The sequence below is a fragment of the Pteronotus mesoamericanus genome, unplaced genomic scaffold (genome assembly GCF_021234165.1).
Source record: "Pteronotus mesoamericanus isolate MK-2021 breed Mesoamerican mustached bat unplaced genomic scaffold, CSHL_Meso_final scaffold_232, whole genome shotgun sequence".
NCBI classification, from domain to species: domain Eukaryota; kingdom Metazoa; phylum Chordata; class Mammalia; order Chiroptera; family Mormoopidae; genus Pteronotus; species Pteronotus mesoamericanus.
In genome coordinates, this window is record NW_026555311.1 from 28,652,508 (window position 1) to 28,793,450 (window position 140,943).

The following is a 140,943-nucleotide window of genomic DNA, read 5'->3' on the forward strand; positions in this document are numbered from 1 at the left end:
AAGCAATGAACAGATAGCCAACCTATCAGATGCACAGTTCAAGACACTGGTAATCTGGATGCTCACAGAATTGGTTGACTATGGTCGCAAAATGGAGGAAAAAGTGAAGGCTATGCAAAGGGAAATAAAGAAAAATTTACAGGGAACCAACAATAAAGGGAAGGAAACTGCGACTCAAACCAACAATTTGGAGCAGAAAGAAGAGATACATGTTCAACCAGAACAGAATGAAGAAACAAGAATTTTTTAAAAAGGAGAGGCTTAGGAACCACTGGGACAATTTTAAACATTCTAACATCCAAATCGCAGGGGTGCCAGAAGGAGAAGAGAAAGAGCAAGAAATTGAAAACATTTGAAAAAATAATGGAGGAGAACTTCCTCAGTCTGGCCAAGGAAATAGTCTTCCAGGAAGTCCAGGAAGCCCAGAGAGTCCCAAAGAAGTTGGACCTCAGGAAGCACACACACCAAGGCATATCATAATTACATTACCCAAGATTAAAGTTAAGAAGAGAATCTCAAAAGCAGCACAAGAAAAAGGAGACTACAGAGGAGTTCCCATAAGACTATCAGCTGATTTCTCAAAAGAAGCCTTGCAGGCGAGAAAGGGCAGGCAAGAAGTAGTTAAAGTCATGAAAGGCACGGACCTACATCCAAGATTACTCTATCCAGCAAAGCTATCACTTAGAATGGAAGGTCAAGAGAAAGTGCTTCCAAGAGAAGGTCAAGTTAAAGAAGTCTATCATGAAGCCTTATATATGAAATGTTAAAGAGACTTACCTAAGAAAAAGAGGAAGATCAAAACTATGAACAGCAAAATGACAACAAACTCACAGCTATCAACCACTGAACCTAAAAAAAAACCAAAAAACAAAAAAACAAGAACAAAAACAAACTAAGCCAACAACTAGAACAGGAACAGAATCACAGAGATGGCTATCACATGGAGGGTTATCAGAGGAGGGAGAGGGGAGAGAATGGGAGAAAAGGTACAGGGAATAAGAAGCATAATTGGTAGGTACAAAATAGACAAGGGGAAGTTAAGTATAGCAAAGGAAATGGAGAAGCCAAAGAACTTATATGTACAACCCATGGATATGAACTAAGTGCAGGAGAGTGCTGGTGGGAGGGGAGATGCAGGGTGGAGGGGAATAAAGCGAAGAATAAAAATGGGACAACTGTAATAAAATGTATATTAAAAATTTTTTTAAATAATCTAAAAAAGTCCATTCATTCAATATCAAATATGGAGGGCATACTATGTATATATCAGATATTATGATAAATCTTGGAAATTTAAAGAATGAAATAATCCAGCACATGTGAAGAAATCAAAGTCCATAAATTCAGAATAATTGAGGATGAATTCACTTTTTTTCCTTCCAGGCCATTTTTCACTCTATAATCCTGGAGTAATCATTTTGAAAGCAAGCATCAGCATATTTTGGGTGATTCAGCCTTACAGTCATGTGTAAGATATCAACAATCCAGCATAGATTGGGTTATACCAACCTCAGTCTCATTCCTCATTATTGTGTCTTCTAGCAGAAGACGAAGACTTGGGTCATTGGCTCCAGGGCAAAAAACTCTGAATCACCTATAAGTAATTCTTGAATAAGCCCACACCCACTTCCCCAAGGATAAGCCTCCTTTGCTATAAACTCCAGGTATAAATAAAGGCAAGAAACATTTCCCACCATAGAAGCAAAGGAATCTCAGTGTGCAGTAATGACTTAACTATATACAACTATTCAGAACCCAAACATAGCACTAAGATTTGTGTCTAAAGCATCTACATTCTTTTTTAAAAATATTTTGTTTATTTATTTATTTTTAGAGAGAGGGGAAGGGAGGAAGAAAGAGAGGGAGTGGAACATCAATCAGTTGCTTCTCAAGCCACCAACCGGGGACCTGGCACTCAACACCCCATGTGCCCTGACTGGGAATTGAACCTGAGAACTGGTTTGCAGGACAACGCCCAACCCACTGAGCCACAACAGTAAGAGCAACATTTACATTCTTATTTTTCTTTCAGGTTTCTCCTAAGAACAAAAAGTAACTTGCTTCACATTTTTATAATTAAAGGGTCTGTTCAGGTAATTTCCCAGAATAAAGAACCACTTCACAGTTAACTCAAAATAAGAATCCAAAATACATTTTAGTTTTCTCTCTCAGCTCAGGTAACCCTTTCTCCAAGTTTTGGTCAGAGCTTCCACAGGCAACGTTTCTTCCGCTGGGCATTCTTTGTTTACTCCTCTTTTCCTTGGACATTTAGGTTCTTGGGAAGACCTTCCCCGATTCCAACACTAGGGGGAGTAAGTACCTTACTTTTTCTTGCCTCTTTTTTTTTCCTTCAAAGCATTTATCAGAGTTGTGATTATGTCATCATATAAGAGAGTATGTCTCTGACGTTTCTTTCTCCAACTAGATTATAAATTATTTGCTTTGTTAACTATCATGGTACCTGATTCAATAGTTGTGAATTCATGAATTCAAGGAAAGTATTCCTGCCCTCCAAAATGTATCCGTTCCACAAATACTGAAAGTCAACATTGATCTAGACACTATTCTAGGCATTTTTTAAAGATAGAATATATTAAAAGAGTTCCCCAGGTTGGGAAAGTAAAATCCATACCTTTTCTTAAGTAAAACTGAGAGCATGACGAGGAAGTTTCAATCTAACCAGGAAATTTACAAACTTATTAAAATATATTCAAAGCTTTGAAATTTGGGTAACTGAAGGAAATCTATTTGTAATTCTTTAAAAATAGCTCTTGAGGTGAAGATTCTAGAGTTGCTCTATTTTTCAGGTGTCTCTGAGTTATCCTATGCTAATTATAGATAAGGCAAAGTAGAAACAGGTAAAATTGTTTTCACCAATACATAAGCATGATTTGAACCAATTCATCCCTGTCACTGTCAGTTATCCCTTGCAGCATTCAGATGTCCTGTTTCTTTAGTATCCTTTCATCTCGAACAGTTCCTTAGTCTTTTTGTTTTATGCCATTGTCATTTATGAATAATACAGGTCAGTTATTTTATAAAATGTCCTTCAATTTTAGTTTGTCTGATGTTTCCTCATGAGAAATTTCAACTTCTGTACTTTTAGCGAGAATATTGCATGATTGATGCTGTGGTCTTCCCAGAACACCACATGAGGAGGCATCTGATGTGCATTTGTCTCCTTACTGGTGATGTTAACCTTCATTATTTGGTTAAGGAGGCATTTAAAAAGTTATTTTTCCTCCTGTCATTCATAGATACCTTGGGGAGATCCTTGGAGACTACATAAATAGCCTGTTACTTGAACTTTGCCTGCTCATTTTAGTATCTGTTGCCTGTATCAATTATTGTGATGATGATAGTTACCAAAAAAGATTTTCTAATTTTAAGATTTATTCTACATTTATTAGTTGGTATTCTACTGTAAGGAAATGCTTTCTTTTATCACATTTGCTCATTCATTCACATCAGTGTGGAAACAAAGATTCCTATTTTATTCAATGGGACATAATCCATCACTATTGTTATTTATTTTGATACTTAGATTGCCTCAGATTTGGTCAGTATCAGCTTAACTCCTATGTAAGGTTGACATGTTTACACCATTCTTTGAACCCATCTTTACTTTCTGGCACCAAAAAAATGTTCCCGGCTCATCTTGTATTTTCTCTGCCTTGAAATCATTCTTCTTTCCAAGGAGCTCTAGTTCCTTTTTATGAAGAAAGGAACAAATAATAATTTTTAAAAAGTCTTCTTAAAACAATTCTATTGTTTGTATGGGCCCAATGTTCAAGCTTTCGGCAATGGATCTCTGTCTGTTATGATTCCATTCAGCCAATGCCACTGGTCTTAATTAGTGGACTTAATTGTCTCCCTTTCAAGAATAATGTCATAAGACAGGGAAGTCTTCCTAAATATGATACCTTAGACAGAAAGATTAAGGGCATGAATAAAAGTTCAAACACAAAGTTTTAAAGTTTCATATTAAAAATAATTACCTTAACCCTGGCCAGGTGGCTCAGTTAGTAGGAGCATCGTTCCATACAGCAGAAGGTTCCAGGTATGATCCCTGTCGGGGCATGTACAGGAGGCAACTAATTGATGTTTCTCTATCACATCAATGGTTCACTCCTTCTATCTGTCTGTCTGTCTGTCTATCTATCTATCTATCCTCTATCTAAAAATCAATAAATACATATCCTCTGGTGAAGATTTTAAAAATTACCTTAAACACAATTAAAGTTAAAAGCATCTAGGCAAAAACCACTTACAGTATTTGACAGACAAAGGGTTAATAGCTTCCATACATAGAGACTGTTAAATCAATAAGATATAAAGAGCAATAAAAAAAGGGAAATATATATATATATATATATTTCAGAAGAGAATACGAATGACCAAAAAACATGTCTCAGTTTCATGAGCAAGCAAAGGAGTACCAATCACATCAACTGAAATTATCTAAGAGAAAATCTGTGACCCATAAAATTGGCAGAGATCGCATTTTATGACATTTAATTTTTTCAAGGCACTCATATCCTATGGAAGTGTAAATTAGAGCAACTTTACTATAGGACAATTGGATGATATAAATTTTATAAAAGGCTTGCTAGTTCTCAGTTTTATGTTACTAGGTAGGGGAAGTGCTCCCCAGTCAGATATAATATCTATTCCCATAAAGCATTCAGATAAAGGAGAGACAGCCTCTTCACATAAAGCCTGTTTAAACATTACATTTTTCATTCAAACTTTTATCTTAACCCTATTGTCAATAGTAAGATTATTATCATCAATAATCTTACACATTTCTGTATTCACTCTTACTAATTGTAGCCCATATTAGGACTTCACCAGGCAGTGCTGGTACCACCACACATGAAGCTCCAGTGTCAAGGAATCTCAGAAATTTCTTTTTCATCCCCTGACCATTTTACCCGCTACTGTGCGTTAGGTTCTCAGTCCACAGCCACAGAGCCCTGACACTTTTGTTAGTCTGTATCTTAATTTGACTGATAATTGGCCTATAAGGGGTGTCCAACCTTTTGGCATCTCTGGGCCACACATTAAATACATAATGATGAGTAATTACAAAAAAAACAAAACAGAACAAAAAACTCTCTTCTTTTAAGTAAAGTTATAATTTTGTGTTGGGCCTCATTCACAGCCATCCTGGGCCACATGCGGCCAGTGGGCTTCAGGTTGGACACCCCTGGTAGATGATTCCAGGTCGGGTTTGTCACTGTATTCATTATTTTCTAGTTTTAAAAATTCCTCCAAATTAGGGGAATAGAGCAAGACTTGTTTGGGGCATTTTAATGTTAAGGGACTAATTAGGGCGTCCGTTTGGCCCACCCAAGCTTTCATAGTGCTGTATTAGAACCTTTTGAAAATCACATCTGATGAGCTAGGCTAAGCTATGATGTTGCTAAAGTTAGGTGTATTAATTGCATTTTCACCTTAAGATGTTTTCAATTTACAATGGTTTTATCTGGATGCAACCCCATGGTAAGTGAAGGGGCATCTGTACTCTGATATTTTGCTCACTTTCAAACATTTAAAAATCGTATCTTTGCATATCCTGTGTGCGTAAATTGCCAAGCCCTGGTCTTCCCACTCCCCTTAAAATTTATATCAAGTGCTCCAACAATGTATGGTTAATACCTGTCATTAAGCTGTCAGGACAATGTTTAAAAATCTTTGTATTCCTTAAATTAACCTGAGTCCTTAATTTTCTAAAAGCAAGCACTCAGAAAAACCCAACTTCTCTTCCGCTCCCACCCACCCCGACGGAACGAACATCGTTGGAGAGTTCTAGAAGAGACAATCCCTGACACTCGAATTAGTATTCCACTACTTCCGCTGGGTATAAGGCAGCAACATGCAGTTTGAAAACCATAAACGCGGCACATCCATTGTGATATCACAATGTCACTAAACCATGCTTCCATTATGCCATGGGTCCCTCGGGAGCAGCGGGACACCATCCTCTTACTCAAACTTTGCTCTCCCAAAAGCCTAACACCAAGCAGCCTTTAGGGCTAAGGCATCAGAGAAGCCAGGTTAGGACCCCGAGTGCGAATCGTGGCCAGAAGTGAGCGCCAAGTCCCGCCTTCAACAGCAGGCTCCCAGCACCCTCCCCAGCAGAGTCCGCCGGCGACTCCCCACACCAGCCGCCACAGTGGAGAGCACCGCGTCTACGCGTCTGTGCGTGCCCGCCCCCTCGCCCGGCCCCGCCTCGCCGCCGCCCCGCCGCCCCGCCTCCCCGCCAGGGTCGCTTTGCCGCCCAGCCACTTCACAGAAAAGGTTCCGGGCCTGGCGAGCTCCGCCCTGGCCTCGTGCAACCCCCGCTGTCGCGTAAGCATGGAGGGTGAGAGTACGTCAGCGGTGCTCTCGGGCTTCGTGCTGGGCGCGCTGTCCTTCCAGCACCTCAATACGGACTCGGACTCGGTGAGCTGAGGGGCGGGGCGGGATCCAGTGTCTCCTCGGAGAGGTGCCCTGCCGGCGCCTTCAACCGCCCGCGAGCTCCCTGGCGGCCGCCGCAGCGCTGACCTCAGCCCTCCCTACTCTGCCTTCTCCGCTCCCGGGAGGCGTAAGATGTGCCTCCTGCCCGCTAGGTCTTTTCCAGGATTAGTCTCCTTTTAAAAAAAATTATTTTCAATTGAATTTATTGGGGTGACAGTTAATAAAATTATGTAGATCATCTGTACATTGTATTGTATGTTCACCACCCCAAGCCATGTCTACTTCCATCACCATTTATACCCCGCTATACCCTCTTCCGCCTCCCTTCACCCCCTTAGCCTGCCCTCTTCTGAGCAGTGTTTGTCTCCGTGCTCCTATTCCAGTGACCCACACGCGCTCCCATTTCTTTCAACAGCCCCCTTTTCTTTTTCACCTTGGTTGTGAAAGGCTAGAAAATTCACAGCATTAGCCCGCTACGGCCAGAAGGTTGACGGTTCGCTTTCCGTTTCTTCTAACTACCGTCAGTACTTCCAAAGACAACTGAATTTTTTTTTTTTTTTTATGCAGAGCAGCTACTGTGCAGTTTGTTGAAGTGGTAGGGCGGTTAAAGGAATAAGAGATTACATCCAGTGACTGGGGGAAAATCTTAGTGGATGAAAAAGCTTAGTTTGGTATCGGATTTCTGACTTTTGCATTAGTATTAAGTTTATTAAATTGTAAGTCTTCAGCGAGTTCCTTTTCTGATGCTTATGATTTAAACATTTATGCTCAAATATTAGATATTTAAATGCTTATTTTATACTAATTGTCTAGGTTCAAATTCTCTGGATAAAGCAGTGAAGTAATTTTTTAAATACAGTGCCTACTTTTAAAAACATGTATTTTTATGAAATTAAACAGTGTAAAACTTTGAGCCCAAGAAGTAGTACCTTAGAGTGTTTAATAACTTGCTAATACCATACTGAACAAACTCTAGTAATTTCTTAAATAACCTTGTAGATTACACCTAGAAAAGAGCAAATACATGACAATTTTAAATGTATGTAGCTGTAGAAATTATTTTGGGAAGCCTTATTGTAAACAAACAGAATGGGTCCTGTAGCATAAAACTTAGACCCTGGAAAGTACCATAATGTTAGGCCTTTGTCTCTCAGATCTTTTTCCTATAGTCTTGAAAGGTGATTTTCTAGATAGTTATACTTGCACTGTTCCTGCGTCCTTTCCCAGGATTTGTCTAGAGTGCAGAGTTCTGGATTGTTCCCCTTTTTGTCTAGTAAACACTCACCTTGTGGAACCATCCCTTTTGTGCTCTTCTTTAGTGAAATGAGGTGGGAGGCATTCTTAATTATAAAGAAGACAAAATCTTTCTTGTCTGTCAAACACAACGGGTCTTTAAATATGCCAAGAGAAATAACAGAATTTCCAAAACTCAAAAGAAATCACCACTGTTGTGGGAAAAATGTGTGTATCTTTTAAAGAATCAGGGCTCTCAGCTCCCCTTTTAGAAAGCAGACTCTGGTGGTGAATTTCAAATCTTTAATATCTTGCATGATTTTTAATCTAGAAGCATTGATCGTTGAGTCTTTCATAGCTCAGAAGCCTCCACTGGTTCCCAGAAGTCTATGCCATTAATTCAGAGTTCTTGGCTAATCATTTGGGATGTTCCATTATTGGAGTTATTCCTATCTATGATTTCCTTACAAGTGGGAGCCTTCAGGTCCAAGGCAAACTGCTCTGCTCTTAGATCCTCAGGTATTGTGTCCTCGTTTCTGGAGTTAAGGCTTTCATGCTTCCAAATGTGCTGAAGTCACAGTAGTTTACAGTCTCTTCTCATTTTTATCTGACTGTACACACTTCCCTGCTAAACTGGAAGTGCACCTGGTATTTTCTGTGCCCCCAAGCTGGAAGCAAATAATGTATACATTGTTAAATACCAGTACTTAAGATATTGGTTAGTTAAGTGACTGAATGGTAATTCTATCAGTATGTTCCATATATTTAATGCTTATTTTTATCCATAGGAAGGTTTTCTCCTTGGGGAAGTGAAAGGGGAAGCCAAGAATAGCATTACTGATTCCCAAATGGATGATGTTGAAGTTATTTATACAATAGGTGAGTCACTTATTTCTGTGTCTCCTATTTTTGATGGTGTATGCTGAAAGAGATCAGCGTAAATTACTTTTAAATTGATAAGAAAAAAGATACAAAATTTGAAAAGTATATTTTAAAAGAATGTATTGCCCTCATTTCTCAATTAAAATTATGGCAATGGCCTAGTCTAAAGCGGGAAATAATAGGGGACATAAGCAGCTAAGATTATTGTGGGGAAGCAGGGATGAAATAGCTCCTGCATATATTCAAGTGGCAGGAACATGGCCAAGCAAAAAGGAATAGGAACCAATATTCAAAATGAATAAAAAAGGTAAAAGCTTGGACAAAAATGTTAAATACTACAGAAAAGTTGGCAGATGAGAACTGAAAAAACTTAGTCACTACAGATATAAAAACCTTATGTAATTTCTGGAGTGTAATGGGGGAAAAAAAAACAAACTGCAAGAGTTTGAGGAATAAGTGGTGAAGCAGCTGTCATTGGTAGCAGCTGTTTTTTTTCAGGGGAAAAAGAGCTTTAAAATATGTAGGAGTTTTCCCATTAACATACACAGTTTTTTCTTTTGATCCTCACCAGAGATAAATTTCTGGGGTTTTTTTGTTTGCTTGTTTGTTTCTTTTAGAGAGAGAGAGGAAAGGGGAGAAAGAAAGGGAAACAGAAACATCGATATGAGAGAGAAACAGATTGGTTGCCTCCCATACATGCCCTGACCAGGTGTCCAACCTACGACCTCGGTCTGTGCCCTGACAAGGAATCAAACCCTCAACCTCCTGATGTACAGGACAGTGCTCCAACAAACTGAGCCACATGGCCAGGGCTGATTAACATATACAGTTTTTTAAAACATTTTGTAAATCAAAACTGGTGTAGTTTATTAGAAATTCGGCATCATGACATTATACTGTGTCATGACCATTTTCCCATGTTAAACTCTTCTCAAAATACCATTTTTTTCAAAAAATTTTTTATGTTTTAAGTACGTTTTATTGATTATGCTATTACAGTGGTCCCTTTTTTTTCTTCTCTTTATCCTCTCTGTCCTGAACCCCACTCCCACCAGCATTCCCCCACCCCTTGGTTCATGTCCATGGGTTGTGCATATAAGTTCTTTGGCATCATTTCCTATACTATTCTTAACCTCCTCCTGTCTCTTTTGTATCTACTATTTATGCTGCTTATTCCCTGTATCTTTTCCCCCATTCTCCCCCTTTCACCTCCCTGCTGATAACCGTCCTTGTGGTCTCCATTTCTGTGATTCTGTTCCTGTTCTAGTTGTTTGCTCAGTTTGTATTTGTTTCAAGTTCAACTGTTGATAGTTGTGAGTTTGTTGTCATTTTGCTGTTCATAGTTTTGATCTTCTTTTATTAGATAAGTCCCTTCAACATTTTATATAATAAGGGTTGATGATGAACTCCTTTAACTTGACATTATCTGGGAAGCACTTTCTCTGCCCTTCCATTCTAAGTGACAGCTTTGCTGGATAGAGTAACCTTGGCTGTAGGTCCTCACCTTTCATGACTTTGGATACTTCCTTCCAGCCCCTTCTTGCCTGCAAGATTTCTTTTGAGAAATCAGCTGATAGTCTTACTGGGACTTTGTAGGTAACTGTCTCCTTTTCTTTTGCTGCTTTTAAGATTCCTTAACTTTAATCTTGGGCAATGTAATTATGATGTGTCTTGGTGTATTCCTCCTCAGGTCCGATTTCTTTGGGACTCTGAACTTCCTGGAAGTCTATTTCCTTTGCCAGATTGAGAAAGTTTTCCTTCATTATTTGTTCAAATAAGTTTTCAGTTTCTTGCTCTTCCTCTTCTCCTTCTGGCATCCCTGTGATTTGGATGTTAGAATGTTTAAAGTCATCCCAGAGGTTCCTAAGCCTCTTGTCATTTTTTTACATTCTTGTTTCTTCATTCTGTTCTGGTTAAATGTTTATTTCTTCCTTTTGTTCCAAATTGTTGATTTGAGTCCCAGTTTCTTTCCTTTCACTGTTGATTCCCTTATATTTTTCTTTATTTCACTTTGCCTTCACTCCTTCCTCTATTTTGCATCCATGCTTAGTCTTTTCTGTGAGCATCCTGATTACCAGTGATTTGAACTCTGCATCTGATAGGTTGGCTGTCTCCTCATTGCTTAGTTCTTTTTCTAGTCTTGATGTGTTCCTTCATTTCAGTCATATTTTGTCTCGTTGCATCTGTTTTGTTTAAGGGGTAGAGCCTTAGGTATTTGCCAGTGCAGGGCAATAACTTCTCTGCATTGTGGTTCTCTCTGTGGAGGAGGAGTCAAAAGGGGACCATGCCACTTGCTTGGCTCTTGTCTGCTTTCAGTCACTTCTTCCGCTACCCAAGCAAACTGGGTCCTGCTGGTATGATTCTCAGGTGGGTTTGTTTGCGTACATTCTGGGATCCCATGGGCCCCTCCAGTGGATTCTCTTGTGAGGCTGGGAGTTTCTCCCGCTGGGGCAACCCCCACAGGTTTTTACAGTCAGAGATTTTGAGGCTTTATTTCCCTATGCTGGAACCCTGGGGTGGGCAGTCTCTCTTGCTCCCCAGTTGTTCCTCCTGGCTTATCCCACTCTCAAATGTCAGACGGCCCCATCCTCCAGCTGCTCCCTCACCTGCCCCGTCCTCTGCTCTGCTGCTTGTCCTCTCCACTCCTCCTACCAGTCTGGATGAATGTTTCTTCTTTAAATCCTTGGTTGTTGGAATTTCATACAGTTCTATTTTCTGGCAGTTTTGGTTGTCTTTTGTTTTTAATTGGTTGTTGCCCTTTTGGTTGTGGGAGGAGGCAAAGTATACCTACCTACATCTCCATCTTGGCTGGAAGTCCTAAATATTATTTTTTTATAACTGCATTGTATTCTCTATGGCTTTACTCTTATGGCACTATGTAATTTCAGCAGTCCTTTAAATAAATAATCAAAGTTATTTCCAATTTTTTAGTATCATAAATTATACTACCCGGAACATCTTTGTACATGTCTATTATAGATATTTTCCTGGGAATGTGATTATAATGTCAAAGGGTATGCACATTTTTAAGGTTCTTGACCTGTACTCACAAATTGCTCTCTAGAAAGAAAGATGTCAGTTTATATTAAAACTATTCATGTTATTTTGTTTGTCACTTTAAAAGGTTAAAAATGGAAGTACATATATGTAAACTAATGTATATAAATGTGGTGTATATGTGTAAAGGAAATGTATAAAGTAAATTTAAACTCTTACTAGTCTCTTCTGTGGCAGCTACTGTTGGTTTCATGAGTATTATTTTTACTCATTAACAATACACGTAACACACGTGTGTGTATTATTTTTATTTACACAAATGGGATTGTGTAAATGATAAAAATCTCCAAGATGTCATTAGTGCATTACAGTATCAGTGTGTATAGTCTGCCATTCTTTCTAATGGCTTCTGAATCCCATTGTATGGATGTACCATAACTTATTTAAATAGTTGTGAATGACACTCTACTTTTTCGTTAATACAAAGCAGTAAAATAGTGGACATTTTATTGTGCATATATTTTGTGCCCTTGAATATATCTCAAAGTCTAGTAGACCATTGCCATTTGGAAAAGTAATGCCATCTTAGACTTCTCCACAATATGTAAAAGTGCCTGGGTCCCCATAATTTTGCCACCATTAATTATTATCAAGTCTTTTAATCTTTGCCAGTTTGATAAGTGAAAAAAAATAATTGTTTTAATTTGTATTTCTTAATTACAAATGAGATTAAGAGCTTATGTATTTGACCTTTTGGCAGGCCTTTTTCTTTTGATTGGCATGCTATTCAGATTATCTAACATATTTTGAGGAGTCTAACTAAGCAATCATTTATTGAGCAACTTAACTGTTCAAGGAACAGTGCTTAGCTTTAATGCGTCAGGCAAGTGCTATAGAAACACTTAAATATTTGTTCAGATTATTTTAAAATGTTAGGTTACTTTAAAAAAAATGATTTTAATTTATTTTTAGAGAGCAGGGAAGGGAGTGAGAAAAAGAGGTAGGGAAGCAGAAATATCGATGCAAGAGAGAGAAATATCAATTGATTTCCTTCTACATGCCCCCACTGGGGACCGACCCTGCAACGCAAGCATGTTCTCTGACCAGGAATCAAACTGGCAACGTTTTGGTTTGTGGGATGACCCCCAGTCAATTGTGCCACACCAGCCAGTGCAAAATGTTAAGTTACTTTAAGACACATGGTAACAGATAAAATCCAAGATACACAAATTACTACATTGCTTTGGTTAATGAGATTGTCATTTTATTATGTTCTCTTATCTGTACCAGAGAATGTTTGACTATTAACAGTTACAACGATTGTTTCTGTTCAGTGTTTTTTCGGGTAGAGGGATTTATCTAGGGGTAGCATACATTTGCTAGAAGAAAAATGTCTAACGAGGATGATCACTTTTCCTATTTAGATTTATTTTTATTGGTGAGAATAAAACTCACCTCTTAATAAGATGTTTTGGCTCTGGCAAGGTAGTTCAGTTTGTTAAAGCATTGGCCCAGTACACCAAGGTTTGTTAGATCCTGGGTCAGGGCACAGGTAAGAAAGAACCATTGAGGCCCTGGCCAGGTAGTTCAGCTAATTAGAGCATTGTCCCAATATGCCAAGGTGATGGGTTCAATCCCTGGTCACGGTACATATGAGAAATCAAACAATCAATGCATAAATGAGTATAGCAACAAATCAGTGTTTTACTCCCTCTCACTCTGTCCCTCCCTCTGTCCCTTCATCTCTCTCTCTCTCTCTCTCAAATCAATAAATTAAAAAAAATAATTTAAGAATCAACCAATGAATGCATGAATGGGTGGGACAACAAATCAGTGTTTCTCTCTCTCAAATCAATTTTTAAGAAAAAAGATTTTGGGGTTTTTTTTCTTGATAGTTTGTAGTTAACATTAACAAGCCCTTTGTGAAACAACTACTTGGAATAACAAAAAGCAATCCCATTAACAGCTGTTTTTATCAATAGGGTAAAATTAGAGCATAACCCTTTTTAGAATTCAAATGAAAATATAGCAGCTTTGAAATTATCTTTTGTGTTGTTACTAATATCATTTAGAAGGAATAAACCACTCTAGTTAGGAGTGAGGCTCTTTGAATATTGGCCCTACCACTAGTTTGGGAGAGCCATTTAAGCTCTCTGCCTCTTATCTCATCTTTAAAATGAAAGGAATGATTACACCTGTCTCATAGGTTCCTTGTGAGGTTTAAATGAGATAATGGTAAAAAGTGCTTCTTGGCATAAGGTATTCAACATGTTATTCAAGTGACAATTAATGTAATCATAAATAAATCGTAACTAAAAATTCTTTTTTCCAGACATTCAGAAATATATTCCATGTTATCAGCTTTTTAGGTGAGTAGTAAGAGCAAGTAAATAATGCACTGTGAAAATTACTCTCTGCAAGTGAAGTTATTTTTAAAACTAACAAAGTATCATTGTTGTACATGGTGGTACTGATTAAAATGAAAATATTTTTAAAAAATACATGAATAGTCACTTGTTCATTTCAACCCTGTAGATTAGTTCATTCTCTGTATTTTTTGAAAAATTTTATTTAATAATTTTTATTTTTTAAAGACTTTATTTATTTTTAGAGAGGGGGGAAAGAAGGGAGAGAAAATTCAATGTGTGGTTGCCTCTCACATGCCCTCAGCTGGGGACCTGGCCTGCAACCCAGGCATGTGCCCAGACTGTGAATCAAACTAGCAACCTTTTGGTTCACAGGCTGGCACTCAGTCCACCAAGCTACACCAGCCTGGGCCATTCTCTATACTTAACGTGTTTGCTTTAACTGGTCTTCATTGCCTCTCCCAGTACCAGTTTACCTTGAGAATTGCTTTTCCTCCTCACACGCACTCACCTCATTGCATATTATAAACTTAGTGACACATTCCATACATTAACAAAAAAGCAGGCCTTTTTTCCTACCTTTTTATTCCAGTTTATCATCTGTTTCCTCACTTACATTTTTTAATGTGATCTTTTGTCTGTTAAGCAGTTAATTTCTTTAACCTGCTTCCTATTGCTTTTCTAGGATGAAAACTTGTCCTCTTAGTCCTACAGATAGTAGTAGTACTATTAGCTCCTAATATAGGCTGTGATATTTTTAAAAACTTTTTATTGAGGTATGTTGCATAAATATAGAAAAATACACAAATGAATTTTCATAAAGCACATACCTATAACCACAACCTGGTATAGCTTTAACAAAATAGCTTTATGATTTATATAAGCCATACATGAAAAATAAGGATTATCTTATAGTCACACTGTATGTACTCATCAGTAAGGTTGTATGAGAGTTGCAGTGGAACATGTTTAAGGTGAGAATAATTTATGGTAGGGGATGATGGAATTAAAGGCTTAGTATAGTCTTAAACTGCTGTACCAAAAAGAGATACAGCTCCTATAGTGCCTTATGTACAGTGACACACAAAAATATTTCTGGAATGACTAAGGTATTCTTGGTGGAGACACATTAAAAACCAGTAAATCCCCAAAGGTTGTGGGTTCAATTCTCGGTCAGGTCACATACCTAGGTTGTGGGTTCAGTCCCCAGTCAGGCTGCGTACAGAAGGCAGCCAATCGATGTTTCTGTCTCACATTGATGTTTCTTTCTTTCTCTCTTGCCCTGCCTCTCTCCCTCCCTCTTCCTCCCCCCTTCCACTCTCTCTAAAAGCAATGAAAGAAAAAGGTCCTCAGATGAGGATTAAAAAAAAAACAACAAACAAATTAAGAAGAAAAAGTTAAAAGTGATTCATATCTCCTAGTAACTACCATAATTAGACCAACTTAATGGAGTTCTGGAGCTGAGAAAACTATCCGATCCATTGATGAGAAACATGCCTGAAAGGCATAAGGAGAACCACCTGAAATGGCTCTCATTCAAAAAAGTTTATCATACATCTTATTTTCCCTTAACAACAAAATAATAAGTCTAAAAAGCTTGTGATGTAACCAGTGCCAAAGAACTGGTTAATAGTAGAGCAAAAACTAGAAGAATCAGGATTTCTTGAGTTCTAATCCAATATTGTACCACACTGTTTTTTCCTTGTTTTAAATTATATAAGTGAACATGTAAAAAACAGTCTTCTGATACCATACTTCTTAGACTCCAAGTTGGATAAGCTTTAGCATCCAGTTATATGTTCTGTCACATCTGGGCAACAAAGTTATGGCCCCATGGCCTGTTCTTTATATGGCACTCTATCTATGAATAGTCAACATATTAATGGTTGTTAAAGCAAACAACAACAAAAAAAACCAGGAATATGCAACAGAGATTGTGTGTCCAGCAAAAGCTAACATATTTATACTCTGGCCATTAGCAGAAAGTTTGCCAACCCTGCTCTATACATTGCTTCTCACAATTTTCCATTGAAATATACTGGTTCACCTGAGGAATCTGGGAGAAGTTCTTGGAAAACAGGCTATTAAAGCCTAAAATTTAGTCACTTAAAAGGAAAAAGAAAAAACATGCAATTTAACATGAATTCTGCACAATACATGATGGAGCAAAAGTAGATTTACAGTTTTGAGTATACAAAAGTTTATTCTTGTACTATTTTTTATTAATTAGTATTATTTTCCCTATTAACAACTGTAAACCTACTTTTGCCCAACCCTGTATACCTATTTCTATTTTAAAATGCCCCTCTTCCCAAAAATGTCACATAAAATCAGTGCTAGCATAGATAAGATGTACACTGTTATCCTACTTTTTCTTGTATACTGGGGTGTATTGCAATATGTCCCACTTAGAGACGCTCAGAAGGGGACCATCCTAGAGAAATACAGGAATAAACTCTTGTATTTAGAAATTTCATTTTGGAATAATAAATAGTAAAATAGGAGGATCTGTTTGATTAACTGAATAGTTCCTTTTGATAGGTGGAACACTTTATTTGTCTCTTTTCCCATTAAAAAATTTTAAGTAAGCTTTTGTAAGTTAAAAAGAAAAAATATAGCCCTGGCTGGCTAGCTTAGTGGGTTTGAGTGTTGTCTTATACACCAAAAGAAGGCAACCTGATTGATGTTTCTGTCTCATGTTGATGTCTCTCTCTCTTTCAAAATCAATAAACATATCATCGGATGAGTATTTAAAAAAGAGAAAAACACATATTGCCTGTAAGGATATACAGGGTACAGCACAAATAACATCCCTTTGTTATTACAAAAATTTTTATTACAAAATCATAAACATGTAATTCTATAACATAACAATATCACACTCAAGCATATCATATGATATTTTAGGTGAAATATTCAAATTAAAACTATAAATTATTACACCCCTATTGTTACCTTACAATCACACTCAAGCAGGCGTTACTTCTGCCGGACCCTGTATCTTCAGTTCTATATAACAAGGTTTTTGGGGGTATTTTTTTTCTTATTTAAGATTTTATTTATTTATTTTTAGAGAAAGGGGAAGGGAGGGAGAAAGAGGGAAAGAAACTTCAATGTGTGATCGCCTCTCATGCATCCTTCTACTGGGGACCTGGCCCACAACCCAGGCATGTGCCCTGACTGGGACTCAAACCAGCGACCACTTGGTTCACAGGTCAGCACTCAGTCCACTGAGCCACACCAGCGAGGGCTAACTTTTTTACTGTACAGGTTAGAAATACCATTAAAAGCCTGTTACAATGACTATTATTTGTATAGGATTTTGCATAACAGTTATTGCACCATCATAGAAAAGAATATTGTTTATCTTGGTGAATGTTAATAGGAGGAAAATACTACTTGCATTCCGTTATTATTGGAAGCGATAGAAGGCTGAAAGTAAATGCTTTAGAATCTTTTAGAATTATTTTTTAATTCTCCCTACATCTTTGACGTTCCAACTACAGAGCAAAGACCACTAAACTAAATCAGTACCTTTCTCCCCTTACCGCCTCCACCCCCTGCCAAAAAAACCACAATACCAAACAACTGCTGAAACGCTTCTCTTAATTTAATGCAAGAATTGCTTTTGGAATTAGCAATAAATAGTCTTTTTGTTATTGTGCCTCATTAAACATTTTACACATTTTCACATGTATCAGTATAGTTTTTAAAGTTTTAATAAGTAAATTATGAATGAATTTTGAACTGGTTATATGAACTTATAGATACTCGTATTAATGATTTGTTTTGTTTTTTAAAAAATGTGGTGTGCAAACTTACCTCTTGAAGTTACTCCACTCCTTTTCCTGTTCCATTGCTTATGGACCTCATATTCTATCACTTTAAGTCTGTTAGTTTGAGAACTTTCTCTAATATTTATTTAGAACGTCATCTGACAGGCCGGGGATGGATTTTGGTTGGGTAGTTAGGTTAGGAATAGCTAAAATTAAAGGTGCTAACAAAATCATTCACGTTTTTAGCTCATTTGAAATGCCTTTAATTTTCGCTTTTACAGCTTTTATAATTCTTCTGGTGAATTAAATGAGCAAGCACTGAAGAGAATACTGTCAAATGTTAAAAAGGTATTCCCTGATTAACCTTGCCTTTTTTATCGTAAGTAAAATTTTCAGTTCCTAAAAACATGTAATACATTGACAGAACTTTTAAGCAGCATGTTTCTTCACAATATTCTATAACACAGGTAAGCCTTGTTTTTTCTAGAAATTAAAAGAGGCTAATCTGAAATCAAAACTAGTCATAAAAAGTATCAATCTTGTTGTTATCCTTCCCTTGACTATCCTAATAAATATTGATCTCTTCCTCTTCTACTGTCCCACCATACCCCCTTCCCAGTACCATTTATTCTAGGACTTAATCCATTACTGTTTTTTGTGTAGCTGCAATTACTAGTTTTTATATTTTAGGGACAATTTTCTGTGTAACACCTAATTTGAAGCCTCCATAGCATATTTGGTATTCAGTTAAAACTTGATGAATGATCAAAAGAGATTTTTTTTTCTAAATATGAAATTATTTCTGGGTCCTATTTTTCTCTTAAAATTTTTTGATCCCTGAGTTCAAAATAAAAGTAAATTCAGTAGAAGTAGTTCCTTTCAAAAAATATCCTGTGGTGAAAATGCTTGGGCTTTCCCCTAATTATATTTGGGTGGTATTTAAAAAGATACCTGTAGCCCTGGCTGGTGTGGCTCAGTGGACTTCGAGTACTGGGCTGCAAACCAAAAAGGTTGCCAGTTTGATTCCTGGTCAGGGCACATGGCTTTGCTTGCAGGCCAGGTCCCCACTTGGGGGCGTGCAAGAGGCAAATGATCAATTTCTCACATACATCGATGTTTCTCTCCTCTTTCAACCTTCTTCTATATCTAAAAATAAAATTTTAAAAAATGTATTTGTAAAAATATTAGCTTTTTTAAAAGTAATTTTAATGTCCTCAATTTAAAAGAGCAAATATATAATTTAGTTGCTGGAACTGTCACAGAGAGATCTCTAAGCAAAGTGCTTGTTTTTCTTTTTTTTATAATTACTAAGTTTTCAGTAAATGAAATTTATTTTTTTAGTTTTTAAAAATAAAGTTTTAATAATACTAAAGACACATTTCTTTAGCATGGTAGAGTTTACAAAATCCCAGCTTTGTGGGATAGATGATATCATTCCCATATAAATTTCAGTTTTAAAAGCTGTTGGGTTCAGCTTACTTAGCAAGCCAAGTATCCATATAAGAAATTAACTTGTTTTCATTGACATTGTCTTAATTTAAACTTTGACTAACGATGAAGATTTTAAGATAGCAAATGCCATAAAAGAAATTAATCTCTGTGAATAAAATTGGCCCTGGCTAGGTAGGTCAGTTGGTTGGAGCATCATTTGATACACCAAGGTGGTGGGTTTGATGCCCAGTCAAGGGCACATAAAAGAAGCAACCAATGAATGCATAAAAAAGTAGAACAACAAGTCAATGTTTCTCTCTCTCTCTTCCTCTGTCTCTGTCTCTCTTCCCCTCCCCCTCCTAAAAAGTCAATTAATTAAAAAATAATAATTAAAAGAAATAGAGAATAAAATTTAGTCCTGAAATTGAATGGAAAGTAATTTCACTGCAAGACAGTTTGCATACTATATCAAGTGTAAAGTGTATTTTTTAGTGTAAGTTTTGCTTACATATACTCAAAATATTGCTAAATATTGTCATTTTTTAAAGCTGTCAATCTTATTGCTTAATTATGACAGTAAGACACAATAATTGTAACCATTAAGGTATACACCTGATATTTTTTTCTATATTTCCTTTCAGGATGTGGTGGGTTGGTACAAATTCCGACGCCATTCAGACCAGATCATGACTTTTAGAGAGAGACTACTTCACAAAAACTTACAGAAGCATCTTTCAAGCGGGGAACTTGTTTTTCTGCTATTAACACCAAGTATAATAACAGAAAGCTGCTCTACTCATCGACTGGAGCATGCCTTATATAAACCTCAGAAAGGGTAAATGTTTGGCCAGTCACTGGTTATCCTCAGCTAAGAGAAAAATATACCCAATATTTTTATAACACCTTTTGTAGCTTACCCAAGTGTTTTCATACATTGTTGCATTAGATTGTCATATAAAGGCTCTGAAGTCTGTCTTACCATCTGTTTTTTATAGATGGGAAAATGAAGGTCAGATAAGGAAATTAGGAGCTCAGTATGGAATGTTGACTTGTTTCTGGCACTGAGGGTTTGCTGTTATTTAACATAAGGTGGAAAAAAATTGTGCTTTAGATATTGGTTGTTGAAGGATATAATGTAGAACTTGAACCTAGGTACTTGAACAGCTTTTCTATAACCTTTACAAGGATGCAAAGTAGTTCTTTTAAGATTTTTTTTATTTTTAGAGAGAAAGGAGTGGGGAAGGGAGGGAAAAAGAGAGGGAGAGAAACATCCATGTGCAAGAGAAACATTGATCAGGTGCCTGTCCCACGCCCCCAACTGGGGACCTGGCCCACAACCCAGGCATGTGTTCTGTACAGGAATTGAACCGGCAGCCTTTTAGTTTGCAGGCCAGGGCTCAGTTCACTGAGCCACACCAGCAAGGATGAAGGTAGTTCTTGATGAAACACAAAAATGAGTTAACAGGGACTCTCCAAAGGTTATATAAACAACATTTTCATGGAATATGAGAATTAAGAATATCAAAGTTAATTTCATTATTCATAGAAGATAGGATAAATCGCAACAATATAGCCTTATTTGGGGGGGGCAGTAGCAAATTACTTTATTTGAAGGAATAGTACAAAAGAAGGACATAAGTGGATGGTTTGGTACAAGTTGTAGAAAATGTAAAGTTAACTCCAATATGCAAGTACTGCTTTGGTGGCCAGGGAAATCACTCCAGTGGCTGTGGGAAGACAGCCTATTGCTTAGCTCTCTTTACTGTCTCCCAGGGTGTGCTTGTTAAAGAGATCCTATGCCATGCCAGATTCAGGGGCCCCCAACCTGCACAAATTATTTATGTGGTCACCCAATTCTTTGATGTATTTCACCTGCTCATCCAGGTAGTGAGTCTCAAAGAAGTCACACAAAAGACAGTCACTTTTTTCACAGAGAGATCTCTAAGCAAAGTGCTTGACAACTGACCTACCTAGACAGTTTGTGCAAGTCCAGTAGTGGCTGAGTCACATTCGTTTTCAAGTGCAGTGCTCACTCTATTGCATTCAGGCCATTCTCCCAGTCATTATGGTCTGGTTTCTTGATATTCTGAAGGAAGATTTGGCCACCTCGTTGGTTCTGCCGCTTCATCGGTTTCTCAGCGTATTCCCTCATCTTGTGAGAATGGTGAAGAAAATACTTGGCAAAGTTCTTTAAAGCCACATGATCATGGTCAAATTAGTAAGACATGGACAGGTAGATGGAGGAAGCATAGAGCTCTAGGTTGATCTGGCAATTGATGGTGGTCCCTGAGTCCTCGTGGTAGTTGGGCTAATTTTAACTGATAAGCCATAAAAGTATTTTTTTAATGTAGTTATTTTACACTATATATATTTCACAACTTTTAAAAGCCATTTTCCTCAAGTCAGTAAATTCTATCTTGGCTAAGTAGTAAGGAATGGGATTTTTTTGTTTTTTAATCTTGTAGGAGAAAGGTGGTCTATATTAAGTAGATGCTAATCTTTCACTTTATTCTGTTTATATTTTAATATTTTATTTCCTCAGACTTTTTCATAGGATACCTTTAGTGGTGGCCAACCTGGGCATGTCTGAACAACTAGGTTATAAAACTGTTTCAGGTTCCTGTATGTCCACTGGTTTTAGCCGAGCAGTAAAAACACACAGGTGAGATTCCTCACTGGCTTCCCCACTAAACTTTCTCCTCTTCCCTTACTGAAATTTTTGTTACACAACAGCAGAATATAAATGAAAGGAAAGTTGACTAATGACTGCATCACTCAAACTAGACTGTTTTTACTTTTTCCATATTGCCTTCTATTTATAAAATATATAGAGGGGGGGTTGTTGCATATCTTAAAATTATTTCTAAGAATAAGTAGGTAGCCTCAGGATAATAATTTTCTAAGGCAGCAGTTCATATTTAAAGGAATGAAATTAGACTAGATAATGAAGACAAAAAATGAAGCCTTTGCAAGACTCACACATACTATAGGCTTCAAAGTTATACATTTTTGTGATCTTAAGGGAATAATTTTCAGAAATAACACTGATACTATAGGATACTTCTAGAGTATAAGCTTTATGAGAAACTTTGTGTTCCCATAGTGCTTAACAGTGTCTTATAGAAATTAAATGCCACATTTCATTGATTCTAAGATGTACAGTTTTAAATTTACCTCAAATTGGTATGTTTTAATAACCATATATCTTAGCACTTTTTTTCATGGTTTACAAAATAATACTTCCTCTTTCATTCAGTGATGCCTTAAAAGTCAGTAAAATATGATTGTAATTCTTCCATAGCTCAACTATAGGTAAGTTTTTCATCGTGTCATTTAATGAATCCTGTACACTTACCTGAGGAACTGGTAATTTTTTACAGCCCTGAATTTTTTAAAGAAGATGGATCTTTAAAAGAGGTACACAAGATAAATGAAATGTATGCTTCTTTACAAGAGGAATTAAAGGTAAGTTAACTTACCCAGCACTTAAAGACCACTTCTAGAGTTCATAATAAATTGATCACTGAAATTTTTTAGGGCTATCCTGATATTTGATTAGGTTTATATTTTAGTTTAGTTTAGCTTCAGTCACAAAGACCTCAATCTCAGTGGCCTACAAATACAAAGGTATGTCTCACATTGTTTTGGCTCCAACTTTGCTCCTGTTCTAAATGTCATCTTAAATCTGAAACCAGAAAAGTTGGTGTTCATGTTGCCTGTCACTACCAGAACCAATGAGCAGAGAGAAGGATTGAATCTTTATGGGTGCTTTGTTCAGATGCCAGTGATCTGAGAAGATGGAGGGTTATGTACCCTAAAAATCATCTTAACATCTCATCTCAAGCTGACCTTTTTCTGAGAAGGGAAGGGTAGGTATGTCAGGGGTTGGGAAAAATGTTAATCTGATGAAAGTTGCAGTCCAGCAGCAATTTTCCTAGTACTTCTTTAGCTGCTGATCAACAGTTCTTTATCTGCATCAGAGATGTTCCCTCCCTGGAACCCCATCTCAGATACCATCTGGGGTACAAAGGTTGAATTGCTTGTCGACCTCCTGGAGTGACGTAGCTCATGAATTCTAGTTCCTGGAATAACAGCTTTCCAGTGCATTAATCACTTAAGCCTATCAACTATGACTAAGACTGAAGGAGCCGGACTTATGTGGGACATGCTCTTCTCATGAAAAAGGGAAAAGAGCAAGAAAGCTGGTGGAAATTCACAAGAGCTCTTAAAACTGCTCAGAGCTGGCATGCCACTTCCACTCATATTTCATTGGTCAGAGGACATCACATGACAATAGACAGGGACATATAATAAGCAAATATTTGGGAGCAAAACAGTATCACGCTACTTAACTTTCTTACTTTGGCCATTGAGGTCCTTTGAGTAGACAAAAAGGTGGGATTAGACAAGCCAGAGATCTGTTGGGCCTAAGAATAAAGGGGAGGGAGTACCTGAAAAAGGAGGGAAAGGATATAAGAAGAGCTTTAGACTGCAGGGCAAGAAAAGTTTCAGCCAGGCTGATGGGAAATCTTTGAGCAAAACTGTTCTGTAGGAATGAACTTGTAATAATACCCGCAATGTACTCAGTCATTGACTAAGAGCAGCCTAGGGAAAACATGGACATAGTACTGGACCCAAAAGTATGGCAGCGGCTGCCAGTCAACTATGCCTCCTCCAGATGGAGATCTGAGTAATATATTTCATGGCACCATACTCATCAATATAGTGCACTAAGAGAAATGGCATTAGTACTATTTACACACTAATATGAATGATAATACAGGAAATAGAGAAACTTTCAGAATTCTCACCATTGTAACATAACTATTTCCATTTTGCCATATTCTGCAGTTTTTCCCTAATATATGAATGCTTTTATATAGTTGACAGTGATGGGGGCACATAAATGTGTCATGACTTAAGTACAGCTTGAGCTAAAATAGGGAATGTAGAGAGGTATGTTACAGGAACTGTAGGGAGAAAGCAGCTCAGTTTCAGGAAGAATTGGAACGAGGAGCTAGAATATCCTCACAGCCTTCTCTCCCTCTGTGTCTGCACATTGGTTTCCTTCCTATTTTCTACACATCTTTGTTTATTCATCCACTGGCTGACCAGAGAATGGCTAACCCACAACTGCATTTAGATCTCTTCTATTCAAGAGATTAGAGTTTCCTGATTTGCTATACATTATCTCTGCTTGGTTAAGCTAGGGTGAAGTTGGTTGAAGGGGTTATTTGTGAACCCTTATGGCAGGGTGAACAAGTTCATAAGTAGGCTGAGCAGACAGCTCTAAAGGTATATACTCAAATTGGCTATAACAACTTTTTACCCTATAATTGGAAAGTAATTACTTTTGATTATTATACTAAGAAACATTTTATATTATTATATTATTTATATTTTATTTATATCCCAAAATGAAATGAGTCAAAGGGTATTAGTACTTCAAACTGATGACACATGAGGCTAGTCTACTTTTCAAAAGTAGTTTCTTTTACAGGAATTATTAAATTCCTGTATAAAAATTCTTCCATACCAGTAAAATGTAGTCTCTTCTCTTTAATGTGAAATGTTCGCAGTAGCTATGCACCTCTCAAAATAGTATAGTGCTTTTTGTTTCAAACCAAGTTAAATATTTATGTGTATTATCAAGGAAATAACTGGTATGATAAAGCTGTTGTATAAATGGGAAGTTAGTATAGCTGGAAAACAGTAAAGTTTTAATTTAGCAAAATTAAAGTTTTTATAAAAGCAAATAATATTCGTTATTATGTACCATGAAGTATTTTATTTGCGAACCCGGCTGTAGTACACAACTTGGAATTTTATCTATACACTTAAATTATTTTACTTTGCAGAGTATATGCAAAAAAGTAGAACACAGTGAGGAAGCAGTAGAAAAACTACTAAAGGATGTAAACAGTTTAAAACAAGAAATTAAAAAAAGGAAACAAGCACAGATTCAAGCAGCACGTAAGTAAAAAGTTTACACATCACTACTTTCTGTGCCTAAAAAAGATTCTGATTTGAATTATAGATGAGCCAGCTGCATTGAATTTGTCCACCTTAAGATTAAAAGTATTTGTTTTGTTAAGCGAGCAAAATAGAACCAGAGACATAGAAATAAAGAACAAACTGACAGTGACCAGAGGGGAGGAGGATAAGAGGGAAGGGGAAGGGTCCTCAAGGAACATGTATGAAGGACACATGGATAAAGACAATGGGGGTGGGGGGGTGAGAGGCTGTGAAAGAGGATTGAATGTGGGAGGTAGGGGTGGGTAGGGTGGGGGAGAGTAATAGGGGGGAAATGGGGACAACTGAAGAATTTTTAAAAAAGTAATTGTTAATTCTCTGAAATCCCCCTGAACAAAGAACACTATAGCTATACTCTATTGTCGATATTAGAAAATTTAACTATACTGTTTTCTTAGAATATTATGACATATAAATTATAATTTGGGATCATGCAAGTTATTTTTCTCAGGTTAGATAATTTAATAAAACTGTTAGTGTTGTTAACTCAACTTAATTACAACAAATAGGTAGTTGTAAAATCTTTGTAGAACTATTGTATGTTGAATTGGTATTTTATTTTGTTTAGGGGAGAAGAATGTCCAAAAAGACCCTCAGGAGAACATTTTTCTTTGTCAAGCTTTACGGACCTTTTTTCCGGATCGTGAATTTCTTCATTCATGTGTTATCTCCGTGAGAAACAGGCATATTTCTGAAAGTAGCTGCAATACCAACCACCAACTCAATGTGGTAGACAACCTGACCCTAATGGTAGAATACACTGACATTCCTGAAGCTAGTCCAGCTAGTAGTGCTCGGCAAATGATGAAGCGCAAAGCTTTAGATATAGATGAAAGATGGCAGTTCAAGAAGTCACGGCTGTTAGAGATACAGAACCAACCATCTAAAACAGATACTGATAGTAGTAACCAAGAAAAAGCATCCACAAGCAGCCCAGAAATAGATGAAGAGATTGAGAAAATGAAGGATTCTGATGAATATCCACAGTCTCCTACATTTTGATCCTTTTATGCCAAAAGATTTTGATTGGCTGAAGGGTAAAGCCAAATATTTCTATTGTTTTTGCTATGTATAGCTGTTTGCAGTCATACATAAATTTCTAGTGCAATTATTTTATAAAGTACTTTAAAAACCAAAACCTTTTTTGTACCTTTTACTAAACTGTTGAGAGGAAGTTTAAATAGTTTTTAAACTTGTACAGCATTCTTTAGAATTCGGAAAGTTAATATGAATATTTTTTTCTAAACTCATTGCAATTCCAAGTCAAGTTATGATAAATAGTATATTATGAGTAGGGTTGCCAGATAAAATTCTGGACACCATACAAAACTAGCGACATACTTATATTTAAAAATTATTCATTGTTTACCTGAAATTCAAATTTAATTGTATGTCGTGTATTTTTACTTGCTAAATCTGGCAGTTCTAATTATTCCACGACAGTAATGCAGCACAAATAGTTTGGGCTGTACTTGGTGTACCTGTATTTGCTAGTTAGAAAATGTCCCTGAGCAATTTCAAGTCCACATCCTGTCACATGGAAATTTCACATTATACAAGCATTCTACTTTCCTGTACACCCGTATCTCTAAAATTCCACGTATAAGATAGAACCTGGACCTTAGTAAAATTCTAATACAGGTCATCCCTTCCATATTTAATATCCCATTATCAGCAGTCTATTGTTGTATAGGCTATTTGTAGTACATATGTGACACTGTACAGTACCAATTTTATTCGTGTGTGTGTAAATATAATGAGTATTAACATTTCAAACAACCTCGTTTTATTTTAATGAAGATCCACTGGTATGAATAGGAAGCGCCTCACTTTATTCCTAAAACTTTTTCTTCATGAGATTTTATATTATTAAGAGCTAAAAACAATATAGTCTGATAAGGTTTACTTTAGCCTAGTGATTTTCTAAAGGTTATTAAATTTTATAGTTTGAGTCGTCAACCATTTATTTTAAAATAAGTTTATTGATGATAACTTTATACATTTTACTCCCGATATTTGATATTACAAACTTTAGGGTCTTTGAGATACACAGGATCCTTGTATGTAACTGGCATAAACCCTGTAAAGAGAGAATTAAAGTTCTTCACCAAAGAAAATAGGCAAAATTTTGATTAGCTCAAATCATTTTTTCAGATGCTCTTACCCATTATTTGAGCTCTCTTAATTGCTTTTGTGATCTCTTTTTGTTTCTTCCCACAAAGACCTATAAAAGAAAGTGCTTCCTTATTCATTAAAAAATACCAATATTCAAAATGCGTAACAATTGTCTAAGTAAAGGAAAGGTTGGAAGATCTGTAAAGAGCCAGATAGTAAGTATCTTTAGCTTTGTGGGCAATACATGACAGAGAAGTCTCTCATAACTTCTCAACTCTACTCTTTTAGTACATAAAGCAGCCAGCTATGGACACTACGTAGACTAAGCTATTCACAAAAATAAGTGGCAGATCCAATTTGGCCTATGGGAAATAGGCCCCTGTTTATAAATAATCGTCTAGATGTAATCATAGTATACTCCAAAATACCAACACAACTTTTTAAGCCCAGGTTTTCTACATGTTGTCAGCTTACCTTTGAGTATAAGAAGACATGTAAAATAATACTCCTTTTGGACTAAGATGCTTTATTAAATAGTAAGGTTTCTAACTGATTTATAGCACTATTTGAAAATTTGCCAGTTTTCTTAAATAACAAAAATATAAGTTAACTGTAAGACAAAATAAAATACCTGTTATGTGCCTTCCATGAATGCATCCAGTAAATGGAGAAATAAACTGAGACAAAAGCTGTTTGAGTTTTATTTGGAGAGGAAAAAAAAATTTACATCAATACATTTGTTATTCAACCTTGACTGTGTACATTTCAGAAAGCATACCTCATGTCTCCAAGTTATGTAAAGGTTATTAATATAAATTTCAGACAAATGTCATAAAATATGAAAATACTGAATTATGCTCATTCTATTAATAGGTCATGTTTGTAAATAACTAACATAATTAATTACTAAAGTTAACATCTCTTACCCAGTCTGTTCAAAAAAGTCTGTACAACAGATTAATGGGCATATTCTTGCAGTGCTAAAGCTGTTTTCTTGACTTCTTTACAGATACTTTTCTAAAAAACTACTGCTTACAACGAAGTACTAAACATTTCATCTGTCATGATAGGCGGTCACATAATACCAGACTACAGTGAAATCTTTATGAGATATAGGTGTATCAGGTAATTTGCTATAATTACCTTTCATTAAATTCTTCAGCACATCCCAGGATCCAGGCACTGTTCTTGGCACTATGCATTATCCTCCTAACAATGCTGCATTTTAAAACCTCAGTTTTTCTCCCTATAAGGCAGCTACTGCTTTATACTATTGTCAATATACTTAATTCCACCATCATTCTGTAACCAGATTTGCCACTTAACTTGCTGAGAGCTGTACAACAGATAAAATTGTATTTGAAGCAGTGATGGTGGTGGTGAGGTACAGAGGTCATCAGCTTCACCAGAGGAGCTTTTTCCAAACTACTCACTTCTACCAACTGAGAATTACCATAGTGACCTAATACTAGAATTAAAGAAGATTCCTTATCCATAGAAATATAACCAGATTTGAAATTAAGATGTTGCTAAAACAGTTGCCCCTGCACAAAGCTTGTTATAAAACTTGATTCTCTTTAAGACTAATAAAGAAGCAAAATCCTACAATGAAGTATAGTGAAGTAAAACCAGACCTTACCTGTACATTCTTATAATCTACACGTTTTCCACACAAGACACATTTTTTAAGAGGCTCCTTATAAGGATTTTCCATTGGAATGGGCTAGGATAAAAGGAAAAAACCTGTTGATAAGGTTTAACATGTTAAACTTGAATCTAAAAAAAACTAAACCTTAAGGCTACCACATCCAAATCTATCCAAAGGATTAGTTCTGTCTTACTGTGTAAAGGAATAAATACAACATTTTGGCTTGTAAAAGAAAACAAGTACTTCTGAAAAGGAGTCACCATTTTAAAGATTTCACTGTGTTTGTCCATGTTTTGTGCAAGTTCTTTATTTTGTTTTAGTTTGGCTAAGGAGGAAGTAAGTCATGGAGGGTTCTAGGATAAAATACAATCTTCAGAGAAAAAAGCGTTTATGGGAAAAAAAAAATCAAATCTGTGCCAAGTGATTCTCGTTTTGCCCAGATTGTAGGTGACTAAAAATTCTTTTTTTTTTAAATTGATTTTTAAAGACAGAAACACATCAATTTGCTGTTCCACCCATTGATACATTCATTGGTTGCTTTTTCTATGTGCCCACTTACGCAACCTTGGTGTATCAAGATGACGCTCTAACCAACTGAGCTACCAGGCCAGAGCTAAAAGTTCTTAGATTTAAATTTTAAAAATCTTACCGCACAACAGATATCATATTTAATCATTAAGTTAGTATAATTCCTAAATCTATACCCATACTTCTCTATTAGATGGTTTATCACTATTTTTGTTACAAAAAGACATTGAGCTCTGGCTGGTGTGGCTCAGTGGATTGCGTGCCAGCCTGAGAACCAAAAGGCTGCTGGTTCGAGTCCCAGTCAGGGCACATGCCTGGGTTGTGGGCCCAGTCCCTAGTTGGGGGCATGGGAGAGACAATCAATTGACATGTCTCTTGCACATCGATGTTTCTCTCCCTCTCTTCCTCCCTCCCTGCCCTCTACAAATAAATAAATAAATCTTAAAAAAATAAAAAGAAACAACCCAATGGCTTACTATACGGTCCTTTGACTACAATTTTATGGTCTCCAGACTTTATAAGTGTCAGCTTTTGTTTTTTCCTTCTTTACCACTGCCTCCCTTTCTCATAATGCCTCCCTCCTACAATGAGTATAAGGCATCTCCAGTCTAGAGATTCTTAATCTAGAAATGCCTTTGAGGTCCTTGAACCCCTGTAGTGGGATGTACAATTTCAAATGAGTGGGACTGTGTGCCTTTTTCTGAAAGAGCCTATAGCTTTCATTAGCGACTCAGCAAGGGTTATAACCTAAAAAGGTGCTCTAGTAATTCCTTTCTTGAAGTATGGTGTGATTGAATAACCAAGAGAGAAGCTCAAAAGACTAGAGTTCTTTTGTTTTTTTCTCAAATCTTCAAACTTTCTTAATCCAATTTATACTCATCTCATGTGTAATGACTGACTATAATCCTTCCCTACACTGTACTAAGTGCTTTGTATGGTCTAAGTAGTGTCAAATTATCTTTGCAAGTAGCAAGAAAACCTATATTGCCCAAGTCCAGTTCCTAGTACTTAAAATCCATAAAAATGCATCTACAGGATGGAAGAAACTGTATTTAATGTACACCTATGAAACTTTAATTTTGATCCCTCATTTATTAAGACACCCTCCCACCCAAAAGTGATGAATGGGACAAAGATAAAAGTTGAAATGGGGAAGAGAGCCAACCTGTACATAAGCTTTTGTACAATGCTTTTGTTGAACTATCTGCAATTATTCCATCCACCCACAACCTTTATTAATTTCCAAAGCACATATCCTTAAATTTAAGATCTAGAAAGAAAAACATGTTACTACAGAAGCTATCCTTCTTGCTAGGAATCTAGGAATTCTCTCCAAAACTCTAGTGACTACTCAGCAATAAACTACAACTTTCAAACTCAGACTAATGATTATTGTTTTGTCCTCCAGCTGAATTCTATTCAAATAGCTAAAATATAAGAATTTGGTCATATTTGCAAATGTCTTATAAAAAAGAAAAAGAATTCTTACCAGATCCTCATTGCTGGTTACCTGTTGATACTGTGAACAACTTCTTAGCACTGCAACTAAACAGAAACAGCAACAAATTGATTTTATGGAATAAGATGAATCAGGGGACATAAAATTAAGGACACCTGAATATAAATGGCAAATTTATATTCATTATACACACAATGATTGGATAAAAACCTTTAGATTTGACGCAGAGTAAGACAATATGGATGTATCTTCCAGGGCTTTGGAAAAAAGGCATATACCCATTTCCTAACTCATACAATCTTTTGTGTGCTCTCTTCCGATATTTATTTTCCCTTAACTCCATGGTTAGAAACAGACTTTTAATGCAAATAATTAGGGGAGAACCAAGAAAATGGCACTGTCATACTAAAGGGAAAATGAGTAACGAACCCCTGCAAAGGGGAGCTAATTATTGATACAGAAACACACAGAAGATAAAGTGCAGAAATGATAGACTCGAGGGCCTGTGTTACAATTTCGCCCTAATTTGGGACCTCCAACATCTGGAATTTGCTGCCGGATGACTCTTGAAAATGTTCCTTCCTTACCAAGTTTACCTGGAGATCTTAGGCAAATCCCTGCCTCTTTTTTAATAATCACTCCATCACTCTCCTCGTATGTTTAAAAAAGCAAAAAACTAGAAAACATCTCATTTCCCTTAAGCTTTAAAATACTAGTCATGGGCCATTACAGATTCCCACCTATCTTGGAGAGACTCTTACATCGCCTGGAAACCGGCGTCGCTTAGATAGCATAGCAGTGGCGACTCTATTGGCCTAATTCGGGCTAAGACAACGGCTGCAGTGCTACATGGAGCATAGGATACGGAGCATAGGATACGGAGACTTTACCGGCGTGAGTCCCGGGATTTGGGAGGCTGACAGCGGCCTTTAAGAAGTGCGTCAACTTTTTCCTCCCTAGACCACTGCAAACAGCCACCATACAGGCCATGGTTCCTCGACCCTCCTCTTCCTTTCGTTTCTAAATCGTCCTCACAGGTCCCTTCCGGTGCTCTTCCGGGGCTAGCCTGAGGACTCCGGTCAAAGGTTCCGCGAGCAGACACCGGGGACTCGAAAAAAGAGTTTTCAATGCGTTTGCGCAGCCCCTATACGTGCCCACTCTCAGCGCACCGCAAGCTCGCGACACTTATGATTGGACGAAAAGGAGGCGCGCTGCTACGCCTGTGCCTCCGCTTCCGGCCCGAGAACAATTCATTTGTGGTCTTTGACCAAGGTGGGTGGAGAGAGTAGCGACCTTTCCCGCTGTTGCTGCTGTTGCCCTGTCCCCCACTCACCCTTCCACTGTGTCTTGGCGGCTGGGTCAAGGGAGACCTCGTTCGGGCAGGGCCCCCAGCCCCTGCTATGGATGAAGATGGTTCCCGCATCCGCCGGCGGGTGTCTGTCCGCAAAAAGAACCGTCCTAGCCTGGAGATCCTTTTTGCCGCTCCCACCGTCGCCGAGCCCAAGCCGGGCGATGAAGAGGAAGAGGAGGAGGAAGATGAGGTGGAGGAGGAGATGGAGGTTGGGAGCCGGCGACGGAAAACTGTAGGAGTGCAACGCGTCAAGGTACAGCCCCATCGGCTCTCATATTACCCCGAGTTCCTCATCCCATTTCCCACCTTTGGGGTAGTGATACAAACCCAGGTCTCCTACTGCTCATTCCCACCGAAAGAGGTTGTGGGAGACCAGTTATAGAAGGCATGGAACTTGAAACTCCGAAATTTTGACAGCTTCCTTCTCAGGTGCAAACAATTGACCAGTTATCTACTAGTCTTCATGTGCTTACCTCAGTTTTGTTACCCTGTTAATTCTCACTTGTCAGGCATTGCCTTGTTATCCCCGTTTTTATATAGATAGGAATTTAGATCCCCGAGACATAAAACAAGCGGCATGACTGAGACGCAATGTTAGACTTCGAAGTCACTGTTGCTTCTGCTGTACAATAAAATCTCCCATTTATTGCAGATCAATTATGTGCTAGGTACTTTGTTAAGCTAGTTACATTAACTAGATTTTACAGCAGAAATCAGACCCCAAGAAGTTAAGAAACTACACTTCTCACTCCAAATCCTGTGTTTTTAAACACTGCGCTATATTGCTACCTCCAAGTTTACATCTCTTCTGTTTACTAGACCACCTTTATATCAGTATGTAGACTCTCCCTCTCAATTCCAAATTCCTAGGGACAATTTCCTTGGAGTGCCAGTAATAAAAGAATGGTTTTGTTACATGCAACCATGTAGATTGGAGTCAGGGAGGGGAGGGATAGTGCAGTATCAGAACTTCTAGTGAGATGACATCCCAATAGATGTCTACCAGTCTTGCTACCTACTACTTGAAAGATTTAGCATTGACTTTAGGATTAGGATCCCAGCATCATCATGCTTTAGGAGTGCAGTTTAGGCAAGTCACTTACCTTCTGTAGGCCTCCATTTCTTCATCTGTAAAATGGGGATGATAATATCTATTTCATATGATTTACATTTAGGTCTATGATTCATATGTGTCCATTTAATTAAAAGCCTGGTATAGCCCTAGGCTGAAACTTTTATTCTTAATAAAGCTAGAATTGACTATAAATATTTTTGTTTTTCTTCCAGAATAATGATAGTGAAGAGGACATGTTTGGTGACTATGATAGCTTTGCTGAAAATTCTTTTTTAGCTCAAGTTGATGACCTGGAACAAAAATATATGCACCTTTCTGAAAATAGAAAACATGATACAGACCTTGCCACTGAAGATCTTTGTTCAGAAAGCATCAAATATAACAAACTCAGCATTACAACTGTAGGTAGCTTTATTGAATTAAAAACACATGAGCACACAAAGAACCACAGCGGACATGAAGATGTCTCTGTTGAACCTGGAGCTGATCTTTTGTATGAATTGCCTTCCTCGCAGGTTTTATACTTTGAAAATTTGCAGAACTCTTCAGATGATTTGGGGGATCAGTCTACTAAAGAGAGGGATTGGAACTCATCCTCTCACAAGACTGTGAATGAGGAATTGCCCCATAATAGCATAGAGCAACCCCAGCAAATTGATGAATCCTCTTCTGAAGTCAAAACTAGTTCTGAAGCGAATAGGAGAAAAAGCCTTAAAGATCTTCTAAAAAGTACCATGACTGGAAATGCAAAGGCCCAAACACCAATATTTTCAAGGACTAAACAGCTCAAAGAGACCCTCCTCTCTGAAGAAATTAATGTTGCTAAGAAAACAATTGAGTCATCATCAGATGATCTTGGTCCTTTTTATTCATTACCCAGCAAAGTGAGAGATCTTTATGCTCAGTTCAGGGGAATTGAAAAACTATATGGTAATGCTTTTTGCTGAAATGAAAAAAATTTTGCCACCATTACCATAGTATTAGCGCAAATCAATAGAAAGCAGATCCTTCCATGGTCATATATCACGTCTTAAAAAGAGTATCAGTCCTCTCTCAACCTATCCTTATCCTGCTACTACTGAACCTTCCCTTTGTGGTCACAGTTCTCAAACCTGTTACCCCTGCTGTCTCCCTTTCCTCACCTCAAATAATTCCCAACCCATTCCAACTCTGAGTTTTGTGTGCTTACTTAAGACATAATGACTAGGGTGTCTAAATCCAATGATACCTTTGTTTTTACCTTTCCTGACTTCTCAGCTTACCTGACACAACTGTCCAGACTCTTTGAAACACTTCTTTATTTCTTGACATTCCACTCTTGGTTTTTTCCCTGATTGTGTAGCTGTTCCCTCAGTTTTCTTTCTTTCTTTTAAAGATTTTATTTATTTTTAGAGGGAGAGGGAAGGGAGGGAGAAAGAGAAGGAGAGAAACATCAGTGTGTGGTTGCTTCTCACATAACCCCTACTGGGGGCCTGACCTGCAACCCAGGCATGTGCCCTGACTGGGAATAGAATTGGCGACCCTTTGGTTCGCAGGCCGGCACTCAGTCCACTGAGCCACACCAGCCAAGGCAGTTCCTTAGTTTTCTTAGCTGGTGTTTCTTTGGCTGGGTCTTCTCTACTAAAACTTAGTTGTTGAAATTCCTTTAACTACTGAGACATCTTGAGTGAAAGAAGTCAATATTATTAATACCACTGATTAAAACTATACACCTTTAAGACAACTGAAGTTAAGACTTAAGTGAAAAGAATATTAAAAACAATATGTAATGTTTTTTCAAAACTCCTGGATTCTTGCCTATATTTCAAAAGTGTGTCATTTTAGACACACAGTACAATTTCTGCAATTCTGTAAGATCAGCCTATCAACCAATCACTTCACAAGAATTTCTGAAACTCCTACGTTAGTTATCTTGAGAACCATATGAAAACATGGGTTCTCGGCTCAGGGAGGAGAAAATTAGGTTGGAGAAGTAGGGCTACAGAAGACAAAGTCTAATATGAGACTACAGGAGTCTAATTCTAAATTGTGAGGTTTGTAGTGTAAGAGCTAATGGTGTGTACGGCTGTAGGAAAGGTACGGCTGTTACCTTTCTTCCCTTTGCTTTTCTCCTAGCACCTTGTTCTTTGTTTAACCTGTATTTCTGCCAGAATGAGCACCCTGAGGACAGGGTTCTATCTAATTCATCTTTTTCTTATGTAAATGCCTAGTACACTGGTAGGTTCTCAACTGCTGGGGGTTGTCCGCCTACTTATGAATTGTGGCCCTGTCAGTTAAAAAGTTTAACACACTGAGCCTTAGTTTCTGATCTATTAGAAAGGGATGATGATGATGATAAAAATAATAATAGTTGTTCAAATTCTGTGTCAAGGACATGCCAAGTTAGATTTTGGTAATGGCTACAGTAATTAGTAGCTTTGAAGTATGAACTTTGGTAAATAACTTTTTAAATCTCTTTTTACTTGTAAATTTAGCTTAATGACATGACCAATTTAAAACAATTATGTGTGCTAGAGTGGTTCTCAAAGTGCAGTTCTTGGACCCCAGCATGAGCATCACTTGGAAACGTGTTGAAATGTGCATTCTTAGGCCCCAGCCCAGACCTACTGAATCAGAACCTCTGGAAGTGGGACTGGCAAACTGCTTTAACAAGCCCTCCAGGGCATTCTTATGGGCCAGGTATTTGAGAACCCCTGAGCTAAAGAGCCTCAACTTCATACAGAACAGGGCAAAAGTAGGTTTACAGTTGCAATACAAATAACAATAATAATGTAAAACCTCTGTTTTGCATACTCGCAACTATAAACCTACTCTTGCCCACCCCTGTAGTGTGGTGATTTTTTTGTCATAGGATAACATGCTTAATGTGTTTTATATAAATTCTGAGAACTAAGTTACCTTATTTTGCCATGTATAATGTGCTCCCGTGTATAATGCGCACACATGTTTTTGGTCCAAATTTTCAAGAAAAAAATCTTTCACTTAATTTTTTTATTTATATTTAGAAACAAAACTAATTATTGTATTCCAGGGTATTATTTTGCATATGGAAATCATTTTTGCTTTCTAGAGTTACACTGTTAGTGCATAAGCATAAATAAGAGAATTAAAAATATATAGATGTGGAATTAGTACTACCCATGTATGATATACACTCTTATTTTTCCCTCAAAAATTTGGGCAAAAAAGTGCACATTATCCACAGCAAAATTCAGTAATTTACTTATTTAATGTTTGAAGATACATAATACTCCTAATATTTGTTATTTTGGTCATTTTATAATTTAAAAATCTAAGTTGTATGAAATGTAGATATGGTCAAGTTGTATTTTCACACAAACATCTGCAGTTTGATAACTAAAGGGTGATACCAATCTAAAGTATTTTTTAATATTTATTAAATTTAAGTACTTAAGGATTTTTGAAAATTTTTACCTTTTTTTGAAATATTTAAAGTAAAAACCAGTACATTGTCATTTGCAAATATTTTAGAATCATCGAAAATGCACAATAAATTAGTGACTTGTAACTGTCATATATGTATAACTTTTTAATACCTTTGTGATATATCCTCTTAATCTTTTTTCAAATTTAAGTTTTTGGGAAAATGCAACACATTAAAGCCCAACTTTTCTATGCATGTATTGTTTAATAATATCTGTACATTATCAGGTTCATACTACCCAACACATTTATATTTCGCTTTTTTTCACTTACCTGTATATTGAGCATATATAAATCAATCTAATGTATTCCCTCAGTTTCAAGCTGCAAAGAATTACATCATATAATTGTGTAAAAATTCATTTACCCTTTATCCCCCGATGGCTTTTTGTTATATGTAAATAGTGCCATGGTGAACATTCTTGACATAATCTTTATATACCCTTTTATTTCCATGGGTGTAGAGTTCTAGAAATATTACTAGTAATACTACTAGATCAAAAACAATGTGCAGTTTTACTTTTTAAAATTTTTATTTATTTTTAGAGAAGGGGAGGGAGGGAGAAAGGAATAGAAACATCGATGCAAGAAACATTAATAGGTTGCCTCTCATAGGTGCCCAACTGGGTACTGAATCTGCAACCCAGGCACATGCCCTGGCTGGAAATCAAACCCATGACCCTTTGCTTTGTGGGACAATGCCCAATGAACTGAGCCACATCAGTCAGGGCATGTGTGGTTTTATTTTTGATAACTGCTAAATTGCTTTCCAAAAAGATTGTAGCAGTTTATGCTCTCATAAACCACACACAAGAATGCCTGTTTGTCTCCACTTTGGTCAGCTAGATTTTGTATTAGTGGGCCTTTTGGTGGGGGGGTAGTTATTTGGATTTTGTTTATTTTGCTAACCCACTAGGTAACAATTAAGGATCTTTTCATCTATTTATTATTTGTGTTTCTCACTACAATGAAATGTCTTGAAATATCTTTTCCCATTTTTCTAGTGATAAAATACTGGTGCACAGTTTGAAGACTTATGATGATCCACATTGTCAAATTATCATACAGAGTACAATGGTTATACTAGTTTTCACACCATGTTTTGGATCTGATGTGATGCTTTTCATGAATTCCACCTTGCTAAATTATGGAAACCCTAGATGTGCCTATTAATAATCTGTCTTTTAAGGATTAAATTGTCAGTTTAAAATGATATTCAGGCCTTTCAAAGTTCAGCTCCTCACAAGAATTAAATAGTCTTTAGTTTGCACAAACCTCACAATTTTTTTTTTCTTCTCCCCTGGTTCTCTAAATGGTGTTTGGTTGAATGAGGAAGGGAAGCTTACACAGTCTCCTTGCAGAACGTAAGAGGAAAGCCTCAGAATTCTCACAGATCAGGTACTATCCTATAGCTAGCTCCTCTGAGGTCCCAGATGATGCCTACTGTCCTGCAGGCACTGCCCTGCTGGGATTTTAGACTTAAATTTGCAGCTGGTGAGTAGGAGAGCTAGTTGTCCATCCCACTGACCAGGACTGAATTACAATCAGACTCTCACTGGCAATGCACATTAACACACTGGGGATTTTTGACATATAACATTGATGTATAATTACATTTATCATTATGGAGAACATTGCTACACAAGGTGGGATTTGGTTTTTCCTTCTTAGAAAATTTTCTAAGATTGAGTCTATTAAAGGAAAATAATGCTTCCCCCCCCAACCCCCCACAGAATGGCAACATACTTGCTTAACATTGAATTCCGTGCGAGAAAGAAAAAATTTAATATATTCCTTGCCAACAAGTGGTGGAAAAACCCTCGTGGCTGAGATTTTAATGCTGCAAGAACTGCTTTGCCGGCAGAAAGATGTTTTAATGATCCTACCATATGTGGCAATTGTCCAAGAAAAGGTGATTTTTTTTTTAACAAGTGGTATTTGCTAATGCTATTTTGACACTAAGATATAAAAACTAGCATAAATGTAATTTTATTGACTGAAAAGAGATTTAATGATGGAGAAATAATATTTTTAGAATGTGTTAAAAGCAGTATTGCGTGCTTAACTAAAAATCTTTTCTGATCTAAACTGGTGGATTAAACTCTTATAAATGTTTTATCGATATTTAGCTTGCTTTCAATTATTTTATTAAATAAATGAGTTATTCTGATTTTTTGAAATCAGAAAAGACAGTTGAAATTTTTCTCATTAATTAAGCAGTTTAACAGTTGTGTTCATTTTGCAAAGATCACATCAATTGTGACATTTCTTTTTTTTAAGATATGGAACACGTCACAGATTTGCATGTCATCCTTGCCCAGGGGCCATGCTGTCTGTAACGTTCCAATTTTACTGTGCTACCAAAGTGAGCACTCATTGTGACATTTCTTGGATGTTTATGTCTTACCTGTGACCTTGTTCCTATTGATTGACATTAAACACAGTGTTGTAGATTTTTTTAAATCCCTGTGAGCACTTTAAAGTTCTCATTTATCTGTTTTGTTTATTTTAAATATTCTAGGTTTCAGCTTTGTCTAGCTTTGGTATAGAACTGGGTTTCTTTGTTGAAGAATACGCCGGAAGCAAAGGAAAATTTCCTCCAATTAAAAGAAGGGAAAAGAAATCACTATATATTGCCACTATTGAAAAAGGACATGGTCTGATCAACTCCTTGATTGAAACTGGAAGGATTAGCAGCCTGGGTCTGGTTGTTGTAGATGAGGTGGGTTCCTGCTTTCGTAACTTAACTTTTATTATACTGACAGTTATTATGTGGATCTGCTTAGTACCTCTATGAGAATAATTTATTTTAACATATAAACAATACAGATAAAAAACTTTACATGCTTAATAATCTTAAATTCAGTTTTGTGTCAAGTGTTTCTTTAAGAGCGAATATATGTGTGTATATGTTCAATTTTATAATAGTACTTATGAATTCCAGATGTGTCAAGATGTTGCTCCCAAACCTCACTAACTTAAAATATCAGTGAAATAATGCATATATACTTTAGTTGCTATATCCAAAATGCTTGAGTAATAAAGCAAAGATTATTTCATACAAACATATACATGTTTTATATAGGCATTATATGCAGATTCACTATTTTCCCTTTTCTAAAAACTCTCAAGTTGCACATGATTGCGGAAGGAAGCCGTGGGGCTGTATTGGAAATGACCCTAGCAAAAATCCTCTACACTAGCAGTAAGTATTTTTTTTCAAATGTGGTCACTAATTGATTTATGATCAAGAGATCTATAAAAGTCTTATTTCTATCACTAACTAGATTATGTAACCTAGAGTAAGATAGTTAAGCTTTCTGCCTTAGATTTTGATTTTTAAGGTAAGCTTATAAATTTTTGTTGGAAGAATAGATGAATAAAGATAATTGTGAAGTTAAATGAAATTAACATTGGAGGATGTCCCTGTCATCATCCTTCACTTACTAGCTCTGTGTGCTTATGCAAGTAACTCAACCTTTCTGTTTCTTCATCTCTCAAACAGGGGTAATAATGGTACTGACATGATGAGATTGTTGTGAGGATTATATGAGTTAGCACATGCACAGCATTTGGCAATGACTAGCACGCAGCACTCAGTAAGGGTTTGCTGCTGCCACTACCACCAGTGTTGTCTTACCAATAATGCAGTATAGTACATTCAAGCAGTCAGTTGTTGCTATTCTGCAACATCAGATAGTCTTTAAATGTACATGAAGTATTTACTGTAAATGTCTTCTATACTATTTAATGATGTGCAGTACAAATACCTTAGCTCCTATATGAAAAAAATTAACTATAAAGTTCAAATCTTTAGAATTTTTTTAAATTTAATAGCAATGCTATTTAGACATACTGTAGCACTTTATAATCATTCAAAGAATATTGAGCATATGCCAGGCACTATTTTAAGTGCTAGGGATACAGCAGTAAATAAAACTAAGTCCCTGTCTTCATCAAACATATTTTAGTGGAAGGGAAACACAATAAGCAGATAATCAAGAAAACATATGGTGTGTCAAAAGGTCACAAGTTCTATGGGAAAATATAAAGCAGAGAATGAGAGGAGAATGATCACCTACTTGTCAGATCTAGTGACCACTTCTCTCAATTTTCTTTTCAGCATTTGACCGTTTATCTCTCTTTTTTCCTTTGGATGCTGCCACATCATTTTCTCTTGCTGTTTCTGCTATTTCTATGTAAGAGGGATCATGTGTTAGCATGGTAAAGTAGTATAGCATAATGGCTGAGAACAGACTCTGGCACTTGATTCACATTCTGGCTTACTTTAAAAAAAAATTATATTGTATTGATTATGCTATTATAGTTGTCCCAGTTTTCCCCTTTAGCCAACCCCTACACCCAGCACCCTCCACTCCCTCAAGCAATCCCCACACCATCGTTCATGTCCATGGGTCATGTGTATAGGTTCTTTGGCTACTACATGTCCTATACTGTACTTTACATCCACATAGCTATTCTGTAGCTACCTATTTGTACTTCTTAATCCCCTCACCTCTGCACCTATTCCCTATGCCTTCCTCCCATCTGGCAACTATCACAATGCTATCTGTATCCATGATTCTGTTTCTGTTCCTCCTGTTTGCTTAGTTTGTTTTTTATATTCCATTGTTAATAGATATGTATTTATTGCCATTTTATTGTTTGTACTTTTGGTCTTCTTTTTCTTAAATGAGTCCCTTTAACATTTCTTGTAACAGTGGTTTGGTGATGATGAACTTCTTTGGTTTTTTCTTGTCTGGAGAGCTCTTTATCTGCCCTTTGATTCTAAATGGTATCTTTGCTGGGTGGAAAAATCTTGGCTCTAGATCCCTGTGTTTGTTTCTATGTACTAAGTAGAGCTGCTATGACTCCCTGTCTTGATAACGTGCTCTTATGCATTAGGTGTCCTGTGGAGTCCAGAGGCACAGCCTCCCCTATCACCCAAGCTGAATACTCGAGGTGTGCCCTTTGTATGGGCTGAGTATAGCCTTCTCTTGTATTCGAGCCTTGATTGCTGGTGGCAGGTCAATAGGAGGGATTTACCCAGGTCAGTTAGCCACAAGGATTAGCTGTGACCACAGACCACCAACCTCTGCCCTCAGTGGAGGATCAGCTGTGCAGGGGCAGGGTGGTGGTATTCCAACATGATCTGTAGCTGTCCACTGGGTACGTAGGCTCTGGATTTCCTGGCTAGTGCAGGCCAAAGTCTCTCGTCACCTGTGTTCTTCCCAATGCCACCCTACATGAGCTATAAAACAAGCTAGGATGGCTGCTACTTGTGCTGGGCTTGGAGATTCCAAGGCAAAGCCAAGCTGTGAATCTAGGTCGGTTGCTGCTAGTGCTGGGTCTGGGGCCACTTAGCAAGACAGATATGGGCTGGGAGCTCACTGAGAACAGCTGTTGCTTCTTTGAGAGGATTTAGGAAGTTGTGAAGCATGAGCCAAGACCAGCAATTCACATAGAAACGTCACTGTTAACAGCTTGGGTGGGCACCTAAGTTGGGTGGTAGAGATTCTCAGGGGATCTCCAGCACGGGGCAAACAGTGTTAGCCAGGTTGATGGAGTCTCAGATGTGGCACTTCCCTGCTGACTCTGTGGATCTGTGGAAGGAGGGTTCAGAAAAGGGGCAATGGCCTCTGCCATTTTCTGCCTCTGGGAGAAAGTTGTCCACCAGTTCTCTCCTTGATGCCAGACACTTCAGTTCCTCCCCATTTGCCAATGGTGCCTTTCAAGCTGCCACCCTGGTGCTAGAGCCAGAGGGAGTGAGTCTGAGTAAGTCTGTATGTGGGTTCTCTAAGAGGAACTGCTTGAGATTCCCACAGCTTCTTCCACCAACTCAATCCCTACTGGTTTTTGCAGCCAGGAGTTATGGGGACTTATCTCCCTGGCACTGGAACCCTGAGCTGGGGGGCCTGGAGTGGGGCTAGGATTCCTTGCTCCTAAGATATCCCTCCCAAATTTTTTATCCACCACACGTGGATGTGGGATCAGCCTGTTCCATGTCTTTGCCCCTCCTGCTATTCTGGATGGATGTAGTTTCTTGAATTCCATAGTTGTCAGCCTTCCGTTCAACTTGATTTCTAACAGTTCTGAGTGATGGTTGTTCTGTAGTTTAGTTGTAATTTTGATGTTGTGAGAGGAGGCGATCCGTGTTTACCTATGCTGCCATCTTGACCGGAAGTATCAAATTCTGGCTCGCTTTTAATTACATATGTGACCTTGGACAAGTTATAGTAATTGTGCCTGTTTCCTTATGCCTCAAAAATAGGTGATAGTTATATAACCTTCTTACTGAATTGCTGTAAAGATGGCATGAGTTAATCTTTGTAAAGCATCTAGCATAGTACCTGCACATAATGGGCATGTGTTTGCTATTGATATATATTTATCTTTCTATCACCAGTGCTTTAACTTACACTTAATAGATATTTAAATGAAATGAATCTCTTTAGTGTTCTTTCGTGTTCTCCTTTGTGACACATCATTCTAAGCATGTTCATTATATACATTAGTGTTACCACAGATTCATCTTAAGGCTCTTGTTTCCTACTTTATACAGTTTCTGCTAATTTTCATCCCAACTCATGACTTTAAGTGCTGTGTGCTGATGGCTCCTGATATGTATTTCCAACTTATGGCTCTCTTCTGAGTAGTATCATCTGTCAGCTGGACACTTCTACTTGACTAGCCTGTGAACAGCTCAGATTCACCATGTCCAAGTCTAACTCATTTCCTTCAAGCCCATTCTTCAGTCTGAATTCCCTAACCAATACTTGTCAGCCAGCCAGGCAAGCCAGAATCTTAACCATCTTCACTCTTACACATTCTGTCAGGAATCAAATCCTATCTGATCTACCTCATAAATATATGTTTAAGTTCTCTCTCTCCTGTCCTTATTCACTACTAAATCTTTAGTTCCTTACCTCATCCTTTCTTACCTAGATTACCACAGAAAGCTCTTCCATCTGCCTTCAGTCCTGATCACTGCCCTCTCCCCATCTTCTCTAGTGCAAACCCATTAGTCTATTTTACTATTTACAGTCCTTTCATAGCTTCCCTTTGTTTCTGCATAAATCCCAAATTTCTTGGCATAGCCTTTCTTTTTTTTAATCCTCACCTGAGTGTATATATATATATATATTTTTTTCTTATTGATTTTAGAGATGGGGGGAGAGAGCAAGAAACATCGGTGTGAGAAAGAAACATCGATTGGTTGCCTCTCCTATGCACCCCTACTGGGGATCAAACCTGCAACCTAGGTATGTGCCCTGACTGGGAATTGAACACGCAACCTTTTGGTGTAAGAGATGACACTCCAACCAACTGAGCAACCTGGCCAGGGCAACATATCCTTTCTTGATTTGGCAGCATGCTCACCGCTTTAGTTTCATAGTCCATCCTTATGGAGTAGGAAGGGGCAACACATATTTCTCTTTCAGATAATATCTTGCATGATAAAATTCAAGGCAAAACACAGCAGCAATGAAGAAGCATTTGCTAAGAAGGCTCCTTTGTTTTTTTGATTCAATAGCTGGTCTGTGGAAAGCAGCAATTTTATAATGCCCAGGAAGAAAGTCATGCAGCTTCATGAGTTTCACTCCACCTTTATTTTAAAATAAAGAAAAGTTAACCTGATAGCAAGATTGTAAAAGTACTTTTCATGTGGCAAGAGTTCAGGACACATTCAGCCCTGCATCCTACACTGCACGTCTGAATACATGTATAGTCAAACCTGTGGAACCTGTCATAACTCTTCATAACGATGCTCCAGATAGTCAGCAACCAGCATATTTATACTCATTGTTGTTTAGAGGTCCTAATAAAGATGTTTGCCAAGTTTGATATTTTATAAAATTCTTAATAGTAACATTTAGAAAATGTGGAAAATTTCATTCTTTAATTGCCAGATTAATATTCTGATAACATATTTATTTTTCTTACCTCCTTCCTCCCCTTTTCCAAATAACTCAGGAAAAATTTACAACACAGAACGGTTGCTAAAATTACTATTATGGTATACTAAATAACAAATTTTCTAAATACTTTGGGTTTTTTTTTAGAAACAACTCAAATTATTGGTATGAGTGCAACATTGAACAATGTTGAAGACCTGCAAGAATTCCTTCAAGCAGAATATTACACCAGTCAGTTCAGACCAGTATGTACCTGAGGTTTGCATTGTATTGATTTGTTATGTATCATCTTACTTAGAAAAAAAAGTAGCAAATCTACCATATAAAAATATTCTATAGAATAGTGAAGGGCCATAATTTCACTCACTATGGCTATATGCTAGGAAGAATTTATAGAGAATGTAAACTCTGTGGGGCTAGGGTTCTTGGCTTGGGTCACAACTGTAACTGTAGCAGTTGGAACAGTGGCTGGCCTAATTAGTCAATAAATAAATATCTGTTGAATGAAATTTCCAGGCCCATTCTATTTGTCCACTTGGTATTCTCTAAGGTAAAAGTTTTCATTCAATTAAAATTTGGTGATTTATGTTTTGAATTATTACTATATTAAAAAAGTTACCATAAAAATATTTATGCTTGGTGGCTATAATGCTTTTAAAATAAGTTTAGACTTCACATGAATTTAAATTTAAATTCCCTAATAATAGTATTTCCAAAAAACTTGAAGGAAATAAATAAATGTGTCTGTCTGCTGTGCTAGTGTGCATCTTCTGTCTCTGAATGGTTTTTCAGAAAATAATTTTTAAGAACCACAAAATTTTAATTTGAAAGTTGATGTTTTTACACGTGAGTCACATATGAAAATTTTAAGAGTATCTTATGACCTTAATTGTCAAATTAGATGCTATTCTTTTGAAAATGCAATGAGCTATAAGTACAAACTTTTTTGTCTACAAATACTTAAAAATAATATGGTAATAGCTGGAATTAAAACTGATAACTATAGAATGGAAAGTTTTAGATCTTCAGGAATAACACAAATAAATCAATAACAGATAAAGAGTATGAACATTTAACTTATTTGTACTTATTGTGAAAAAGAAAATGTGTGGTTTCTGTTTAGGTAAGTAGCTCTCCGATTGGAAATTACATTATAAAGATTTTAGTCCCTACTTTTATTTAAGGGGAAAAAGAGACTTTAAAAAAGAAAACATGGTTAAAGAAAATACGTTTAAGTTAGAGCATCTTTTACATATTAGAAAAGCTAAAATTTTTCTATAGGTATATCTTTTTTATGACACATTTTACAAAATGTATAACTCTGGAAATAGGAATTTGTTGTGTTATTAATTGCAAATGTCCCTTTAACTCAAGGTTAAATTAAAAGAATATATGAAAATAAATGATGCAATATATGAGATTGACAGCAAAGCTGAGAATGGCATGACTTTTTCACGTCTCCTTAATTATAAGGTAACGTTTATAACCCTTGAACTCAAAGTTCCCAGACATTGTACCCTGGTGGCCTGGGGTGCCAGAGAAGATTTACATGGGTATCACAGAATATTTTAGATTTCTGAGAGAAACCTCTGATGCTTGAAATCTGTTGGAGAACATACAAACCTTGGTTCAAGGTAGTTACTTTCTTTTTCAACATCAGATCATACTACATTCCTATCATATCACATCTTAGTGAAGTTGGGTTTTTGTTTTTGGTTTTTTTCTTTTTGAAGTTCCCATAAGCAAAACCATGTGAAAATTAATATGGGACAGGAAATGAAGGTAGCTACATGTAATCTAATTCCAAGGTTCCAAAGACTGTAGTGCCCAACTGTGTACACATCCCATTAGTGGGCTGTTGAGGTTATTTAAGAATGATATAACCATATTTTTTATTCAACTGATGTATATTATTTATGCAGATATCTGCTAAGTTGCAAGGAAATACATACTTGTTAGGTTGTTTAGACCTAACTCCCCAGTGAATAAAACTGTAAGATAATTCTTTTGGCCTTGGGGTTCCATGAAACAAGATTAGAAACCTCTCCATTAAATGTTCATTTATTTATCAATAAGAGAAAAGAAACATTAGTGGGCTTTTTAACTCAAATACTGCTGTACGAAAGTGTTAATATCTACTATGTTAATGTTCTATGACATATGAAGGATATTAATAAGGGGAGAAAGGGATTTTAGAACAGTTTTAGAACTGTATGAATTCTAATTCATAATTAATTTTCAGAAAGTCAAAGGAAGTAAGGAGGTTTTAAATAACCTTACATCTTTCATGTTCTTTGAGTTTCTTGTGTCTGCTTGATAAATATATTTTATTTCTGAAAATGTCTTGTAGTATGATTGAATCTATGTTTTTTAAAACTAGTACAGCTATTCAAGGTATATCTTATTTATGCAGTCTTAACTATTATTAGGATCAATCTGTGTTTCTCTCTGAGGACTATTTTGTACTGCTTTGGTGAAGATAGGCGTGCCGTGGAGCCATTTAATAGTATTACCATTTTCACTTCTGTAATTAAAAACTAAATATACCTAACAAAATCTTAATAACCTAAGAGAAAAGTGAGATTTAGCATGTTGATGTGTAATATAGGTTTCATTTTTTCTTTTAAATGATCAAATTTACTAAATCAGAAATTCAAATTTATGGATGATTTACTTACTTTTCAGAGCACACTGGTAAAATGACAGGCTTTTATGATTGCTAACCTTGTTGCTACATCTCGTTATGCAGTATTCTGATACCCTGAAAAAGATGGATCCTGATCACTTGGTAGCATTGGTGACAGAAGTTATTCCCAATTATTCCTGCTTAGTTTTTTGTCCCACTAAGAAGAACTGTGAAAATGTAGCAGAAATGATATGCAAATTTTTAAGCAAGTATGTTAATCTTCTAAAAATACTCTGTTTTATTTTTGTCATAATATACATGCTCTGTATTGTGTTTATTCAACAAGCACTAATTACTTCTTACAGAACATTATGTTGTTATATATACTAGATTTAAAATGCCTTGACCTTGAATAAAGTTTAATTATGAAATAACCAGAGAAAAATTCTAAGACTACATGGAAGAGAATGCTAATACGAGTGTAGTAGCTTAGATCAATGATTCTCAGCCTTGGCTGCACAGTGAATCAGGGGCTTTTAAGAATGCCAGCACCCAAGTAGCATCCCAGACAAATCACAATCTCTGAGTGGGGGACCCAGGCATCACTCTGTGAAACTCCCCAGGCAAGTCCAACTTGCAGCCAAGGTCAGCCACTGGCTTAGATGGTCAAAGGACAGATCATTGTAATCACTACTGGGATAAATCATATCTTTAGCTTAATTTTCTCTTTAATTAAATGCTGTTGCCTTTGTTTTCTTAGTAAGTTCACACTTAAGCTGTATGGATATTTGTTTTGTTTTGTTTTTAAATTAAGACTTATTTGTATTGTTGGCTTTTTTATTTTCAAATACATTTGTTTCTGCCATCCCCCCACCACCTTCCCCTGCCCCCTCCTCCCTCCCTCCCTTAATCCTTCCCCTTTGCTTTTGTCCATGAGACCTTGCTACACTAGTTCCCTGACCCTCCCATTCCCTTCCTTTTCCCCAGTCCCCCGCTCCCTCCATCCCTCTTGTCTCTGTTCGTTTCTTTTCCTTTCAGTGTTGCTGGTCTTACTTTCCTTGCATCTTTGTATTGTTGGTTAGGTTCCGCTTATAGGTGAGATCATATGGTATTTGTCTTTTGCCCCCTGGCTTATTTCGCTTAGCATAATTCTCTCCAGTTCCATCCATGCTGTTGCGAAGTTTAGTAGTTCTATTTTCTTTCTGCTGCATAGTATTCCATTGTGTAAATGTACCATCATTTTTTCATCCAATCATCTACTGATGGGCATTTAGGTTGTTTCCAACACTTGGCTATTGTAAATTGTGCTGCTATGAACATTGGGGTGCATAGGTTCTTTTGAATTGGCCTTTTGGGATTCCTAGAGTATAGTCCCAGCAGGGGAATTGCTGGATCAAAAGGCAGTTCCATTTTCAGCTTTTTGAAGAAATTCCACACTGCTTTCCACAAGGGCTGCACCAGTCTGCATTCCCACCAACAGTGCACTAGGGTTCCCTTTTCTCCACAGCCTCGCCAGCACCTGTTGTTTGTTGATCTGTTTATGATGGCCATTCTGACTGGTATGAGGTGGTACCTCATGGTGGTTTTGATCTGCATTTCTCTGATGGCTAGTGATGCTGAGCATCCTTTCAAATATCTCTGGGCCCTCTGTATCTCCTCCTTGGAAAAGCGTCTGCCCAGGTCCTTTGCCCATTTCTTGATTGGATCGTTTATCTTCTTGGAGTGGAGTCCAGTGAGCTCTTTATGTATCTTGGAGATCAAACCTCTATCTGATGTATCACTAGCAAATATATTTTCCCATAGGGTTGGCTCCCTTTTCATTTTTCTGATGTTTTCTTTTGCCGTGCAGAAGCTTCTTATTTTGATGAGGTCCCACTTGTTTATTCTTTCCTTTATGTCCCTTGCTTTAGGAGACATATCAGTGAAAAAATTGCCACGTGGGATATCAGAGTTTCCTGCCAATGTTCTCCTCTAGGACTTTTATGGTGTTGCGACTTATATTTAAGTCTTTTATCCATCTTGAGTTTATTTTTGTGTATGGTGTAGGCTGATGATCCAGTTTCAATTTTTTGCATGTAGCTGTCCAGCTCTCCCAACACCATTTGTTAAAGGGGCTATTATTGCTCCATTTTGTGCTGCTGCGCCCGTTGTCAAATATTAGATGCCCATATAGACCTGGGCTTATTTCTGGGCTTTCTATTCTGTTCCACTGGTCTATGGGTCTGTTCTTGTGCCAGTACCAGATTGTTTGAGTATAGTGGCTTTGTAATATAGTTTGATATCCGGTATTGTGATCCCTCCTTCTTTGTTCTTTCTCAAAATTGCTGCGGCTATTCGGGGTCATTTATGGTTCCATATAAATTTTTGAAATGTCTATTCTATTTCTGTGAAATATGTCATTGGTATCTTAATAGGGATTGCATTCAATCTATAAATTTAAGCTGTATGGATATTTGAATCGAATTTCCTAAAAGATTAAGAAATGTATTGGTTTGTAATTTTATGGTATTTTAATATTGGCTCTGTTATACTCACAGAGATAAGTATAATGTGATTTTATTTTCATTTATTATTGTTGACACTATTACAGATGTCCCCCCATTTTCTCTCCTTTACCCACCTCCACCCAGCCCCTCCCCCCCACTTTCAATCACATTGTTATCTGTGTGTCCATGGGCTTTGCATATATGCATATATGTTCTTTGGCTAATCTCTTCAGTCCTCCCCATCTCCCTCCCTCTGAGATCTGTCAGAGTGCTTCATGCAGCCATGCCTCTGGTTTTATTTTGTTTGTCAGTTTATTTTGTTCATTAGATTCCACATATGAGTGAGATCATATGGTATTTGTCTTACTCTGACTGGCTTATTTCACTTAGCATAATGTACTCCAAGTCAATCCATGCTGTTGCAAAGGGTAGGAAGTCTTTCTTTTTTATAACCACATAGTATTCTATTGTGTAAATGTACCACATCTTTTTTATCCACTCATCCACTGATGGGCACTTGGGCTATTTCCAGACCTTGGCTCTTGTAAATAATGCTGCTATGAACATAGGGGTGCATATATTCTTTCTGATTGGTGTTTCAGGATTCTTTGTATATGGTGTGATGTTAAATATGAACAGTTGTTTTTTGCACCTATTTGTCCCATGTGTGATTTAATCATTTTTGCAGACTACTTTTTGGTCCTTTAGCCAGTGCTATAGCGCTATTCATAGACCATTACTCTGGATTCTAATCTAGTCATCCTCTACCTCCCCTCCCAATCCAACTGTCATGGATTGCTCTAAAATCAAGTTAAATTTATTGAATAGTACACACAAAAAAGAGTTTCTCATTTTGTAACTGATAGTGTGATTTTACAATGATGTTGATTATAAAAGCCTAGGAAAATTAAAATTATCTTTGCAGTATTCTCAGTAAATTGCTCATTGTCTTAGAATAAGGTAATCTATAGCACTTGCTAAGTAACATAGAAATTTAAAGTCTAACAATAAACTGGGAGACATGAAGTTTATAAGTTATACCCTTGACTTGTTTTACTTTTTGATGATAATGGTTTATTTGGGTCTTAAATGTTTATATTTAATATTAAATCATTTAAAAATTTGCCTCTCCAGAATCCTTAATTAGTGAATTAAAGCACACCTGATACTTTCTTAAAAAGATAGGAGTTTACACTTTCTTTCCAAAGGAAAATTTCCTCTAAGCTATATTTTTTTATATTATTTGCTGTGTTTGTAAGCTGAATGTCCTGAGTATAGTTTAGCCCCTTTTGTGTGGCTATTGACTAAAATGTCATATTGAGAGAATACTTTTTTATATTATCCTGTAATTTAGATGTAGATGAAGTGAAATCTAGGGCTAAATGGATTCTTATCTCAGTACTGGCTTTAAAACGTGATTTCTTGGGACTCCTGTTTTTATCTTAATTATTTGCCTCCTTATCATAAATTTTCTGGGAAGTAGGTTCAGTAAACCCCCTGCCCTTCCAGGCAATAGAATATGGCCGTATGTCTATTTAAGTGCCAAGACTGAAGCAGATTATTCCCAAGTGATTGTCTCAGGCTCAAGGACTATTAACGTTTTTGTAGCTGTTTCTCACTTTGACTTTTAGTCAAGAATGTCTCACCCTGGTCAGTGTGGTTTAGTTGGTTGAACCACACTGACTTGCAAAACAAGAGGTCACTGGTTTGATTCCCAGTCAGGGCACATGCCTGAGTTCTGGGTTTGGTCCTGGTCAGATGGAAAAGAGAGGCAACCAGTTGATGTCTCTCTCTCATGTCAGTGTTTCTCTTCCTCTTTTTCTCCCTCCCTTCCTCTCTCTAAAAATAAATAAATAAAATATTTTTTTAAAGAAAGAATGTCTTTTATTTTTAAATATTTTTTTATTTTTCAATTACTATTGATGTACAATATTATACTAGTTTCAGATGCACAACCCAGTGATTAGATATTTATACAATTTGAAAAGTGATCACCTCAATAAAATTAGTGTTCACTGGATGCTATACATAGTTATTACAATATTATTAACTATATTCCCTATGTTGTACTTTACATCCCTGTGACTATTCTATAATTATCAATTTGAACTTCTTAATCACTTTACCTTTTTCACCCAGACCCCCCTCCCATCTGTCAACCATTAAAATGTTCTCTGTTTCTGGTCTGCATGGTCATTATTTTATTTTTTAGAATCTACATTTAAGTAAAATCTAAAGAATGTCTTCTAAACACTATTTTCTGACAACTTCCAAAGCTCTGGTCATACTACTTTCCCTAAAAAGAAAATCTCCCGAAAAATGATACTTCAGTGCTTCTTAGCATAGAATTCAGACCAAGATCTGACTCAACTTACTTTTCCATCCTATTTCTTCTACTCTTCATCCAAACTAAACTACTTCTCTTTTTTGTTTATGCCTGAACTTCCCATTATCAAGCCGCAGATCATGCTCTACCCTCTGCCAAGAATGCACTCCCCTGCCTCTTCATTGCCACCTCTCTAATACCTGTTCTTCAAGACCCAGCTCAGATCTTAAGATCTCCCACAACCATTCTTTATACAACTATATCTTATTTGGTCAGTTGTAAACAAGCCCTTCTCTAAAATTATACTCTGATTATCTGTATTCTCATTACTTTTAAGACTTAATTCCTTGAGAAGTGTTCATCCTATACATCCGTTTCAGGACCTTGCACACTGGCTGGAAAATAGCAAGTCTTTTCTCCCCTGCTAAGCTGTTACTCCTAATTCTTGCACTGACAACTCTTGACCACTTCCTTCCCAATTCTTCATTGTTCTTTTTTTGTCTCTTTGTTCCCATTTCTCAATTTCTTATGAAATTACTGGAGTTCTTCAGTGAACACCAGCCAGAGCTCTCTATTCTTTCCATAAAGCAGACCAAAACAACACCAAGCTGTGTGTATTATATTTATGTCTTGGACAATCTGTGTTTGCTACCAGTATTTAGAAGTTGCTTTACAGTCAATTGATAGTTCTATGTAGTCTACTTTACTTTCTCTCTTTTCTTAATTGAAGTCAAAGTAACAGGTGTTTCTAGATATAGAGACATTGTAGGATATTGAAGTTTCTAGAATGCTTGTGTCCAGATAGTATTTTACATATACTACTAATGATTTAATAATATGTTTTCATCTTAAGAAAATTTATGATTAAAACAAAATAAATCATCTTCAGTAAAGGTATATGATCTAATGAAAAAAATAATCATAACATCTAGAACAGGGATCTACAGCTGGTGTCTATGGATTCATAGGGAGTACAGGAACGAACTTCAGAAAGTCCACGAACTCTCTGAAATTAAATGCAAGGTGTTGTATTTATATGAATATTTTTTTCCCTTAGCTTTAATCAGATTTTCACAGGGCTCTGTGATACAAAGAAAGCAGTTAATAGAGACTGCGTGATAGTGAAATCAGAACCAAAATTCTAAGAACATTTTATGTACTTATATCAATAAAATTAATAATTTAAAAAAAATATTTACACAAACCTACTTAAATTGAAATTAGAGGCACTTTGTCATTATAAGTCAGGGTTCATATTTCTAACAGATCTTTTTCCCTAGGGAATATCTGCAACACAAGGAAAAAGAAAAACAGGAGATTATTAAGAACTTGAAGAGCATCAGCAGTGGCAACCTGTGTCCTGTTTTAAAGCGCACTATCCCATTAGGAGTTGCTTATCACCATAGTGGTTTAACAAGTGATGAAAGGAAGCTCTTGGAGGAGGCCTATTCCACGGGAGTTCTCTGCCTTTTAACCTGCACATCCACCCTAGCAGCAGGTGTTAACCTACCAGCTCGAAGGTGAGATATAAGTAGCTGTTGCCCAGGCTCAAAACTTTTCAATTCCTATCTTGCCAGGAGTTTTGTTGTTGTCTTATTCTTTCTTGGTAGTGGGTAAGAATTTTTTTTTTTTTCAATAGTGGCTGAGTAGAGCATTTGGTTTATTTCCTTTAATATTTTAATGAAAAGTAATATTAGCAGCTTTTCAGGTATTAAAATTCCTTCTTTCTTTTGTGCTCTCCCTATGTGGTTTTGATGTCAAGGTTTATTATCCTGCTTCGGTAGAAACAGTTGGAAAGCGTTCCACCATTTTTTTATCACCTGAAAGAGTTTTTTTGCCATAGAGATTTCCTTGAAATCTTAGAGAATTCATCCATAAAGACTTTTAAATCTAGTATTTTTTTTAGAGTAGACTCTTGATTACCTTATCGGCTATTACCAAAGCTGTGGCCTGCATATTTGATTTCTGTTCTTTATAATTTGTGACTTGAAAATTTGTAACATTTTTAAAAAATAAATTGTCAATTTTTATAAATCATTCATGAGTGTTAAAATCTATTTTCTGTTGAGTGTGCAGTTTTCTATATCTCAGTGAGATCACAGTTATTAATCATGTTGGCAGCTCCTCTCTTTTCTTACTATTTGTAATTCTTTAATCTGTCAATTTCAGGGAGGTGTATTAGTTCCCCACTTTATGGAATTGTCTATTTCTCCTTTTTGCATTTCTAGAAGTGTTTGCTTTGTATTTCAAAACTATTTAGGTATAAAATGTTTACTCCATATATGTTACTGCTGAATTATACCCTCTATCAATATAATAGGTCCTTGGTTTTCAAACTTGGTGATTTTACTCTGAATATTAGAACTCCTTTTTTTTTTTTTTTTGGCCAAGCATATCCTTTTCCATTCTTTTATTTTCAACCTCTGTTACTAATTTAGTTTTTGGAAAACATAGGAAGTTATATATCCTACTTCTCTTATTCCAGCTGTTAAAATTTTAACAGTTGTAATCAAACATGTTTTTCTATCTATAGAATTAATAATTAAATCTTTTCTTGAAGATGAGTCTTACCATTTGTATAGCCTCTTACAATACACTGCCTCATGTATATATGTTTCAATTAACTAAAACTTTAATTTCAGATTTTTAATTTTCTTTCATTTATAATCAGTAACTATTTAAACTTACCTTTATATTATACTTGTTTGTTTGTATGCTTGTTTTTGATTACCATTGCCTCTTGCATCCCACATCTTCCTTCTGTGATTCATCTCTTCTTTTGCCTCCTTGAGTAATTACTGTTCAAGTACTATACCAAGGGTAATATTTTTGAGTCTTTGCATAGCTGAAGATGTCTTTATTTTAGCCTGATACTTTAACACCTCGCTAGAATTTCAGGTTCCATTTTTTTTCCCCTTGGGGACTTTGGAGTATTTCTAGTCTTTCACCAGTGTTGTTCATTTTTGTTTTTGTGTAGATTTGCTGTTTTTCCCTTTCTAGAAACTTTTAGAGTTCTCTTTAACTTTAAATTTTCATCATAGTATACAGTAATAATTGCAGCTATTACACTACCTCTCCTATGTCATAATAGCTTTACGTGTATTGACTTAATAGATCCTCACAACAACTCTGTGAGGAATGTCATATTTTACAATATTACCCACATTTTATAGAAGGGAAAGCTAAGGTGCTGAAGTTAAATAATTTGCCCAACAAAAAAGAGTTTCAAAGCCAATGTTTGAACTCAGGAAACTACTTCTACAATCTCAACTGTCCTGTTTTAGCTACTTTTCACTTTTAGGGTTTAGCACTTGGATATATATTTTCAATTTCAAGTTTTATGCCTTTCATCTTAGATTAATTTTTAGTTATTTTATAATTTTTTTCATTATCTCTGTTCTCTGCTTTTGTAACTTCATTTAGGCAGGGTTGGAACTTTCTAGATTAAGCTTTTTAATCTCTGTTTATCTAATTTTTCAGTCTATTTGAGTGATATAATTTCTTTAACTTTACCTTCTACGAGGTCTGTCTAGAAAGTATCCAGCCACACAGTATGAAAAATGAAGACATTTATTGAAGAAGATACAAGATACAAGAAACATTGTACATAGGACCATGATGCCTCAGCCCCCTGCAAAGTAGGCCCCTTGGAACCTCACCCAGTTCTCCCAATTGCCATCAACTGCCTCATCATATTCTCATGAATCTCATCAATGGTCTGAAATCTCTTTCCTTTCAAAGGCAATTTTAGTTTGAGGAAAAGGCAGAACTCATAGGACGCCAAACCTGAGCTGTAGCAGAGATGAGTCACTGGAGTGATTTGATGTCTCACCAAAATACTCTGCATGAGATGTAATGCATGAGTGGGAGCGTTGTTGTGATGAGCTTCCAGTCACCAGTTTCCCATCACTGCAGCCTTCTGAATCATCCAATAGTTTCTATAGAAGAATGTTAAAGCTTAACGCAAAAGTTGATGCAGATTCATTGCTTTACTCAGTCATTTTGAACGCAATGGCCACACAGTACATGGGATCACACGACAGCATCTACCACCCCCACTGACTAGTACAGTGAAGTTGCAACGGTTCAGGCATGTGCATTCCAGTCCACTCTCCTTGGCTGCCAGGTTACATCAGTGTTGCACAAACCATTCTCATTATATTAACAATGGTTGGACTTTTCCTGGACAGACCTCATGTACAACAATCAGTTTTTAACTGTATCCCATTAACTTTGTTCATTCATTATTCAGTTCTTCTATTGAATTTTTTAAATGAATTTAAAATTCCTTTTAACTTTCAAGAACCATCTTCTTTTAATACTTTTTTAAAATAAAAAAAAAAAATTCAATACAATACCCTCTAGGGTTTTCTGTGGATATATATTGTAATTTTTCTTTTCTGTTCCATGTATTATCTGCTTCTTTCAGACATTTATTCTTTATGTTCTTGGGTGTTTTTGTTACATCATTAGTTTTCTTCAAGTGTTTGGTAATCTTAGTTGTCCATTGAAGTTTATAAATAAAGGAGCTGTTTGATTAGTATAGGTAAATATATATTTTTTCTCACCTTTGAACAGGGAAGCTGACTACAGACTTCTATATACATGAGCAGAATGAAATCACCCTGTTTGTAGGTCAAAACAGTTGAAATCTGCAATTTTATATAGTTGACAGTAATATAATTTCATGAATAAGAATATGTTAGTGATACATGGTGATACATGGCTGTTACCTGAGATAGTAGAGGTTAAATTGTTATTAAAACTGTAAAGCATGAAAAAAATATTAACTTTAATCTGATCATTTGTGGAGTATAAAGTAAATCATTTATGGAGTATAAAGTAAAAGATCTTTGAAGATTATTGCTCTAGTGGATTGGTCATAAACTTTGCAGCAAGGCTGACGTAAGTTCAAATCATGTTTCTGGCAATTACTAATTTTGTGGGTTAAGGTAAGCCAATTAGCCACTTTAAGAAAAATGAAATAGAGTATTATTACAAACAGTTGTAAGAATTACAGATGATGTACATGAAGAACCTCTATGACATCATAGATTTTGGTAAAATAATAGTTACCTATTATTTTAAGTTAGTATGTCATTAAATTTAATATCACATAGATAATAATGAAGTTAGGAGCTTAAAATTAGGTGCTGTTGCTATAGATGGAGAATCACTTTCAATTAATTTTATCTGTTCCACAGAGTTATTTTGAGGGCCCCTTATGTTGCTAAGGAATTTTTAAAGAGAAATCAATATAAACAGATGATTGGCAGAGCTGGCCGTGCTGGAATAGATTCTGTTGGGGAGAGTATCCTTATATTGCAAGAAAAAGACAAGCAACAGGTAACAATCTGTTTCTTGGTTGTTTTGTCTTTTTTGGTCTTTGTTCCGGGCCTTTTAGGGGATCATCTTTTCAAAATTAATTTTTAATATTTCTTTAAATAATGTTTCCTTTTCTATGATTAAGAATTAGAGCCCTGGTTGGTGTGGCTTAGTCAGGTGGAGCATCATCCCATAACCAAAAGGTCACCAGTTTAATTTCCAGTTAGGACACATACCTGGATTGCAGGTTTGATCGCTGGTCAGGGCCATGTGGGAGACAACCATTCGAAGTTTCTCTCTTTTTATCTCTCTCCACTCTCTCTCAAATGAGAATAAATTAAAGCTTTAAAAAAAGAATTAGAAAGAGTAGTTTCAATACTTTTGTGTTTCAGATAAACAATGAAAAGTATTTTTTCTATTTATCTTCTATTTTCATGAGCACAGCTGCTGAATTCTTTTTTTTTTATCTTCCCCTGCTTCCACAAGATACATGCAAAATATAAAATTTTATACAGAACACCATTTATTCTTTATAATAACGAAAACATAATACTGCTTTAACTTTTGTAGGTATTGGAGTTAATAGGCAGACAATTGGAAAACTGTTATAGCCGTCTTGTTCAAGAATTCACCAAAGGAATCCAAACTTTGTTTCTCTCATTGATTGGCTTGAAGGTATTTCTTAATATTTTAAAATCTTATTGCTGTTACCTGAGATAGTAGAGGTTAAATTGTTATTAAAACTGTAAAGCATGAAAAAAATATTAACTTTAATCTGATGTGGAAAAGAACAGTTTGTGACATGATAAATCTAAATCTGGATTTATGTGTGCATTTTTAACCTTTGAGTTGTAAGGAATATGAGCAAATCATATGAGGAAATCATAATTGGGCATCAGTTACAAGTAGGAGACTTTGGTAGATACTGTGGATACATAAGTTGCTCTAAAGGCATGGGTCCTGAAGCATCTCTGGCCTTGTTAAAAGTAAGGTTCCTCTATGGTCCTGTGACCATTCTAGGATATTTTAGACATTTGTAAGATAAGTATAGCCTATATTAGGCAGGAAAACTTAAAAAATTTTTTTAAAAGTCTGACAGGAAAATACTCTTTTCCTAAGATTAGGAATTAGCTCTCTTTTTTAGGCTTACTCTTGAGTTAAACCTCTTTTATTTTGTTTAGAATTATTCCTAAGTAAAGTGAATTTTAACTTTGTGCCCAGTGTCACTCTGCCACAAAGTGACAAAGCCAAGGTTTGAATTAGCTTTATCTAAATACAAACCCAGTGCTCTTAAACTTTCATGCAGTCTACCTTTACCCACAACTTTGCCTGGTTTACTCTCACCTGCCTCCAGATTTTTACTTAACTGGCACTTCCTCATGGAAGCCTCCCTGTGCCTCTGAATCTAGTTAGCCTATGGTATACTCTATAGAACCACAGGCTCTACCCCACGCAGGGTCCAGATTTATTTTCATCTGTCACTGAATCTCAGTGCAGGGCATGTGGATGGCACTCTTGAATAAACTGATGGTTTGACTTTGGAACTGGGCATGGGTCAATTTGCAGTTTGGGGCAACAGTGGAGTATCCAGCTTTGAGAAGCTGTGGAAGCTGGAGGCAGAGACTGTCCCAATGTGTGTAAATCACTATGTCTAAAAGTTTTTCACAGAAGGGTAGAAAGGTAACATGATGGTAGCTGTAGCTGGAAGGAGCAAGTAAACATTTTTTTTTAACCCCCAGTGTTAACTGTAATTAACCAAGTACATTGATAATATAGAAACTGAGTATTAGTTCTTGAATATCTTAAAAGTGTAATTTTAGCCTAATTGAATTCTATATTAAGAATAATTTTTATTAAAAGGAGAAGCCATAAGAAATGTCTGCACTTCATAATATTTTTTTGTTATCCCTTATATTGGTCTAATAAAAAATGACTACTTAAGTTTTCCAGTTGAAATATCAGAAATATCAGAGAGAGCAGTATGGCTATTTATTGGCTACATTTTAGCATAACATGCTGATTTCATGGAAATTGCCTAATATAAAATTATTCTAATTCAGCGTCAACTCTGCATCTAACTGCCACATTGAGGGTTAAGTATTACTGATGGTTGTCATTAAAAGTTTTAAATAGCAAATAACAGGAAGAGAGAGAAAAGGACAGGACAAGGATATAGGAAAGAGACCAAAACAAGGTAGAAAACTGCTATTTAATTAAGTATTGTATCAGAGAAAGTATTGCCTGATCCTGTTAAAATGTAGATTTTCAGTTATGTTTTCCATGTGTTTCTTCATTTCTTTTTGAATGTAATTTTTAGAGTGCTTTCGCTGTTTGGGAAGGGGTGACGGGAGGGCTCCTGAAGGAGGCAGAGCTGGAATTAGTGATAATTGGTTGAGGAGTAAATAGAGCACAGCTTTGGAGATACTGTGAAAAATTACTCAAAAACCTAAGGAGTTTCTAAATGAAAAATGTTTCGATGTCTTCATAAAAATATAACTATGATAACTGTTTTCTCCCTTAAATGTTCTTCTTGTTAATTTTAAATGTTATTATAAAATTACCTATTGTATGCAACTATGTAGATTTTTGACTAATTTTTTTATTTAAATGCCATTGAGGTATGGAAATGAATGATCTAAATTAATGTACAATCAAAACAATATCTTGAATTAAGGAAAATGCTTCAATGATGTCCTGAATTTTTTTCAGATTGCAACAAATCTTGGTGACATATATCACTTCATGAGTGGTACACTTTTTGGTGTCCAGCAAAAGTTTTTGTTGAAAGAAAAAAGTCTCTGGGAAATAACTGTAGAATCACTTAGATACCTGACAGAAAAAGGACTCCTACAAAAAGACACCATTTTTACAGAAAAAGGACTTACACAAAAAGATGCTATTTATAAGTCTGAAGAATGGTTCCAGTATAGTTTTCATATTACAAAGTTGGGACGAGCTTCTTTTAAAGGTAATAATCGTTTACCTAAATTTTGTATACCTCAAATAAAATTTTAGAAAATTTTAGTTTTCCTAAATCTGAGGAAATGCATTGGAAAAAAAAGTTAAATTATTTTGAACTTTAAGTTGGATTTATAATTTTATATTAATAACATTAATCTTATAAACTGTTAGACTACTTCAACTTTAAAAAGTTAAAAATATTTTGAATTACGGGTAACTTAGAATACTGCCAAAGTATAAAAAGAAAAAGAGGTTCATCCCTTCTTCATTCTCCTCCAGCAATCACACAAATCTTAATATCTTACCACGAATAACAATTTGGTGTATATTTTTTCAGATGATTTCTGTATATTTCATTTCAAAACATAATACATAGATATATACAGGTTTAAGATTTTTATTTTTTTTTACCCACCTTTCCCTCCCCCTTCCCCCTCCCCCCCCTTTTTTTTTTTTTTTTTTTTTTTTTGTTGTGGTTTTTTTTTTTTTTTTTTTTTTGGGTGGGGGGATGGGGGGGGCCCCCCCCAATAAAGCTTCTGTTTTTAAATAAACAATCATCTATATTATTCTGAAACAATACAAATTATTGCTTTTTTTTGTTTAATATATTATGTTACAGATTGTTGCATGACAGCAAATAGTTTCTTCTTAATGGCAACTTCATAATTTACTTAATGAAAAATAACACATGTCTGTTATTAAAAAAATCCTTAGTGCTCAAAATTATGTAAAAGAAAATCCCATACTTCTGTCCCATTTGCACTCCCTCAGTAGCTACCACAGTTAACAATTTGAGACATGTGTATGTGTATACATAGTGTGTGTGTGTGTGTGTGTGTATCTTCCTGCAAATATTTTTATGTGTATGTATGCACATATGTATGTGTTTATATAAAATATATACGTCTATGTATATACATATACACACATACATATGTGCTAATGCACATAGTTTATTTTTAATGGAATTCTAGTATATAGGTTAGCAGTTTGCTTTTCTCATTTATAAAATATCATGAACATCTTAACATGTTAATCTCTTTAAATCTACCTCATTTTCTATTACTACTGTAGTTGTCCATTTAGGTCTCCATACCATAATTTGTTTAACCATTCTCCTATTGATGATGCACCATTTGTGAGTTTTTTCAGTTATAAACAAGATTGCATGAGCATCTCTGTTACATATTTTGGATGTATGTAGAAATGTTTCTCTGGGTTAATTTCCAAAAAATAAAGTATTTGGGTCAGAATGTATGTACTTACTAAGTGTTGATGTATACCATCAAAGTGACCTCCAAAATAGCTGTGTTAAATTACATAATAAGAGATTTTGAATACTGTTTGCTCTATTTAGGTAACTTCTAAATAAGACTTTCTTTAAAAGTCACCTTTTTTCCCCTTTGGTAATTATGAAAGGCGGAATACTTGTGTTACAAGGGGGACCCAAGTCAGGGGACACCCCTCCTTGGTTCTTGCCTTGCTCTCAAGAATTCAAATAAGAGACAACACATAGAGTGAAAATAAGATAGCAAATTTGTTTATTAAATACACTGGAGCACGAAAGTGCACGCAGGCACCCAGATACAGATAATCAGAATGCCCCAGCTACTGGGGTTTTGGACTTTTTATGATTGTAGCCAGCTTCTCACTCCTCTACTTCCAGACTTTGGGATTAACACAGGGTTCCAAAGGCTCTCTTTCCCAGCTAGAGGAAACAATTGATACAGAATTTCAAGGGCTCCCTTCCTCCTGCACTACCATAGTTTTTCTTGTGATTTTTGAGCACCTGGCAATCTTATCCATTCAGGCTCAGGACTGCTGAGTTAATGAGTGAAGCACATCTCCCTCCCCATCCCTGTATTGGTTTACTATCTATTCTGCCTAATACTTGTGTCTTTTAGGAACTATAGATTTGGCTTATTGTGACATTCTCTACAGAGATTTGAAGAAAGGTCTTGAAGGCCTTGTGCTTGAAAGCCTTCTTCATCTAATTTACCTAACCACTCCCTACGATATGGCTTCCCAGTGTGACCCTGATTGGATGATATACTTCAGACAGGTAAGCGTATAGCGTTCTTCAATACAGGCTACTTAGTCTATTTATGATGAAATGATATTTGTCAAGTAATCATTCACTTCTTTTATTAAAATACATTTCAAATTAAGCCTTTAGTTCTTTCAGTTTTTAAAATAGTAACATGGCAGTAGCATTTTTGGTTCGTTCAACTTAAATATTACTTTTCTATTAAGTATAAACATGTCATTATCAAAAAAAAGCAAAGGTGCAGAAAAGAAAACCGGATCATTCCTGCTTCCATTTCCCCAAAGATTATACAGCATTTGCATTTCACCAACCTTTCTAGTTTGGTGACTACTGCATTTCCATGAAGGCCTACTCTGGTGACTGAGAGATTAGTTACATGAAAGCTCTGTTAGAGCCAAGCATGATGACATGCCAAACCCAGTAATATTAATAACTGAGAGGGCATATCAATTTTATCACAAGATAGAACTGGTCCTATTTATTATAAAAGCAAGTGGTAGAGTACAGTCTATTATGATTTTACTGTAAATAGGATAGATGCATGAACACATGTTAGGCAGAATGGTATGCAGCTTTTGACTGCAGGAAACTAGCTTTCTTTTTAATGTCATTTTTTAATTATTACTGTAAGTATATAATGCAGTTACTTTGAAAAGCTTTCCCTCTTCTTCATCCTCCCCCCACAGATGTCTTCCAATATTACACAGGATTTGAGACCATGACTTTAAGTAATTCTACTGAAGTATGTTATATTTTAATAGTTATTTTGCATTTACCCTATTTGTAAAAAAATTTACGTTGTTTTTTTCATCTCCTTTAAAAACATGAACATGTGATATCATAGGAAATACTGGATTTGGCTCAAATGACACTTTTTTTTTTTAAAGATTTTATTTATTTATTTTTAGAGAAAAGGGAAGGGAGAGAGAAAGAGAAACATCAATGTGTGGTTGCCTCTCATGTGCCCCCAAATGGGGACCTGGCCTACCCTGTCCCCAGGCATGTGCCCTGACTGGGAATTGAACCAGCGACTCCTTGGTTCACAGGCCGACATTCAGTCCACTGAGCCACACCAGCCAGGGCATCAGTTAGCACTTTTTAAAGTTACAATTTGATTTTCCTGTATAATTGCTCTTTTTCTATGTAGTTTAACCAGCTCAGTCCAGCAGAACAAAATGTGGCTGCTCTTATTGGAGTCTCTGAAAACTATATTGGGAAGAAGGCATCAGGTCAAGCTATCAAGAAGGTACAAGTCTTTTTTTTTTCCTTCTTAAATAACTAAGTTCATTTAACAAAATTAATGCTGTTGTATTATCTCCTTTGTTGACTTGATCTTTTTGTTTCACATTTTTTTCTTTAATATAATTCCTATTTTACTATTTAGAACATCTGAGGACCAGAAATTTAGACATTTTAAAGAAACTATTTCTGGGTGGTGTGATGGCCTTTTTTTGTACTTTTGTATTCTAAAATATTCTGTCAAGTACATGTAAGGCTTTTATCATAGGGAAATGTAAACCTTATTAATCTGTTTTTTCCTTGGCTACTTACTGCTTACAAGATAAAAATTATAAATAATATTTATAAAATGTTTTCATGATATTAAGTAATCTTGAAATAAATTCACTGCAAGGGAGAAAATTTTATTTTCTAGAAACTTTTTATTAGACATTTTACTTGGTATCAAAGATTCTAAGATAGGACAGGTTTGGGGTTTTTATTGTTGGTGTTGTTGGTTGTCCTCAAAGAACTTCCAATCTAATATTTGGCATACATAAAACATTATAGAAGGTTAAAGTGGATAAACTAATACTCTTTTGTTTGATATTTTATATTTGGGGGTTTTAAAGTTCAGTAAAGCATAAAGGAAGTGTCTGATGCATACACTAAGAGAAGTAGAAATAATTCTTTGGCTAACATGCCTTCCAATTCCTTAGGTTAATATCATTTTCACCTTATAATATGTACTTTTTTCATTTTTAATTTTCTTTGATAATCCAGTCTTCACTAAAACATAATTATCAACCCCTTATTTTCCCCTACATCTTTTAAACTTACATATATATTACTGATTCCATTTTGAAAAATGGAAGATGGTGTTTACTTTCATTTGAATTGAATGATGCAATTGTCCCATGTATTGCTGTATCATAAAATTATAAATAGATATTATAAATATATAGTACTTCAGCATTCATATTATCACAATATTTAGATTGAGTCTTTTTAGCTCAATCTAAAAAGCTTAGCTTAGCTTAGCATAGCTTAGAAATAGTTATGTTGTTTAGACCCTCAAAATGTTGAATAAAAATATCTCTTAAAACATCTTTTTATAACCAACTCTATAATAAAAAATAAACACAAAATCATATTTTTAATATCATGTTAATACGATACTTAACTACCAAATAATAAATGTTTACAAACTTTTAATAGAATAATATATCTTTTAAACTTGAATCAGGATTCACTTTTGTTACATTTTATGAAATACAGTCAATAACTGTTTATTCAGTTGGTAATTACATATTTAAAATAGTATGGGCATGAATTATTCTTATTTACATATGGATTAATTACTAGTTTAAGGTTTGAAAGTGTCTTTATTTGTAATTCTAGAGAACATGATATTCACCTAAAGTCTAATTTGATTTCTCCACATTGAAGAGAACACCCACACCCTCTTTTCTTTAAACACTTCTTGTAAAAGATCTTGAAATTGGCATAAAGCATTTTATCTTGCACTGTGATATAATTTTATCATTTTTCTTGAGTTAGAAAATGCTTTTTGAGCAAAATCTACAGTGACTCAACTTATGGTTAATAATAGGTACACTAAAATTGGGAAATTAAAAAGTGATCTTTTCCTACTTTTTATTCAACTATCGTGTTTTTTAGCTTAATGCTTTTTGATAAATGGATGGTTAGATATCAGCATGCAGAATCTTAATTCATAAAGTCTTCCATATGTCAGACCAAGTTCTCATCTCACTTTATTACTAGAGGATATAATTGTAGATTTTATACCTACTTTTTCAAGTTCATCCTTTTTTTCCCCTCTGATTTTAAGCATGTTTACTCAGTTTCTAAGTTAGCTTGATATTATCTATGAAATACGTTACATAAAAAATAGTCACTAGACACCACAGGCAAAAGCAAGTACACAGAATAGAAATTGTCAACTATAGATAGGATTTTTCTCTGTCAGTATTTTAACTTTGGAAATATTAATTACTTATCATGACTTTGTGGAAATTATAGAATCCGATATTTACTCTTAGTTTACAATATAGACAGGCTTATTAACATTTTTGGCTAAATAAATGCATTTGTCTAATTTATAAACACATTCACACGTGTATATATAACCTATAAATACCATAGGAAATGTAAAAATCTCTCCAACTCCTTCTCTTCCTATATTCTTTTCCTAGGGCTGCTGTCATAAATTAGTACAAACTGGGTGTCTTTAAACAACAGAGGTTTATTCTGTCACAGTTCAGGAGACCAGAAGTCTACAATCAAGATGTTGGCGGGGTTGGTTCCTTCTGGAGGCTCTAAGAAATAAACCCATCTTGCCTGTGTCCTGGCTTTCAGTGATTGCTGGCAATCCTTGGTTTTCCTTGGCTTGCAGATTCATCTTCACGTTGCCTTCTCGTCTGTGTCACTGTGTGTCCTCTCTTTTAAGGGCAGTTTTTCTCTGTGTGGAACTTCAAAAACAACTACTATAATTTGTATTAAATAAAGAGCCCTAATAAAGGGCCCACTGTAAATCCAGGATGATTTCTGCTCGAGAGCCCTAACTACTTACATCTGCAAAGATCCCATTCCCAAATAAGGTCACGTTCACAGGTACTAGGTTTGGACCTAAACATAATCTTTTTATAGTAGGACACAATTCAACCTACTATACTCCCTATAGAAAGAAATTTAAATTAAATTGGAAACAATTTGGCATATTTTCTTATACTTGGAAAAATGATAATTGATTTGAATTAATCTAAAGTACATGTGTTAGAACTTAGTTTTATTTCTACTGATTCATTCTTTCCTTGCTCTTCTGTAGAACAATTTCATTTACTTTACCTTTTGTGCAATTTGAATATCATGTACCTTTTTAGTAGGTTCAGTACATAAATTTATTTGATTGTGTCTTTCTAGAAGGTGGACAAGGACATTGTGAACAGACTATACCTGTCTTTTGTTCTTTATACTTTGCTCAAAGAGACAAACATTTGGAGTGTGTCTGAAAAATTTAATATGCCTCGAGGATATATACAAAGTCTCCTCACTGCAGCTGCCTCGTTCTCATCGTGTGTGTTACATTTCTGTGAGGTAATGTCATTAAATAGACGATAGATGCTTGTGCATCTTCTTATTTTAACTGTTACTAAGCTCATAAACCAATTAATATTTCCTCATTGCTGGCTTATTCTGTTATTACAAAGCACTCAGAATTTATTTAAAATATATTTTTGTTTTTATCCATTTATAAAAATACTATATACATACTAAGATAAAAAAAATGACAAATTAACTAAAATATGTAATTGTCAAGTAGAAAGCACCTAGTTATTCCTATACTTAGAATCACCACTAATAGTTTCAAGTATTTGGAATCAACTCTTAAAATGACATTTCTCCACTGATGTACATTCTTTGTAAGTATTCTCCTCATGGGTGATATGCATATGATGTTTGATTAGTATGTTATCAATAACCAACAGCTACTTTCAACTATTTAGTACCATGTTCTTTTGACTGCCTAAGTAATTTACCATTTTTGCTTCCAGTGTTAGGCAGCTACTTTAGGTTTCTACAACAAATGTTCATTTTGTAAAGTAACTCAAGGAGAAAATTTTGTTTTGGCCATTAGCATTTAGGATGGATTTGTTTCAGACTTTACCAAAAGAAGCTTTCAGAATTTCCTTAAATAACACAATAAAGCTTGCCAGACTTTTCTACTCAGGTAACTTTTCGATGAATGTATAATATAAGCCATTTTTGCTGCACTTAAGTTTCTTATTATTGGGTGGCATCCTATCTTTTTCATATTTGTTTTTATACTCAATATTTTTAAAAAACTTTTTCCCCCATGAATTCTATTTTTAAACTTAAAATCTACTTCATTTTCCCTATCTTAAGTTTCCATATTCTGTGTGTGTATATGGCCATTAATTCCATCATATGTACTAATGAGTAAATAATCCAAAATACTTGACCTTGCATTGAATGATACATATTTTAGCAAATTTACCTTTCTAAATATCTCCTACTTATGCAGTTTTTAAAAAAAATATTAGTTTACATTCCCTAATCCCATGCTAGCTAAGCAGTAGAAAAAAATTATGAGTAACAAGAAGCTAGCCTTGAAGCCTTTAAAATATATTTTAAGTTTTTCATGTTGCTCTTCATATTTAAAGATGCTTTTCCTAATATTCTATCCTTATGTTTTAATTAAGACTATAAGGATTTAAGCCTTGTAGAGTTGTTCAACTAAAAGAATATGTTGAGCTTGAAAAAACAACTACTGTAATTTGATGGCTGATCCTAGAAAAGTTTATCTGACAACTTGTGCTTTCATGAATGTTTTCAGTATTTTAAAGTGTTTTTTTTCTCTGAAACAGTTATGTGAGTTGTAAAAAATAGGACACCAATTGTATTAAGCTGCTTTTAACTACAAGTAACAGGAAAAAACCCATAGAAGATTAAACAATAGGAAAAAAGATGATCTTAGGTAACAGGAAAGCTAGAACTAAGGCCATTCCAGGGGCGACTGATTCAGCAGGTTTATGCAAGGTTCCCTTTGCTTTGCTTTGCTTTACTCTTCCAGCTTTAGTGCCTTGACTGCTTTCCTAGCAGTCACAAAATGGCTAGCTGATTCTGTTCCATGCATCACATACTCTCACAATAATACCAAAAGGTTAAAAGGGGACTTAAAAAAATAAGCTATTGTTATAGGAAATTTCAAGCATATATATAAAAAGACAAAATAATATAATAACTACACACCCATCCAGCTTTAACAATTATTGACTCATGGCTTCCATTATTTTTATTAAGTATTTTTACACTGAGCATCATCTTGCATTGGAATCCTTCCATATTTAATATTTTGTCTTCAGGATAAATTACCAGAAGCAGGAATTGTTTTCAGTCATTTGGGAAAGAAAAGCTATACATCCACTTGCTGGTATTTTAATAAAAATGAATAGAAGTCTTCTATTGGCTTACATTTCAATTTTTTTACTCATCCCAAAAACCACTTTATCACATTCATGAGAGTCTCTGCCATGTTTCCTCATAATAATTTTGTTTGGAATTATTGTTTACCTCTGGCTTAAGCCAAGTTCCAAATGTTACATAAGGGAGCATCCTCTCTGAGCCCCCTACCACACAAACTAAACTTTGAAATAACTTTCCAGGTTTAAATTCTGTATATTTCTTTGTGTTCTGCAGGAACTTGAACAGTTTTGGGTTTATAGAGCCCTTCTGGTAGAACTTACCAAGAAGTTGAGTTACTGTGTAAGGGCAGAACTAATACCTCTCATGGAAGTGACTGGAGTTTTAGAGGTTAGTAACTTCCCAGTTTCCCAGTTCAGATGATTTCAACTAACTGTGAAGTCTTGTCATAGGGTGACAACAACAACCTTGTGGCAGTCTTTTTTTTTTTTTTTTTTTTTTGCTTTTTAAAATAAATTGCTGCCATGGCCTTTTAGAAATCCCCTGTTAATCTGGAAGCACAAATGTGAAAAAAAAAATAACAGTAGGGAAAAAATGACACTCCCTAAAAATATGTGTGCTCCACTCACCCTTAACATCTCGTCTTTCCTCCACTCCAGTGAAGAATTACCTTCTCTTGTTTAGACTCTGTGTTTGTTTAAGGTACTGGTGATTAGGTGGTAACAAAGCTCATTTACATTTTTGAAGAGAGTGAGAAGAACATATTCTCGGGTGATATTTCAGCTTTCTCTTCTGACCAGCACTTAATTTAAGTTTGTTATTCATTTCTTGAATTAGAGAAGTTCTGCTTGGGAACACATACACTCACACACACCAGTCCACACCACATATCTATAGTCCCCTGAGCAGACGGTAAGAACATTTTAAGGATATTAGACCAGAACATTTTGATTGGGGTCTGAAATAGTGCCCCTAGCTTAAGTGCTGTAATGGATTTCTCATTGCTGATTGCAACACACATCAGTCGACTTAAGCTGCACAGAGGTTATCTTACAGTCATGTTAGAGCCACCCAAATACATCTTTTAAAATCCTCAGGATTCTGATGTGTCATCTCTTCATTTTTACCTTATTATCTTAGTGTATTCCTATTTCTTGCATGTGAAATTTTTCCCTTTAATGAGACATTTAATTATTTTTTCCAAATCCCAAGTTCTGATCCTAGTGATTTTTGTAATACTTTTCAGGGTCGAGCAAAACAGTTATACAATGCAGGTTATAAAAGTCTAACGCACTTAGCTAATGCAGATCCTGAAGTACTAATAAGGACAATTGATCATTTATCAAGACGCCAGGCCAAGCAAATTGTTTCATCTGCAAAGGTAAGCAAACCATTTTTTAATCTTTATGATATTTTGTGGTGTTATCTCATACCTTAGACATGAAAATAAAAACATTTTATAGACACAAAAGTATAAACTCATAATATATGGATAAAAACAGTATATCTGTATGATACAAGGCTTGCTATAAAGAGAAAAGGGACCTAAAAAACACAAATTCAAGAGCTCATTGAAGTACAGGGAAGTTTAGAACTCATTGAATTCTGCCTCCTTACAACCTTTTCACAAAGTGCTTTCCTGAGTACCCTCAACATTTGTTTTTCCCATCTTTGAATATGTTCATTGACAAGGAGCTTATAACCTCAAAAATTACATAGTTCTATTTTTGGACACTTTTAGTGTTGCAAAGAGGATCCCATTATAATGAGGGTCAATTTTGCCTCCTTAGAATATTGACCATTACATGGTAATACTACCCTCTGAAACTGTTCTATTCCTTCGTTCATATGATAGTTTTTCACATATTTAAAAACAGTTCTCATCAGCAACAAGCGTTTCTCTTTCTGTTTCTTTCATCTGATATTAAATAACCTATCACTGTCCCAGTTGCCCTTTGCTAAATGCAGCCCTCAGTGTCATTACTCCCCTGCTCAATGTGGTAAAGCCATTGCACAGCAGTTTGGGATTATTTCCTTCTTGATTTCAACTGTAGTTCCAATCTTATAGCCTGAAATTGCTCAGCTTTTTAAAAAACTTCATTGTTACACTGTTGTTATATACAGATCAGAATGAGCTAAAAAAAATGTTTCCATCTTACTTGTTTGAATGGTGCTCACATTGTTTATATTACCGTCGTTGATCTTTGTAATAGTCCTGTGTGGTGGCAGTCAGTGTTATCTTCAGTTTGATGACACTAAAACTGACTTTGTTCTATTACATTAGAAGTTCTTAGTGTTGGTAGGTATGAAGTTACAGTCATTTTCGTTGAAATAGCAGCTAGCACAGCACTCAGCCTAGAATAGGTGTTTAATATATATTTGATTGAATAAATAAAAATAAATAAATAAATAAGATTTTTAAGAAATTAAGTGATTTACCCAAGGAAACAGATAAGTTATAGAGCCAGGACTATGGAATTAGACTATATATTATAAAGAATAGAAATGGAGCTGTAGTAACAATGGACAAAAGAAGAGACTTTAAATTTTAAAAGTTTATCAGATGAGTTCAGCGTAAGCAATTCACAGCTGATACGGGGAATCAGTGTTGTATACAGGGAGCCATACTTCCACGTCATTCTCAATACATAGCTTCTACCGTATGCACTAAGATATGTGCTTTTTGCTTTCCAGGCAGCTTGAAAGAGAAAAAATGGATATTCCTTACAGGATTTTGAGTAGAGGAATAAGTCAGAGGTTGTAAATAGGGGAGCAAGAAAGAAAATAGGAAACCAGTTAGGATCATATTGAGGTTATGCAGGTTTTTGTGCTGATGCCACAGCAATGGTGTGCATCCTTCTCGGTACACTGTACCAGGAGCCAGAGGATGTCAGTTGATTTTATTATTGATAATACTTTGATCATTTGGTTACGGAAGTGTCTTCTGCCTTTTTGACTTAAAACAGCTATTTTACTTTATTATTTTTTTGTGTGTGTGAATTAGGAATTCTGGCAGAGTTCGGCTGGGTATTTTTACCTGGAACCTCATACAGTTACACTAAGATTTCAAGTGGGACTATAGTCATCTAAAGGCTTGACTGGGTTGGATATCCAAGATGGGTCACTCACATGGCTGGCAGTTGAAAAGCACCATTATCTGGGGCTTTCAGGTGGAGCTTTCCATGGGGCTTGGGTCTCTAATTGCATGACAACCAGGTTTTCTTTCTTTTTTTTTAAGATTTTGTTTATTTTTAGAGATAGGGGAAAGGAAGGAGACAGAGAGGGAGAGAAACTTCAATGTGTGAAAGAAACATCGATAAGTAGCCTCTCACATGGCCCCAGCTGGGGACCTGGCCCAAAACCCAGGCATGTACCCTGACTGGGAATTAAATCAGCGACCCTTTGGGCCACAAGCCGGCACTCAATTCACGGAGTCACATCAGCCAGGGCACAACCAGGTTTTGAGAAGAAATGTTCAGAGAGTAAACATTTTAAGAAATTAAAGCAGTAAAGGCAAGGAATCTTCTGAACTAATTTCAGAAGTTATGTAGTCTCTTCTCCTATGTACTGTTGCTTGCTAGAAGGCCATTAAAATCAACCCTGATGGAAAGGAAGGGGAATTAGGCCCCCATCTCATCATGAGGGGAATGCCAAGTAATTTTCATCTTTAATGTTTGGCCTCTGGTCACATAATATTTATATTTCTCCCATAAACAAAATAGGTTCATCCCTAAAAGATTTATGCCTTTTTGGAATCAGACTCAGGCTGAATCCCAATTTCCTTCTAAATTAAGTCTGAGTGATAGACTGACCACCTGCAATGGTGAAACAGAGATAGGGTAACCACAGTACAGCCCTATTTAAAAAGATGGACAATGGGTGGTACATCTGATATCCAGCCAGGCATATATGGTTATCTTGATTAGGACCCAGTTCTGCTCCCTGAGAATGATTCTTCCTAACTTCAGATTCCCTCATCCGAATCATGCTTTCCTTTTTATAAGCAGTGGCCCATGTCTGCAGCTAGGTAGCTTTCTCAGTCTGCTTCCTCTCTGTAGAAGTTCAAGAGTTCAAAGGTTTTTATTTTATTATCTCTGTCTTTTTATTATATCTGGTATGATGTCTTTTAAAACCTTGTGGGTTTCTTATTTGCCTATTTTTAATTTCCACATAGGTTGGGTTTCTTACAGAATGGTTCCTGGGCTTTGAGAAGGGAGCATTCAAGAGATCTTTGAATGGTCTCATTTCAAGAAACCAAGACAGAAACCTGCAAGGATTCTTTCCGCAGAGCTGTAAAGAATCCTTTACAATCATGCAACATTATTTCCATTGCATTTTATTAGTTACAAGTAAATCACCAAGGCCAACACACCGTTGAAGAGAATTAAATTCAATCTGTCAGTAGAAGTGTCAGAGAATTTCCGATCATTTTTAATCTACCACACTCACTGTAGTCCTCCCCCTTCTCTTGTTTTGAGTTCCTTTTTCCTACAGTGAAAAACCTGACTTCTATTTTCATCAATAAACTTATCTATTTTGCTGAATCCTAGAATACTGGAAAATAATTATATAGTTGTTAAAGCATACTATTGGGGAATAAAGCTTACTAACTAGAATTCAGTATCTATTTACAGGTCTTTTTGCTCTGAGAATACATAATTGAAATTAATGTGTTCAAGTGTTACCTTTTTTCTTTTTTGAAAATGTTTTTAAAATATATTTTATTGATTATGCTATTACAGTTGTCCCATTTTTTTCTTCCCCTTTATTCCCCTCCATCCTGTACTGCCCCTGCTACCAGCACCGCCCCCCCCCCCCCGCTTAGTTAATGTCCTTGGGCCGTACATAAGTTCTTTGGCTTCTCCATTTCTATACTATTCTTACCCACCTCCTGCCTATTTTGTACCTACTATTTATGCTGCTTACTCCCTGTACCTTTCCCCCTATTCTTTCCTCTCCCCCTCCCCTCTGATCTCCATTTCTATGATTCTGTTCCTGTTCTAGTTGTTTGCTTAGTTTGCTTTTGTTTTTAGGTTCAATTGTTGATAGTTGTGTTTGTTATTTTACTGTTCATAGTTTTTGATCTTCTTTTTCTTAGATAAGTCCCTTTAACATTTCATATAAAAAGGGCTTGGTGATGATAAACTCCTTTAATTTGACCTTATCTGAGAAGCACTTTCTCTGCCCTTCCATTCTAAGTGATAGCTTTGCTGGATAGAGTAATCTTGGATGTAGGTCCTTGCCTTTTATGACTTTGAATACTTCTTGCCAGCCCCTTCTGGCCTGCAAGGTTTCTTTTGAGAAATCAGCTGGTAGTCTTTTGGGAACTGCTTTGTAGGTAACTATCTCCCTTTCTCTTGATGCTTTTAAGATTCTCTCCTTATCTTTAATCTTGGGTAATGTAATTATGATGTGCCTTGGTGTGTGCTTCCTCAGGTCCAACTTCTTTGGGACTCTCAGAGCTTCCTGGATCTCCTGGAAGTCTATTTTCTTGGCCAGATTGGGGAAGTTCTCCTTCATTATTTGTCCAAATAAGTTTTCCATTTCTTACTCTTCCTCTTCTCCTTCTGGCACCCGTATGATACGGATGCTGGAATGTTTGAAGTTGTCCCAGAGGTTCCTCAGCCTCTCCTCATTTTTTTGAATTTTTGTTTCTTCATTCTGTTCTGTTTGAATGTTTTTCTCTTCCTTCTGCTCTCAGTCATTGGTTTGAGTCCTGGTTTCCTTCTCTTTACTTTTGGTTCCCTGTGTATTTTTCATTTCACTTTGCATAGCCTGCACTTTTCCTTCCATTTTGCGACCATACTCAACCAATTCAGTGGGCATCCAGATGACTAGTGTTTTGAACTGTGCATCTGATAGGTTGGCTATCTCTTCATTGCTTAGTTCTATTTTTTTCTGGAGCGTTGATCTGTTCCTTCATTTGGACCATATTTCTTTGTCTTGGTGTGCCTGTTACTTTGGGAGAGGCAGAGCCTTAGGTATTCACCCGGGCAGGGCAACCCAGGTCACTGCATTGGGACGCTGTATGTGGGGGAGGGTCCAAGAGGGAACAGTGCCGCTGGCCGGGCTCTCCACCAGCTTTCAGTCACTTCCCCTGGTTCCTACAAGCAAATTGGGCCCTTCAAGTGCTAATTCCCAAGTGGGTGGGTTTGTGTATGTTCTAGGACCCCATGGGTCTTTCCAGTGGACTTTGCTGTGAGGTTGGGAGTTTCTCCTGCCTCCGCAACCTCCGCAGGTTTTTCCCTCTAGGGGTTTTGAGGCTTTCTTTTCCCGCATTGGAACCCTGGATTACATGGTCTGTCTCGCTCCCCAGCTGTTCCTCACAGTTTATCCGCATGTGAATATGGGACCACCTGGTCTTCCAGCTGCTACCTTGCCACGTGTCCTTTCCACCCCCTAGATGCCTGTCTCCACCCTTACTACCAGTCTGGATGAATGTTTCTTCTTTAGCTCCTTAGTTGTTGGACCTCCACACAGTCCGACTTTCTGGCAGTCTAGCTATTTTTTGTTTGTAAAGTTGTTGTTGTCCTTTTCTTGGTGGCCCAAGGAGGCAAAGTATATCTACCTATGCCTCCATCTTGGCCTGAAGTCCAAGTGTTACTTTGTTAAATAGGCAGTTATATTACTGATTTGAAACACAGATTCTGTTTGTATTCCATTTTAGTTCCCCACCCCAATCCTTATAGGTGGGGTTTTTGTTTTTGAATATATGAAACATGAACCTATTTTCTCTATCTTTAAATTCATATATTTAATTTACTAAGATATATCTTCATTTTCCTTTATTTCTGGAAGCTTCCTCAGGTTGTAGTTTTAAATATTGGCTCTGGTCCATCGCTTGATTTTTAAAAAATTTTTAAATTTATTGATTAATTTTAGAGAGAGAGGAAAGGTGGAGAGAGAGAGAGAGTGTGTGTGAGAGAGAGAGAGAGAGAGAGAGAGAAATTGATTTGTTGTTCTACTTACTTATGCATTCATTGGTTGATCCTTGTACATGCCCTGAGGATTGAACTTTCAATCTTGACATATCAGGATGATGCTGTAACCAACTGAACAGCCAGGCAAAGGCTTTATTTTTCTTTTTTTAGCAATTCCAATTATGTATATATTGGACGCTCTTTGTCCATCTTCCCCTTCAATTTCTCTAAGTCTTTTCTTTTTTTATCTCATTTTCATTATCTTGGTTGTTTTCCTCCTTTTTCCCCCCAATGATCCTAATTAGGTTTTTATTCATATCTGTCCTTCCTTGGGCACCTTGTTATTTAGTTTTTATTTCTGATATAATTTTGCCTTTTCTATTTTTTTCCTGAGCTTCAACTTTTGTTCCACTTTTTTGGTTTTTGGTCCATTTCTGTTCTTATTTTTGGACTTCTTATTCAGGATGTGTTTGTTTGAGACTATTTAATTCTGTTTGGAATATTGTGTTACAGTTTTTCAGCATCATGGTTTGCTTACAGGGAAGGAAATATTTATGAGTAGAAGTGCTTTGATTGTCATTTTCTCCTTTTTTTTTTTAAGAATAATCTTGTATAATTAGAGTTGCTTATGCCTCTGGACCTCTTAGACTGAGATGGCCATTAGGAATGATTATTGAAAATCCTATTCAAGAGTCTCTTTTCTGTTAGTGTATTTTCTTTAATGGGTGGCTCGGGGTGGGAGAGGAATGCAAGGAAGAGTGGGGTTCTTTGATTTTTAAAATTTCCATAACTTTCCAACTGGCTCCTAAATTTTGCCCGCATTTTTCCCCCTCACTGCACAGCATCCAAAAAAGACCTCTCCTGTTTGCTTGTTCTTTCCTCTAGAGATATTGCCTTTCCAAGACTGCCTTCTAGAGTTTCACACACTTTAAATCCTTTCTTATAGACAGGGATTTAATCTACTAATGGTACAACAAGTTTGGGTTTTTGTCTCCAGATACAAAAGAATTTAGACCAGGGACACTGATAAAAGCAAAGGCAGACTTACTGAGGCTCTTTAAAGGGTGAGAAAACAGGTAAGTTCCCATGTTCTGCATCCCAAATCGTGGGGCTTAAGGGTTTTTACAGTTTGGGAACACCAAAGTTGTTGGGTTTAACCAATCAGGAAGTAAGTTAGCAGGCTTTTCCTTTTTCAGAACACTGATGTCTAGGTATATACATCGGTAAAGTGAAGCATTCTGGGACTGTCAGCACTTATTATGGGATAGGAATGGGTCTTTCCTAACCAAGTGCTGAGTTTTTCTGTTATTTGTGGCTTGGCTTTAGATCTGAAAAACAAACTAAAGAAATCAGGCTAGTTCCTGCACCATTGTTTTATAATTACCTATTGATAACTGCCATAGTTCTCGCAGGGCTCAACTCAGTGGAGCAATTTGTTCCAGCAGGGCTTGACTCGAAGGAGTAATTTGGGGGAACGTTTTAGTCTACCTTTTTCACTAGGATTCTTTTCACAGCATTTTTATACTTAGGGTAGGTAGCCTTTCTCTATCTGGAGGTGATTTTATTTAATCTAAGACCTCTGTTTTTCCTCTTCTGTTTTTCAAATAGTTTTTTTTTTTCCTCAAACCCACCTGATCTCTGCAAACACTTTAGAATGAGAACTTGAGAAATGCCTCTGTTGGAAATTGGTGGATTTCTTTAAGTATGAGTAATTTGAAGTTGATGGTGTTTTCTGTATTCTAGTATTGCTCACACAAGTTTTGTGTGGTACTTGTTGATCTGTATAGTTTTTAGAGGATGTGTTGAGAGACTTATTTCACATGATCACTATTACCTCAGCTGTTGGAAAACTTACCTGAGTACATTTTAGTTGTTTTTTTTTAAGATTTTATTTATTTATTTTTAGAGAGAGGTGAAGGGAGGGAGAAAGAGAGGGAGAGAAACACCATGCGTGGTTACCTCTCAAATGCCCCCCCACTGGGGACCTGGCCCACAGTCCAGGCATGTGCCCTGACTGGGAATTGAACCGGTGACTCTTTGGTTCACAGGCTGATGCTCAATCCACTGAACCACACCAGCCGGGGCATTAATCTTTTTTTATATAAATATATTTATATATGTTTTATACACACACACACACACACACACACACACACACACACATATATATATATTACATAACATTATATGTAATGCTATGCTTTATACCAGATTGGTAGAGTGGACTTTTCACTTTCACTTTGTGTCATGATTTTTTTCCTCAATATGATTTTACTGAACTTTTTATTATAAAACTTTGTAACAGAAGTAGTACAAATACTTTACCCCAATATACACAAAACCCAGCTACAACAAATACCAACATTTTATTTCTGGTTTCTAAAAGAAAGAGGAAAAATCATTATTTGGTAAATATTCATTTATATCTACTATGTGCCATGTTTAGAAATACTTTCTTTGTTCATTATGTTTCTTTTGAAATTAACCATGTTAGTTTTAGCAACTTGAATTAAAACTTTTCTTTGAAAAAGTGATAGGTTTTCAAAAGATAGCATACTAAATTTTGAGGAATAATAAAATATACATATGAAGGATAACATTTTCAAGTTCTAATTAAATTTTTGCAAAATTGTGTTAGATTTTATAGATTAAAAGCTAATTTTAAGTGGTTGAGTCTTCAATTAAAACAAATCTTTGAGAATATTAGAGTTCCTTTATTTTTGGTATACCAAATATAGTGATCAGCTACAGTGGTGTAACTAAATGCTTCAGCTTCATTTCCTATAATCTTTTTATTTATGACTTTTATTTAAGTGGCCAATTTTCAATCTCATTATGAGTTTTAATGTCTAGATTGCTGATATGTACAGATTCAAGTGGTAAAAATGTTAGCATTTCTCTAGCAATGCCTAGTTTGGTCTCATGTCTTGATGTTTTTATTGTAGATGCTGTTGCATGAAAAAGCAGAGGCTTTGCAAGAAGAAGTAGAAGAGCTATTGAGGTTACCTTCTGATTTTCCTTCCATCGAAAAGGCATGAAGCTGTCTGATGAGCATTTTCAAATATGAATTCTTTTGTATGTTTGTTTTATTAAAGATTCCATATAGTTTATAAATGAAAAGATACATTTTAATTGTACATTCAGAACTGTGGATAATGTTTGAATATACCTGTCAACCACAATTGCAGTAACCTTCCCGGTAATAATCCATCTTATTCAAATCTTATACGACAGCTGTGCTCACAAATGAAATGCAACTTCCTCAACATTGCTGCAGCCTACCTTTATCACCAGATCTTCCAGACTCTCTTACCCATTTCTTCATCAAACTGGAGTATTTGAAATTCCAGAATTTTCCCTGCTGTTTCCAAACCCTTTATTTCCTAACTGCTTTATTTTATTCTAAGTGCATAGAAAAGTATCTTTAAAATGTGCTATATACTTCAAGTGTCAACTAAAAGTGCTCAACTGCTGTCTCCTCTATGATATTGTTCAAGTTTATTCTCATCCCCACCCCATACATGAGTTCTTTCCCTTCTCTAAGTATTATGAGTCCCTCATTTATACCCAGGAATTTTTTTTACAGTTTTCCAACAAGTATTTATTATTTGTTATGCCATGATTCAGGATCCCAGGGTAGAATGTGCCCAGGTCCCCCTCCACCTCCCAGGGAGAAAGATGGAGGACAGAGGAGAGGCGGGGTGGAGCCAGTTCAGCTCTTCCCAGGAAATGTGCCTTCTGCGCAGCAGTCATCACACGGAGACATCATCCCCTTTGATGGCTGTTGCCTTCTCACAGTGGTGGAAGTCCAAGTAGTTCTGCCAGCAGTTCCTGGTCTGGTTCTGGTTGGAGAAAGGCTGTCAAAAGGGACAGTCATAATTCTGGATTTGGTCTTGATGTCTTCTGCCACGTTGCTGACTCATAAAAATGCCGTGAAGCAGCTTGCAGCTCAGTGTGACCTTCAGCGAAGACCAGCCCATGTCTTTTTTTTTTTAACACTATTAGCTTCGAATCTGGAATGTGGAGAGTTTTTTTTTATCACCTCTTTATGGCACACGACACCTACCACAATTCACTACAGAAAGTAGGGAACTCTGTGAAGAGTTAAGACTAGCCAAATGAACTATTTAAAGATTCTCTTCAAACACACCTTAATATTACCTTACCCCTCTCCCTTTTCAGAATTATAGCTCAAATGTAGGTGACTGGTTATCTACAGGAAAAAAAAGGGTAATAACTACCAGTATTTAGTAATACTGAACTGGTTTACTTAAAGTCTTACCTGATCAAGACATCCATTGGAAACTTTGCAAATAGATTCACAGTCTAAGTTCTTGGTGCCTTAACACTTTGACCATTATAATGTAGTAGTTATTTACCTACTAATCTCTATGTGCCAGGCACTATTATATGTACATTACATGACCAATTTAATCCTTACAACAACACTGTCAGGCAGTTACTATTATTACCCCCATTTTACAAATCAGTAAACTGAAACATAGAATGGTAAAAGTAACTTGCTCAAGGTCATGTTCAAGTTAGCAGCAGGGCAGAGGTTCAGACTCCGGCAGTCCCAACCTGAAGTCTGTGCACTTAACCATTATGAAATATAATCTTGGAAGAATTTGCATACTTCATTTCTCCTAAGTGTTCTTTTCACCTGGCCTTGATTTTTTTATCCCTGGCATTGCATCTCATTCACACCCCACCCCTTCTTATAAATCAAAGTGTGGCATCCTCATGTCTTAGGAGAACCTCGGACTTCCCTGCACATAATCCATTTGTTCCAGCTAAAAAGATTTTAAAAGCATAGTTTAGTCCAGTTTTAAATCTAGAAATTCTAGTATTATCAGTTTGCCCAAGTAAATAAAGCTGTAAGTGAGCCTGATTCTTACCAATATATAAGAAGCTGATTAATAATCTCAAGTTAACTAATTAATTAAAGATTAGAGATGGCAAAGTTGGGGAGGGGGTACCTTTACAGAAACTAGAATACCTGTATGTTCAGACCAGGACAATCTCCCAGTGCACCCAATCAGTGTTTCTCTATGCCAATTTAACTAAAAGGCTGTGTCAAGTATAGTGGGGTATTAGCCCTAAAAGATATTAAAATGGAAAGAAATTAAAACAAGAAGAAACAGTAAATCAGTGGGAATAGAGTAGAGAATAAAAGTATACCTAAATATATTTATGAATTTAATATATAATAAACATGGTTTCTCAGTTTGAAGTGATACAAATCCAAGGATATCTGGCTTAAACAAAAAGTGTTCCATGGCCATTCTCAAACCACAGCAGCAGTAGAACCGGTATGAAGGAACTGAAGTTACCTTTTTTGATGCTTTAGTGTAGTCAGATGACACCATCAGAACCCCCACATTCAAGTCTTTGCATTTACCTAAAGTCTAATTTGGTTTAAGGGGATAAGTAGATACTCAGTTGAATATTTTTCTAAAACATGAGGTAGCCATTTGTTCCAACCCCACTCACTGAGTTATTCATCATTTCCATTGTGACAAAGTATTACCTGTGCTAGTTATTGATATCCCTGCCTACAACTGTTTCTTCCTGTCTTCTGAAAAAACTAAAACAAAACCACAGGGGTGGGCAAAGAACCTCCTTCCACAAAAATCACAACAGCTTTTGAAGTCCATTCCATTATAACAGAAGTAACACTGAGTATACCTGAGCATTATTATATTTTAGTTTCTTAAAATATCCAATACTTTTCAATCATATATTGATAAGTGTATATATTTTTGTTACTCTCAATGATAAATAATAAAGATAACAATGAACTACCATTTATTGAGGGCTTACCAGGTACCAGCAGTATGATAAATATTTTATATACGTTATCTGGATGATTCCTAACAGCCATCTGAGGAATGTGTTATATTTTTACCATGTTACACATGAAGAAAATGTGACTTGCCGAGGGTCACCCCATCATTAAGTGGCAAAGCCTAAACTCACACCGGAATCATACTGATAATACTTTTTTTGGTTGTGTGTATTTGCATTACAAGCTACCGTATGTGTTTTTGGAAAGTAGTCAACCAAGATGGCAAACCGTACATATGTATTACCCCTTCTGTGTCTCTAAAATCCTGTGAAATGATTGAAAATAAAAATTAAATGCAATAAGCATGTTTCATATCCTTCATTGCTCATTTTTAAAATAGTCTTCTAACCTTTTCTTCACTAAATATTGTAGTTACTCTACTGACACGGCATTTAGAATAGTTCTTGGAGACGTCATTGTTGTCTTTCAGGAGAATATAACTAATGTATAAAAATTTTGCTATTTAGAATTATAACAGACATTTTGGAGGAAATGAGTGGTTTTGCTCTAGCTGAACCAAATATATTAGGTGATTAGGCCTCCCCAATGTGAGATATAGCTACAGAGATGGCAGTAGAAGCTTTAGTCTAAGGTCTGCACTAAATTGAACCTGGTACTACAAGTTAATACACTGGCAGTGTCTACTGTTTAAATTTTGGTACATTACACTCTTGAATGTTCAAGTGTATGTTTTGTTTGAGTATTTAAAAAAAACCACCTTTGTTTTTTAAGAATTTGACTCAAAGACTGAATGTATGTTCTCATTTTTTTAATTGTATTATTTCCATTACCATTTGTCCCCTTATATCTCCCTCCCCCCTGCAGTCACCATACTGTTATCCATGCCCATGAATCCTATCTCCTTTTTCCTCAGTCCCTCCACCGTCTTCTTTCCCCTCCCTTAGCTGCCATCCTGCTCTCTATTTATGAGTCTCTGTTTTTGCTTGTTAGTTCAGTTTGTTCATTAGTTTCCACATACGAGTGAAATGTCTTTTTCTGACTGGCTTATTTCACTTAGCATAATGTTCTATAGGTCCACCCATACTGTCACAGTTGGTAAAACTTACTTCTTTTTTATGGTCCAGTAGTATTCCATTGTGTAAATATACCATAGTTGTTTTATCCACTCATCTATTGATGGACACTTGGGCTGCTTCCATATCTTGGCCATTGTAAATAATGCTACAGTGAACTTAGTGGATTACAAAGAACATGTATTCTTTTGAATTAGTGTTTTGGGTTCCTTCGGATATATTCCCAGAAGTGGGATCATTGGGTCAAAAGGCAGATAACATTTTTAGTTTTTTGAGGCAACTCCATTCAGCTTTCTACAGTGTCTGCATCAGTCTGCATGCCCACCAACAGTACAAAAGTGTTTCCCTTCCTCCACATACTCACCAGCACTTGTTTGTTGATTTATTGATGATAGCCATTCTGAAGGGTGTGAGATGTTATCTTGCGGTTTTAATTTGCATTTCTCTGAAGATCAGTGACATTGAACATCTTTTCATACGTCTATTGGCCAACTGTATGTCCTCTGAAGAAGTGTCTATTCAGTTCCTTTGCCCATTTTGCCCATTTTTTAATTGGGTTGTTTGGTTTGTTTTTTTATTTTTTTTTTGGTGTTAAGTTTCGTAAGTTCTTTATAAATTTTGGATATTAACCCCTTATCAGATGTATCAACAGATATGTTCTCCAATTCTGTGGGTGGTTTTTTATTTTGTTGATATTTTCCTTTTCAGTGCAAAAGCTTTTTAGTTTGATGTAGTCCCATTTGTTTATTTTTTTTCTTTTGTTGCCCTTGCCTGGTGAGATTTATCTGAAAAAATATTACTATGAGCAATGGCTGAGATTTTGCTGCCTATGTTTTCTTCTACAACTTTTATGATTTTGGGTTTAACATTTAAGTCTTTGATCCATTTTGAATTTATTTTTGTGAGTGGTGTAAGGTGGTGGTCTGGTTTCATTTTTCTGCATGTATCTGTCCAATTTTCCCAACACCATTTATTAAATAGACTACTGTTAGCCCATTATAGGTAATTGCTTCCTCTGTCAAATAGGAATTGACTATAAAGGTATGGGTTTATTTCTGGACTCTCTATTCTGTTCCATTGATCTATGTGTCGATTTTTCTGCAAGTACCATGCTGTTTTGATTAGTATGCCCTTATAGTTTGATATTAAGTAGCATGATTCTTCCAACTTTGTTCTTTCTCAGGATCCTTTTGGTTGCTACACAAGGCCTTTAGTGGTTCCATATAATTTTTTGAAATATTTGTTCTAGTTCTGTGAAATATGTCATTGGAATCTAGATAGGAATTGCATTGAATCTATAGATTGTTTTGGCTAGTACAGACATTTTAATGATGTTAATCCTTCCTTTCCATCAACACGGTATGTGCTTTCACTTATTTGTATCTTCAATTTCTTTCTTCAGTGTCTTATAATTTTCCAAGTAGAGATTTTTTATACCCTTGGTTAGGTTTATTCCTAGGTATTTTATTCTTTTCAAAGCAATATGAATGGGATTGTTTTATTAATTTCCCTTTCTGTTAGTTATTGGCATATAAAAATGCAACTGATGTATGAATATTAATTTTGTATCCTGCTACTATGCAGAATTGATTTATTAGTTGTAGTAGTTTCTTGGTGGAATCCTTGGGGTTCTCTATGTACAGTAGCATGTCATCTGCAAATAAAGACAGTTTTACTTCTTCCTCTCCAATTTGTATACCTTTTATTTCTTATTGTCTGATTGGTATGGCTCGGACTTCCAGTACTGTGTTGAATAAGAGAGGTGAAAGTGGACATCCCTCTCTTGTTCCCAGTCTTAAGGGGAAGCATGTAGTTTTTGCCCATTGAGTATGATTCTGGCAGTGGGTTTGTCATCTATGGCCTATACTATGTTTAGCTATGCCCACTTTGCTGAGAATTTTTAACATAAATCATTGCTGAACTTTATCAAATGCTTTTTCCGCATCTATTGATATGATCATGTGTTTTTTATAGTTCATTTTGATTATGTGGTGAATCACATTTATTGATTTCAAATATTGTACCAACCTTGCATCCCCAGGATGAATCCCACTTGATTGTGGTCTGTAATCTTTATGATATATTGCTGTATTCAATTTGCTAATATTTTGTTGAGGATTTTAACACCTATGCTCATCAGGGATATTGGCCTATAATTTTCCTTTTTCTGGGTTTTTGTTTTTTTTTTTTTGTAGTGTCCTTATCTGGTTTTGGAATTAGGATACTGCTGGCCTTTGTAAAATGAGCTTGGTAGCTTTCCCTCCTCTTGAATTTTTTTGAAATAGTTTGAGAGATGTTAGATCTTCTCAGATTGTTTGGTAAAATTCACCTGTGAAGCCATCTGGTGTAGGGCTTCTTTTGTTGGGAGATTTTTTATATTATTCAATTTCACTAGGTGTAATCTGTCTATTCAGATTCTCTAATTCTCTTTAGTTTTGTAAGAATGTATGTTTCTAGGAATTTATCCATTTCATCCAAGTTGTCAGTTTGTTGGCATATGGTTGTTCATAATGTTTTCTTACTATTTGTATTTCCTTGATGTCAGTTGTTATTTCTCCTCTTTCATTTCTGATTTTACTTATTTGGGTCCTCATTTTCTTGATGTATCTGGTTAAAGTTTTGTCAATCTTGTTTATCTTTTCAAAGAACCAGCTCCTGGATTCATTGATCTTTTGTATCATTTTTTAGACTCTACTTTGTTTATTTCTGCCCTGATCTTTATTATTTCTTTCCTTCTACTAATGTTGGGCTTTGTTTGTTGTCCCTCTTCAAGTTCCTTTAAGTGTAAGGATAGTTTAAGTGTAAGGATAGATTATTTGAACATTTTCTTGAATCTCGGGATAGGCCTGTAATGCTATGAATTTCCCTGTTTTCTCAGTGTCCCACTGATTTTAGATAGTTGTGTTCTCATTTTCATTTGTTTCAAGGTACTTTTTCATTTCTTCCTTGATCTCATTGCCGACCCATATGTTATTTAGCTTCCATGTCTTTGCATGTTTTTCAGTGTTCTTCTAGTGATTGATTCCTAGTTCAATAGCATGGTGGTCAGAGAAGATGCTTGATATGAATTCAATTTTCTTAGATTTATTGCAACTTGTTTTTTGTCCTAATATGTAGCCTATCCTAGAAAATGTTCCATGGGCACTTGAGAAGTTTGCATATTCTGCTGTTCTGGGGTGAAATAATCTAAAGATATCAATGAAGTCCATTTCATCTAATGTGTCATTAAGGGCCTTTGTCTCCTTGTTGATTTTCTGTTTGGAAGATCTACCCATTAAAATCAATGGGGTGTTAAAATCACCAACTATGACTGTATTTCTGTCAATCTCTCCTTTTATGTCCATTAAGATTTGCTTTACATATTTAGGTGCTCCTATGTTGGATGCATAAATATTTACTAGGGTTATATCCTCTTGTTGTATTGTTCCCTTTATGATTATGTAGTGCCCTCCTTCATCTCTTACGATAGCCTTTGTTTTAGTGTCTATTTTGTCAAATAAAATTATTGCTACTGCAGCTTTTTTCTCTTCATTTCCATGAAATATCTTTTTCCATCCCTTTACTTTTAGTCTGTGTGCATCTTTCTAAGGTGGGTCTCTTGGAGGCAGCATATATATGGGTCTTGTTTTTTTATCCATTTAGCTACCTTATGTCTTATGGTTGGAGCATTTAAGCCATTTAAATTTAAGTTGATTATTGATAGATACATATTTAGTGCCACTTTATTGTTAGACTATTTTCCTCTGTTTTTTTTCTTCCTCTTCTTCTTCTTCTTCCTTTTGAATTTTTTGAGGAAATTCCATACTGTTTTCTACAGTGGCTGCCCCAGTCTACCACCACAGTGCACCACAGGTGTGAAGTGGTCTCTCATTGTGGTTTTACTTTGCATCTCTGATTGCTAATGATGATGAGCATTTTTTCATATGCCTATAGACCATCTGTATATCCTCTTTGGAGAAGTGTCTGTTCAGATCCTTTACCCATTGTTTAATTGGATTGTTTGTCTTCCTGGGGTTGAATCATATAAGTTCTTTATATATTTTGGAAATTAAGCCCTTGTCTGATGTATCATTGACAAATATGTTCTCCCATATAGTCAGTTCCCTTTTAATTTTGTTGATGGTTTCTTTAGCTGTGCAGAAGTTTTTTAATTTGATATAGTCCTATTTGTTTATTTTTTCCCTTTATTTCCCTTGCCCTAGGAGGTAATATTGGCAAAAATATTACTAAGTGAGATATCTTAAATTTTACTGCCTATGTTTTCCTCTAGAATTTTTATAATATCAAGACTTTTTGTTTTTATCCACTTTTTAGTTTATTCTAAATATAGTGTAAGTGGTATCTTGTTTCATTTTTTTGCAAGTACTAGTCCAGTTCTTCCAACACCATTTATTGAAGAGACTGTCTTTACTCCATTGTATGCTCTTGCCTCCCTTGTCAGATATCAATTGACCATAAAGGTGTGGGTTTATTTCTGGGCTATTTATTCTCTTCCATTGATTCTATTTCTGTTCTTATGGCAGTACCAGACTGTTTTGATTACAGTGGCTTTATATTACAGTTTCATATGATATTGTGATCTCTCCAATTTTGTTCTTTCTCAAGATTGCTGAGGCTATTCTGGATCTTTTTTTGGCTCCATATAAATTTTTGGAATATTTGTTCTAGATCTGTGAAATATGCCATTGGTGTTTTAATAGGAATTTCATTTAATCTATAGATTACTTTGGGTGGTATGGACATTTTAATGATGTTAATGCTTTCAATCCATGAACATGGTATATGCTTCCACTTACATGTATCTTCCTTAACTTCTTGTTTTAGTGCACTGTAGTGTTCTGAGTAAAAGTCTTACCTCCTTGGTTAAATTTATTCCTAGGTACTTTATTTTTTTGTTGTTGCAATAGTAAACACAATTGTTTTCTTAGTTTTTCTTTCTGATAATTCATTATTGGTATATAAAAGTGCCATCAGTTTCTGAGTATTAGTTTTGTATCCTGCCACTTAGCCAAATGTATTAGGTCTAGCAGTTTTTTGGTGGAGCCCGTAGGCTTTTCTATGTATAATATCATGTCATCTGCAAATAATGACTGTTTTACTTCCTCATTTCCAATTTGGATGACTTTTATTTCTTCATCTTGTCTGATCACTGTAGCTAGGACCTCCAGTTATATGTTGAATAAGAGTGGTTAAAGCAGACATCCTTGTCTTGTTCCTGATCCTAAGGGAAACACTTTTGGTTTTTGCCCAGTATGATTTTGGCTATGTTTTGTTGTATATGGCCTTTATTATATTGAAGTATGATCCATCTATTCCCACTTTGCTGAGAGTTTTTATCATAAGTGTGTGCTGTTTTATCAAATGCTTTTTTTCATCTATTATATAATCGTGCTTTTTTTTTTTATCTTGAGTTTTGTTTATGTTATGTATCACATTTATTGATTTGCAAATAGTGTAGCAGCCTTGCACTCCTGGAGGAGATCCCATTTGATCATCATGTATGATCCTTTTAATGTATTGCTGGATCTAGTTTGCTAGTATTTTGTGGAGGATTTTAGCATCAGTGTTCATCAGGGATATTAGGCTATAGTTTTTTTTTTTTTGTTTTGTCTTTACCTAGTTTTGGAATTAGGATAATAATGGATTATAAAAAGTTTAGAAGCCTTCTGTCTTTTTGAATTTTTTGGAAAAGTTTGAGAAAAAATAGCTGTTAGGTCTTCTTTGAATGATTGGTTAAATTTGCCAATATAGCCATCTGGTTGAGGACTTTTGTTTGCTGGTAGGTTTTGATCACTGTCCAATTTCATTAGTTTTATCAGTCTATTCAGGTTTTCTGCTTCTTCCTGATTCAGTCTTCAGAGAATGTATGATTCTAGAAATCTATCCATTTCATCCCGGTTATCCAATATCTTGGCATTAGTTGTTCATAGTATTTTCTTACAGTCCTTTGAATACCTATAGTATTCATTGTTATTTCTCCTCTTTGTTCTGATTTTATGTATTTGAGTCCTCTCTTTTCTTGAGGAGTCTAGTTAAAGGTTCATCAATTTTGTTTATTTTTGCAAAGACGCAGCTCCTGGATTCACTGATCTTTTGAATTTTTTAAATTTTAATTAATTAATTTTTTTAAAATACATTTATCTCTGCCTTCCCCCCACCACTTTTCCCTGTCCCCCTCCCCCACCACCCTCCCTCGATCCCTCCCCACTTTAGCTTTGTCCATGAGTCCTTGCTACATGTTCTTTGAATTGACCCTTCCCTTCATTTTCCCCACCCACCCCTCCCTCCTTCCCCCTTGACTCTATTGGTTTCTTTTTTCTTTCAGTGTTGCTGGTCTTATTTTCCTTGCATCTTTGTATTGTTGGTTAGGTTCCACTTATAGGTGAGATCATATGGTATTTGTCTTTCGCCCCCTGGCTTATTTTGCTTAGCATAATGCTCTCCAGTTCCATCCATGCTGTCGCGAAGTTTAGTAGTTCTTTTTTTCTTTCTGCTGCGTAGTATTCCATTGTGTAAATGTACCATGGATTTTTGATCCAAACATCTACTGATGGGCATTTACGTAGCTTCCAACACTTGGCTATTGTAAATTGTGCTGCTGTGAACATTGGGGTGCATAGGTTCTTTTGAATTGGCCTTTTGAGATTCTTAGGGTATAGTCCCAGCAGGGGAATCACTGGATCAAAAGGAACTTCCATTTTCAGCTTTTTGAGGAAATTCCACACTGCTTTCCACAATGGCTGCACCAGTCTGCATTCCCACCAACAGTGGACTAGGGTTCCCTTTTCTTTACAGCCCCACAAGCACCTGTTGTTTGTTGATCTGTTTATGATGGCCATTCTGATCGGGGTGATGTGGTATCTCACGGTGGTTTTGATCTGCATTTCTCTGATGGCTAGTGATGCTGAGCATCCTTTCACATGCCTCTGGGCCCTCTGTATCTCCTCCTTGGAAAAGCGTCTGCCTGGGTCCTTTGCCCATTTTTTATTGGATTATTTGTCTTCTTGGAGTGGAGTTGTGTGAGTTCTTTATATATTTGGGAGATCAAACCTCTATCTGATGTATTATTAGCAAATATATTTTACCATAGGGTTGGCTCCCTTTTCATTTTGCTGATGTTTTCTTTAGCCATGCAGAAGCTTCTTATTTTGATGAGGTCCCACTTGTTTTTTCTTTCCTTTATGTCCCTTGCTTTAGGAGATATATCAGTGAAAATATTGTTGTGTGGGATATCTGAGAGTTTCCTGCCGATGTTCTCCTCTAGGACTTCTATGGTGTTGTGACTTATATTTAAGTCTTTTATCCATCTTGAGTTTATTTTTGTGTATGGTGTCAGCTGATGATCCAATTTCAATTTTTTGCATGTAGCTGTCCAGCTCTCCCAACACCTTTTGTTAAAGAGGCTACTATTACTCCACTTTATGTCTCTGTCCTCTTTGTCAAATATTAGTTGCCTGTATAGACCTGGGCTTATTTCTGGGCTTTCTATTCTGTTCCACTGGTCTCTGGTTCTGTTCTTGTGCCAGTACCAGATTGTTTTCAGTTTAGTGGCTTTGTAATATAGTTTGATGCCAGTATTGTGATCCCTCCTACTTTATTTTTCTTTCTCAAAATTGCTGAGGCTATTGATTGCTGGGTCATTTATGCTTCCATATAAATTTTTGAAATGTCTGTTCTATTTCTGTGAAATATGTCATTGGTATCTTAATAGGGATTGCGTTGCATCTATAAATTGCTTTGGGTAGTATGGACATTTTGATGATGTTCATTCTTCCAATCCATGAGCACGGTATATGCTTCTATTTATTTGTGTCTTCCTTAACTTCTTTCTTCAATGTTGTATAGTTTTCTGCACACACATCTTTTACCTCCTTGGTTAAATTTACTCCTAGGTACTTTATTTTTCTTGTTGCTAAATCGAATGGTATTTTTCCTGATTTCTTCTTCTTCTATTTCATTGCTGGTGTACAAAAATGCCTTTGATTTCTGAATATTGACTTTGTATCCTGCTGTTTTGCCAAATTCCCTTATTAGGTTGAGGAGTTTTTTGGTAGAGTCTACAGGGTTTTCTATGTACACTATCATGTCATCTACAAACAATGATAGCTTTACTTCCTCCTTTCCTATTTGGATGCCTTTTATCTCTTTTTCTTGTCTGACCACTGTGGCTAGGACTTCCAATACGATGTTCAAAAGAAGCAGTGAAAGCAGGCATCCTTGTTGTGTTCCCAATCTTAGTGGGCAAGCTTTTAGTTTTTGCCTGTTGAGTATGATGTTGGCTGTAGGTTTTTCATATATGGCCTTTATTACGTTGAGGAATGCCCCATTTATTCCCATTTTGCTGAGTGTTTTGAACATAAATGGGTGCTGTACTTTATTGAATGCTTTTTCTGGGTCTATTGAGATGATCATGTGGTTTTTGTCTTTTATTTATGTGATGTATGACCTTTATTGACTTACGTATATTGAACCATCCCTGCATCCCTGCGATGAATCCCACTTGATCGTGGTGGATAATCTTTTGAATGTATTGCTGGATGCGGTTTGCCAATATTTTGTTGAGGATTTTAGCATCTATGTTCATCAGCGAAATTGGCCTGTAGTTTTCTTTCTTTGTAGGGTCTTTATCTGGTTTTGGGATTAGGGTGATGCTGGCCTCATAAAAAGGGTCTGGGAGTTTTCCCTCCTCTTGGATTTTTTGGAATAGTCTGAGAAGGATGGGGGTTAGCTCTTCCTTAAATGTTTTGCAAAATTCTCTTGTGAAACCATCCGGCCCAGGGCATTTGTGTGCCAGGAGTTTTTTGATTACTGCTTTAATTTCCCAAGTTGTTATCAGTCCGTTCAGGCTTTCTGCTTCTTCCTCCTTCAGTGTTGGAAGATTATACTTTTGTAGTAATTTGTCCATTTCGTTGAGGTTTTCAAATTTCTTGGCATATAATTGTTCATAGTAGTTTCTTACAATCCTTTGTATTTCTGTGGTATCAGTTGATATTTCTCCTCTTTCATTTCTGATATTATTAATTTGGGTCCTCTCTCTTTTTTTCTTGATGAGTCTGCTTAAAGGCTTGTCGATTTTATTTATCTTTTCAAAGAACCAGCTCCTGGATTGGTTGATCCTTTGAATTTTTCTTTTTTTTTTTAATTTATTTACTTTTTAAATACATTTGTCTCTGCCTCCCCCCCTTGAATTTTTCTTTCAGTCTCTATGTCATTCAGTTCTGCTCTGATCTTGACTATATCCTTCCTTCTATTTGCTCTGGGATTTATTTGTTGTTGTTTCTCCAGTTCTTGAAGTTGTAGTGTTAGGTCTTTTATTTGAAATGTTTCTATCTTTTTTAGGTAATCCTGTATTGCTATGAACTTCCCTCTCAGGAGCGCCTTTGCTGTGTCCCATAGGTTTTGACTATTGTCTGTTCATTTTCATTTGTTTCCAGAAATTTTTTGATTTCTTCTCTTATCTCATTATTGACCCATTCATTATTTAATAGTGTACTGTTCAGTCTCCACGAGTCTGCATGTTTTTGAGGTTTCTCCTTGAGGTTGATTTCCAGTTTCAAGCCTTTGTGGTTCTAGAAAATGTTTGGTATTATTTCAATTTTCCTGAATTTGCTGAGGCTTGCTTTGTGTCTTATCATGTGGTCTATCTTTGAAAATGTTCCATGCGCATTTGAAAAGAATGTGTATTTTGCTTCTTTGGGATGTAAGGTGTTATATATGTCAGTTAAGTCCATTTGATTCAGTGCATCACTCAGCTCCACAATATCCTTATTGATGTTTTGTTTGGAAGATCTGTCCATTTTTGACAGTGGCGTGTTGAAATCCACTCCTATCAGTGTGTTTCTGTCTCTATCTTTTTTGAAGTCCTCCAAGATTTTCCTTATATATTTGGGTGTTCCTATGTTGGGTGCATATAAGTTTACCATGTTTATGTCTTCTTGATGGGTTCTTCCTTTAAGTAATATAAAGTGTCCCTCTGGGTCTCTTTTTATGGCCTTTGTTTTGAAATCTATTTTGTCTGACATAAGTATTGCTACTCCTGCCTTCTTCTCTTGCCCGTTTGCTTGGAATATTTTTTTCCATCCTTTTACTTTCAATCTGTGTAAGTCCATTGTTCTGAGGTGGGTCTCTTGTAGGCAGCATATGTGTAGGTCATGTTTTCTTATCCAGTCAGCTATCCTCCATCTTTTGATTGGGGCACTTAGTCCATTTACATTGAGGGTTATTACTGATAGAAACCTAATCATTTTTTTCTCTTTGTACCTGTGTTTCTCTCTTTCTAACTCTTTTCCTTCATCTTCTTAAACCAGTCCCTTTAGCATCTCTTGGAGCGCTGGTTTGGTGAAGACATATTCTTTTAGCCTTTTTTTTTTGTCTGGGAAACTCCTTATTTCCCCTTTCTATTTTAATGAGAGCTTTGCTGGGGAGAGCAGCCTTGGTTGTAGACCCCTGCTTTTCTTTACTTGGAATACTTCTTGCCATTTCCTTCTGGCTTTTAGTGTTTCTGTTGAGAAGTCAGCTCCTAGCCGTATCAGTGCTCCTTTGTATGTTACTCCCTGTTTCTCCCTTGCTGCCTTGTGGATTCTCTGTTTGTCTTTGATATTTGCCATTTTAATGATGATGTGTCTTAGAGTGGGCCTCATTGAATTCCTCTTGAATGGGGCCCTCTGTGCTTCCTGGACCCATGAGTCCTTTTCTCTCCTCAAATTGGGGAAGTTTTCCATCATTACTTTTTCAAAGAAGTTCTCTATCCCTTCCTCCTTTTCTTCTCCTTCTGGTATCCCTATTATGTGGATATTATTGTGTTTCAGGTTGTCCTGCATTTCCCTAAATGCTTCTTCATTCTTTTTGAGTCTTTTTTCCATTTCTTCTTCTTTCTGGGAGCTTTTTTCTACCTTGTCCTCCAGCTCACTGATTCGATCTTAGGCTTCATCCAGATTGCTTTTGATCCTTCTACTGTGTTCTTTAATTAAGAAATTTTATTCTTCATTTCCTCTTGTGTCTTCTTAATAGTTTCTATGTCCTTTTCCAGGTTGATATAGTTTGCCATAAGTTCCTGATGGCACCTTAACCCTGGAGTTTCTCATAGTTTTCTTTGAGCTGGCTGAGATCTTTGAACTTTCTTAGAGCCACTGTTTTTAATTCAGTATCTCATAGCTCACTTACCTCTATTTCATTTAGCTCTCTCTGTGAGGATTCCTCCTTTCCCCTCATTTGGGGGGAACTTCTTTTCCTTCCCATTATTTGTGAGAGTCTTTTTTTTTTTTTTTTTTTTGCTTTTGTTTCAATTGATCCATCTAGATTTCCTTACTTCGTGGATTAAACCTCTATGGTAGTAGGCAGGTCTTTTTTATTTATTTATTTTTTCATTTCTTTTCTTTCAGGGTCCACATCTGATGATGTCAGTTGTTGACCCTGTCTGACCTTGCGTCGTTTGTTTGAGCCTTCCAGGAATCTACTGTCTGTGTCTGTCTCCTGTGATTGTCAATCTGGTCACTCTGCCCTCATCTGTCAGGCTTAGGCGCCACAGGGCAGAACAGTGCCTCCTGTTGGTGGGACTATTGTGTCTTTATAGGCTGCTGTCCCTCAGGGGAGCGGTCCGCTTGAGCAAGATGGAGAATGTGGACTGGGAAGGAGTCAGCACCAGGATTCCCCCCTCCCTTGTCCGCTACTACTCCCTTAGTTCTCTCCCCAATGCCTCCACCTCCAGTCTCTCCTCAAGAGTCACGAGGCAGCTCCATCTCCCCTTTGGCCGGAGGTCCACTATCTCCGCAGGCAGCTCTGCATTCAGCACCAAGGCCAGCAGGCAACACCTGTCTGGGCCAGGCTGTCCTGAGGGCAGGGCTATTATTTCCTTTCCCACTGCTGCCTCTTTGGGGTGTGGGCTGCCTGCACAAAAAATTGGATACTTTGGAACGGGGAAGGAGTCAGCTCTGGGAATCCCCGGCTACTCCTCCAGTTCTTTATCCAACACCTCTGTCTCCAGTCTCTCTTCAAGGGTCTCTGGGCAACTCTGTGACCCCTTTGGCCAGGGATCCACTGTTTCTGCGGACCACGTTGTACTCATATGCCAGCCTGCTCACACGCCCTCCAGCCCACTCACACACACGCGCTGGCACTGAGTGGTTTAAGGCTGGCTCTTGTGTGCTTTCCCCGCTGCAGCCCCTTTGGGGTGTGGCCTGCCTGTACAAAATGGAGACTATGGAAAGGGGAAGGAGTTAGCTCTGGGACTCCCTGGTTACTCCTCCAGTTCTTTCCCCAATGCTTCTGTCTCCAGTCTCTCTTCAAGGGTCTCTGAGCAGCTGTGTGTCCCCTTTGGCCAGGGATGCTCTATTTCTTCTGGCCACTCTGCACTTAGCACCCCAGCCCACTCACAAACAAGCTCTGGGTGGAGCGCACAGAAAGCACGTTAATTGATTCCCTTATGCCTGAGTGAGATGGTAGCTGCAGAGTGGGAGGTGAGTTATCACCAGGGCTCCACCGACCACTGTCTTAGGTCTCTTCACAAAGTTTTCCTCACCAATATTTTCCGAGGCACCAGCCCACTCTGCTGCCGCCTCTACCCAGAGATCAAGGAAGGTGGCTGCCACTGCAAATTTTTGCATTGGCCCTTTAAACATCACTGCATCTCCAGCCACCTGTCTCTAGTAGAGAGCACCCCTAAGCTTTTCGGGGTTGCATTTTGTCTGTGTGTTTTTCTGGTTTCAGATGCTGTAGTCTAGGGGTCCCTGTTTATGATTCAGATCCTGTTCTTCTCAGGGGATCCAACCAGCCATTTCAATGTCCTTCTGGTGCTGGTGCCCAGAGGCACTCAGCCCACCCTCTTGAGCCTCCACCGTACTTCTTACCCATTAGGATGTGTGAAAGTTGCTTCCACTGTCTGTCCGCATCTCCAAGGCTCCTCTCTCTCTATCATTCTGTTGTTTTCCAGGTGATTTCTCCACTATGTAGTCACAATTCCAGTTTGGTCTTGGGAGGAGGTCAGCTTGACTTCCATTCACTCCTCCGCCATCTTCTTTCCTGATCTTTTGAATTGTTTTTTTTTAGCCTCTATGTCATTTTTACACTCTGATCTTGATGTATTTCCTTCCTCTGCTCCCTTTGGGCTTTGTTGTTGTTTTTCTGTTTCCTTTAAGTGTAGATTTAGATTGTCTACTTGAGATCTTTCTATCTTGCTGAGGTAGATCTGCAATGCTATAAACTTCCTTCTTGGGACTGCTTTCACTGTGTTGGTTTGGGGTTGTTGGGTTCGTATTTGTTTGCAGGTAATTTTTGAATTCTTCCTTGATCTCATGGATGACCCATTCATTATTTAATAACATACTATTTAGTATCTATCTATTTGAATGATTTTGAGTGTTTTTACTGAAGTTGATTTCTAGTTTCATGCCACTGTGATCTGAAAAAATGCTTGACATGATTTCAATTTTCTTGAATTTATTGAGACTTATTTTGCATCTTACCATGTGTTCTGTCTTTGAGAATGATCCATGTGCACTTGAGAAGAATGAATATTCTGATGCTTTGGGAAGAAATGTCTGTAAATATCAATTAAATCCATTTAATCTAGTGTGTCATTAAAAGTTTCTGTTTCCTTGTTGACTTTTTGTCTGAAGATCTATCCAGTGGTGACAGTGGGGTGTAAAATGCCCTTCAATGACTGTATTGCTGATCTCTTTCTTAAAGTCCACCAAGATTTTCTTTACATAGTTAATTGGTCTTATATTGGGCATTTTGATTGGAGCATCTAATCCATTACATTTAAAGTCATTATTGATAGGTACTTGTTCATTTCTATTTTATTCCTTTATACCATCCCTCTCTCTCTATTACTTCTTCTTAAAGCAGTCCCCTGAACATGTCTTGCATTGCTGGATTGGTATTAATGGACTCCTTTAGCCCTTTTTTTTGGCAGGGGGTGGTCTGGTAAGCTCTTTATTTCACTCTCAGTTTTAAAGGATAGCCTTACTGAATACAGTAGTCTTGGTTGGAGACCCTTGCTTTCACTTATTTAAAAATACTTCATACCAATCCCTTATGGCCTCAAATGTTTCTGTTGAGAAATTGGCTAACAGCCTTATTAAAGCTCCCTTGTAGGTAACCATCTTTTTCTCTCTTGCTGCCTTTAAGATTCTTTGTCTTTAAAATTTGCCATTTTAATTATGATTTGCCTTGGTGTGGATCCCTTATAGTTCCTCTTAATTGGGATTCTCTGTGCTTCTTGTACTACTGTGACTTTTTCCTTCACCAAGGTGGGGAAGTTTTCTGTCATTATTTCCTCAAACAGGTTTTCTATCCCTTATTCACTTCCTTCTTCTGGTATCCACATGGTGTGAATATTGTTACATTTCATCTGTCCCAAAGTTCTCTTAAACCATCCTCATTCTTCTTAAGTCTTTTTTTTTTTTTTCCTGCCTGAGCCAAAGGTGGCTGGGAATGCAAAGCCTGTACATTGGCCCCTTAGAACAAAAGAAAGAAAAAAAATAAAAAAGGTGGCTTTGTCTCTAGTGGGCTCTCTCTCTGGCATTCAAAAACAGGTGGCCTTTCACCACTGGGTGCTGCATGGGCAGGTGATCTCAGCACTAGCACTCTGTGTTTGGGAGCCCAATCAGAGGTCCAGGCTTCATTCTTCTCTCAGAGAAGCTCCCACAGCTTTGGGGCAACCTTGGCTAGCAATTGTGAAAGCAGTGCCAGGCCCTTTTGCATCTCTGTCATTTATACTGGTCTTAAGGTAGTTTCTGCCTGTCCTTGGTTAAGTATCTCCTCTTCATATAGTCTTCAGTTGTTTATTTCAGGTGGATGTTCCCCTCTTTATTTTTATTTTGAGCATGGTTCTGGGGGGCAGTGCTAGATAAATTATCTTACTCTGCTGCCATCTTGCCACCAAGCTTCATATGTTCTCATTTGTATGTGAAATCTAAATAAGCTAAACTAAGAAACAGAATAGATTGATGGTTGCCATGGTGAAGCTGGGCAGTGCATTGGTCAAAGGGTACAAACTTCTAGTTAGAAGATTAATAAGCTCCGGCAACAATTATAATATGAGTAAGTTTTAGGGATTAAATGCTATCACCATGCACACAAAGTAATGTGTGAGGTGATGGAGGTGTTAAACTAAACTTATTGTGGTAATCATTTCATGATATATATTGTACATGTATGAAATCATCTTACACCTTAAAATTACTTGCATTATATGTTGATAATATCTCAAGAAATCTAGGAAAAAAAGGAAATTTAAACTCAAATGTGTATGGTACTATAGATATGTCATGTTATATGACATGGGGGAATTAGAGATGTAGATGGAATTAAGGGTGCTAATCAGCTGACCTTGAGATAGACTATCCTGAATTATCTGGGGGGGGGGGCAGTCAATGTAATCACAAATATTCTTATAAAAGAGTGTCAAGACTTCCAGTCAAGATGGCAGTGTAGGTATACATGGCTTGCCTCTTCACACAACCACATAAAAATTACAAAATATAGAACAAAAATCACTCAGAACCATCAGAAATCAAGATGAACAGAAGTCTGACAACTATAGAATTAAAGAAACCACATCCATCCAGACTGAGCCAGCAAACTGGTGCCATATCTGGGACTCCATCAACCTGGCTAACACTCTTTGACCCTCCTTGGAGACCCCCATAGACTGCTCCATCCAATTTATAGGCCCACCCAATCTACTTATCCATATGAATTGCTGGTTTTGGCTCATGCTTCACAACTTCCTAAGTCCTATCAAATGAGCAACAGCTAGCCTTAGTGAACCCCAGGTCCAGCACTAGTAGCAGCCAACTTAGATTCACAGCTTGGCTTTGCCTGGGAATATCCAGGCCCAGCACAAGTAGCAGCCATCTCAGATTGCTTTCTAGCTCAGGCAGGGTGGACCCAGGCAAAACATAAGTGGAGGCTGACCTTGGCCTGTACCACCTGGGAACCCCAGGGCCAGTGTACCCAGTGGACAGCTACAGAACACGTCAGAGTACCACCACCCTGCCCCTGCACAGCTGATCCTCCTCAAAGGGCTGACGTTGGTGGTAAGTGGTCACAGCCAATTCTTGCAGCTGACTGACCTGGGTAAACCCCTCCCATTGATCTACAATAGCAACCAAGGCTCAACTACAAGAGGAGAGTATACTCAGCCCACAGGAAGGGTGCACTTTAAGTGTCCAGCTTGGGTGGTAGGGGAGGTTGTGCCACTGGACCCTACATGACACTTACCATATTAGGCCACACTACCAAGACATAAAGTCAAAGCAGCTCTACCTAATACATAGAAACAGACACAGGGAGGCTGTCAGAACAAGGAGACAAAGAAACGTGGCCCAAATGAAAGAATAGATAATCAAAACTCCAGATAAAGAGTTAAACAAAATGGAGATAAGCAAACTATCAGATGCAGAGTTCAAAACACTGGTTATAAGGATGCTCAAGGAAATTAGTAAGGACCTCAAGAGCATAAAACAGATCCAGTCAGAAATGAAGGATACACTAATTGAAATAAAGAACAATTTACAGGGGAAAAAAACAGTAGAATGGATGAAACCGAGAATCAAATCTATGATTTGGAATATGAGGAAGCAAAAAAAACAACCAATAAGAACAACAAGAAGGAAAAATAATCCAAAAAAATGAGGATACTGTAAGCAGCCTGGGACAACTTCAAGAGGTCCAACATTCACATCATAGGGTGTGCCAGAAGGAGAAGAGAAAGAACAAGAAACTGGAGATCTATTTGGAAAAATAATAAAAGAAAAGTTCCTTAATTTGATGAAGAGAATAGATATACAAGTCCAGGAAGCACAGAGAGTCCCAAATAAGATGACGCAAGGAGATCCGCTCCAAGACATATCATAATTAAAATGTCAATTGTTAAAGATAGAGTGAGAATCTGGGAACTCCCAGTCAAGACAGAGGCATAAGTAGATATACTTTGCTTCCTCACACAACCAAAAGAACAAGAAAGAAAGAAAGAAAGAAAGAAAGAAAGAAAGAAAGAAAGAAAGAAAGAAAGAAAGAAAGAAAGAAAGAAAGAAAGAAAGAAAGAAAGAAAGAAAGAAAAACAAACAACATCCAGAACTGCCAGAAAATCAAACTGTATGGAAGTGTGACAATCAAGGAGTTGAAGAAGAAACATTCATATAGACTGGTCGTAGGGGTGTAGAAAGCCAGCATGAGATGAGAGGATATGCAGCAAGGCATCAACTAGAGGACCAGGCAAGGCAGGAGCAGGTGGCCCCACATTTATATGTGGATGGACTGGTGAGGAACAACTGGAGACTGAGACAGACTGTGCAACCCAGGGCTCCAACACTGGAAAGGAAAGCCTCAAAACCTCTGGCTGTAAAAACCTGTGGGGCTTGCAGCAGCGAGAAAAACTCCCAGACTCACAGAAGAGTCCATTGGAGAGCCCCACTGGGTCCTAGAATGTACACAAACCCACTCACCTGGGAATCAGCACCAGAAAGGCCCAATTTGCTTGTGGGTAGAGGGGGAAGTGACTGAAAGCCAGCCGAGAGCAGAGAAAGTGGCATTGTTCCCTTCCTGACCCATCCCCTACACACAGCATCACAATGCAGTGATGTGGATTGCCCCACCCTGGTGAACACCTAAGGCTCCACCCCTTCCAACATAACAGGAGCACTGACACAAAGAAATATGGTCCAAATGAAAGAACAGATCAACACTCCAGAAAAAATAGAACTAAGCAATGAAGCGATAGCCGACCTATCAGATGCACAGTTCAAAACACTGGTAATCAGGATGCTCACTGAATTGGCTGAGTATGGTAGCAAAATGGAGGAAAAAAATGCAGGCTATACAAAATTAAATAAAGAAAAGTATACAGAGAAGCCAACCGTAAAGAGAAGGAAACTATGATTCAAATTAACGATTTGGAAGAACCTATGCACCCCAATGTTCACAGCAGCACAATTTACAATCGCCAAGTGTTGGAAGCAACCTAAATGCCCAAAAAACTATGATACATTTATACAATGGAATACTACACAGTAGAAAGAAAAATAGAACTACTACCCTTCACGACAGCATTGATGGAACTAGAGAGCATTATGCTAAGCAAAATAAGCCAGGGAGCAAAAGACAAATACCATATGATCTCACCTATAAGTGGAACCTAACCAACAAAACAAAGATGCAAGGAAATATGACCAGCAACACTGAAAGAAAAAAGAAACCAACAGAGTCAAGAGGGAAGGAGGGAGTGGTGGGCAGGGAAAGGGAAGGGAAGGGTCAAGTCAAGAAACATGTATAAAGTATCCATGGACAAAGCCAAAGTGGGGAAGGATTGAGGGAGGGAGGTGAGGGAGGGGAGCAGGGGAAAGTGGTGGTGGGAAGGTGGAGACAAATGTATTTGAGCAAAAAATAAAAATTAAAAAATAAAAAATAATTAAAAAGTTGAAAAAAAACCCCAAATCAATGATTTGGAGCAGAAGGAAGAGATAAACATTCAACCAGAACAGAATGAAGAAACAAGAATTCAAAAAAATGAGGAGAGGCTTAGGAACCTCTGGGACAACCTTAAACATTCCAACATCCAAATCATAGGGGTGCCAGAAGGAGAAGAAGAAGAGCAAGAAATGGAAAACTTATTTGAAAAAATAATGAAGGAGAACTTCCCCAATTTGGCCAAGAAAATAGACTTCCAGGAGATCCAGGAAGCTCTGAGAGTCCCAACAAGGAAGCAAACACCAAGGCACATCATAATTACATTACCCAAGATTAAAGATAAGGAGAGAATCTTAAAAGCAGCAAGAGAAAAGGAGACAGTTCCCTACAAAGCAGTTCCCATAAGACTATCAGCTTATTTCTCAAAAGAAACCTTGCAGGCCAGAAGGGGCTGGCAGAAAGTATTCAAAGGTATGAAAAGTAAGGATCTACATCTAAGATTACTCTATTCAGCAAAGCCATCATTTAGAATGGAAGGGCAGATAAAGTGCTTCCCAGATAAGGTCAAGTTAAAGGAGATCATCATCACCGAGCACTTATTATATCAAATGTTAAAGGGACTTATCTAAGAAAAAGAAGAAGGTCAAAACTATGAACAGTAAAATGACAACAAACTCACAAGTGTTAACAAGTGAACCTAAAAAACAAACAAACAAAAAAAATCCAACTAAGCAAACAACCAGAATAGGAACAGAATCACAGTAATGGAGATCACATGGAGGGTTTTCAGTGGGCAGGGGGTTGGGAGATAATGGGGGAAAAGGTACAGGGAATAAGAAACATAATTGGTAGGTGCAAAACAGACAGGGGGAGGTTAAGAATAGTGTAGGAAATGGAGTAACCAAGGAACTTGTACGTATGACCCATGGACATGAACTAAGGGGTTCGGGGGAGAAGTTGGAGGAAAGGCAGATGCAGGGTGGAGGGAAATAAAGGGGAGAAAAAAATGGGACAACTGTAATAGTATAATCAATACAATATAATTAAAAAAAATTAAGATAAAGTGAGAATCTTAAAAGCTGCAAGAGAAAAGAAGTTAGTTACTTACCGGAAAGTTTCTGTAAGACTGTCAGCTGATTTCTCAACAGAAACTTTGCAGCCTCCCTGGTGTGGCTCAGTGGCCTGAGTGCTGGCCTGTGAACCAAAAGGTCATAAGTTCAATTCCCAGTCAAAGCATGTGCCTGTGGTGTGGACCAGTTTTTAGTAGGGGGCATGCGAAAGGCATCCACATATTGATGTTTCTCTCTGTCTCTTTCTCCCTCCCTTCCCCCCTCTCTAAAAATAAGTAAATAAAATCTTTCAAAAAAGAAAAAGAAACTTTGCAGGCTATAAGGGATTGGCAAGAAATAGTCAAAGTCATGAAAAGCAGTGACCAACAGCCAAGACTGCTCTATCCAACAAAGCTATCATTTAGAATCAAAGGCAGATAAAGAGCTTCCCAGACAAGGAAAAACTAAAGGAGTTCATCATCACCAAACCATTATTATATGAATTGTTAAAGGGACTTATTGAAGAAAAAGAAGAAAGTCAAAACTATGAAAAATAAAATGGCAGAAAATATATGTCTGTCAACAATTGAATCTTAAAAAAAAAAACCAACAAACTAAACAAGCAAGAAGAACAGAGACATAATCATGGCTACAGAGAGCATTTTGATGGTTCCCAGATAGGAGGAGAGAGGAGAAGAATGGGTGAAGAGGTGAGAGGATAAGAAGTACAAATAGGTAGTTACAAAATAGCCATGGGGGCGTAGTGTACAGTATAAGAAATCGAGTAGCCAAAAAATTAATACACATGACCCATGGACGTAAACAATGGTGTGGGGTTAGCCTGAAGGAGTTGGGGGTGCTAAGCAGAGGAGGGCAAAGGGGGGAAAATCAGGACACCTATAATAACATAATCAATAAATTATAATTTAAAAAAAGAGAGGAGTGTCAGAGTCGTGATATGATGTGAGATACTCAACCAGCTATTGCTGGCTTTGAAGATGGTAGGAGGTCTGCAAGGAATGCAGGCATCCTCCAGAAGCTGGAAAAGGCCAGAGAACAGATTCTCTCCCACGGTCTCCATAAAGGAATTCAGTTCTGACATCTGTAGTTAGCCTATTGAGACCCTTGTGAGACTTCTGACCTCCAGAACGATAAAGTAATAAATTTGCATTGTTTTAAGCCACTAAGTTCATGGTAATTTTTTACAGTATCAATAGGAAACTAATATATCTGAAAATAGCATTGAACACAATTGAAAAATAACATTCTGGAGGACCCCTTCTGGATCTTAGCATATGAGCAATGTACGTTAAATATGTTATGCCCATTGAAAGGATTATTTTGTATTCCTGAACATAAAAATAGTTTAAATGGGCATAAAGTATATATCATAATAAAGAGATATGCATAAAGCTATGAAAATATAAGCTACCAGCAATGTGAATGCAAAGAACTAGCTATTTTATTGCTATATAATAAAAGATTTTCTTTTGTGGTAAAATATATTACCATTAGTTCACATAAAATGGAAAAAATCCACAGGCAACAGACTACTCAGTTCAAAGTACAGTAATACTGGTTTGATTCTGTATAAATTTGTAAGCTCTTTGAGAGTTATAATAACACAGTCTACTGCCCTCCCAAGAATTGATGAAGAAATTCAACATTTTGTTGAAATTTGTCAAAGCCATTGGATAACTCAAGGAAAATATTCGAATACATTTTACAAAATAGTTTCAGCATACTAGCCTGATGAAACAAAAGAGGTGGACTATTTAGGAGCAGTAAAACATAAATACATGAACCATGAACCACTGGTGGTAACAACATGAAACAGTGTACAGAAGATAAATGCTTATAGGCACTAGACACAGAGAAGTAGGAGGTATTCTTTGAGAAAGAACTGACGGAAGGGGAAGATGATGGACTAGGTGCTAAAAGGACAGGAGAACTGGGGATATTTGAGACAAAGAGGGAGAAGGGTTTTTGGTGGCAAGAACATGGGAGATGACAGGACAGTTCTCGTCTGGCTGAGGTATGCAAAGTGAATGCCATAAGCCACACCATCTGCATGTTTGAGCTCTTGATGCATTAATTAGAAACCCAAAAAAAGCAGTAGCAATTGGTTTCTGCTGAGCCATCTCTACTTTCTCACCTGGTGTCCCTTGTGATCAAGGTAATGCACTTGAGAAACACCTGACAAAGGTGTACACATATGACATATGAACAGAGCCATATGGAGATCAAGTTCATAACCTTGGCCTTATTAGCACTGTGATGTACATGTCTAAACCAGCCCTCTGGAGGGCAGATATGAAATGTAGACCTGACCTTTGTCAAAGATAAGCTGAACACTAGTTAAAGTGGTGAGGATAGAGTTTACTCTGTTATAACCATTGCAATGGGAAGAGCATTCGGTGTGAACTGAGCTTAATTCTGACTAGTGCAGAGGTGAAGGACAATTTTGAAGGGAGAATGAAGGAACAAGTGAGGGCTCCAGCAAACACAGGGTTTGTTAATTGGTGCTTATCTGGAGGAGAAACAAACTTCTCCTCTCTTTATGACAGGATGTTAGGGTATAAGTTAGAGCAAGCTGCCCAGAGACTTAGAGAAAGAGCAGGAGGTATTTTCCTGAATGTTTGCATTTCAAATAGAGGCTCTTAGTTTCCTGAGAAGGCAGATCTGGCAGTGGAAGACCTATATCTCAAATTAGGGGAGAAAGGATTTACAACCAAGCTTTCTAAAGTAACAGCTTAAAGGGGTGGAAGTTCAGGGACCTATGTCTATTACCAGGTTTTGGTTGGAACAAACAGTCATTCTTTTGGTGTTTTTCTCAGGCAGACACATAAGACTAGTATGACTGCGGCCATACTAGGGGTGCAGCCCTGAGCTCTTAAAAACTATGTTAGTGTTTGTTCAGGACTTTCAGTGGAGGGTAGGGGTTGGGGGACAACATAATTTGTGCTGAGAGTGTGCTGTTTTTATAGGCCAAATTTAAAGCCTGGTTAAAAGAGGACTCAGAGGAGCCAGTCCAAAGTTTGGTCAAGAAGAGAGTCTCTGCCGCTTTCCAGTATTTGTCTAAAATGCATCACTTCCTGACTGGTATGGCCCAGTTGGTTGGGCATGTCCCACAGAGCAAAAGGTGGCTGGTTCAATTCCCAATCAGGGCACATGCCTGGATTGCAGGCTTGATTCCCAGAGGGGATGCGTACAAGAGACAACAGATCAATGTTCTCACTTTGGTGTTTCTCTCTCTCTCTCTTTCTCTCTTCCCCTCTCTCCAAAATAAATATAATGCATACATACATACATACATACATACATAAAATTGCTCCAATTATCTCTCATTTAAAATGCCATCACTAAGATTGGTATTTGGTTTTCTTCTCTACATTATAAAACTTATGTCATGGTCTTTAATTTGAGTTCTTGGTTCTGTTTTTTCAGCATGATCACAGGGGAGTAGGAAGAGGATTTTGTGTGTGTTATTCCAGCTCTTCACATAAGTCTTAAGTTCATCTTGTAAGACTCTTGCAGCAGAAGGCAGCCGTTAGGGACTAGAGTGACCTTGAAAAGCTGCCTGTACCCTTGGCTTGGGCCTGAGCTGATGCAGTTCAGAATGACCTCAAGGGGGCTTGAACTTTTATAGGATCAACACTTTAGTTGATCCCACCTGTGCAGACACAGTAAATCTGAATTAAGTGTGAACAATGGTGGTGTCTGTGCCACACGGCTGTGGAAACTAAAATGTGGAGCAAAGAGTCTCTAACAGCTTCAGTAAGTGTATCACCGCTTTCCCCTGTGCCCTGGCTTCCTAGGTTTACGCCAGCACTACTGTTATTAAGGCCCTGCTGCCAGAAAAGACTTGCCTTTCTGAAGACTGTGGGCTGGAGGAACATGCGTTCTCACAGGAAAAGCTGAAGGTCCTTGAGTCACGCAAAAGAAAGGAAGTCATGGGCCCACGCACAGCAGCAGAAGTGGATGATGTGTGGGAAGACCCATTTGGCCCAGGCTTGAGGGCAGAGCCTTTCAGACGTGCTGGGAAAAGTAGGGTCAAATTCTGCCATACATCTGCTCAAGCAGTGATGGCTACTCCCACTTTATCAAGGAAAACGATGAAGTTCTTGTTGCTGGATTTGGTAAACTCATGCTTTTGATGACATTTTGGAGTCACTTTAAGGTTGTCAAAATAACCAATGTCTCTCTTTTGGCCTAATGAACATAAGGCCAATGAACATAAGTTCTGATGAAGCTAAGATGGTAGCAATACATTTTCATAAAAATGTATTTTATATTAAAATATATTTGAAAATAATTTTTTAAAAATTAGCAAAATAAAAGATTTACAATGTCTTTTTCATTGTCATAAAGAGAACAACACATGGTCATTATTATTTCCAAAAGATATAGAGAAGACTGTGCAAAGCACCGTGTAAGGGTTTTGGGGTTTATTATTTTTTTTTCTCACCCAAGGGCATTGTTTCCATTGCTTAGAGAGAAAGAAAGGGAGAGAAGAAGAGAGAGAATCATCAATGTGAGAGAAAGAAACATTGATTGGTTGCCTCCTGTAGGCACTCAGAACAGAGACCTAACTCACAACCTAGGCATGCACCCTGACAGGATTTGAAACCACAGCCTTTCAGTTACATGACAATGCTCCAACTAATTAAGCCACACCCACCAGGGCAGCACCATGTTTGGTTTTTATACATTCTCTTGTCTGTGTTGATTGACTTCCAAAATCAATTTCAAATATTGTGCTTGGCCTTACCATATGACTTCAGAGCTGAGTGAACCGCCAGGCATAGAGCTCATTTATACTCCTCAACTGCTCACCAGGATTATATACTTCCTATTCTTATATATTAGGATGTAGCTTTACATTACTAGTAAAAGCCATTACAGGGTTTTATAGTGTTTTAATTGTGCACTTACATGTATCAGAAAAGCTATTCATTTTTTCCAGTGATCAATAGAAAAATGTGCTAAAAATCAGCAAATGCCTTCATCTTTATGGGGTGACTTTAGAAATTACTATAATGTTCTTCCATTTCTGGGAACATTACCATTTAAAGGATTAAAGATAATTAGTAAAAACCATAATACAGTGTATTTAATGGAAGATGTCATTGATGTTATTCTATTTATGTCTACCTTTGTGAATGAAACAAATACTTTAAAATATTTATCAATTTGATATAGATAAGTCAGATGAGTAGATTGGGGGAACACTGTGAACTCTCTGAAGACACTGATTTTCTTCTTCCCTGTGCACAACTCCAGGCCTTCTGTGCCTCTTGCCCCTCTGAGCTGTCATACATCAGAGAGTTCTCTTCCTCTTCACTATAATCATAAAATTAAAATACATCTTACTGGTCATAAGTTTCAAATTCCTGCCCCTACATTACCTTCCCACAAAAGTTTCAATGAAAACCCAGTGAAACTCTCATATCCACCTACAAGCTCACAGTCAGAGCTCTAGGAGAACTGGGCCACAAATCAGACAACCTGGACTTAAACCCCAGCTAACTCATTCCTTGTGTAGGTCCAGGGGTGTCCCTTTGCCTCCCTGAACCTCAGCTCCTGAACCTGTAAAATGGGGATCTCCACCCTGCCCTGTGTAAAGGTTACAGGAGATTCTACACAGGAAAGCACTTTGTAAAAGAAGAACTCTTCTTTACTGTGCTGAGGGCATTGGTATGGGCTGAATTTTGTCCCCTAAATTTATATGTTGAATCCCTCACCTCAGTACATCAGAATGACTGTATTTGGAGACACTGAATTTAAAAAGGTAATTAAGGTAGAATGGAGTCAATGCGATGGGCCCTAACCCAATACGACTTATGCTCTTATAAAAAGAGATTAGGACACAGACACACAGAAGGAAGACCACCTGAAGACACAGGGACAAGGTGGCCATCTACAAGCCAAGGAGAGAGGCCACAATAAACCAACTCCTGCAACACCTTGATCTCAAACTTCTAACCTCCAGACAGTGAGAAAATAAATTTCTGTTATTCAAGGCACCCAGTCCTTGATACTTTGTTATGATATCCCTAGCAATCTAATTCAGACAGCAGGTTTTTTACAGAAAAAGATTACAATTAATAAACAAAAGTACTCAAATCCAGACAAGAAATTCTCACAAAAGATATGACTTCTTAGTTTCATCCTGAAAAATAAAGGGAGTCATTAACATTCAATGAGTTTGTAATCAATGTTCAGAGTTGGTGTGCTTGTTTTTAAAGAAAAGTATTTCATATTTTGTGGAAAATGTGTAAATTTGCAATACAATGCTTAAGTTCATAATTCTGTATCAATGAAATAAACACAGACAACAAACCAATTTAAGCTTTGTTCTAATAAGAATGTGTGTCAGATATAATCAAGAAGCTGTCTATATTGCTTTGATAGGGCTTTGTGGTAAGCTAATTTTAGGGTAACAAATGACAAATAGATTAAGTGCATTGAATCTATTTGCATTGAATTACTGTTGCTGTAACATTTTTGCAATGGAAAGCCCTGGTTCTGAGTCTGCCTCATGCAGATGGATACGCCGGACAGCCATGTACCTACCATCTTGACTATCTTCTAGGGTTCCTTCAAAAGCTGCCGGGCGGGGAAAACCTGTGACTGAGGTGTCCTATTCGGTCCTCTTCTACTATACCAGACTCTAAGGAAGGCAGCCTGTCCAAACCATTTAGCTGATCCTGGTGATCATGCTCCACATCTCCCCCAGACCTGACAGCAGAGAAAGGAGAGGAAGGGAACTTACATATATTGACATTCCCTCTTTATTTGTTGGGTACTCCTCTAGAGGCAAGAAGCTACTATTATTCACCCTGTATTCCCAATATTGGCACAATCTATAAGCTTATTAAATGTCTGTTAAAAGATCTGAACTAAGCTGCTGAACAGGGTATATCACAGAATTTACAAACCTCCACTGGAAAGTAAAAGATTCTAGGAAATCAAGGGAAAACGACAATGTGCTTATTTCTATGTATGTTCACTTACATATTGTAGGTTGAACTTACTGTGCAATATATTTGCTTTAATCTGGGAATGGAAATCCTAATTCAGTGGAACCTAATAAAACTGTTTGAACTATGATCCTTCTTTCATTCAGCATTGCATTACTTTTTGTCCCTAAGTAATTTAATTTTTTACAATTCAGATTTCCTGACTACTATTTAGTAAGTGGCCTTTACTTCATTGTCAAAATTTTTTGGGTTTCAAGTATGAGAAACCCAAGCAATGGAACCCAGGATGAATGGGAACATTTATTATAAAATGCAGGGTCACTTCACAGAGTCCAGGGATAGGATATGATAACTGAAAGCAGAAAGTTATCAGAAATCTACTGCATTGTCTCTCCTGCACCACTCAGCGATTATGTACATTTGCTTTGCTTGGCCAGGTGTCTCTCTCTCTCTCTCTCTCTCCCCCTCTCTCCAGATGGACTCCCTGAGCAATAATGAGGGGCAGGATGGCTGGCCCACCCACAGCAGTAGCTTCAAAACCCTGTTCACAAGGCATCTATTTGCATAGAACGCTCTCCCAGGTCTCTAAGTCTCAATTCCCTAGAAAAAAATGACCAAGTGTAGATTGTATTCCTGTCCAGTCAATCAACTATGACAGAAAACAGTGGCCATCATACTGCATGGAATCAGTCTTGTGGATGGATAGGAGGAACAGTTCTTGGAGGCATGAAGAGTAAGCAAATATACCATAGTGTGTGCATGACAATATCCCAGGGAATGAACACTTGGTAACTTTAATGCAAAATTAATATACCTGTTAAACTGTCTGCATATAGGAAATGACCTTCACATTTAAAAAAAATGATACTCTACATAAGAAAATGTATTCTCATATAGCAATAACCCATGCTAGTGCAGAGGCTTTAGTATTTTCCTTATCCAAGCAGATATGGCTACTCTGAGAATAGTTATCAAAGTAACTAGAAAGTTAACTAATGAGATAAATAAAAATAGAATTCTAGATGTTTCTGGGTGGCTAAATCATGCTCAGGATGCAAATTAGGCAACGTGAAAGGAACATCAATTTATTCAAGTCCCCAGGGCACCCTTTAAGGAACTATTATTCTGGTAAATGAGGGTAAATAGGAACCTAGTGACTGAAAAATTTGAGGCTGCTTTCAAAAGCTCTAATTTGCACCCAGGAGGTACAAAAAAGAATCTGGGATTATGGATCTAAGGTGGCAGAGGAATAAGTGAAAGTTACACTAACCTCCTCCTAGGACCAATCTGGAATTAAAACTAAATCGCAGAGAAATCATCTTGAATAACCAACTGAATACTAGCTGAAGAGAAGGCTTTTAACCACAGATAGACAAAAGAAAACACTTCAGCACAACATGACTGGTAGGGAGTGCAGAGGAGATGAGAGAGGGTTTGCTCTCCTACAGGCAACAGCTGAAGTGCCAAAGGGATATTTCAGCGACTGTGTGGGGATCCTCCTGAGGAGTGTGATGTCTAAGCCCTAAGTTGGGCTCCCCAGCCTAGAGCACCAGGACTGAGAAAGGAACCCAGAAAATATCCAGCTGTAAAAAGCAGCATGGGCTTCTGTCACCAAGGAAGAGCTGGGTAGAGATGCAGGGACCCTTTTTAAAGGGCCAAAGCACAGAATTTCATTTGCAGCCAATTACCCTAGGTGCTGGCAAAAGGAGGGCAGAGTTGTCTAGAGATGCCTGTGGAGAGTCTGGGGTTGGTGGCTCTGGGGAGAAAACTGAGGGAACAGCCACTAGGATCAATGTGCTGAGTCATCCCCCATACTGCAGGAGCCATCTCTCTCAGGGATAGCACTCCTCTCAGAATAATAACAGCCTGAGGAGAAGCAATAGCTTCGCCCACAGGAATTATTCTGCCCCACCCTGTGGTGCTTTAAGCCTGACTCCTGACAACAGATTGATTAGATTAATGCATGATCAGGTTAAGGGCTTATAGGTTTAACATCTAAGGTGGAAAATACAAAGAAGCAGCCAAACTAGAAAGACAAAGAAATAGACCCCAAATGAAAGAAGACAAGAGGGAAATCAAAATGGCAGAGCAGTGAGTGGAAGTCACATTGACCTCCTCCCAGGACCAACCTGGAATTACAACTAAATTGGGAAGAGATCACCTGAAACAAACAACTGAACAATAGTGAGAGGAGCCTTGTAACTTTGGAAACAGAAGAATCGGCTTTAGCGCAATCTAACCGGTAGGGAGTGCAGTAGAGACTCGAGAAAGCAGGCAGGGTGCCCACTGGTGGCAGCACCAGGATATTCAAACTGCCAGTTGGATCCCCCTGAGAAGAGCGGGGTCTAAACAAAAAGCGGGGATCTCTAGCCCACAACACCGGAGCCCAAAAAGAACACAGAAAACAGCCAGCTGTGAAAAGCGGCAGAGCACTGTCAGAGACAGACAGCTGGAGACACAAAAAACTGTTTAAAGGGCTAACACATAAATTTTTATTTGCAGCCACTTACCCTGGTCTCTGGCAAAGGTAGAGCAGAGTGGGCTAGAGATGCCTGAGGAGACACTCGGGAAGGAGGCTTTGGGGAGAGAACTGAGAGAGTAGCCAGCAGGATCTCGGTGCTGACTCATCCCCCATGTGGCAGCAGCCATTTTGGTCAAGCAGAGACCGCTCTCCCCTGAGCGGCAGCAGCGTCAGAGGATCCAATAGCCCCACCCCCAGGTGGAATTCCACCCTGCCCTGTGCTGTCTAAGCTGCATGATGAATGCAGAGTGGCAGCCACAGATAGTAAATCTCTGGATAAAGGGGGCACAGAAAGGTCTGGAACACATGAGAGACTGGAGATGGAGGTTTTGTGGAGAGAATGGAGAGAGTAGTCGGCAGGATCCCAGTGTGGACTCATCCCCAATACACAGCAGCATTAGAGAACCCAATAACCCCGCCCCCAGTAGGGACTCCGCACCACCCTGAGATCTCTAAGGTGCCCTGCTGAGTGCAGAGTGAATAGATTAACAACTGAAGGAGACAGCCACAAACAGTAGATTACTGGAAGTCTTGAACAGACTACCTAAGGTCAGACAGGGACAACATCTGACATCATCAGAGGCAGATACAGAAAGTTAAAACAGTGGTCTCCAACTGTAGAAGTTCACAACACAAAGTCAGGACATCAAGACATCAATTTAAGAAGCAGAAGCAAAAGGGAAGAGTCTCACAAATAATGGGAAGACAAAGAAATACACCCCACTTGAAGGGAAAGGAGGAATCCCCAGAAAGAGAACTAAATGAAATAGAGGCAAGTAAACTATCAGATACTGAGTTCCAAACAACAGTTGTAAGGAAGCTCAATGAGCTCAGTGAGCTCAGGGAGAATTACAAAAAACTACAGAGAAACTACGAGGAACTTACCACAAACTACATCAGCATGAAAAAAGACATAGAAACTATCAATAAGACACAAGAGAAAATGAAGAATACAATTTCTGAATTGAAGAACACAGTAGAAGGAACCAAAAGCAAGCATGATGAAGCTGAGGACTGAATCAGCGAGCTGGAGGACAAGGTAGAAAAAAGCTCCCAGAAAGAGCAAGAACATGAAAAAACATTCAAAAAGAATGAAGAGGCATTGAGGGAAATGCAGGACCACCTGAAAGGTAATACTATCCATATAATAGGGATACCAGAAGAAGAGGATGAGGAAGGGACAGAGAACCTGTTTGAAAAAGTAGTGATAGAAACAAAACCTTTCCTAATTGTAGGAGAGAAAAAGCCACACAAGTCCAGGGAGCACAGAAGGTCTCATTCAAGAGGAACCCAATGAGGCCCACTCAAAGACATATCATCATTAAAATGGCAAATATCAGAGGCAAACAGAGAATCCTAAAGGCAGCAAGGGAGAAAGTGGTAGTAACATATAAGGGAGCCCCGGTACAGCTAACTGCTGACTTCTTAATGGAAACACTGCAAGCCAGAAGGGAATGGCAAGAAATATTCCAAGTCATGAAAAGCAAAGGCCTGCAACCAAGACTGCTCTACCCAGCAAGGCTCTCAATTAAAATGGAAGGTGAAATAAGCAGTTTCCCAGACAAAAGAAGGCTGAAAAGAATACATCTCCACCAAACCAGCTCTGCAAGATATGTTAAAAGGACTGCTTTAAGAAGATAAAGAAAAAGGGTCTATGAATACCCAGTTCCTTTCTCAGTCACCAATACTTGATATGACCAATATTTTTAATACTTATTAATCTGATTGTAACAATGATGTGTTATTTTAATTGTTCCTTTATTATTTGTTGAAACTAAACCTGTTTCTGTATATTTCTTGCCTATTTATATTATCTTTAAAAAGGTTTAAATTACTTTTTGGTATTCTTTATCCATTCATCTATTAAAGGTTTGTGGAATATTTTTCCCTAAAAAAAAGAAAACAACAACTATTAACCCTTTTTTAGATGTGCGGCAAATAATTTCCCATTCTGATACTTGTCCTTAACTTTTTTTGTAAGTATATTACTATATTGTCTTAAATATTTAATATAGTCATATTGTCAGTATCTTATATTATAGCTTCTGGGTTTGAATATTTTACTTCAGGGTAAGAAAAATATTACTTTGTATTTTTCTCCTAAAACTCCTTAGATTCTACATATTGATTTTTAACTCACCTGAATATTTCTTGTATCATGTGTCAAATAGGGCTCTATATTGGTTTTATTTCAAGTAATAGTGGTCCATACACCTTGTTTGTTGAATAAGCCATATTTTACCCATTGATCTGAAATATCAATTTAATCATATATTATGTTGTTAGATATATACATTTACTTCTAGAATGCTCATTTTATTTCATTGACCTACTTGATTATTTCTGTGCAGGTGTCATGTTGGTTTAATTGGTGAGACTTTATAACGGTTTTAAATTTTTAAATATTTTATAATGGATTTTGGCATTTAAATAATTAATTAAGTAAATAAATAAATAAATAAATAAAATCTGCATTTAAAAAAAAGAAAGAAAGAAATAACTCCTACCATTAGGGACAACATGGATAGAACTGGAGAATATTATGCTAAGTGAAATAAGCCAGTCTGTGACAAATACCATATGATCTCACCTACAAGTGGAATCTATTCAACAAAATAAACTAATGAACAAAATAAACCACAGGCATGGAAACATGGGCAGACTGAAAGTGACCCGATGGAATGGGGAAGCAGGACAATGGTGGAACGAAGGTGTAGGGACTAAACAAAGAACATGTATGAATGACTCATGGACATGGACAACAGAGTGGTAATTGACTGTGAACACGGGGGGCAGGGTGGGATAGGTGGAGGAGGGCAAAAGGGAAAAAACGAACACAACTGTAATAGAATAAACATGATTTAAAAATAAAAAAATAAAAGAAAACCAAGGCTATAGGAAGAGACAAAGAAAGGACACTACATAGTGCTAAAAGGAACAATCCAACAAGGGGATATAACCATAGTAAACATTTATGCATGAAATATGTAAGTATGTACCTAAATATGTAAAGCAAATCTTGATTGCCAGAAAAGGAGAGATCGACAGAAATGCAGTCATAGTTAGGGATTTTAACACCCACTGACTGCAATGGATAGACCTACCAAACATAAAATCAATAAGGAGACAGCAGCCTTAAACTACAGCCTTAAGTCCAAATAAATGGACTTAATTGATGTCTTCAGAGCATTACATACTAAAGCTGCAGAATATATATATTTTTCAAGTGCTCATGGAACATTTCCTAGGAACCACATGCTAGGACACAACCAAGACTCAATAAATTTAAGAAGATTAAAAATCACATCAAGCATCTTCTCTGACCACAGTGCTATGAAACTAAAAGTCAACCACAGGAAGATCACTAAAAAACATGCAATGATATGGAAGCTAAATAGCATGTTATTAAACAACAATGAGATCAAGGAAAAAAATCAAAATATACCTTGAAACAAATGAAAAAGAGGACACAACAATCCAAAATATGTGGGACGCCAGGAAAACAATCCTAAGAGGGAAATTCATAGCATTACAGGCCTAATTCAAAAAACAAGAAAAAACTAAAAAAAACAACAACTGACTTAACACTTAAAGGAACTTGAAAAGGAACAACAAACAAAGCCCAATATTAGTAGAAGGAAGGAAATAATAAAGATCAGAGCAAAATAAACAAAATAGAATCTAAAAAATGATACAAAAGATCAATGAATCCAGGAGCTGGTTCTTTGAAAAAATAAACAAGATTGACAAAACTTTAACCAGACTCATCAAGAAAACAAGGAGAGGATCCAAATAAATAAAATCAGAAATGAAAGAGGAAAAATAACAACTGACACCAAGGAAATACAAAGAATAGAAAGAAAATATTATTAATAACTATATACCAACAAACTAGACAACCTGTACAAAATGGATAAATTCCTAGAAACATACAATCTTCCAAAAATAAATCAGGAAGAATCAGAGAATCTGAATAGACAGATTACACCTAATGGAATTGAAGCAGGAATCAAAAAGCTCCCCCAAAACAAAGGCCCTGGGCCAGATGGATTCGCAGGTGAATTCTACGAAACATTCCAAGAAGAACAAACACCTCTCCTTCTCAAATTATATCATAAAGGTCAAAAGGAAGGAAGGCTCCCAAACTTCTTGGGAAAAGCCCTGTCTGGTTTCAGGAACTGTAACCCTGCCAACAGGCAGGAGGGCCCCAAGACTGGAAATAATCAAAGAGGCCTTTGGGAAACAGGCTCCTAAGGAGACATAACCTGTCCCTCCTGGCAGGGGCATAGCTCCTGCCTCTCTGCTTGGCCCTGTGATGGTCGCTTGTTGATGATGGGAAAAGACCGCTTGATGGAGGGGCAACCTAAGCCAGACATCAACTGGTATGGGAAGGAGAAAAGAAATTGGGGGACATGGAGAAAGGGCAAAAAGTTTCTCATCCCTTGACTCAGCTAGGACATGGCCGGAGTCCTCATTCTATCTCAAAGAAGTCTCCTTGTCTCTTGGCGGCTCCCTGCCCCTGCCTGGATCAGGCTCGAAACAATACTGGAGACAGCCCTATACCAGATCTGATGGTTGCCAGGGAAATCAGGCCTAAAAGTAAATTCTATAATCTTTGCTTTGTTTTCCCTCAGAAACTATAGCCAGCTCATGCTGGGAAGGAAATTTACATTATTCACAGATGCTAACCCTATACCCTTAGGCACTCTTGTGTTTACTACGCTCTAAGGTTTAGTCGTCTCTCTTGTTTACTAGTCTCCTCTCGGACTCATGTAAATCAGTGTGTCCCTGCCATTTGTTTTCTTCAAAACATCACCCATTCTCTGTAAATATTAACATACTGATGTAATGAGATAACATGTGCATTCCTGTTACCTACCCCACTGATAACCCTTTCAATAAAAGTCTTTGAAAAAAGGTACTCGGGGCCTTCCCTACTAAGAGGGATGTGCCACGGCCCCTCTCCTGGCAAAAAGAGAAGTGTTTGCAATGACTTGTGTTTATCCTCTCCATCTGTGATACCCTTGGGATGGGCTCTGTGGGATTCAGAATCCCCACTTCCATCTCAACTGGCCCTGGACAGTAACCCTCAGATCCTGGAGCACTGTACTCCCTGTGATGTTCTTCGTGACAAAAACTCATTTTACAAGGCCAGCATTATCCTAATTCCAAAACCATATAAAGACACTACAAAGAAAGAAAATTATAGACCAATATCAAAGATGAACATAGATGCTAAAATCCTCAACAAAATATTAGCAAACCAAATACAGCAATGCATCAAAAAGATCATACACCATGATTAAGTGGGATTTATTCCAGGAATGAAAGTATGGTACAATATTCACAAATCAATAAATGTGATTCACCACATTAAAAAAAAAGAAGGATAAAAACCACATGATCACATCAATAGATGCAAAGAAAGCTTTTGATAAAATCAAGCAACGATTTGTGATAAAAATTCTCAGCAAAGTGGGAATAGAGAAAATATACTTAAACATAATAAAGGCCATGTACAACAAACCCTTTGCCAGCGTCATACTCAATGGGCAAAAACTACATGCTTCCCCCTTAAGATTGGGTAGAAGGCAGGGACAAGATAGGGATGACCACTTTCACCTCTCTTATTCAACATAGTACTGGAAGTCCTAGCCACAGCAATCAGACAGGAAGAAATAAAAGGCATACAATTTGGAAAGGAAGAAGTATAACTGTCTTTATTTGCAGATGACATGATACTGTACATAGAGAACCCCAAAGATTCCACCAAGAAACTACTACAACTGATAAATGAATTTTGCAAAGTAGCAAGATACAAAATTAATATTCAAAAATGAGTTGCATTTTTATATGCCAATAGCAAACTAACAGAAAGGAAAATTAATAAAACAATCCCATTCACAATTGCTTCAAAAAAGAATAAAATACCCAGGAATAAACCTAATCAAGGATATAAAAGACTTGTACTAAGAAAATTATAAGACACTGAAGAAAGAAATTGAAGAAGATACAAATAAGTGGAAGTACATACCATGTTCATGGATAGGATGGTTTAACATCATTAAAATGTCCATACCACCCAAAGCAATCTATAGATTCAACATAATTCCTATCAAGATTCCAATGACATATTTCACAGAACTACAACAAATATTTCCAAAATTTATATAGAACAACAAAAGTCCCACATAGCAACAGTGATCCTGAAAAAGAACAAAGTTGGAGGAATCACACTACCCAATATCAAACTATATTATAAGGGCATAGTAATCAAAACAGCCTGATACTGGCATAAAAACAGACACATAGATTAATAAAACAGAATAGAGAGCCCAGAAAGCAGAAAAATGAAACTAGGCTACCTTCTTACACCACACGTAATAAATAAATTCAAAATAGATCAAAGACTTAAATGTTAAACCTGAAAACACACACACAAAAAAATCCTAGATTAAAATATAGGCAGCAAAATCTTAGACATTGCTCTTAGAAATTTTTTTATACCTCCCCAGGCATAGGGAAAAAAATAAAATAAACAAATGGGACTACATCAAACTAAAAAGGTTTTGCACAGCAAAGGAAATCATCAACAAAATAAAAAGACAGCCCAGAGAATGGGAGAACATATTCACTGATACATCTGATAAGGGGTTAACATCCAAAATTTATAAAAAACTTAATAAAACTTAACACCTAAAAATCAAACAACCCAATTAAAAAATGGGCAAAGGACCTGAAAAGACACTTCTCCAGACAGGACGTATAGATGGTCAATAGATATATGAAATGATGATCAATGTCACTAATAATCAGAGAAATGCAAATTAAAACCAAAATTAGATACCACGTCACACCTTTCAGAATAGCTATCATCAATAAATCAAGAAGCAGCAAGTGATGGTGAGGATGCAGACAAAGAAGAACCCTTTTGCATTGTTGGTGGACATGCAGACTGGTCCAGCCACTGTGGAAAATAGTATGAAGATAACTCAAAAAATTAAAAATGTATCTGCCTTTTGACTCAGTGATCCCACTTCTAGGAATATATCCAAAGGAACCCAAAATACTCACTCAAAAGAATATAAACACTGCCTTATTCATTGCAGTGTTACTTACAATTGCCAAGATATTGAAGCAGCCCAAGTGTCCACCAGTAGATGAGTGGATAAAACAACTACAGGACATTTACATGACGGAATTCTACTCAGCCATAAAAAAGAAGAAAATTTTACCTTTTGCAATAGCATGGATGGACCTGGAGAACATTATGTTAAGTGAAATAAGCCAGTCAGAAAAAGACAAATACCATATGATTTCACTCATGCATGGAATCTAATGAACAAACTGAACAAACAATCAAAACAGAGACGGACTCAAGGATGGAGAACTAATGACAGCTAGTTGGGGTAGGTGTTAGGGGATAGAGAGATTGAGCAAAAAAGAAAAAGGACTCATGGACATGTACAACAGGGTGGTGATTCCTGGGGGTAGGGATGAGGGTGTAAGGGGATTAAATGGTAATAGGAAAAAAAGTAATAAAGATTATACTTTTTTTTTTTAAAAAAAGAAGAATCTTGGTGGAATAAATAGCCAGATGAATAGTGCAGAAGCAGAGAGTCCGGGCCAAGGTGGAGGTCATATTTGAGAGATCAGGTACTAACGGAAAGATTTAAAGTGTGTTTTATAGAAAGGTGACTATAGCAGATTGATTAACACTGGGCCTTGACACTGGGGAGTCAGGATTTAGGACATATGCCATATGACTTCATAGGTACATGTTTGAGCTTGAGACTGAGGCCCAAAGGTGGCAAATATGAGATTTGGGTAAGAGGAGTAGGCTCCTATTCTCATTTGGCTCCTGGTATCTCGGCTTTACACAAGCTATTCTCCTTATCAGTTATCTAAAGCAAATTTCCTCCATTGTGGTAATAGATATCATCCCAAAACCATTTTTAAATGTCCTTATAGGTAGTTTTTTATGCACTGAGAGAAAATTTCATTTAAAAAATTAGTACTCTATTATTGAAAACCTAATTATTTCTCAAACATTTAAGAAGTCACAGTTTTGAAAACATATAATTCTCTTCATAAATCTAGGCAATTCAATACTCACATTAAAAAAGAATTGTTAAAGTGTGTAGATTCCCTTAAATATTTCCAACTACATTTATACATCTAACATATTTGATCTTTCTTTCAAGTTCTGCTTAAACAAACAAAACTTTTCCATGTTCTTAGGTAAATTAAAAATCTAAAAAGTAGACTTATAATGACTTCAACTTAAAATCATGAGCTAAATCAATTGCTCAATTTTACATTTAATTGGGAATTATAAAGAGAAAATCTTACTCTAACAGGTCAAATTCTCTTAAACATTTAAAAATCAACTATGTATAGTTTCTTTTAACCCCAAAATATTCATGTATAGGTGTGATTTTCTTTCTTTTTTTTAAATTCTCACCCAAGGATATGTTTATTGATTTTAGAGACAGGAAAAACAGGAGAGACAGAAAGAGAAACATTACTTGCTTGCCTGCCTTAAGCACCCCTACCAATAATCCAACCCACAATGTAGGTATGTGCCCTGATTGGGAATCAAATCACAATCTTTTGATGCATGGGACAATTCTCCAACCGAGCCACCTGGCCAGGTCTAGGAGTGAGTATCTTTTCTTTTCTTTCTTTCTATCTTTTTAATATTTTTTTAAATTTATTTTTAGACAGGGGGAAGGGAGGGAGAAAAGGGGAGAGAAACATCAATGTGTGGTTGCCTCTAGTCTGCCCCCTACTGGGGACCTGGCCCACAACCCAGGCATGTGCCCTGACTGAGAATCAAACCAGCAAACCTTTGATTCACAGGCTGGCACTCAGTCCACTGAGCCACACCAGTCAGGACTAGGTGTGATTTTTCTTAAGCACCACTATACTTGATGCTTTTTGAGGTTAAGAGAGTCTCATCAAAGGAAAGATCATATTAATCCACAGTTTGGGGGAATTACCTTCTTAGATGCTTGAGAGGTTGCAAATCAACCAGAAATTTCAGCCTGGACATTAGGCCTGGACTACAGATGTCCAGGCCAGCTTTTCTTACAACTCTGGCCTAAGTTGAGTTTCCTTTTATAATCACTACAGTCTTTCATATCATTATTTAAGGAGGGCATGATCAACAACAGGGCTGGCTTATCCATTAAGCAGAGTGGCACAGTATCCAGGAGTTATAATACTTTCATTTGTGCCCACAAATATATTTTAATTTTAATTTCTTTTAAAATCAAAAGAAAAATGTTAATATAATAACAATGAATATGTAATACCAGATCCATCTTGGATTATATTAATCTCTATACTAATGCAGTAGTAAAATACAATTTCAAATGTTTTTCCCCACAAAGACAAAAGTGCTCAGAGCCTGTGAAAGACATAATGAGACCTGGTCACTTAGCGCACGTACCTGAGTATGAGTTATGTCAGGTCCTAATTCTTCAATCTATTTACAGAACTCTGACACCCTGCCCATCATGCCAATGTATTTTGTACTTCTTTGGCTATTCAGATATTTAATTATCTGAATTTACAACATTCAGCATTTTTCTCTTATTTTTACTGTTTTGAAGGATGTACAACCCTTAGATGTCTTAAAATGCTACACAATTAAAAATTTGGACAGTCATTTCATAAAGGAAGTTATTCAAATGGCAAGTAGGCATATGAAGACATCATTAGTCATCAGAGAAATGAAAATTAAAATCACAGTGAGATAGGATTATATGCCCTGGATGGGTGTACACTGGGCACAGTTTTTTAAATTGACCATACTAAATGTTGATGAGGATGTAGAAAAACCAGAACCTCATATATTGTTCAAGGGAGTGTGAAATGGTACATCACTTGGGAAAAAGTTTTGGCAGTTTCGTCATGACCCTGCTGACGTAAGAAATGTCCAAACTTGCAGAGAATTTTAATGAGTTTATTGGAGCCAAACTGATGACATATACCAGAAAGCAAGATATCAAATGCTTCAGGGAATGGGAGTTTGGCAGCTTATTTTATACATTAGAATCAGTGGGAAAATGGAGACAACTGTATTTGAACAATAAAATTATCATTTTTTTAAAAAAAGAATCAAAGGAGAAGGCATAAGGAACCTGCATGAAATCCAGTGGTAATAAATTAAAGAGGCAGAACACATGGGAGCATCTCAGGATTTGATAAAAGGCAAAATGGGCAAACGCATACTTCTTTTTTTTAAATAAACTTTTTGTTGATTGCATAAGACAAGTAAGGCTGCCCTTACCTATAAAACATTTTCTTTAAGCTACTCTAAAGCCCCCTTACCTTTTCTCTCTTCTACCAATTCCAAAACATATCCCTGCCACCTTCGCCACAGGCCTAGTACAAAATTTACATTTTCCAGAACATTCTCTAATTTGGGATGTGAGAATGGAAATTGGAGAGTGTGTGTAACACCACAGCAAAAAAAAAAAAAAAAAAAGGGAGGGGGCAAGCAAAGGAAATGCATTGTGTTTGGGGCAGGCCATCTGGGCTCTCAGCCTGGGGCTGTCACTAGGGTGTGATGCAAATTCTTCCAAGTCTCTGAGTCTGCCTGTCCTCAGGTGAAAACCAGTTGCTTCGAGAACAGGATTCCTAAGGTCTGGCCCAGCTCCTACCTATTTGCTGTTGCTCTTCACCCTCCCAGGGTTGTTTTATCCCAGAGCAGGAATCAATCTAATTATCTCAGAATGAAAACGGGCTCCAAATTCTGTCTGGCCCTGCTAGCCACAGGCTTTCTTTCAATACATACTTCTTTTACATTGGTGGGTACAAGAGAGTCAATAATTAACATTTACAGCGCACAGAGGTGGTATTTGCTGAACAAGATAACAATGAGGAGTTCTGTGATATTGTGCTCTGGTGGTCTTGTACTCTGGTGCCAGAGGTCATAGCTTTTAGGCTTAGAAAAAGAAAATTACCCTGATATTTCAAAAGTATGTTATCCTAGATGTGTAAAAACAATGAACAGAGCTCACTTAGGGTAAAGATTGATCTTTGCTAAGGAAACTAGAGGAAGGCTTATCATCTTTTTTTAATAATCTACCTGCTATAATCTGCCTAGATAGGAATTTTTGGTCAGATCATTTTGTGTGGTTACTTTTGGTTACTGAGCTTGTCATGCCTGCCATGTGGCCCTCCTGAGCTTGTCGGGTTTATTGTATAGACCCTTTTTTCATTCAAAACCCAACAATTCCTCTCCTGCCTATATATTCTATAGAAATGAAAATATATGTTCACAAAAAACTGAGATAAGAATGCTCTCAGCAGCTTTATTCATAATAACCTCAAACTGTCAACAAACTAAAGTGCCCACCAATATGAAAATGGATAAATAAGCTGTTATATATTCAAATATGAAAACTACTTTGGTTGGGGGGGGAAGGAATGGTCTCTGATACATGAAAAAACCTGAATTGATTGTAAAAACATTATGCTGAGTAAAAGGAGTGTTACATAAGAGTGTGCAGTGTGTTTGTTTGTTTATTTATTTATTTATTTATTTATTAGTTCTAGAGCAGGCGAAACTGATGAATAAAGTCAAAATAGTGATTGCCTCTGGAGATGGGAACAGGAATTTACTCAGGAAAGGTTTGAAGGAAATTTCTGGAGTGATAGAGATTTGGGTTCATGCATTTGTCAAAACTCACTCAGTGTTATACTTAAGATTTGTACTTATTATTTGTTGAAAACAAAATTCAACTGAGTAAACCGTAAAGATCTTATTGGCTTTATTCAATGAGTAATGAATCAGGAGGCACCCAATCTGGCAGACAGAAAGGAACTCAGAGGGGCTATACAGGATGAAAGACTTTTACAGGCAAAAGGAAGTAGGAACAAGGCAGGCTGATTATTGCAAGATCACTTTCTTTTAGGGAAAGAGAGGAGCCTATTAGGCAGACTACTTAAAAGGTGCCAATCAGGTTGATTGACTGATTTAAGATTCCATTTCTGGGAGAGCTGAAACTATGATTAAATTTCAGTTTAGTGTAGTGGAGCCTAGCATAAGCAACTCCATTTGGGGCTTGTAGTCTTGTTTTTCTTTGTATGCAAATTTTACCTAAAGAAATAAGCAAATATTGAACTCCAGGTTATTATATGCATGTTGATGTCCTTAAGAGTAAGGTATACTGTCTGTAGCTTACGTTGCAATTTATCAAAAAATAAGATGCTAGGAAAAAGATTTAAATAGATGTTTACTTTCCAAAGATAATATACAAGTGTCCATAGGAACATGGAAAAGGAGTTCCAGTCAAGACGGCGGCATAGGTAAACATAGCTCACCTCCTCACACAACCACATCAAAATTACAGCTAAACTATAGAGAACCATCATCCAAAACTATCAGAAACTGAGCTGCCTGAAAGTCCTGCAACTACAAAATTAAAGAAGAAACTACATCATGACTAGTAAGAGGGTCAGAGAAATGGAACAGGCGGGTCCCACACTCATTTGGTAGATAGAAATCAGAAGGGATTTCAGAAGGAGCTAGTGGTCCCAGCACCATACCAGACCCCCCAGCTAACTGTTCCAATGCCAGGAAGATAAGTCTCTATAACTTCTGGCTGTAAAAATCAGCAGGAATTGAGATTGTGGAAGACAGAAACTGTTGGAATCTCAGATAGTTCCTCTTAAAGGGCTACTCACAGACTTACTCAGACTCACTCCCACTGAGCTCCATGCCAAGTCTGCAGGTAAAAGCAGCAGAGACATACAGGGAGGAACTGAATTGTCCTGCATCAAGGTGAGAGCTTGTTGGTGGGGGGGGGGGCAGCTTTCTCTCAGATAGAAATGCTGGCAAAGGACACTGTTCCTTTTCTGAGTCCTCCCAAAACAGAATCATAGAGCTGGCAGGCAGGTACTGTATCTGAGACTCCATCAACCTGGCTCAAATTGTTTGCTCCTCTCTGGTGATTCCTTGAGGCCCTTGCCCAACTTTCAGGCCCACCCAAGCTGTTTCCAGTGCCTTTTCCATAGGAATACTTTTTCTTGGTCCATGCTTCAAATTATCCTAAATCTCTCAAACAAGCAGCATTTGGCTTCAGTGAGCTTCTTGCCTCTTGTCACATTGCCTCAGGCCCAGCACTAGCAGCAGATGGCCTTGGTTCATTGCTTGGCATCTCCTGGGCACCTCCAAGCCCAGCACAAGTAGCAGCCAACTGCACATCACTTTGCAGCTTATGCTGTGTGACCCTGGTCAGAACACAGGTGGTAGTTGATCTTGGGCATGCCAACAGCAATCAACACTCAACTACAAAAGGAGAATGTAAAGAGCCCACACAGTGGGCACACCCAAATACCCAGCTTGGGTAACAGAGGAAGCTTGTGCAATAGGGGAAGGAGTCCTACAGGACTCCTACAACATTAGGCCACTCTATCAAGCCTGAGATGTAACAGTTACACCTAATACATAGAAACAAACACAGGGATTCTGCTAAAATAAGGAGACAAAAAAATATGGCTCAAATGAAAGAACAGAACAAAATTCCAGAGTAAAATCTAAACAAAATGGAGACAAGCAATCTGCTAGATTCAGAGTTCAAAACACTTGTTATAAGTATGCTCAAGGAAGTTAGTGAGGATTTTAAATGCATTTTAAAAATCCAGTCAGAAATGAAGGATTTTCTCCAGCTGGAGAACTGGGTAGGCAAGGTGGCAGCAGGGTGGCAGTAATAGAAATAAAGAACAATTTTGGGGAAACAACAATAGAGTGGGAGAAGCCAAGAATAAAATTAGCAATTTAGAACATAGGGAAGCAAAAAATAACCAATCAGAACAACAAAAAGAAAAAAGAATCCAAAAAATTGAAGATAGTGTAAGGAGCCTCTGGGACAACTTCAAGTATACCAAAATTTGCATCATGGGGATGCTAGAAGGAGAAGAGAAAGAGCAAGAAATGGAAACCTATTTGAAAAAATAATGGCAGAGAATTCCTCTAACTTGGTGAAGGTAATAGACATATAAGTCCACAAAGCTCAAGAATCCCAAACAAGATGAACACAAAGAGGCCCTCACCAAGAAACATCACAAATAAAGTGCCAAAAGTTGAATACAAAGAGAATCTTAGAAGTAGCAAGAGAAAAGCAGTTAGTTACCTGCAAAGGAGCTCCCATAATACTATCAGCTGATTTCTCAAAAGAAACTTTGCAGACTAGAAGGAATTAACGAAAAATATTCAAAGTGGTGAAAAGTAAGGACCTACAACCAACATTACACTCCCAGAAAAGGCATCTTTTAGAATGAAAGGGCAGATAAAGAGCTTCCAAGACAAGAAAAAGCTAAAGGAGTTAATCACCACCAAAATAGCATTATATGAAATGTTAAAGGGTCTTCTTTAAGAAGAAGATTAAAAAAATATGAATAACATGGCAATAAATACATATTTCTCAACAATCGAATCTATAAAACAAAATAAACTAACAAGCAGAACAGAAACAGAATCATAAACGCAGAGAACATTTTAATGGTTGCCAAATGGGAAGAGAATTGGGGTGGGGTGAAAAAGGTGAATGGGTTAAGAAGTACAAACTAGTAGTTACAGAACAGTAATGAGGATGTAAAATACAGCACAAGGAATAAAGTAGCCAAAGAACATATATGCATGACACAGGGCATTGGCAATAGTGTGGGGATTGCCTGAGGGGCTGGGGAGGGGGATTAGGTGGAGGGGGACAAAGAGGGAAAGATTGGGACAACTGGAATAGCATAAACAATAAAATATAATTTTTAAAAAGAACATGAAAAGATGTTTAGCATTATTTGTCATTAGGAAAATGCAAATAAAAAATGACAAAAAATTATTTCACACCTACTAAATGGCTATAACCAAAAATACAGACAATAACAAGTATTTGAAAGGTTGTAGGAAAAAATGGTACCTTCATATATTTCTAGTGGGATTGTATGATATGGTACAGTCACCATGGAAAACAGTGTGTGTGTGGGGGTCGGTGTCTGGCTTACTTCAGTTAACATAATATCATCAAGATTCACCTATGTCGAACCATGTGACAGGATTTTATTGCTTTTTAAGACAATACTATTCCACTATATGTATATTGCACATTTATTTTTATATTTGCTCATCAAGGGATATTTGAGTTGCTTCTAGATATATTAATTTTTAAAAAATATTATGAATTCACTTTATAAACAGAAATAAAATAAGCTATTTCCACTTTGTAAAAAGACAACACATACCCCCTCACAAAGCACAACTAACAAAGAGAAGGAAATGGAAGTACAAAAGTCTCTAATTCAGTTGATCAGCTTGTTGTTCAAGACTCTAAGGAAATTAATGAACTATAATGGACAAAGATTGTCCCTAATCCCAATATCAATTAAAAAGGAATAAGGGTTTGGGCTCTTTCTCTGCACATAAAATTTAGAAATCTATCCAGAAGCTGCAATTTACTTAATTTGACCCTTTCACCCTAAACATCAGTGTCTCTTTGACCAGCTATCTCTTCATACTCTCCTCTCCAATTTAATAAAGGAAAATTCAAGACTTCCAGCCAAGACAGAGGCATAGGTAGATACACTTTGCCTCCTCACATAACCAAAAGAAGGACAACAAATTTAGAAACAAAAAAATAATCAGAACTGCCAGAAAATCTAACTGTATGGAAGTCTGACAACCAAGGAGCTAAAGAAGAAACATTCATCCAGACTGGTAGGAAGGGCGGAAATGGGCAGCCAGGGAGAAGAGGAAGCGCAGCAAGGCAGCAGCTGGAGAACTGGGTAGGCAAGGTGGCAGCTGGTGGCCTGGGCGGTCCCACATTTGCATGCAGATAAACCATGAGGAAGGCGAGACAGACTGCACAACCCAGGGTTCCAGTGTGGGGAAAAGAAAGTCTCAAAACCTCTAGAGGTAAAAACCTGTGGGGAATGTGCTGGTTGGAGAAACTCCCAGCCACACAGGAGAGTCCATTGAAGAGACCCACAGTGTTATAGAATGTACACAACACCCCCCACCCTGGAATCAGCACTAAAAGGGACCAATTTGCTTATAGGTAGAAGGGGAAGTGACAGAAAGCCGGCCAAGTGCCATGCAAGTAGTATTGGTCCCCGTCGGACCACTCTGCCACACACAGAGTCACAATGCAGTGACCTGGGTTGCCCCACCCCGGTGAACAACTAAGGACACACTGAGACAAAGAAATATGGCTCAAATAAAAGAACAGATCAAAGCTCCAAAAATAGAACTAAGCAATGAAGAGATAGCTAACCTATCAGATGCATAGTTCAAAACACTGGTAATCTGGGTGCTCCCAGAATTGGTTGAGTATAGTCGCAAAATGGAGGGAAAAGTGAAGGCTATGCATAGTAAAATAAAAATTATATATACAGGGAACCAACAGTGAAGGGAAGGAATCCAGGGCTCAGATCAATGATTTGAAGCAGAAGGAAGAGATAAACATTCAACCAGAACAGAATGAAGAAACAAGAATTCAAGAAAATGAGGAGAGGCTTAGGAATCTTTGGGACAATTTTAAACAATCCAACATCCAAATCATAGGATACCAGAAGGAGAAGAGGAAGAGCAAGACACTGAAAACTTATTTGAAAAAATAATGAAGGAGAACTTCCCCAATTTGGCCAAGGAAATAGCCTTCCAGGAGATCCAGGAAGCTCTGAGAGTCCCGAAGAAGCTGGACCCAGGGAAGCACACACCAAGACACATCATAATTATATTACCCAAGATTAAAGATAAGGAGAGAATCTTAAAAGCAGCAAGAGAAGAGGAGACAGTTACTTACAAAGGAGTTTCCATAAGACTGTCAGCTGATTTCTCAAGAAACCTTGCAGGCAAGAAGGGACTGGCAAGAAGTATTCAAAGTCATAAAAGTCAAGGACCTGCATCCAAGATTACTCTATCCAGCAAAGCTATCATTTAGAATGGAAGGGGAGATAAAGTCCTTCCCAGATAAGGTAAAGCTAAAGGAGTTCATCATTATCAAGCACTTATTATATGAAATATTAAAGGTACTTATCTAAGAAAAAAAGATCAAAACTATGAACAGTAAAATGACAACAAACTCAAAACTATCAACAACTGAAGCTAAAAAAAAAAAACAAACTAAGAAAACAGAATCATAGAAATGGAGATCATAAGGGAGGGGGCTGGGGAAGAATGGGGGAAATGTACAGGGAATAAGCAGCATAAATAGTAGGTACAAAATCGCAGGGGGAGGTTAAGAATAGTATAGGAAATGGAGTAGCCAAAGAACTTTTATGTACAACCCATGGACATGAACTAAGGGTGGGGGTGGGTAATGCATATAGGAGGGGGATGCAGGGTGGAGGGGAATAAAGGGGATAAAAAAATGAGACAACTGTAATTGCATAAGTAATAAAATATATATTTCAAAAAAGATTCCACATACATGTGAGATCATACAAAAAATAAAATAAAATAAAAATAAATAAATAAAAGAAAATTCATCTAGACAGCTTCTGACTTTCACACATATGTGTGTTTGAGCAAGGAGTCTGAAAGTTTACCAGATTATAAGGGGAATTCTGTCCCCAGAGAGCTACAACTATTGTAAAACCCTAATTACATGTTGTCTTCTAGACAATTTGATGGTGTACTTCTAGCATTTTGTTGATGGTCATACAAACCTTTTAAAAACTTTTTATTATGGCCAACTTCAAATACAAAAGTAGAAAGATTAGCATAATGCACCTCTATTTCATTTACCTTATGCTGTGTATTAACATACCACCCCAAACTTTGTGATATATATCAAGACCCAGGGGAGATCCAAAATGGAGGAGGAATGAGTGGAAGCTACACCAACCTCCTCCTAGGACCAATCTGGAATTACAACTAACCTGTGGAGTAATCATCCGGAATTAACACTGAACAATTGTGGGTGAGAAGCCTTGTAACCATGGACAGACAGAAGAAACAGCTTCAACACAATATGACTGGTTGGGAGTGTGGAGAAGATATGAGAGAGCTGGCAGAGCTCCCATGGACAGCAGCTGGAGTGCTGGAGGAATATTTCAGAGGCTGTGGGGAATCCCTGAGAAGAGTAGGGTCTAAACCCCAAGCTGAGCTCACCAGCCTATAGCACCAGAGCCCTAAAAGTACACAGATAACATCCAGCTGCAAAAAGCAGCAGGGTTTCTCTTTGCCAGAGATGAATGGCTGGAGATTCAGAGTGCTGTTTAAGGGAGCAACACATCAATTTTCATATGTAGCCACTTACCCTGGGCTCCAGCAAAGGGGGTGGGGGGCAGAGTGGACTAGAGATGCTCGAGGGGAAACTAGGGACAGTGGCTTTTGGGAGAGAACTGAGAGAGCAGCCACCAGGATCCTGGTGCTGAGTCATCCCCCATACTGCAGTAGCCATCTTTCTCAGGCAGACCACTCCTCTCCAAGTGGCATCAACTTGAGGGGAAACAATAGCCCCAAACCCAGGAGATACTCTGCCCCACCCTGCGGAGCTTATGCCTGACTGCTGATTGCAGAGTGACTAAATTCACAACTTAAAGAATCAGCCACAGAGAATAGTTGCCTGGTAGTCTCGAACAGGCTGCCTAAGGTCAGACAGGGTCAATATCTGACCTCACCAGAGATGGATCCAGAAAGAAAAATCAGTGGTAAACACTAGACACTACCGAGATGAAATCCACTGTAGTCTTCTCCATGATTTGCTATATTTTCTTTCCTACATAGTTTTTTAACTTTCATTTCTTGTCCTTCAAGTTTGTGCATATTAAGTCACTAGATTTTATATTATAGCTTATTTCAATTATCATATTTTGCTCCTCCTTCTCTTACTCCATTTTACCTTCTTCTTTCCTCTTATTATTTTCATTTTAAGTTTTGTTTTCTCTCTTATTACAACTTGTTCCCATTCCACACTCTTACTATTTGTCCCACATTCAGCCTCTCAAAATCAATTTTCTTGTCAATGGTCATCTCACATTCTTTTTCTTGCTCTTAAAATACCCATGTTCTCTCTCCACCTTTATCAATCTTTCCTCATTGGTTGAGGGTAGGGTATTTGTTTCATTTTTTTCAATTTTATCTCTAGATCTTCACTATTTTTGTATTTCAAATCTCAAATTTTGACATTCCCCTCTCCTGCTCTATTGTGCCTTTATTCTGCCCATTCTTTTTTGTTTTTTTTGCCTCAAATTTTAATTTTTCCCTCTTTTATTTTGGTTTTATTCATTCTTTTGGTTTTTTTTCTTTTATCCTGTCCTTTCTTTTTTTGTCTCAAATTTTAGCTTTTCCCTGTTTTATCCTGCTTTTCATTCCTCACTCACTCTTAGTACACCCTCTCTCTCTATCATCTCAAATACCACTTCTCTTTCTTCTAGACACCTCTTAAGATTTCCTTTCTTTCTTTCTCTTTCCCTCTTATTTCCACCCTAACTATATTAATCTTAGCTCACTCGTTGTTGGTAGTTCTGTGGTGAATCTTTTTCTCCAATTTGGTTCCTATTTTTAAATTATTTATTTACTTTTCTTTTCCTTTTTTTCTCTATCACTTTATTTATTTAAATTTCTGTTTAAACCTAATACTATACACTTCCCATCTCTTACTCCATTCCACTTTCTTCATTTCCTTTTTTATTTATGATGTAAATTTTACTTTCCTTTTTTGCATTGCTCTGATTCCCTACTCTTATTAGTGCTTCTCTCTTAACCCTCTCAAAATCATTTTTCTTTCTGTTAGTCATCTCATATTTGCTTCTTTCTTATAATAGTCTTAATATCATTACTGCTTTATTAATACTGGTTCATTGGTTGTTGATACTGGGATTGTAGGTGAGATTTATTTTTGCAGGTTTGGGTTTGTTTCCTAGGCTGTGCGGTTTTGTTCTGGCAGCACTTTCAAAACAACATAAAAGATGTGGTGGGTGGAGTGACCCTCAGTCAGCCAGCTGAAGGGAAAGACCCACCAAAGAATAACCCAACAACACAATATCCAATTACATCCAATTAGAGCCAACATAAATGGCATAAAGGGCATCCCAAGAGCATCAAGTTCAGGAGATCAAAGAGACTGCATCACTGAATCACACAGGTCTCCTACCATAGAAGTTCACACCACAAAGACAAGGAATCAGAGCATAATAATTTGAGGAGCAGAAACAAATAGGAAGGTCTCCCATAAAATGGGAAAACAAAGAAATGGGGTTCCCAATAGAAAGGAAAGGAGGAATCCCCAGAAAAAGTGCTAAATGAAATAGAGGCAAGTAAACTATCAGACATTGAGTTGAAAACTGATTATAAAGAAGCTCAATGAGCTCAGTGAGAATTACAAAGAACACAGGGATGCTATAAGGAACTTACTACAAACCATATCAGCGTGGAAAATGACATAGAAACTATCACTAAGAGCCAGAGGGAAACAAACAATACAATTTCTGATTGAAGAACACAGTAGAAGAAATTAAGAGCAGGCTAGATGAAACAGAGGGTTGAATCAGCAAGCTAGAAGATAAGATAGAAAAAAAATTCCCAGAAAGAGCAAGGAAAGAGAAAGAGACTCAAAGAATGAGGAGAGGTTAAGGGAGCTGCAGGACAACATGAAATGTAATACTATCCATATAATAGGGGTACCAGAAGGAGAATAGGAGCAAGGCATAGAAAACCTGTTTGAAAATGTAATTACAGAAAACTTCCATAATTTGGTGAAAGAAAAAGTCACAGAAGTCCAGGAAGCACAGAGGGCCCAAATCTAGATGAACCCAAAGAGACCTACTCTAAGACATAAAAAAAAATGGCAAAATTGAAAGACAAAGGGAATCTTAAAGGCAGCAAGGGAGAAATAGGAAGTAACATACAAGGGAGCCCCGAAACAGCTAGCAGCAGACTTCTCAACAGAAACATAATCAGTCAGAAGAGAATGGCAAGAAATATTCCAAGCAGTTAAAAGCAAAAGCCTGCAACCAAGACTACTCTTCCCAGCAAGGCGCTCACTTAAAATGGAGGGTGAAATAAGGAGTTTCCCAGAGGGAAAAAAAAAAGGATAAAAGAATACATCACCAAACCAGCATTGCAAGACATGCTAAAGAGACTACTGTAAGAAGATTAAGAAAAACGGTGAGAGAGAGAGGAACACAGGTACAAAGGGAGGAAATGGCAATAAATAAGTGACTATCAATAATAACCTTAAATGTAAATGGATTAAATGCTCCAAACAAAAGACATAGAGTAGTTGAATGGATGAGAAAACATGACACACACATACGCTGCCTACAAGAGACCCACTTCAGAACAAAAGACCTACACAGATTGAAAGTGAAGGGTTGGAAAAAAATATTCCAAGGAAATTGGCAGGAAAAAAAAAAGCTGAGGTAGCAATACTTATACAAGAAAAAATATATTTCAGAGCAAAAGCCATTGAAAGAAACAGAGAAGGACGCTTCATAATACTCAAGGAAAGGAGCCATCGAGAAGACATAAACATTGTAAACATATATGCAGCCAAAATAGGAGCACCAAAATATATAAGGAAAATCTTGGAGAACTTCAAGAAAGGTAGAGACAGTAACACACTTACAGTAGAGGATTTTAATACCCCACAGTCAACAATGAATAGATCTTTCAAATAAAGAATCAACAAGGATATTGTGGCACTGAAAAATGCTCTAGATCAAATGGATTTAATTCATGTATACATAACCTTTCACCCCAAAGAAGCAAAATACATTCTTTTCAAATGCAAATAGAACACTTTCAAAGATAGACCACATGATAGGACACAAAACAAGCCTCAACAAATTCAAGAAAACTGAAATCATATCAAGCATTTTCTTGGACCACAAGGGCTTGAAACTAGAAACCAACCTCAAGGGAAAAAAATAAAAAAACAGTCAAAAATATGGAGACAGAATAACATGTTATTACACGATGAATGAGTTAGTAATGAGATTAAGGAAGAAATCAAAGTTTTCTGGAAATAAATGAAAATGGACAAACACCAGTCCAAAACTTATGGGACACAGTGAAGGCAGTTCTGAGAGGGAAGTTCATAGCAATACAAGTCTACCTAAAAAAAAGATACAAAAATTTCAAATAAACGACCTAATCTTACACGTACAAGAACTGGAGGAAAAACAACAAACAGAGCCCAGAGCAAGTAGAAGGAAAGAAATAATCAAGATCAGAGCAGAAGTAAATGACATAGAGACAGAAAGAACAATTCAAAGGATCAATAAACCCAGAAGCTGGTTCTTTGAAAAGACAAATAAAATCAACAAGTCTTTAACCAGATTCATCAAGAAAAAGAGAGGGCACAAATAAATAAAACCAAAAATGAAAGAGGAGAAATTACAACTGAGACCACAGAAATATAAAGAATTGTAAGAAATCACTACAAACTGTATGCCAAGAAATTTGAAAGCCTGAGTGAAATGGACAAATTCCTAGAAACATGTAATCTTCCAAAACTTAATCAATAGGAAGAAGAAAGCCTGAACAGACTGATAACAGCCACTGAAATTGAAGAAGTAATCAAAAAACTCCCAGCCCACAAAAGCCCTGGACTGTACTTTAAATTTCACAGATATTTAAAAAATACTTAAGAAACATTTAAAAGGAAGAGCTAATGCCTAACCTTCTCAAACTATTCTAAAAAATCCAAGAAGAGGGAAGACTCCCAAACTCTTTATATGAGGCCACCATCATCCTTATCCCAAAACCAGATAAAGATTCAACAAACAGAACTGCAGGCAATATCACTGATGAACATAGACGCTAAAATCCTCAACAAAAAATTGGCAAACTGCATCCAGCAATACATTAAAAAGATCATACACCATGATCAAGATGGATTCTTCCCAGGGATGCAAGGATGGTACAATATTTGCAAATCAATAAACATAATACATAAACAAAAGGAAAGACAAAAATCACACGATCATATCAATAGATGCTGAAAAAGCAATTGATAAAATCTGGCACCCATTTATAATAAAAACACTCATCAAAGTGGGAATAGAAGAGGCATACCTCAACATGATAAAGGTCATATACAAGAAACCTACAGCCAACATCATACTCAATAGTAAAAATTAAAAGCTTTCCCCCTTAAATCAGGAACAAGACAAGAGTGTCCAATGTTACCACTTCTATTCAACATAGTATTAGAAGTTCTACCACAGTGATCAGACAAAAAAAAAGAAATAAAAGGCATCAAAATTGGAAAGGGGGAAGTAAAACTGTCATTATTTACAGATGACATGACAGTGTACATAGAAAGCCCTATAGTCTCCATCAAAATTCTACTTGCCCTAATAAGTGAATTTGGAAAAACAGCAGGATACAAAGTCAATATTCAGAAATTAAATGTGTTTTTGTATACCAACAATGAAATACGGGTACAGAAATTAGGGTAAAATTCCATTTGTTATAGCAAAAAGAAAAATAAAGTACCTAGGAATAAACCTAACCAAGGAGGTAAGAGACCTGTACTCAGAAAACTACAGAAGACTGAAAAAGACATTAAAGAAGACACAAATAAATGGAAACATATACTCTGTTCATGGATTGGAAGAATTAACATCATTAAAATGTCCATATTACCAAAAGCAATTTATAGAATCAATGTAATCCCTATTAAAATACCAATGACATATTTCACAGATATAGAAAAAATATTCCAAAAATTTATATGGAACCCAAAACTACCCCAAATAGCCTCAGCAATCTTGATAAAGAAAAACAAAGTATTAGGGATCACAATACCTAATATCAAACTATATTACAAGGCCACTGTAATCAAAACAGTCTGGTACTGGCATAAGAACAGATATATAGATCAATGGAGCAGAATAGAGAGGCCAAAAATAAATCATGTCTCTATGGTCAATTAATATTTGACAAAGAGGGCAGGAGCATAAATGAAGTAAAAATAGCCTCTTTAACAAATGGTGTTAGAAGACCTAGACAGGCACATGCAAAATAAAGGAAACTCGACCACCAACTTACACCATACACAAAAATAAACTCAAGATGTATAAAAGACTTAAATATAAGTTGTGATACCATAAAAGTCCTAGAGGAGAACATAGGAAGGAAAATTTCATATATTCCACACAGTAATATTTTCACCAATATGTCCCCCAGAGCAAAGGCATAAAGGAAATAATAAACAAATGGGACTACAGCAAACTAAAAAGCTTCTGCATGCCTAAAGAAACCATCAGCAAAATGAGAAGGGAGCCAACCATATGGGAACATATATTTGCCAATGATCAGACAAGGGTTTGATCTCCAAAATATATAAAGAACTCACATGACTCCACACCGGGAAGACAAAAAATCCAATTAAAAAATGGACAAAGGGTCTGAACAGACACTTCTCCAAGAAGGACATACAGAGGGCCCATATATATATGAAGGGATGCTCAACATCACTAGCCATCAGAGACATGCAAATTAAAACCACAATGAGATACCACCTCACACTGGTCAGAACGGCCATTGCAAATAAGTCAACAAACAACAAGCGCTGGTGAGGATGTGGAGAAAAGGGAACCCTAGTACTCTCTTGGTGAGAATGTAGACTGGTACAGCCACTGTGGAAACTAAAAACTAAAAATGGAACTGCCTTTTGACTTGGCATTCCATTGCTGGGATTACATCCTAAGAACCCTAAAACATCAATTCAAAAGAACCTATGCACCCCAATGTTCATAGCAGCTTTATTTACAATAACCAAGTACTAGAAACAGCCTAAGTGCCCATCAGTAAATGAGTAGATCAAAAAAACATGGTAAGTTTACACAATGTAATACTACACAGCAGAAAGAATGAACTCCTACCCTTTGCAACGGCATGGATAGAACTGGAGAGTATTATACTAAGTGAAATAAGCCAGGTGATGAAAGACAAATACCGTGTGATCTCACCTATAAGTGGAACCTAAGCACTGAAACAAGTAAGCGAGCAAAATGGAATCAGAGACATGGAAATAAAGAATAAACTGACAGTGAGCAGAAGGGAGGGGGATAACAGGGGAAAGAAGGGGAAGGTTCAAGTCAAGGAACATGTATAAATAACTCATGGACAAGGACAAGGGGGTTGGGGGAGGGTGGCAGCATCCAATGTGGGGAGGAGTGGCAGGATAGGGAGTGCAATGGGGGAAAATTGGGACAACTGTAATTGAACAACTATTTTTAAAAATTTTTAATAAAATTAAATTAAAAGAACCATTTGACTATGCTCACAGATTCTGAAGGTCAGGAGTTTGGATAGTACGTAACAGAGATGGCTTTTTTTTCTGCTCCACAATATCTGGAGCCTGAACTGGAAAGACCACAATGGATGGTATGACTTGAATCACTGGGGCTGTAATCATCTGGAGGTTTCTTCACTGATATGCCTGTTCCGGGGCTGGGATGGCTTGAACATTGAACTTAGCTGAGGTTGTCGACTACAGCATCTACACACAGCCTTTCCACTGGACATGGGCCTCTCATAATATGGCTGCTGGGTTCCAAGAGGGAGCATCCTGAGTAGGAAGTCTGGAGAACAGGTGTACCAAGAGATTCAGGTAGGAGATGCATAGCCTTTTATGCTCTCCCAGCAGCAGTCACACTGTGTCATTTCCATTATACCACATTGATTAAAGTAGTTATAAGCTTGCCTGACATTCAAGGGGAAGGGACATAGATCCTCACCTTTCTGTGGGAAGATGGAAAGGTCAAATTACAGAACAGCAAGTGGGATGACAAATATTGTTACTACCATATTTAGAAAATAAAATCTGCAGCATCCATCACCCATCGATGCTGCAGATTTTATTCATATGCATACCAACTTTCCTCTGCCCACTGACTTTGTTTTGAAGCAGATCCCAAACATCTTATCAGCATACTTATAAAAACTTCAACATATATCTCTGAAATATAAGATGTCTTGAAAAATAGCCACAATGCAACTATCCCACCTTTGAAATTTAACAGTAACTTACTTAGTATCATTAAAAATCCAGACTGTGTTTTCCTAATTGCCTCACAAATACTTTTAATAGTTTATTTGTTTGAGTTGGGATCAAAATAAGGCTATTTCTAGTATTTTGGAATAGGTTTTCTAATTTCAGTTTTTCCTTCAGAAGCAAATGCACATTTGGCCTGCTTACATCTGAAGAGCATCAAATTGAGGGTAAAGGTTTGTCTCTGCCCCCATAGCTAATGATTACCCACCTTGTTGCAAATGAAGTAAGTTAATGAGACCTAGGTTTCTGATCAATTAGATTTTTCATTTTCTATTCATTTTATGAAATAATGACAATCTAATACACTATTCAAATAATTGCACAATCATGCTTGAACCAACTATTCAATAAAGATTGTAGAAGTAATTGCCTACCCAGCTTTTTGGCCACTCCAACCTGCACTTCAGCCACATTCTGGAGGTAAACAGTAGCCAGTACAAGGCCTCAGGCACCAACACTAAATCGGTTCCACCACAAGGACTCTTTTTACACAGAACACCTTCTTTATTAACTCCTTGTCTAGAGACCTCAAAGCAGGAAATACTTTCGCCCACTTCATAACACTTATTTCTTGACTTTATTTATTTATTTATTTTAAAAAAGAGACTTTAATTATTCAATTGGAGAAGATGAAAGATTTCAGAAATCTTACAATCTGTTTCCATAATAAAATAAAGTATGTTGTTTGGGTAAAAGCAAATGAACAAAAAAAAACCTACAGCAAAAAAAAATAAATAATTTAAAAAAATTTTTTCAATTACAGTTGATATAAAATATTACATAGGTTCAGGTGTACCTGTATAACATTATATAACTTTCTAAGACATTATATAATATTATATAACATACAAAGTGATCACCCTGAAAAATCTAGTATCCATCTGACACCATACATAGTTATTACAATATTATTGACTACATTTTCTTTTTTTTAATTTTTGTTGTTATTGTTAAATATTTTTATTTTTTTATTCTATTTTTTGTGATTTATTTATTTAAAAATATCCTGTTTATTCTACTACAGTTGTCTCAATTTTTTCCCCTTCACCCCCCTCCACCTACACCCTCTACTCCCTGCTCCCACAGTCGGTTCCCCCTGTTGTCCATGCCCATGGGTCATTCATACATATTCTTCATCTAGTCCCTTCCCCTTCTTTCCACCATTGTCCTCCACCCCATCCCCTCTGGTCACTTCCAGTCTGCTCCATGTTTCCATACCTGTGGTTTATTTTGTTCGTTAGTTTATTTTGTTGAATAGATTCCACTTCTAGGTGAAATCATATGGTGTTTGTCTTTCACCAACTGGCTTATTTCACTTAGCATAATGTTTTCCAGTTCCATCCACATTGTCGCAAAAGGTAGGAGTTCCATCTCTCTCTCTCTCTCTCTCTCTCTCTCTCTCTGAGGACCAAATCAGCGAGCTGGAGGACAAGGTAGAAAAAAGCTTCCAGAAAGAGCAAGATCCCAAAATGAAGCATCTTCTGCTTCATCTACTCCACTGTTGATCCCCTGTAATGTATTCTTTATTTCAGTTAGTGTACTCTTCATTTTTGACTGGTTCTTTTTTATGTTTTCTATCTCCACTTTTACAAAAAGTCAAGAATATGTAGAGTCTAGCCTACATCTAATGCTATGAGAGGATACTTCCTCCCTACCCCAGTGAGTTCCCTATGTCTAATGCATTTTCTGCAACTCTCTCTCTTCTGGACGATGTATGTATTGTTTACAGTGTTTGCAAACCCTAGGTGTAACAATAAAAATGTCCCACTTCACTTAGTATGATTTTTGGCATAAGTATAAATCATTAGGGTCTTCTAGGGCCTCATCATCCTAGAGAGAGGTGACCAAACTTGGACAGGCAGCTCTTCTCTGAGGACTTTTAAATAATCCTCTAGCTTACGCCAGTGATTTTCAACCTTTTTCATCTCATGGCACACTTAAACTACTTACTAAAATTCTGCAGCACACCAAAAAATATATTATATTTTTTGCTGATCTGACAGAAAAATAAGTATAATTTTGATTCATTCAAACTAGATGGCTATCATTGTGTTGGCTGTTGTCCTTTTTTTATTTGACAATCTAAGGTAAAAGAGGTCAGCACTCCTGACCAAATAGTCAGGTATTGCATGTTTTAAAAATTCTTGTGGCACACTGGTCGAAAATTGCTGGCTTACATCATAATGGCTATTATATGTGACCCCCAGGACTTATGAGTCTTATTCTAGTGACACTTACTGTTTTCTCTGATGATCTCTGTCTCACTTACTGTCTCCAAGTGTTCACTTTACTACAGACACAGAGAAATACATATTTACAGGATAAATATAGATGTAATCTTAATAGAACAAAATAACAAACTCTGTCTATATCTATAGAGAAATGCACATCCTTGTCCTATACAGATGAGTGGAAACAGAACATCTATATTTTTGCCTTTTAAAAATATAAATCTGATCATATCACATCCTCCACCCCAGGCCTCAACCCCTTTCAATGGCTTGTGGTTTCTTCAAGGATACCTCAAGACCCTGCAGTGTCAGTTTCTATGTCCCTAGCTGCCCCTCGCTCTCTCTTACACAGCTGCTCTAGCCTGCTCTCAGTCCTCCTACCTCCTGAGCTCCCTTACCTTTGCACACATCATCTCCTCAGCTTCTAATGATTCCCGCCCCACCAACCAAAACCAGTTGTTTACTCATCTTTCAGATCTTAATTTAAGCAAAACCTCCACAGGAACAACTCTTACTCCACATTCAGATCCTCCAATATACATGTATAAAGAGCCATGATCATCTTTGGAGCACCTATCGCACTTGGAATTTTACTTTTTTGTGAAAATATATTTTTTCACACAAGAAATTTTATATCTATATCTATATCTATATATCTATATACATATATAGACATATAATCGTTTGTCTCCTCAGTAAGACTGAAAGCTCCAGAGTGCAGGGATCATTCCTGCTTGCTGTTTACTGCTGCCTAGTTCAGTGTTTGACATATAGTAAGCACCTAATAAATAGTTGAATGACCAGATGAATAAGTGAATATGTGAAAGCATTTTGGAGAACAACTTGCACTCACTATATGTTAACTTTCTCTTTTGCAACCTCCAGCACATATTTACATTTCATGTCCCTTAAAAATAGGTACCTAGTTAAATCTCATCTTATCTCAGCCTGCAGATCACCATGTGTGCAAGTCACTTTTCTTCACTTCCTCATTTATGTTTTCTCAGTTTCTATATTAGTAACTTACATATAAACCACACTGGCCCAATTCTCAGAATGTCATGAGAGTTTACTACTTAGAAAACTCATCACTTTTCAAATTACCCACATATTCTAAAGGAACTGGTGCAACTTTTGCCCCGTGACAAGAGGAGCATTGGTCAGATGTAGGATCAATTTCATGACAATGTCAGTGAAAGAGCCCAGGGATCTGCTTTTCTACCTCCATGTGTGTTTACATGACCTTTTGGTAGCT

The 140,943-nt window shown here is 37.0% G+C and overlaps 3 protein-coding genes and 2 pseudogenes across 5 annotated transcripts; 2 read left to right on the forward strand and 3 right to left on the reverse strand.

Annotated features, from left to right (window-relative positions):
- Positions 1-6,260: 6,260 nt before the first annotated feature.
- ABRAXAS1 (abraxas 1, BRCA1 A complex subunit) lies at positions 6,261-27,988 on the forward strand. Of its 2 annotated transcripts, XM_054591797.1 has the most exons (9): positions 6,261-6,447; positions 8,484-8,574; positions 13,907-13,943; positions 17,998-18,064; positions 19,789-19,982; positions 21,690-21,809; positions 22,528-22,612; positions 25,006-25,120; positions 25,749-27,988. In XM_054591797.1, exons 1-9 carry the CDS (start codon positions 6,361-6,363, stop codon positions 26,180-26,182), a joined length of 1,230 nt encoding a protein of 409 aa, XP_054447772.1. In that variant the 5' UTR covers positions 6,261-6,360; the 3' UTR covers positions 26,183-27,988. The 2 variants fall into 2 exon arrangements, with proteins under 2 accessions (XP_054447772.1, XP_054447773.1); XM_054591798.1 differs by lacking the exons at positions 6,261-6,447; positions 13,907-13,943 and having other exon boundaries at positions 8,533-8,574.
- Positions 20,897-21,455, reverse strand: LOC129085221 (ferritin heavy chain-like; annotated as a pseudogene).
- Positions 27,143-31,965, reverse strand: MRPS18C (mitochondrial ribosomal protein S18C). The gene is made up of 6 exons (XM_054591799.1): positions 31,821-31,965; positions 30,961-31,016; positions 28,935-29,018; positions 27,927-27,984; positions 27,345-27,404; positions 27,143-27,260 (listed from the first exon to the last, which is right to left on the reverse strand). The coding sequence occupies exons 1-6, from the start codon at positions 31,918-31,920 to the stop codon at positions 27,184-27,186; spliced, it is 435 nt and encodes a 144-aa protein (XP_054447774.1). The 5' UTR covers positions 31,921-31,965; the 3' UTR covers positions 27,143-27,183.
- Positions 31,966-32,313: 348 nt separating this feature from the next.
- On the forward strand, positions 32,314-78,638 carry HELQ (helicase, POLQ like). 2 transcript variants are annotated; one of them, XM_054591800.1, is made up of 18 exons: positions 32,314-32,534; positions 33,569-34,286; positions 38,534-38,712; positions 39,322-39,522; positions 39,933-40,005; positions 44,864-44,961; positions 46,091-46,189; positions 47,466-47,611; positions 53,435-53,674; positions 57,359-57,500; positions 58,050-58,154; positions 60,189-60,447; positions 62,345-62,502; positions 63,635-63,733; positions 66,649-66,822; positions 68,947-69,060; positions 69,917-70,051; positions 78,536-78,638. In XM_054591800.1, exons 1-18 carry the CDS (start codon positions 32,331-32,333, stop codon positions 78,626-78,628), a joined length of 3,237 nt encoding a protein of 1,078 aa, XP_054447775.1. In that variant the 5' UTR covers positions 32,314-32,330; the 3' UTR covers positions 78,629-78,638. The 2 variants fall into 2 exon arrangements, with proteins under 2 accessions (XP_054447775.1, XP_054447776.1); XM_054591801.1 differs by lacking the exons at positions 32,314-32,534; positions 33,569-34,286; positions 38,534-38,712; positions 39,322-39,522; positions 39,933-40,005 and having other exon boundaries at positions 44,903-44,974.
- Positions 39,077-39,173, reverse strand: LOC129085457 (uncharacterized; annotated as a pseudogene).
- Positions 78,639-140,943: the final 62,305 nt, after the last annotated feature.

What these genes read in the sequence shown, in the direction of transcription:
- ABRAXAS1 (XM_054591797.1), top strand. Translation starts at nt 6,361, where the DNA reads ATGGAGGGTGAGAGTACGTCAGCGGTGCTCTCGGGCTTCGTGCTGGGC. An exon ending in CTTTACAAGAGGAATTAAAG is followed by an intron (nt 22,613 to 25,005) that starts GTAAGTTAACTT and finishes TTTACTTTGCAG; the next exon opens with AGTATATGCAAAAAAGTAGA. An exon ending in AGCACAGATTCAAGCAGCAC is followed by an intron (nt 25,121 to 25,748) that starts GTAAGTAAAAAG and finishes TATTTTGTTTAG; the next exon opens with GGGAGAAGAATGTCCAAAAA.
- MRPS18C (XM_054591799.1), bottom strand. Translation starts at nt 31,920, where the DNA reads ATGGCCTGTATGGTGGCTGTTTGCAGTGGTCTAGGGAGGAAAAAGTTG. An exon ending in AAATCCCGGGACTCACGCCG is followed by an intron (nt 31,017 to 31,820) that starts GTAAAGTCTCCG and finishes GTTTCTGTTTAG; the next exon opens with TTGCAGTGCTAAGAAGTTGT. An exon ending in TCATGGAAGGCACATAACAG is followed by an intron (nt 27,405 to 27,926) that starts GTATTTTATTTT and finishes TTTCTTTTATAG; the next exon opens with GTCTTTGTGGGAAGAAACAA.
- HELQ (XM_054591800.1), top strand. Translation starts at nt 32,331, where the DNA reads ATGGATGAAGATGGTTCCCGCATCCGCCGGCGGGTGTCTGTCCGCAAA. An exon ending in GTCTGGTTGTTGTAGATGAG is followed by an intron (nt 39,523 to 39,932) that starts GTGGGTTCCTGC and finishes AAAACTCTCAAG; the next exon opens with TTGCACATGATTGCGGAAGG. An exon ending in AAGTGACTGGAGTTTTAGAG is followed by an intron (nt 69,061 to 69,916) that starts GTTAGTAACTTC and finishes AATACTTTTCAG; the next exon opens with GGTCGAGCAAAACAGTTATA.